General features: G+C 47.1%; 1 protein-coding gene across 1 annotated transcript; it reads right to left on the reverse strand.

Annotated features, from left to right (window-relative positions):
- Positions 1-45378: 45378 nt before the first annotated feature.
- On the reverse strand, positions 45379-109566 carry syt3 (synaptotagmin III). Its single transcript, XM_041177898.1, has 7 exons — positions 109413-109566; positions 84051-84420; positions 76935-77466; positions 63937-64057; positions 62933-63104; positions 45645-45774; positions 45379-45477 (listed from the first exon to the last, which is right to left on the reverse strand). Exons 1-7 carry the CDS (start codon positions 109564-109566, stop codon positions 45379-45381), a joined length of 1578 nt encoding a protein of 525 aa, XP_041033832.1.
- Between the last annotated feature and the right edge of the window lie 34613 nt (positions 109567-144179).

Below are 144179 nucleotides of genomic sequence, written 5' to 3' on the forward strand. Positions count from 1 at the left end.
AAGCTGGAGCCAGTCAGCCTTCAACCTAGGCTTATTCACAAAACCCTGTATAACATAAGTGTAGACTAATTTTCCCTTCCACATGGGTGGCAACTGGTTCTTATACCTGTGCCCTAACCCTTGCCCCAGTTAGTACCAGCTACTCTTAATCACAACTACAGCACGCACTCAGTTATTACAGCATTTTCAACATTAACACCGGTCCCCAGTCCTTTCCCTGCAGCCCTGCAATCTTTTCTTCTTCAGAGAATTATCCAATTCCCTTTTGAAAGCCACAGTTGAATCTGCCTTCACCACATTCTCAGGCAGTGCATTCAATATCCTAACCACTCGCTGCATGAAAATGTTGTTCCTCATGTCGTCATTTCGTTTTTTACCAATGACCTTAAATCACTGACCTCTGACTCTCAACTCTTCTGCCAATAGGAGCAGTTTCTCCCAATCTATTCTATCCAGACCCCTCATAATCTTGAACACCTCTATCAAATGTCTTCTCAACCTTCTCTAATCGAAAGAGAACAGTCCTAGCTTCTCCAATCTATCCAAGTAACTGAAGTTCCTCATCCCTGAAACCTCGCAAATCTTCCATTGGAACACAGAAACAGGAGGAGGCCATTCAGCCCCTCGACCCTGTTCCACCACTCAGTTAGATCACAGTTGATCTGCATCTTACCTGATTCAACCTGCCTTGATAGCTTAACCATACCTTTGCCTAACAAGAATCTATTGGTGAGTCTTACATTTGGACAGACAATTTGGAAGAAATATTCAACACTGCAAAATGTAAAGCGTTGGTCAACAAGGTGCCACACTTTGCAATGAGCATCTTGCCTGGAGAAAGACTAGTCTGTCTATTCAATTCCAAGGTGACGGGTGAGGGAATGACTCAAGCTGCTTTGGGGCCTATATTTACAACGTGTTACATACACAGATAACCAAACAACAAGAACTTGCATTTATATAGCGCCTTTAAGGTAGAAAAAACATAAGTTGCTGCCCAGGGGTGTTAACAACAAAATTTGACACTGAGTCACATAAGGAGATGTTAGGATTGCTTTATCAGGGAGGTCGACTTCAGGAATTGTCTTAATGAAGGAGAGGGAGGTAGAAAGTGGGAGACTGTGGCTATGTACAGCATGATGAGTTAATCTCTGCAAATTCTATGAAAAATATGGGTGCAGAAATTTATAATGGATGAAGTTGACAGCAAATGCAAGGCTTTAAATATATTCAAGATAATTATTGTAGAAATGTTTACCCTGTTACAAAGCATTGCCTGGAAGTATATTGGAACCAGGTTCAGGAGTATCTTCAAAAAGAAACTGGATTGAAAGGGAAAATTTGCAGAGCTGTGGGGAAAGAGCAGGGCAGTGGGATTAACTGGGAGCGCTCCTTCAAAGGGCTGGCACAGGCACGATGGGCTGAATGGCCTCCATCTGCGCTGTATCATTGATAAGGTTCTATAATTAAAATACAATTACTTCCGGAAAAAAGTTGTTAAGTTGTTCTAAAGACGGCAATCTGGTTGTTCTAACCCTTAGGACCTCACTGGCTTTTAACCAACAGCCTCTGCGGGGAGGGTGGAATGAATCGAATTGCAATGCCAGCAGGAGGCTTAAAAAAATCGGCCTGGAAATGAAAGTGGACTCATCTTCAATATCTGGACAAGGGTAGGTAAGCAATTAAAGAAAAGGTGAATTGTTTTAGGGGATTCATAACCAGAGTCTAAGGACAGTCTGTAGAGGCCCAGAAAAGCCCAGAGGGGGAAAGCTTACAGCATTGTGGTTAACCTTAGCCACAAGTTCACGTTTACAAAAACAACTAAGTACATTTATAAAGCACTGTCAACGTAGTAAAATGTCCCAAGGTGCCTCATAGGAGGATAAGAATTGACACCGAGCCAAACAAGTAGACATTAGGGCAGCTGAGCGAGCCTTTGGTCAAAGAGGTGGGTTTTAAAGAGTGCCTGCATGGAAGGAGGAGGGAGAGGTGGAGCCTTGGGCCCAACACAGCTGCAGGCAAGGCTTCCAGTGGTGGGCTAAAGGAATCAGTGGGTGCACAAGGGAATGGAATTGGTGGAGTGAGTGCAGAGTGGGAAGAGGGTTGTAGGGCTGGAGGAGGTGACAGAGATAGGGCCACGGAGGATTTGAACACAAGGAAAAGAATCTCTAATTTGAGACAATTAAGGCCATTGACAGGCTAATTAAGATCATTAAAGACCTGCCTGTCCCACCTTAAGGCTGGCGGGCAGGCCAGGAGCCCCAGCGGGCTTCTGATAATACATGAAACCTCTGGCGGGATGAGGTTTCAAGTCCGTTTTTAAAAAGTTTAATAAAGTTGATGTCGTTTTTATGAACATGTCCCATCTCGTGTGACATTGTCACATGAGGGGGACATGTCAATAATATTTTTATTTTTCTATTTTTTAACTTTTGTGCACTGTCACTAATCTCCCTGAGACAGCACTTAGTCTCAGGGAGCAGTGCGCGTGCGTGAAGGAGCGCACTTTGACAGCTGGGGGTTCCCTCCCACCCCTGCACAGAAAGCGCTTCCTGTCGGGCAGGCCATAAGGCCCGCCCACTCAAAATGGCGGCGGCCCCCGTTTCAGCGGCGGGGGTCGGCTGTCCACCAAGGGCAAAATTCTGCCCCATGGTAGCCAATGAATGTCAGCAGGAACTGGGGTGAGGGGTGAACTGGACTTGGTACAACTGCATGGCTTGCTCACCTCAGAGGGCAGGTGTCACATGCAGGCCAGACTAGTTAAGCAGGGTAGCTTCCAGTCATAAATGTCATTAGTGAACACAATAGCAGCTCTCGTGGGCACTTTTTCAATGTGTCAGTGCTCAAGGTCCTGGATCCCTGGAGTATTGTCACTCCCGCCTATGTGATCGGTGGTGTTGAGTCGCACTCCGAGACTTGAGCCCAAAATCAACAAGGAACTTCATGCGCTATATGCCATCCCATTGCTTTGGGGTGTCATTTAAGGCATGATATAGATACGGGCTGCCTCTTCCTTATTGGAACCTGTGAATTTTGGAGTGCAAACCATAATCCTTCCATCAATATTACCAGATACATGTCAGCTGTGGCTCAGTTGGTAGTTATACTTATCCCTGAATCACAAGGATCTGGGTTCAGGTCCCAGGGCTTGAGCTCAAAAATCAAGGCTGACACTCCAGTGCAGCACTGAGGGAGTGCTATACAGTGGGATGGTGCTGTCTTTGGGCCAAGATGTTAAAAGGACCCCTCCACCTGCCTGTTTTTGAGATGGGAATAAAGGCTGTTTGACTGACTATCATGAATAGCCCAATCAGATTTTAAAAAGGGCCTGTTTTCTCTCCAATTAATGTGGGAAGGCCCCTCCCCCACCACCCTACTTTCCCCCAAAGAAGGTTGTGTTGGGTGACCAATAGGGGCAGGGCTGTTGAAGGTGAGTGGTCATGTGACAAAGCCTCCATGAATTTGTCCAACCAGAGTTAGCAACCATTAAGGCTCGAGCTTACTGGGTTGGGCCGGTTGATCTCAGTTGGGGGGGGGGGGGGCGGGTTGGCGTGCAAGTGTCAAAAAAGTACAACTAGCTATGGTGCAGCCACAATATTGGCAAAAAAAAAGCTGGGCGTTTGGGTAAGGACTGGATCAGGCTTTGATGTGATGCCTGCTGCAGTCAAGCAGCTGGGTATTGCGGGCCAGGCAGAGAAAGGGGTGCTTCAAGAGAGCATGTCAGGCAGCTGTGGAACTGGAGGCCCCCACGAGTCAGTAAGAGTAAAATTGGAGGGGAGAGAGGAGGAAAAAACGTTTAAACCTCACTTACAGATGAAGAAACATCAATAATACGCTTAGGCTGAGTTATGTTAAATATGCATCTGCTGAGGCTCACTGTCCACAGTACTATATCAATAGACTGAAAAACACGGAAGCTTGACATGCTGAGTGCCTGCTGCAGAGTTTCTGTCTGGTGTGACTGTGCAATTTAAAAGCTAATTTAGCAGTTTAATGGTTACACAGCTTGGTTCCCTTTCCGTGTGGCCAGTGATGCAGTGGTGGGTGTTTGCTATTTTACAAATTGTTCTGCTCCATGGCTGCAGCTTGCCACAGGGTTGAGCGGCCGCTGCCAACAGCTGGCGAGCTGGAGCCGACATTCCCAGGGTCCTTTGCTTGCTGCCCGCGTTGAGAGATGGAGTAACTACGCCCCCCACCCGCCCCCCCCACCTCCCAGCACACCTCCCAGCCACCCCACGGCCCCCAGGAACATAGCAAAGCTGAGGAATTGAGTGTGGCTGCAAATGTACACAGGGAACTGAACGAAAGAGGATTGTTGGGCCCCAAAAAGCAGTCTCCTTCCCCCCCCCCCCGCCCCAGAAGTTCATTTCAACTTTCCTGAAAGAAGGAATAGCTTTGCATTTATAAAGCGCCTTTACAAACATCCAAACAAGGAGCAGGAGTAGGCTATTCAGCCTCTCGAGCCTGCTCTGCTGTTTAATAAGACCATGGCCGATCTGATAGGAACCTTAAATCTGCATCCCACCTACCCCCGATAACCTATCACCCCCTTGCTTACCAAGAATCTATCCACCTCTGCCTTAAAAATATTCAAAGGTCTCCTTCCGCCACCTTTTCAGGAAGAGAGTTCCAAAGACTCACGACCCTCTGAGAGAAAACATTCTGCCTCATCTCTGTTTTAAATGAGCGACCCCTTATTTTTAAACAGTGACCCCTAGTTCTAGATTCTCCCACAAGAGAAAACACCCTCTCCACATCCATCCTGTCAAGACCCCTCAGGATCTTATATATTTCAATCAAGTCACCTCTTACTGTTCTAAACCCCAGCAGACACAAGCCCAGCCAGTCCAACCTTTCCTCATAAAACATCCTCTGCATTCCAGGCATTAGCCTGGTAAACCTTCTCTGAACTGCTTCCAACACATTTACACCCTTCCTTAAATAAGGCGACCAGTACTGTACACAGTACTCCAGATGTGGTCTCACTAGTGCTCTGTAGAACTGGAGCATAACCTCCTTACTTTTGTAATCAATCCCCTCGCAACCTCAGGCCCTGTAGTCGCTGCTTTGAGGTTAGATACACAGCAGCCAATTTGCACATAAATGTGGTATCAGGGTATTCGGGGCTGTAAGGGTTAACGAAGGACTGGGGAAATGGTACCGCCCACAATACAATGTAGACAGTCACATGGGAGTAGTGGAGTGTGGTGGAAAGTCCAGTAGAAGTCGGCATGAAGGTAGAAATTAGTCAGGGCTGTAGCTGGTATTTATGTGTGTAGTCATGTGTTATTAATAAACAGTTATTGTTCAACCATATAAGCCTCTAGACATCTTCGCGAGACAACACAACCTTACAACATAGTGGTAATAGATGAAGGACCTCAAAATTCTTAAGAATGGAGGAGTAAAGAGAAGTGCGCCTAACTTGAAGACCTCGAATACATAGCTGGAGATCGCCTAAGGATCCCCATTACAGGCGTGGAGACTGAGGGGCAGAAGAAAGATCCACTGTGCTGTTGCGACACCTGATCAAAAACACAATCAAAGAGCCTAGCCAGATCGCTAAAAGGGTGAGCCAAACTCCCAAAAGTGGCTGAAATAAGCTTTTAAACTCGGCGCAATAATCAGGCAGCACTGGCAGACCGATTGTTTTAATGAGGGCAGCTTGAGGATCGCTGCAGCCCGGATCCAGAGTCGGTGCCATAACACATGGGCAACTGCCTGCGCACAAAAAGCAAACCCAGAACAAAAAAAAAATCAACTTCAGTTCAATTCTCCGAGCTCAAGAAAGCAACTAGCTGGCCAAAACGATTCACTCAAAAGATTTTCCGCAGAATCGCTGAAGTTTAAAACGGCTGGGCAACCGTAACAGGAGCCCGCCAAGTCCCGTGGGAAGAGGAAAAAAAAGAAAAACAATTACTGCAGCGCCATTTTAAAAAATAATAAAGCTGTTCCCCCCTGTGCTGCAAACAGTCATGGATGGTAGACCAATTAAGGCAGATGGAAGGGCCGGACTGTTGCAAAATTGAGCGTTATGAAGAATATTTTTAAGATATATGATAGCATCAGGCTTGAATGAGAAAACAGAGGCTGAACAAGTGAATACATTATTATATTCAGTAGGTCCAATAGCTAACGACATAATTGCCAGTGTGAGGAACCCATTTTTGGAAAATTTGACGGACATTGAATTTTGGACATTCTCTGTCCTGAGTTATTTTTAAAAGTCTGCGAGATTAGTTCCGTGCTGTGAATATGCCATTCTTCAAGAAACCCATGGGTCAACAGACATATGTTCAGCAGGGGGCACCTGGAGAGGGAAGATGTGCTTTGTATGTCTAAGTTAACAAAGAACTACTGTGGCCAGGCCAAAGACTCTTTGCTGATTGTTTAAAAACACCTGGCCTGAGAGAACATTCTCCGAGCATTTGATTCTTTGACTCTCAGTCAGAGAGTGTGCATGGATGCCTTAAAAGCAGGCTGCAAGAAGAAAACTCTCTCTTTCTCCCTCCCTTTTCCCCACCTTTACATGTGGTCTAGAGTGAGCTAAACTTTCATCAGAAATGCCTCATCAGAATAACTCATCTGTTCCTTGTTGAAAGTCTGCAAAGTTGTGATAAGCAAGAGTCATCAAGGACAGTTTCACCAAAAATCCATCTGAAACTTCCAGATCTATTGTGACCAGAATTCTGTTAGATCAACAGCGCAAAGTATTTTCAAACCTTATCCTTTTAAAAGAAACATTCCCATACTCCAGCCTCTGCAGGGGACTGTGTTCGTTTTGCTTTGTTTTGTGTTTGCGTGTGTGTGTGCGGATTTGAAAATCTGTTTTTCTTAAGGGGAAAACCAATACACTTCTAAACTACAACTTGTATGTTAATCAGTTTTATAAGCTGTAAAAAAAAGCTTGTTTCATAATAAATCAATTTTTTGTGTTTACTGAAAGAAGCCTGATTAGAGTCTTTTTATGCTGGGAATAATAGTATCAAAGTAAATAACTGACCAGTTTTAGGGGTGAGTTAGACACTTGAACTATTGTTACGACCTGTGGAGAAGTGGGGCTAGAATTAATGGTGCACTCCTCCTATCTCAGTCCGTAACAAGATTGGGGCCTCTCATGGGATTTGAAGCCCGGACAATGAGTGATTGGATGCAGACTAAGAATAATTGTTAAAGGATAAAAAGACAGGTTTCTGATTTATTGGTAACTGTCAGGACTCTGGAAGTTGCCGTGAGGACTTTTCTACAGATGGAAGTACAAAAAGTAACTCAGGCCTAAGATAAGGGATTTGGCCGATAAGTTGGAGTTAGAATTAGTGGAAGAGGTGAGGAAAGCGGATGTAGTTGAGGTAATAGCGCAGCATTTGAAATTGGAAGGGGTACAAGAAAGACCATATTCTACGTGGGGGGAGGGGTGGGGGTGGGGGGGGTGGTGCGGCTGGCAGGGGGGTGTGGGTGGGTGTGGATTTGGTTATAAATGAAGCAACTTGAACACGAAAGAGAAATGGAGAAACTTAAACTTGAACTGGAAAGAGCAGAAAGAAAAAGTGCATTTGAGCAGCTGGAAATGGAATTTCAGGCCAGAGAGAAAGAATGAGATAGAGAATACCAGCTTAAAAGGCTGGAATTTAAAACAGAGGCACCAGATGTTGGGGGAATGCTTTGTGGACGGAAGAACTTGTCCCAACCCAGAGTCCAATGGACAGAATGGCTTTGGTCTCCCCAATATTAAACTGGAGGAAATTTCTGCTCAGCCAGTGCTGGACGTCAGCCAAGCAGCCTGACAACTTAAATGAGAGCTCAAACCCTGATTCGATAATCTGTTTGAAGACAAGGACGGACAATTTGCTGCCACTGCTTTCTCACGGTCAGAATTCAGACTGTTGTTTGCCTGGTTCCTCATGCGTCAATCCAAAATCAAAGTCTAAGGGTAAATCTCATTATCGTCCAGCTGACTTCTCCTGACTCAGCTGATTGGCTGCTGCAACCCTCATTCGTGCCTTCGTTACCTCTAGACTCGACTGTTCCAATGCGCTGCTGGCTGATCGCCACATTCTGTCCTCTGTAAACTTGAGATCATCCAAAAATCTGCTCCCTGTGTCTTAACGCACAGCAAGTCCTGATACCCTATCAGTTCTGTACTCTGTCAGCTACATTGGCTCCCGGTCAAACAATGTCTAGATTTTAATATTCTCACCCTGTTTTCAAATCCCTATATGGACACATCCTCCTCCAGCCCCTCAACCGTCTGAGATATCTGCCCCTTGTGCATCCCCGAGTTTAATTTCTCCACCATTGGCGGCCTTTAGGCCCCAAGATCTGGAACACTCTCCCAAACCCTCTCCGCCTCTCCCACTTGCTTTCCTCCAATAAGAAACCCCTGAAAACAGTGCTTCCCAAACACTTTCCTGATGTCACTTCACTTTAATGCCTCAGGTTGCTTGTGACCCGGAGTGAAAATTGGGTGTGGGGGGGTGTGGCTTGGAGGGTTGAACGTTGTTCAGTAGTGGGGAGGGCGAAGGAGATATTTGTTGATCGGGGTGATTTAAAACTGCTGTGTTCGCCCTGAGAGAAATGCAGACCTCACTTTTTTAGGGGCTGTGGTTGTAACAGCAGTTGGGCCTCAGAGAACAGATGATTAAGTCACGCCAACTAATAGACAAAAAATGACCATTTAAAGGGGCCTCAGAGTTGTCAAAACTCGGTCCGAGCTCGACAGCTGCCATTGCCGCCTCGGAGCTCCTGACCCCAAAATCTCTTCTGGTGGCCCCACTGGGGGGTTACGACCCACACTTTGGGAACCCCTGCCTTAAAGCTTACCTCTTTGACCAAGCTTTTGGTCATCAGACCTAATACCTCCTTATGTGGCTTGGTGATATACTTTGTTTTATAATGCTCCTGTGAAGTGCCTAGGGGTGTTTTATTACATTAAAGGCGCTATGTAAATATAAGTTGTTGTTGTTGACAGTGTTAATGCAAGGACCTGTAAAGGGGTGCTCGCTCAGAATGTCCTTTGCTCATTTTTAATTACCCTATATACTTGTAATACCCATATCCTCAAATGTTCTGACAATTTACAGTCTAATATTATTAATTACTTTTGTCTTATGACACATATTTAACATTATGACAAATGTAAACCCGATTAATTGTATTCAAGTTAGAGTAGACTTCATTAATTAAAACTTAATTCAATTAGTGTCTCCCTGCATTTTACAATCTCACTAAGGAATGAAGATCCAATCTGCAATATAAGCCCCATCCAATGTTTTCATTTACTGCAAGGAAATACGGCCATCGTAGAGATTTTCCTTGATTTAACGTCAGATCAAACATGGTCAACAAAACTTGGAGGATGTACAGAGGAGATTGACCAGGATGGACCCATCAGTGATGCAGAAAGAGGAAAGGAGCTACGGCTGCTTCTCAATGAGCAGAGAAGGGTAAAGGGAGATTTGATAGAGGTGCTGCAAATCATGAGGTGTTTTAATAGAGTAAATATAGAGAAATACTTTCCACTGGCAGGAGCAGGGGACACATTTAAGATAATTGGCAAATGAACCTGAGGCAAGATGAGAACATTTTATTTTATACAGTGAATTGTTACGATCTAGACTGCACTGCCTGAAAGGGCAATGGAAAATTTTCAAGTCGCTCACTTATGCTTGCTAGAAGCTACATATATTCACATGCAGGGACCTATCATCTGCAGGCATTGTGCCTTTTTTGAATTGAACAACAGTGTGGGGGATAATAGTTCCCTGATGCATTCTCCATGTGAATGCCTTCAACAGTCAGGGTCCACTTGCCAACCAATCAGCACCCTTTTCACGTGCAGTGGAAATTGTTGCTCCCTTTTAAATTTGGCTTTCTTCTGTCTGTCCTGATGAGTGCAAGACGAAAAGCTTTGATAGCATGTCTGTTTTCTCGGCAGTAATAAATTTCCAAAGCAATTTGATATATTCTTGAAAGGTTGGGGAGGGAAAATTGCAGGGCTCTCGAGAAAGGGGGTGTGGGAGAAATTAGACTAATTGGATAGATCCATCAAAAGGCCAGCACGAGTACAATAGGTTGAATGGCTTCTTTCTGTACTTTCACATTCTAGGATTTGATGCTTTAGGTTTTTATCGGCATTTTAATGCAACCAGGACCGAACATTAACTGCAAAATTGTTCCATCTCAGGCTGTAAAATCTAGACATTATGATTAAGTATTCATCTTATGTGCTGCTCGTAATGCCCTTTCTGCTGAAAACCTGCTTCTCATTGCCATGTAGGGTTTGTAACTGATTTATAACGAGAACCAGGAGTTAGACAGTCTATCATAAAATGTACTCCCCTACATAATCAGAAAGTGAACAGCAGATTATTTTGTGAAACAAATTCAGCTTTGAACACCCTTCTTAATCTTTAAATCCTGTTTGTCCATGTTATAAACACACTTTCCTTGGAGTGCGACTCAAACTCAGAGTTTCTGGCTTAGAGGCAGGGTGCTAGCCACTCTGTCACAAGAACTCCCCAACTAACCTTTGCATGTAGAAGTGTTTCCTAATTTCACTCCTGGAAGGCCTGTGGCCTCTGGTTCTGGACTTGCTAACCAATGAATATTGTTTCTCTGCATCTACCTCATCAGCTCCCACTTAATAACTTGAAAACTTCAATCAAATCAAATTTCTGGAGATGTGAGCTGATTATTGGCTAGTGGGGTATCAGGGACCCAGGTGAACAACTAGACCAACAGTCTAACATCTCAACCGGTGAGATTTAAGGATTGAAAAAGAAACGGGAATGACAGAGACGGAAATCAGGTGAATTGGCTTCAAATCAGGTAGAGAAAATGAAATAAAGAGAGAGAAAGAAAGACTGGATTAAGAGAAGAAAAAAGAGGCAGAAAGAAAAGGTAAGATGTTTTAGAATTAAACATTTTAACAAAAAATCTCTCTAAGAATAATTTATTATTTCTAGGAATGGGAATCCACAGTTTCAATTGTTCCCTTCTTGGGTGGGAGAGGTTGAGTGGCAATGAAGAAAATGAATCTCATCATTAAAAGGATCCTTACGCTGTTAAATAACAGCCCTAACTTTATGCATTGTGCTTAATTGGTAATTAATGCGCAAATGCAATAATGTCTTGTTCCTCGGGTAGAGGTTGCGCAAGGCTAATGGGCAAATCAATGTGAATTGTCCAACATCTTGTAGTGATTCATAACTTTTGGAGTATCTCTTCTCTGCCACAAGTTACTGAATGGTTTATGCACTGATAACAATTAACGCCATGAAACTCACGATTATTTTGCCCCCACCTTGCAGGCCATTGCCCAGCTACCTCTGCTTTAGAATAATGGGTTGTTACTTCACCACCACCCTGGTGCAAGTTTTCAGGAAATTCCAGACTGATGTCCGACCTTTATCATCTGTGTTAGACTCAGACAGTTGGGAGGAACAATGATTGACTTGACTATTTTGCTTCTTTCTTGCTCAGTTTTAAGAATGACTGATGATGAGCAAGTGAGATTGCTGGTGCAAGTACTCTTTTTGACAGCGTGTGGGTGTTGAGTTACACACAGTTACAGTGAAAACTGCCAGATTTTTATGCTCAAGTTGAAGGATATCAGTTCTGGGAAACCAAGCAACTTGTTTCTAAATACAGTTTCTAACCTCAGTGTCGGCAGCAAACACTCAAGTCCAGGAAAGCACAGCCAGAGGTAGAGTGAAGCAGCCTGTACTGGACCCCAAATTCATAGAGTCATGAAGGCATAGGAGGTCATTCAGCCCATTGAGTCCATGCTGGCTCTATGTAGAGCAATCCAGTCAGCTCCATTCCCCAGCTCGATCCCCGTATCTGTCAAGTGCCCAACCAATTTCCTCTTAAAATAATACATTGTCTCAACTTATAGCATCCTTATAGGCAGCGAATTCCAGGCTATTATCATTCACAGTGTAAAGGCCTTCCTCACATTCCCCCTACATCTCTTGATCAAAGCCTTAGATCTGTGTCCCTTAGTCTTCATACCATCAGCGGGGGCCACTCGGATAACAGCCACCTTCCAGTACCTCACACAAGTGGGTATTCTTCCTGGAAATGCCCAGTGAGTGATGGCAGGATATTCATCCATGGAAGTTATCACAGTTAAGCCCTAGCACGTCCCCATCAGACATTCATCCATGTGCATGTTCCAGGGGTAGATGAGGAATGGTTGTGTTTTACCCATCCAGAACCCAAGAGCAATGAGGTCATTTGTAGCATTTCCCATTGATAAAAACCCGGCTGTGGTCTTCCAACTTAGCACAGACTGGAGATTTAGGCTGGAACCTCCCTGCTCTCCGTGGCTCAGTAGAGCACTGGGCTGCGCATTTCTTCCTGTATCAAAATCGGCAGAACCTAGTAGTGCCCATCATTTCCTGATTGCTCCTCTTTGACCTGGATTCACTATGATTCACTACACACTAAGATGGCTGACAAGGTCAAACGTCATGTTTTCAAGCTCTGTGATCTTTTCTGGTCTATTACCAACTGAATGTATTTACAAATGCCACATCATGGATAGAGTTTTATACAGATTATATTCCTTGTTTTAAAAGGGGTGCAAGGATAAAGCTAACAACTACAAGGCGTTCGGTTTGACCTTAGTGGTAGGGAAACTTCTGGAAATTATAGTACGGGATAAAATCAATAATAATTTAGACAAGTGCAGGATAATTAAGGAAAGCAAGCATGGGTTCACCAAGGGAAAACCATGTTTAACTAACTCGCTGGAGTTTTTTTGAGGAGCTGACAGAGAAGGTTGATAAAGGAAACGCTGCTGATGTGACGTATATGGATTTTCAAAAAGCATTTGATACAGTGTCACACAACGGACTAGTGAGCAAAATTCTAGGTCATGGAATAAAAAGGAAAATAGGCACTTGGATAAGAAATTGGCTGAGTGACAGGAAACAGTGAGTAGTGATAAATGGTTGTTTTTCAGATTGGCGAAGGTTTGTAGTGGAGTTCCTCAGGGGCCAGTGCTGGGACCCTTGCTCTTCCTGATATATATTAATGACCCAGACTGTGGTGGGCATGATTTCAAAATTTGCAGATGATATGAAGCAAATGTTGTCAACTGTGATGGGGATAGTTTTGAATGTCAAAACCCGACATAGACATGTTGGTGGACTGGGCAGATAAGTGGCAGATGAAGTTCAATGCAGAGAAGTGTGAGGTGATTCATTTTAGCAGGAAAGATATGGTGAGATAATGTAAAATAAAGGAGGTGTGGTATATACGTACATAGGTCAATGAAAATGGAAGGGCATGTTGAGAGAGCAGTTGATAAAGTATATAGTATCTTAGGCTTTATTAATAGGGGCATTGAGTACAAGAGTAGGAAGGTCATGTTGAACTTGTGTAAGACACTAGTTAGGCCTCATCTGGAGTACTGCGCCTAGTTCTGGGTGCCATACTTGAGGAAGGATGTAAAGGCATTAGAGAGAGTACAGAGGAGATTCACAAGAATGATTCCTGGGATGAGGAACTGTGGCAATGAGGATAGGTTGGAGAGATTGGGACTGTTTTCCTTGGAGAAAAGAAGGCTGAGAGGAGATTTGATAGAGGTATTCAAGTTCCTGAGGGGCATGAACAGGCTAATTAGTGAGAAACTGTTCCCACTCAAGAGAACATCAAGAACTAGAGGGCATAGGTTCAAAATAATTGGCAAAAGGAGTAAATGTGATGCGAGGAAAAATGTTTTCACCCAGAGGGTGGTTGGAGTCTGGAACAAACTTCCTGAAAGAGTGGTGGAGGCAGGCTTGATTGAGGTATGCAAAAGGGAATTGGATTGCTACCTGAAAAGAGAGAATGTGCCAGGTTATGGGGATATGACAGGGGAGTGGGACTAGGTGGAATGCTCTTTCAGAGAGCCAGTGCACTCGATGGGCCGAATGGTCTCCTTCTGTACTGTAAACACACTGTGATATAATTAGTCTGAAATACAAACAGACCAAAAATAAATCCTACTTGTGCTTACAAAAGCAAAAAAAAACTATCAGCTTGTTACTTTAGAGTCATGTTTAGCAATTTTAAACATTACAGCGCATTATGCAAGGAATTCCTTTCTCCTTTGAGCTCCTTCCATAGTTCCCATTAGCCTCTGTCACCCTTGCTGTGATAAAGCCTCATAACTCCTAAGCATCAAACTGGTATCAGTGCCAAAGGCACAAAGTTTTCCCTCACACAGATGTGAAGGACAACCCAAAGTCAACAGCAATGACTCATTGCTGTCCGAACATCATTTTCCCTTCTGACTGGTAATTATTGCTGCAGCAAAAGCTTTGCTTCTAAGTAGGTAATGTCGCAGAATCTCCTCGGAGAGTTACACTTGGCTTCCTTCCACCATCTATCCAAAACTCAAACTAGAAGCCAGCTGGTCTCTAACAGCCCTGTCTATCCCAACGCCCATCCATTTTAGCTGATTGCCAGACCTCTCTTATCCTTGCAAAAGATAATTACAAATTTGAGAGTCTATTTGGCCCATCTTAATGAATCCATTCAGAAATGTCCTAGATTCCAGCAATATTTCAACCCCTTTGTAGCATCCAATTGCTTTGTATATGGTTCAATTTTCTTGCCTCCAATGCTATATCAAAGAGTCCTTTCGGTGCATCGATCATCTTTTGCAAAGGAGTAAATTGAGAAGTCGGCCCCAGAGTTCCCTATTTACTTAGCTTGAGCCTCATTCTCGAAACCAGCATTCCAAGTGCAGTATGGAGCGAGTGCTGTACTGTCAGAGGTGCCACCATTTGAAGAAGAGCCAGGGAGTTGTACCCAGTGTCCTGGCCAATATTTATCCCTCACCATTAAAACATTTGACCTGGTTGTTATCTCATTGTTGTTTGTGGGAACTGGCTGTGTGCAAATTGGCTGCTGCATTTCCTACATTACAACAGTGACCATACTTCAAAAGTCCTTTCCTGGCTGTAGATTGCTTTGGAATGTTCTGAAATCCTGAAAGAGGCTACAGAAATGTCCCATTGACCCCCCCAGTACCATTTAATTTTGAGTAATATTCTGGATTTATTCTTTCTGTCCATTAGACTAACACTAATTGCTCTAAACGTACCTCCCAGACACATCCTTCTCAGGTTAAAGAGGTCAATTCTCTCTAGCGTTTCCTCATAACTTAGATCTTTGTCACTAGGGATCATCCCTATGGCTATCTCTGCACCACTGCCAGTGTTGGATGCCTTTCTTGTGTCTTAGGACCAGAAGTGGAGGTGGTACTTGACATAACATAGGTAGTATAAGGAGGAGGAGGCTATGGGGCCTCTTGAGACTGCTCCGCCATTCAATACAATCACGGCTGATCTTCTGCCTCAACTCCACTTTCCTGTCCACTCCCCAAATCCCTTGACTCTTCTAAACTCCAGAAAATATAGCCCAATTTACTCAGCCTGTCACCATAGGATAATCCTGTCATCCCTAGTCTAGTGAACCTTTGCTGTACTGCCTCCAATGCAAGTATATTCTTCCTTAAATATGGAGAGCAAAGGTTTTTTTCATTCATTCATGGGATGTGAGCGTCGCTGGCTAAGCCATTATTTTTTGCCCATCCCTAATTGCCCTTGAGAAGGTGGTGGTGAGCTGTCTTCTTGAACCACTACAGTCCAAGCAGTGTAGGTACACCCACGGTGCTGTTAGGGAGCGAGTTCCAGGATTTTGACCCAGCGACAGTGGAGGAGCAGCGATAATGAAGGAACGTAAGCTGCACACAGTATCCATGGTGTGGTCTTGCCAAAGCCCTGTACGATTGCAGAAAGATTTGCTTATTTTGGTACTCCAATCCCCTTGACACAAAGGCCAAAATTCAATCTGCTTTCCTAATTGGTTGCTGTACCTGCATACCCTTTCTGTGTTCCTTGTACAAGTATGCCCAAGTCTCTCTGAACAATAAGTTAGAAGTTTCACCGCCTTTTAAAAAATGTTCCTTTTTTCTACCTTACTACCAAAGTGAATAACCTCACACTTCCCGACGTTATCCTCCACCTGATTTGTATTCAAATCCTGTGGCTGACCAACATTTCTGTTGATCGTTTTCTGCTTTGCTTGGCTGTTCTCAGTGTTGCACCTACCAAGGTTTATAAGTCTTTTTCACTTTATCCTTATTTCCAGTGTGTGTGTGTGTCACGCATTTTGCCTTCCCCTTTCATCCCTAAATCTGTGGTTTTTTTATTCCCCTTTTGATTCCCGCCATTGCTGCGGGTTCTGTAGGATAGTCAACTCTGTTTGGCCCTATCCCTGAAGGTTTCATCACAAGAACTCCAACCAACCAACCATGCCCTTCGCCATTGGTCACCCAGCATGCCTATCGTCGTGATGCACTGCAGTCCTACACCATTTGGAAAGTGAACGTTCATTCCCTTATCCGATTGGATGATTTTTGACCATCCTTCAAACAGCAATCCTTTCCCATCTCCAACACCTTTAGCAGTGAAATCAAAATCATTCAACAAAAATATGGCAACAAGATTTTCTTTAATACCACCACCACCCCACCCCGAGACCTTTCTTATTAATATTTAGGGAGCCTCCGGGACATTGCGGGAGGGTGGGTAACCTGAGAGTTCTATCTGTTGTTAGGAGACACATCCACGGGCCCCAGCTCCCTCATGGTCCACCGGCCGCAAACACCCACCTAGAAAAGAAGTAATAGCTGGTCAGCAGCTTCAAACTATTTGAGACACTCCCACCACTCCAAAAAAAAACCTGACAGTTCGGAAGAAGAACCTTGATATATGTTGAATGACATGTGAAAAGAAGGAGTTGGGCTGAGAGTGCAGTGGGACATGAGTGTTAATGGTTTTGTTAATTGTATTGTTAAAGTTAAAGTTAAGCAGGTGAGCGGCATTGATTGTTTAAGTATCTTGGGCAGACTGGGAGACTGGTTTAGTAGGTAGGAGGTAGATGGATGTAATGCTGCATTCTGTAAATGAACCAACTATCAAGAAAAGGATTCACATCTACTTTCATACTTTGCTATTTGGCTTGGGATCCATTTATCAACAAGGTGATCTTAACACAAACTGAATACATATCCAAGATTCCATTATGTTTAACACATAAAAGGCACAAAACTATGTTTTCTTTGACAGCAGTGCTCATTGTCTTAGAGTTTTATCCAACCTTCCTTTTGGGACCTAATTAGGTGCCATTCTCAGTAACCTATGAAGCTAAGAATCAGCTCCTTTTCCTGAAAGGATTACAGTTATTTTTAGATATCAAAGTGGGTGCACTGGTATGGATTTGAAGATGATTTCACAGGGCCCAGTTCCTTTCATTGGGGGATCTAACCAAAGCTACATCTTGCTAATTGGTGAACTAAAACTTTTAAAGCCATGTCTCTACTATAATCCCCACTGGCAGCGGACCTGCCTCACAGGATTAAACTAGCCCACTAGCCTATCCATAGCTAGTACCCCGTCACAGAAACTCCGAAGTAGGCGGAAGATTAACGGGATTAAGGGGATGCTGATTGAACAACTTTAAATAAACAAATGTCATCTTAAGGAACTTTAGAAGAAATCACGATGAGTCAATATTGCAGAAGACTAAACTTTGGGACTAAGTTGTGAAGGAAAATCTATCTTCTCCTCCATTCAAATGGCCACCAAACCCGGTTGTGCTTCTCAAGCTTTCTCTGTTTTAAAATCGGACGAGGCTAGATATTCTCCTTTTTTCGCTTTCAACAACAGATGAATTATTAACACATTTGCCTGACACCTTAGCTACTATCCCAGGTGAGTTTTGAACCCCCACATCACTCATTTGACTCAAAGAGCACAAAAGAGTGCTTGATGGGTTGATGGCAGCATTGTGGTAATGTCCCTGGGCTATAATCCAGGGGAATCAGGCTAATTCTCTGGGGGTAAAAGCAAAAAACTGCGGATGCTGGAAATCCAAAACAAAAATAAAAATACCTGGAAAAACTCAGCAAGTCTGGCAGCACCTGCGGAGAGGGACACAGTTTGTGTTCCTCTCCGCAGATGCTGCCAGACCTGCTGAGTTTTTCCAGGTATTTTTATTTTTGTTTTTAATTCTCTGAGGGGCCTGGGTTCAAATCCCACCACAGAGTTTGAAATCGATGAACAAATCTGGAATTGAAAGCTAGTCTCAGTGATGGTGACCGTGAAACCATCATTGATTGTCGTAAAAACCCATCTGGTTCATTTATGTCCTTTAATAAAGGAAATCTGCTGTCCTTGACTGGCCTGGCCTACATGTGGCTTCACTGCAATGTGCTTTATTCTTAACTGCCCTCTGAAATGGCCCAGCAAGACACTCAGCTCAAGGGGCAATTAGGGATGGGCAACAAATGCTGGTCTTGCCCCCAACCCATGGAAGAATTAAAAAAAAAGCAAAGGCAACTGAATTTTGGGTGCTTAGGTGAACCTGACTCCTAGGCTCTGCGCTCCTCCATTTCAGGCCTCTTGCATATTTCCCACTTTGCCCAGCCATTGGAGACTGTGCCTTCAGCTATCTAGGCCCCAGGCTCAGAATATTCCTCTCCTAAAGCACTCCTTAAATCCTATCCCTTTGACCAAGCTTTTGGTGACTTGTAGTAATACCTCCTTCTTTGGCATGGTGTCAATATTTGGCTGGTAACACTCCTGCCTTGGGATGTTTTATCACATTAAAGATCCTATATAAATACAAGGCTGTTGATGTTCCTTATCAGAAAAGGCAGCTGTAACTAATCTTGGAAGAAAATAAGCCAAGCAATGCCCCTGATGATAGTTTTGAGAGAAACAAAATAAATGCTATATTTCAGCTATTTGATATAAAACTCTTTTGGGGACAAATACTGAACAGAGAAAAACTATGATTCTCGGAAGCCATCTGGTGATTTTAAAACTTTTCTGCTGCAAGCTTGTGTTCCAATACTAAGGGAAAATAAGGTACGAGTCAAATTTACTCCCTCCAGATCCACAACCCAACTGATTTGGTCAGACCATCAGGTTGGCTCACTTTCCAGCCACTCTCATTGTCCTCAATCTCCATCCAACTCATTCCCTATCAAACATTCCCAGGACAGGTACAGCACAGGGTTAGATACAGAATAAAGCTCCCTCTACACTGTCCCCATCAAACACTCCCAGGGCAGGTACAGCACGGGTTAGATACAGAGTAAAGCTCCGTCTACACTGTCCCCATCAAACACTCCCAGGACAGGTACAGCACGGGGTTAGATACAGAGTAAAGCTCCCTCTACACTGTCCCCATCAAACACTCCCAGGACAGGTACAACACGGGGTTAGATACAGAGTAAAGATCCCTCTACACTGTCCCCATCAAACACTCCCAGGACAGGTACAACACGGGGTTAGATACAGAGTAAAGCTCCCTCTACACTGTCCCCATCAAACACTCCCAGGACAGGTACAGCACGGGGTTAGATACAGAGTAAAGCTCCCTCTACACTGTCCCCATCAAACACTCCCAGGGCAGGTACAGAATCACAGGATCAGAATCACAGAATCACAGTGCAGAAGAGGCCCTTCAGCCCATCGAGTCTGCACCGACACGTGAGAAACCCCTGACCTACCTACCTAATCCCATTTACCAGCACTTGGCCCAAAGCCTTGAATGTTATGACGTGCCAAGTGCTCACCCAGGTACTTTTTAAAGGCTGTGGGGCAACCCGCCTCCACCACCCTCCCAGGCAGCGCATTCCAGACCGTCACCACCCTCTGGGTAAAAAAGTTTTTCCTCACATCCCCCTAAACCTCCTGCCCCTCACCTTGAACTTATGTCCCCTTGTGAGTGACCCTTCAACTAAGAGGAACAGCTGCTCCCTATCCACCCTGTCCATGCCCCTCATAATCTTGTACACCTTGATCAGGTCGCCCCTCAGTCTTCTCTGCTCCAACGAAAACAACCCAAGTCTATCCAACCTCTGTTCATAACTTAAATGTTTCATCCCAGGCAACATCCTGTGAATCTCCTCTGCACCCCCTCCAGTGCAATCACATCCTTTCTATTATGTGGTGACCAGAACTGCACACAGTACTCCAGCTGTGGCCTCACCAAGGTTCTATACAACTCCAACATGACCTCCCTACTTTTGTAACCTATGCCTCAATTGATAAAGGCAAGTGTCCCATATGCCTTTTTCACCACCCCACAAACATGCCCCTCCGCCTTCAGAGATCTATGGACACACACGCCAAGGTCCCTTTGTTCCTCAGAACTTCCTAGTGTCATGCCGTTCATTGAATACTTCCTTGTAAAATTACTCCTTCCAAAGTGTATAACCTCACATTTTTCAGCATTAAATTCCATCTGCCACTTATCTGACCTGTTCACCCTGCCATCTATAAGACACTCAACCTCACTGTTAACCACCCGGCCAGTCTTTGTGTCATCCGCAAACTTACTAATCCTACCCCCTCACATAGTCATCTTTGTCGTTTATATAAATGACATATAATAGGGGAACCAGCACAGATCCCTGTGGTAGGCCACTGGACACTGGCTTCCAGTTATTAAAGCATCCTTCTGTCATCACCCTCTGTTTCCTACAACTAAGCCAATTTTGAATCCACTTTATCAAATTACCCCGTATCCCATGTGCATTTGCCTTCTTTATAAGTCTCCCATGTGGGACCTTGTCAAAGGCTTTGCTGAAATCCATATAAACTACATCAACTGCACGGGGTTAGATACTGAGTAAAGCTCTCTGCACTGTCCCCATCAAACACTCCCAGGACAGGTACAGCACGGGGTCAGATACAAAGTGATGTTCCACCTACACTGTACTTTTTGATGGGGTTTAGAGAGTGAAATGTTTAAGAGGAAACCTGCTCTAATGAGTAACAATTTATTACCCTTAAAAAATGTCAACATTTGATAATATTAACAAAATCTGGAGCAGTGTTGGAAAAACTACTATAAATTTTGTTCTAACAAGATGCAGATGTTCCTGTGTAACAACTGCATTGTACATGCAGCTACCCAAGTGTGCATTCGTAATGGGCTTTGCAGGAAAAACTTGCAGTCTGAGCATAAAGGGCAGAAATTACGTTGCTTATTCATTTAAATATGGCTGCACACAATTTGGGATCCTTAATGCACCCAAAGTGTGCAATGCCGACAGACACTGCTGATCGGGAAGGGATAGTGCAGAACACATGCCCAAAGCCTTCTCAGTTTCGAACTCTCCCACTCCTGTGCAATAATCCTCCTGATAGTACACACATGTAGATGCACTCTACACCAACAACTTATATTTATATAGCACCTTTACCGTAATAAAAGACTCTTCACGAGAGCATTATAAAACAAAACATGACACCGAGCCACATAAGGAGATATTAGGTCAGATGATCAAAGGCTTGGTCAAAATCATAGGTTTTACGAAGCATCTTAAAGGAGGAAAGAGAAGTAGCGAGGGAGGGAATTGCAGAGATTGGGGCCTCTTAAATTCAGGGATGCTTAAGAATTAGAGGATTGCAGAGCTCTCGGAACGTTGTGGGACTGGAAGAGATTTCAGAGATAGGGAGGAGTGAGGCCATGGAGGGACTCTCTTACTCATGCTCGTTCTTACTCTGGCTTGCAAAAAAATAATTTCACGACCTCAGGACATCCCAACGTGCTTTGCAGCCAATGAAGAGCAGTCACTGTTGTAACGTAGGGAAGGCAACAGACAATGTTGCGCACAGCAAGCTCCCACAAATAGCAATGTGATGATGACCAGATAACAAAAACAGAAAATGCTGGAAAAACTCAGCAGGTCTGACAGCATCTGTGGAGAAAGAGAGAGAGAGACGGAGTTGACGTTTCGAGCCTGTATGACTCTTCCTCAGAAGACCAGATAACCAGCTGAGGGATAAATATAGCCCGTGACACGTCAGTGGAAGACAGGTGGGGAACTCCCCTGGGGAATTCCTCTTCCCCCACCTCCCCCCGCACCCCCCACTCCTACCTCTTCTTTGGAATAGTGCCACACGGTCTTTAATGTGAGGACAAATGAGACCCTGATTTAATGTCTCATCTGACAGACGGCACCTCCAACAATGCAGCATTCCCCCAGAGCTGCAGGTCTCCTGACCTCCCTGACATATCCTCCAGCCATTAAAACCCAAACCTGGCCTTACTTCGTAATGAATACTTCACTAATCCTGTGGCCTCCCAGTTTAAGGCACTGTGGCCTAATGCCTCCTCCACCCTCATTTCCCAATGACAATATGTAGCTCCTGAGCCTAAAGAGTTAAATGCACATCGCAGTGACTAACGTTGCAGAGTTACAGGGATCCGGAAGGACTTACACTCTCAATTCCTCTTCATTAATATTCAGAAGGAAGGTTTAAGCGTTCGTAGCACTGAGGTTCCATATGGACTGCATTAGGTTGAACTGCATTTGAAATTCAAATGAGGAAGAGTCGATTTCTATATTGCTTCACTTGAAGTAGGACTGGGTTCTCACTCTGACCACGTTGCCCTGGCAGTGTTTATTGATCTCAGTTTGAAAGGAGCATATCAGCCAGGACGTGAGGTTAGCATTTTTTAAAGCTATAATCCGAGGAGGTGCACCCAGCCTCTGAAACTGCCACTCCTCCTGTTCGAACAAAGCTGCATTCACAGAGAGAAAACCACCATCTCCTCACATGGCCAGGGGCTTGAGTGAATGCGGCAACAAAAGAAAGAACTTGCATTGGTATAGCGCCATTCATTACCCCAGGATGTCCCAAACTGGTTTTCAGCCAATGAAGTGTAGTCACCGTCGTAAATGCAGCAAACACATGGCAGCCAATTTGTGCACAGCAAGCTCCCAGAAACAGGAATGAGATAAAGTGATGTTGATTTGGAGGGGGGTGTGTTGGGGGCTGGCAAAAGGAAAAACTAGTAAAAATTGGAAATGAAGGGTACCAGTTAAACTTGTCTGAACTGGTCTTGTATGCCTCCAGCATATTAGTACCAGTTTTACTGATTTTTACTGGGATTTAGCAATTTTGAACTGGCTTTTCCTTCTGGGATTTGCCAGGCTATGTCCATTCATAAAGAGATGTTACTGTTGGCCACTGTCAGTGCAAAGGGCTCATCCCATTCACGAATTCCACACCAAAGAGCTTCCTTCTCATGTTACCCATTTCCTTCAGGTTGTCCAAGGCCCACCACCCACCAGCATTCCTACCCAGACTCCATTCCAAACTGCTGAATCCCGCTCCCTTGGCCCAGCGGCAGAATAATGCACCCATTAGGCTCACCTTTGTGTGATAATCTGGAGGAGCTGATCAGCTTCTCTGTGTGGAAGGGAACGAAGATTGGAGGGAAGTACACACGCACCGCTAGGTCATTGCACAAATGGTGAAAGGGGAAAATCCAGCCCGCTGTGATTTCTGCCAGGTAAGAGAGCCAGGTTTGGTGGTGCAAGTACATGCTAACTGCATGTATTGTCCCTCCCTCCTGTCAATCACAGATCATGTGATGTACATAGAAACATAGAAACTAGGAGCAGGAGTAGGCCAATCAGCCCTTTGAGCCTGCTCCGCCATTCATTATGATCATGGCTGATCATCCAACTCAATAGCCTGCTCCCGCTTTCTCCCCATATCCTCTGATCCCTTTTGCCTTAAGAGCAGGGGCTTTGACCAGTGAGCTCTTAGGACGGAAATCCGGCAGGGGTGGGGGGTGGGTGGCGGAGTCTGTTCAGATGAGGGATCGGGTCCAGGTGCAAGCACTCCTAGATGTCTCCATAATAAAGTTTTACTGTTTCCTTACCTTTCTGCTTCATTGAGTCATCACAGACTTTATTACAAGAGGATTAAAGTACAGGATTGAAGAAGTCTTGCTACAATTGTACAGAGCTTTGATGAGATCACATCTGGAATACTGAGTGTAGTTTTGGTCTCCATATTTAAGGAAGGATATCCGTGCATTGGAGGTGATACAGCAAAGGTTCGCTAGATCGGTCCCTGGGATGAAGGTGTTGTCCTGTGATGAGAGGCTGAGTAAATCCCATGTTCTCCGGAGTTTAGAAGAATGAGAGGCGATCCTCATGAAACATTCAGGATTCTGAAAGGGCTTGATGGCGTAGATACTGAGACGTTGTTTCCACTGGCCGGGGGATCTAAAACACAGGAGGGCACAGTCTCAGGATAAGGGACCAATCATTTAGGACTGAGATGAGGAGATATTACTCAAAGGGTTGTGAGTCTTTGCAATTCTCTACTCCAACGATGCTCCATCGTCGAATACATTTGAGGCTGGGATAGACCGACTTTTGGTCTCTTGGGGAATCGAGGGATATGGGGAGCAGGTGGGAAACTGGGAGTTGAAGCCCAAGATCAGCCATGATCGTATGGAATGGCGGAGCAGGCTCAATGGACCATATGGGCTAGACCTGCTCCTATAAGACTGATACTGGTCTCCTTGAATGTGAAGGATGGTGGGAAGGGGGCTTTGGCATATGGTTCCCAGCGCTCTCCACTACTGGGGGTTTTCCTCATCTCGTGCCTAGGTCTGTTGTAGGCTCTTTGGTAGGGATTGATTGCTGTGATTAGTCAATAACTCTGTTATCGTTGTATCATGTGACTATCAGGATGGTAGAAGGTGAACTTGAAAACATTACCATGGTAAACTCAACTGTGCAGCTCAGTTGATTCACACCCAGGCACAGACAGTGCAGATTCTGAGTTAAGCGGCAACAACACTTAAAGCAAAGCCCTCTTCAAGCTCCCGATGGGGAGGTGGTGACATAATGGTAATGTCGTCAGACTTTAATCCAGAGACACAGGTTAATGCCCTGGGCACATGAGCTCAAATCCCACCATTGCAGCTGGTGGCAATTAATAAATCTGGAATATAAAACTAGTCTCAGTAATGGGGGCCATGCCATAGATTGTCTTAAAAACCCATCTGGTTCACTAATCCCCTTGAGGGAAGGAAATCTGTCATCCTTAACTGGCCTGACCCACATGTGACTCCAGACCCCACAGCAATGAGGTTGACTCTTAACTGCCCTCTGAAATGGCCGAGCAAGCCAAGTTCAAGGGCAATTAGGGATGGGCAACGAATGCTGGCATGAAAGATTTTTTAAAAAATTCAATCAAGACAAATCAGGGGCCGCGAAATCTACCCCCAAATAGAATCAGTAGTTGACGTGGTGGGCCAGATTGTCAGAGTCTTAAGGACTGCTGATAGCTTGCAATGGCGGAAGGTACAAAGTTAGCTGTCCTGAGCTGCAGAAGTCCTACAGTAGGCATTAGTGCCAATGGGCAAGGCAAGGGGGTAAAGCTCCGATTCCTAATTGCTATCCAGTTACCCCCTCCATATTTGAGTTGATGTTGCTCAAAAGTGGGATAGCTTTAGTCAGCCTTGGCTCCGTGGGCAGCCCTCTCAACCCTGAGTCAGACGCTTGTGCATTCAAATCGACTCCAGGGGTTTGAGCATATCACTTTGGCTAGCTCTCCAGGTCAGCAATGTGGAAGTTAAACTTAGGTCTCAACTGCCCTCTCAGGTGGTCATAAAGGATCCCAGAGCCACTATTCGGAACAGTAGAAGGGAGTCAGCCTTGGTGTCCTGGTCAATGTTTATCCCTTAACCAATGTCACCAAGACTACCTGGTCATTTATCTCATTGCTTCTAGTTGGAGATTGCTGTGCACAAACTGACTTTTGTTCTTGCCCCACCACCCCCCCAGTGACAGTGCTTCAAAAGTGCTTCATTGACTATAAAACACTTTGGGACACCCTGAGGCTGGGAAAGGGGTCGATATAAATGCACGTTTTTGCTTTCTTTGCCTCTGATTCTCCCAAACAGTAACACCCTTTGCTGTGCTTCACACCCAGACAATTTGCCGTTTGTCTGACTGGTTGATAACTCCCCCATTGCTCCACTTACCCGATGGACCGCGCAGCAAGCAGTATGACATCATCAGCTGCTGTGACTTAATCACCTTCCCAAATTTAATTCTTGATCCCAACAATGGGATAACATCCAAATCTTGGTACCTATTGTCTAGTTAGCTGTCGGGAGCTGAATGTTGTGGGGAGGGGACGTTGCTCTGTGTGTTAAATACAGGCCGAGCGGAGCCTGCGGCCTATGTTTGAGAGAGATTTACAGACGTTGGATCTTAGATTTCTTCTGTAGATGGCATGGATCAAACGAAAGGGAGGCTGCGGGCTTAAAATCACGTTCTACTGCGCTGTGAAAGCGAGGGTGGTCCTGGCTGACAGATAAAGATCAGCGCATGCTGCATTATCACTGAGTAATTTATCGGAGAATTGATCAGAATGGAAGCAGTTTCCACTGGCAACTGTCGCCATGGAAACCACATTTCCAATGAAATTTGAAGCAGCACCGGGGGTTAATGGTTTAACTTGGTCAAGGCATCCCATCACAGGATGAGCAGAATTAACCCTTTGAGATCTCCAGCAGTGGGCAACAGAGGTTGTGCATGGGCAAATCAACCAAGGATGCATTTCCAGAAGTGATCATTATTGCATTTTTAGCCCGAGGTTAAAAATCAGAATGTTAACTTGATTTTGCATTCTGATGTTAAAAGTCGTTTGGTAGTACAGGACTTGAGTATTGCCGATAAAAAGAGAGACACGCTGTAGAAGCACTCATCAGGACAAGCACAAGAAGGCCAAATTTCAAAGAGAGCAACAATTTATACTGCTTGAGAAAAGGGGCGTTATGTTTTTGTAAAGCGGGTTGCACCTATTTTGCTTCCTCTGTGCAGGACAGGCTCGAGGGGCTGAATGGCCTACTCACATCCCTGTAGCCTTCTAAAAGTTGCTGGTTTCCGGGAGGTATGCTGCAGTCATGGGCAGCAGTCACCCTCATGTGTCATGTCCCAGTGAAATAACCCACGCTAATATATCATCCATGACCTGGGTTGTTTTTGAAGAAGGGCAGTCAGGTAAGTGCGGCAAACAATTTGAGCACAGCAAGATCCCAGGAGCAACCTTTAAGGAGAATGACTTGCAAGGCTAGTTTTGGTGGTGCCGGCTGAGATGGAAATGTTGGCCAAGACGCTGGTTTAACACTTCATCCATAACACTATGATTGTCAGCTCTTTCAGCCCTGCAGTTAAGTGTCAGGGTAGACTGAGCTTTCAGGTCCTAAAGCAAACAAGAAACAACGAACTTGAATTTCTATAGCACCTTTCATGACCCCAGGGTGTCCCAAGGTGCTTTCCAGCCAATTAAGTATACTTTGAAGTGTAGTCACTACTGTAACGCAGGAAACGCAGCAGCCAATTTGTGCACAGCAAGCTCCCAGAAACAGTGATGGGACAATGACCAGATCACCACCAAGACCCAAACCCTGTACACTTACCAAAAGAAGTCACTCAATAGTAATCAGGACTGACTTATCTCCTCTCTTTAGCTTGTCCTCAGCCAGAGAAGCAAGTGGCAGGCCAATATCATTCACAACACTCCAATCTCTGTCCTGGACTGGCACCAGCTCACTCGGCTGAAGTCAGTAACAATTGACACTGGGAGCTTCCAGTTTCCACTCACTGTGTAAAACCACAGAGCACATCGGGGAAAGCAAACGCAGGCATTACGTTAATCTTTTATCAATCTGAGGAGGATCGATACTGAATTATCAGAAAGGTTATTAAGGAGGCCTGGGGAAAGAGTCAAGAAATGAGGTCACACGCACACTTGTCCAGATGGTGAGGTCAAGCTCCATGAAGAGGTCAGGGAAGAGAAATAGCTAGCGGCCAGCTCCCAGGCACATCCTAAGTATATCTGGAAATACATAAAATAGGAATTGGCCTAGCCAGTGATGCCCACATCCCATGAAAGAATAAAGAAAAAGATGCTCATTGCCTGGCTTCTGTGGAGCACAGGTTACTTGCCACTCGCTTACCCAAGGGTTCTGGGTTGGTGCCCAGTGAGTGCTGGATCTGGGTCTGCTTGGTTCACTATTGCACTGACGGTTCCATTTGCCCAGTAGACCATGCCAAAAGCATTATTTCCATTTACTGCTGCTCTCTCTTCTACTTTCTGTCCCTTCCTTCGATCTGCAACACACTCCCCACTCCAGCATTCTCTTCTCCTGTCATAAATAGTCTCAGAGTTGATGAAAATGGAAAGAACCAACTCCAAATGTTTTAGGTTGCCAATTAAAGCTAAGTAAGATCAAAAAGGGAGGCATAAATATAAGGTAGTCACCAATAAATCCAAACAGGGATTCAGGAGAAGCTTTTTCACCCAGCAAGTGGTGAGAATGTGGAACTTGCTACCACAAGGAGTGGTTGAGGACAAACGGCATAGGTACAGTTATGGTGATATATTTCCAAGTCAGGATGGTGTGTGGCTTGGATGGGAACTTCCAGGTGATTGTGTTCCTATATCTGCTGCCCTTGTCCTTCTAGATGGTAGCAGTCGTGGGTTTGGAAGGTGCTGTTTAAGGAGCCTTGGTGGAGCCTTAAGGAGCTTCTGCAATGGATCTTGTAGATGATACACACTGCTGCTACTGTAAATCTATGGTGGAGGGAGTGAATGTTTGTGGCTGGGGTGCCAATCAAGCAGGTTGGTTTGTACTGAATGGTGTCAAGCTTCTTGAGTGTTGATGGAGCTGCACTCACCCAGGCAAGTGGAGAGTATTCCATCACAGTCCAACTTATGCCATGTAGATGATGTTTTGGGGAATCAGGAGGTGAATTACTTGCCACAGGATTCCTAGCCTCTGATCTGCTCTTGTAGCCACAGCATTTATATAGTTAGCTTATTTTCTGGTCAATGGTAACCCCAAAATGTTGATAGTGGGGGTTTCAGTGATGATAATGCCACTGAATATCAAGGGGTGATGGTTAGATTCTCTCTTGTTGGAGATGGTCATTGCCTGGCAATTGTGTGGCACAAATGTTACTTGCCACTTGTTAGCTTAAGCCTGGATATTGTCCAGGTCTTGCTGCATTTGGACGTGGACTGCTTTGGTATCTGAGGAGTTGCGAATGGTGCTGAACATTGCACAATCATCAGCGAACATCTCATTCCTGACCTTATGATGGAAGGAAAGTCAGTGATGAAGCAGCTGAAGATGGTTGGGCCGAGGACACTACCCTGAGGAACTTCTGCCTGAAACTGAGATGATTGACCTCCAACAACCACAACCCTCTTCCTTTGTGCTAGGTATGACTCCAGCCAGTGGAGAGTTTTTCCCCGATTTCCGTTGACTCCAGTTTTGCTAGGGCTCCTTGATGCCACACTCGGTCAAATGCTGCCTTGATGTCAAGGGCAGTCACCCTCACCTCAACTCGGGAGTTTAGCCCTTTTGCCCATGTTTGAACCAAGGCTGCAATGAGGTCAGGAGCTGAGTGACCCTGGTGGAACCCAAATTGAGTGTCAGTAAGCAGGTTATTGAAAAGCAAGTGCCGCTTGATAGCACTGTTGATGATCCCTTCTCTCACTTTACTGATGATCGAGAGTAGACTGATTGGGCAGTAATTGGCCGGGTTGGATTTGTCCTGTTTTTTGTGTCAAGGTCAGACCAGGGCAATTTTCCACATTGACGGTAGATGCCAGTGTTGTAGCTGTACTGGAACACCTTGGCTAGGGGCAGGGCAAGTTCTGGAGCACCAGACTGCAGTGCTATTGTCAGAATATTGTCAGTGCCCAAAGCCTTTGCAGTATCCAATGCCTTCAGCCGTTTCTTGATATCACGTGGACTGAATTGAATTGGCTAAAACTGGCATCTGTGATGTTGGGGATCTCCGGAGGAGGCCGAGATGGACCATCCGCCTGGCATTTCTGGCTGAAGTTTGTTGGAAATGCTTCAGCCTTATCTTTTGCACTGATGTGCCTGGCTCCTCCATCATTGAGGATGGGGATATTTGTGGAGACTCCTCCTCCAGTGAGTTGTTTAACTGTCCACCTCTATTCGCGACTGGATGTGGTAGGACTGCAGAGAGACTGTGGAATCATTTAGCCCTGTCTGTTGCTTGCTGCTTATGCTGTTTGGCACACAAGTAGCCTTGAGTTGTAGCTTCACCACAAGCCATGCTGACTTGGAAATACTCCAAGTTCCTTCACAGTCAAAATCTTGGAATTCCTTCCCTAACAGCAATTAGGGATGGACATCAAATACTGGCATTGGCAGAGATGCCCACTTCCCAAGCACAGAGGAAAACAAAAGTACAGCCAGCCAAGCTTCCCACCCCCTGATCATTATCCAGTTTGCTCATCATCATTTCCCCCCACCCCTGCCACACCCTTACAGATGTGGTGGTTGGTGAGACTGGCATGTCTACCCCCAATGACCCAATGTCCTGTCGGCACTGAAAGGACTAATTTTCAGAGATCTTACATCTACAACCCCTTTCCCAATCTCAGAACATCCCAAACCTTTAAAGCCAATGAAGTAATGGTTGCAATATAATGTAGGAAACCCAACCTCCAATTTGCACAAGGCAAAATCCCACAAGCAGCGATGAGATAAATGATTCAACAAGCTGTTTTTAGATATTGAGGGATAAGTATTGACCAAAACACTGGGATGAACTCTCCTGTTCTTTGTCAAATAATGCCCTGACAACTTTTATGCTCAGCCAAAAGGAGAGACAAGGCCGCACCCAGAAAGACGGGACCTCTGACTGCACTGGGAGTTTAATATCTGGAAACAGAGAGATTGGTTGGTTCTTATACACCTCAACAACTGATGACACATCCACTATTTCACCCTATTTTCTGCCGCAAGCTAAGATCAGGCTTCAAACTGGCTCACATTTGGACACTTGGTACTGGAGCTGTAGTCAGACCTAGCAAGTCAGGAGACAGTATGAAGCATAGAAAAGGTAGATAATATTTGAAATTCTTTACCCCAAAGAGCTCTGGATGTTCCATTGGTCAGTATATTCAAGACTGAGATTGGACAACATTTGCTAAACAATCCTGAGTGTGCTAAGAATTACGCTGACAACCAATTTAAGATTATCAGTTAGAATTGCGGTGTGGCTCACTTACACGTGCTAGAAGCTGCATATATTAATGCACAGGGCCCTGTTCTTTGCAGACAGAAAGAATATGTACACACATTGCGCCTGTTTCAACTAAACAAAATAGGTGATAACGATTCTCTGGTTCATTGCCCAGGGCTATGCCTTGACCAATCAGAGTCAGACTTCCTGGATTGAATTCAAACCAAGCTTGGCAGTTAACTGTCAGTCATCAGTTAACTGGTGCATTCTTCATGGCAGCGTCTCTATCAATCAGAGCCCACTTGCCAACCAATCAGCATTCTCTTCTTTTGAAGTATAAATTGTTGTTCCCTTTACATTTGGTATTTGTGTGAATTGTGCTGATAAGTGCAAGACAAAAAGCTTCAACAATGTGTGCCTTTTCCAGCAATATTCAAGTCCTATACTGCCAATTGACTAAGACTGAGAGCAATAGAGTTTTGGATACTAAGGAAATTAAGGGATATGGTGATAGAGCAGGAATGTGGAGTTGAGGTTGAAGATCAGCTGTGATCTTACTGAATGGCAGAGCAAGCTCAATGGGCTCTGATTCCTTATGTTCTTTGAACAAGCAATTAATAAAATGAGGCAACACCAGATGATTTTTGTGCCTAGAACTCCTACAGGAAGAAGACAAACTGTTCCTGGCAAAACCCTTGCATCTCTTTCATCCTTCAAGGACCTTCTCAAAATCTGTTCTTCTGGCCTGTCCTCCAAAAATCTCTCTCTTTCTCTCTCCCCCTCTCTGTGACAACCACCCCAGCACTTTACTTATGCAAGATTCCTTGAAGTTTTAGCTTTGTAGCAATGCAGGTTGTTGTCAGATGAATGCCCCCAAATCCTCTGTTGAATGGAGCTCGCATTAGCCTCCATGAGAGGGCCTGCACTGGGAAGGGCTTTTGCAGTGGGACATTATGTGAATGTTGCTCTTCCCTGTGGCCTGTTTGGGGCTGAACTGATCATTGATCTTTAAGGGCCGACCATCTTGATCTGGAGACAGTGACAGGGTTTTGTAGGTATTATGCAAGCATGAGCTGTGTGCCCTTTCCGTTGGTAATTGAAACCAAGAATTTTGGACCTTTTTTTTTAAGTAGAGGTCGCAAGTGAAACTTCTGACTCAATGCATATGGGGAGATGGTGACGTAGTCATAATGTGGACCAGTAATGGAGAGGCCCAAGGTAATGGGCTGGGGACATGGGTTCAAGTCCCACCACAATCGCTGGTGGAATTTCAATTCAATTAGTATAAATAAAATCGGAATATAAAGCTAGTCTCAGAGATGGTGACCATGACAACCATGTTGCAAAAACACATCTGGTTCACTAATGTCCTTTAGGGAAGGAAATCTGCTGTCCTTACTCAGTCTGGCCTACATGTGACTCCAGACCCAGTTGACTCTCAACTGCCCTCTGAAATGGCTCAGCAAGCCACACAGTTCAAGGGCAATTAGGGATGGGCAACAAATACTGGCCTTACCAGTGATGCCCACATCCCATGAAAGAATAAATTTTAAAAAAATCCACACAGGCAAGTACATGGGAGAAAGGGAACGCTGTCCATTTGACTTATTCCTCTGCCTGTTTTGTTTCCATCTATATTTGTGCGTAATCCTCTTGTGTGTGTGTGTCTCACTCCACTGTATGACTGTTTGGCGGTGCATGCATCTCCCCCTACTTGTGTGTGTGCATGTGTGTGTGTGTGTGTCTCCCTCCCAGCTTTAGCCTGTGTGTCCCTCTCGCTATTAGATTGTGACTGTCTGCCTCTCACCCTCTGTGTTCTGGCCACATTGTCTGTGGGCACGTCTTCCCTCTGTTTCTCTCATCAGCCAGCAAGGCAGTAATTCTTCGGCTGTCCCTCCTGCTACAAGCCCAGAAAACTGGGACAATCAAATTGACGTCAATCACAGCTGTAAGATCAATTTGTCACACACACTCCATTGATCCCCAGCCAATGGATACTGATTAAATCCAATCTGCCTCCAGTGGAAATCACAAAGAGACGGTTTGCAATTTCTGGGGCCTATTCAACCTGTTCTATTTCATTTTGTATTGGGAACAACACACAGTGAATTTTAAATCGAAACAGCAAACTTCAGTTAAAGAGGGAGAGAGTGCAGGAATTCACCCTGTCAACATTTTAACACGGTAAACTTGTTTTGAGGGTTCTTTGTGATCCAAGTTTGCAAAAAAAGGAATCATTTAAGGTTTAAAACATTATATAGTGGCATCAGTTCAACCGCTAATAAAACTCCTTCCCCTGTATTCTGGACAAAACCATCTGTCTCAAACCAATTGCCTATTTGATTCAGCTTCAGAGAGACAGACTGTCAAGGGAACATCTCTAAATCACATTCTCAAGCCATTACAAATACAGATGCTCGTTTATTTTGCATCTTCACACACACACACTTTCTCCCCCCCTCCTCTCCTCCTTTGGAGAGGCAGGTGGTAGAAGGATTGGCAGACTGATTGTCAACCTTTTGAACCATGTCATGAACTCTCCCTCTGTGGGCAACCAGTCCCAGAGTGGGACTTGAACTCAGAGTTTCTAATTCTAGAAAGCAGGGATGCTACCCACTGAGCCCCAGGGCCACCAGTATAACTAATGACTGCAGTACCAAGTCAGCTTCCTTGCTATGCCATTCCAAGCCTGAATAAGGATGTCAGATTAAGTCTAAGAGGAAGGAAAAGAGATAAGTAGGGCTGATGCTAATGTAAAGGCATTTAGAATTTTAAGAACAAATTTCTCCCTATTGGGAGTGACTCAATTTTAGTTACTGCCTTTCACAACATCAGGACATTCCAAATCACTGAAGTGTAGTTGCTCTTGTAGAATTCATGGCAGCCAATTTGCACACAGCAAGTTCCCACAGACAGTATTGTGATAATCACCAGATAATCTTTTTTACTGTCTTTGACTGACAGATAAATATTGGCTGACACACCAAGGAAATCTGCCTCTGCTCGTCTTTGAAATGGTGCCATGGGATCATTTAACTCAATGCTGGAGAGGAGACAGGACTGCAGTTTAACATCTTTTCTGCCTCCACCAATGTAGCAAACCCTGAAGACTGCACAGGAGTTTCAGTATTCATTTTACACTTACGATTCTGGAGAGGGACTTGAATTCCTGACTGTCTGACCTGCAGGCAGGAGTGCTACCCACTGAGCGTGGGTGACAGTTAAATGCTGCAAGATGCTTTTAAAACAGTTGCAGGATCCACCTCCGAGCCCCTACTGTACCCCTGCACCCTGCCTACCCACCACCCTTCCATACATTCTTGTTCGAGATCTGAAGAGCAGCGCTCTCCTGAACTAAACACAGACTGATTGCACCAGGGCAATTAATTAAGTGCGGTGCCAATGTATGACAGACAGCTTTGGGCACTGATCGTGACATCTGCACACAGGGTGACAGCCAAAAAGACCCTGAGCGACGGCCGATGATTAAAGGTGCTCGAGCCATGTAATTGGACAGTCGATTTCAATAATGTCTTGTAATGAGACACTGATAGATTGACACCACCCGCCTGGCTGTGCTTTTGTATGTTTTTTTCACATGTTTCTGAGGGACTTGAGAACTCTCCACCCTTCAGTTGTCGATCACAGCATGAGCTGGGCACAAAATCTCCTCTACCCATTTCTTAGTTAAAATGAGGGCAGGCGGAATTGATAGTAACATGAGGACATGGGGGATAGGAAACAGAGAGCAGAGATAAAGGGTATGTGTTGTATATTTTATATGTTTGATTTCCCTCAGAGAGATGACCCTAGTTTTTGAATTTGCAACTGGTTTATTTACAAGATTTTAAAAATACCTCTGCAGTCACAAAATGTCTACACTCATCATGTCTGTTTACTTTGCTCTGAGTCCACACCCAATCAAGCACAGTGAGCATAGATCAGTTATCAGCCTCACATAATCAAACACAGAACAATTAAACACTACACTATCTGCTGTCCTCACCTGGTCTGACCTACATGTGACTCCAGACCCACAGCATTGTGGTTGACTCTTAACTGCCCTCTGAAATGGCCTAGCTGGTCACTCAGTTCAAGACAGTTAGAGATTGGCAACAAATGCTGCCCGTTTTGGATGTGGAGGTGGTGCTTCCTCCAGGATCTACCAGTTCTCCTGGGTGTGTGAGGGCAGATGGAGCCAAGGCAGGTGACATCTCATCTGCTACAGAAGAAATAATTTTAGGTTTGGCTCTTTCTGTAACTATATCACATGCTCCATCTGAGATAGATAGGTTCTTGATTGGTAAGGGAGAAGGTGGGATTGAGAAACCTATCAGCCATGATTGAATGGCAGAGCAGACTCGATGGGCTGAATGGCTTAATTTCTGCTCCTATGTCTTTTCTCTTCCAAATTTGTTTGCTTCATACTTGCCCCTGCCCCTCTCCCCATTTGGGGCATAACAGGCTCATTCTCAACTTGTTGAACCACATCATGAACACTCCTACCATGGCTGTCAAGTCCTGAAGTGAGACTCGAACCCGGCATTCTTAGCTCAGAGATCGAGGCACTAATCTACTGAGCCACAGTCGTTGCTAGCTAGAGAATTTCTCCACATTATTCTCATTGCCATCTCATTCAGAGCTGGACCCTTCTTTGCCTTGTTTGTTTCTCCAATAAGCTGCATTTACCTTCCAGATGAAGCGCCTGGCAATGTTCCCATGATGGCCAGTTGGCTGATGACCCATTCCATATGGAGCTGAGGGCCCCAACTTCAACCCCTTGGCTGGTTTATCTCAGGCAGGATAGTGGGAAGGCTCTATATGACCCTTCAGCTGGAGTGTGAGAGCAAATTAGCCAGCGTTTGGTAGCTCCTGCCAAACCATCAGGTGACTACATCCACAGTGGAACAGCTCAGTGTTGACAGTTGTTGAGGAAAGTCAAAAATAGATTTTTGGATTTGCAGGGATAAGGGATTAGTGAGGGAAAGTGGAGTTAAGGGAGCCATTTAAGGGGTGATGATGGCGTAGTGATGATGGGGACATGGGTTCAAATCCCACCATGGCAGCTGGTGGAATTTAAATTCAATTAATAAAATCTGGAATTGTAAGTTAGCCTCAGGAATGGTGACCATTATTGTGTGATTTGTTGTACAAACCCATCAAATGTCCTTTAGGGAAGGAAATCTGCCAATCCTCACCTGGTCTAGCCTACATGTGACTCCAGACCCACAGCAATGTGGTTGACTCTTAACTGCCCTCTGAAATGGCCTAGCTGGTCACTCAGCTCAAGAAAGTTAGAGATTGGCAACAAATGCTGCCTGTATCACGCAAAACAAAAAGGAAAAAATAGATCTTACTGAATTGCAGAACTAGTCCAAGTGTCATATGGCCTACCGCTCCTACTTTTATGTCCCTGCCTCATCCTAGTCTCATTGGGTACCTGTACCGATACGCTCTAGCAGGAGTGGATGGTGAACTACCAAGAGCAGGAGCCCTCTGGAGAGTTCCCAATTCTCCCAGCCCCGCCTTGCCTTCCGTCTACAGCCCCTGAGTTTAAGCGGTGCTTAAGTTTGCCTTGGTTGAGGTCAGCTATCTCAGCAGCGAGCAGGAACCTATACAGCCTGTGCGGTTTGGTGTTTTAACCAGTGGTTCTGACCCGGGAGTCTGCGGCCTGCTAAGTATCTGCAAGAAGGGGATCATTGCTGCCACTCACCCACTGCTTATCTCAATAACAACATTAACCCTACATCAACAGCTCTCACACACAGCACCATAACAGCCATGTGACTAACCTGATCTCTCCGCCCCTCACTCATGAGTTAGCAGTTCAAATACAAAATATTAGAGCTCCAGATATCGGAGACAGTGAGGGCTCAGGGTATCGGAGACAGTGAGGGCTCTGGGTATCGGAGACAGTGAGGGCTCTGGGTATCGGAGACAGTGAGGGCTCTGGGTATCGGAGACAGTGAGGGCTCTGGGTATCGGAGACAGTGAGGGCTCTGGGTATCGGAGACAGTGAGGGCTCTGGGTATCGGAGACAGTGAGGGCTCTGGGTATCGGAGACAGTGAGGGCTCTGGGTATCGGAGACAGTGAGGGCTCTGGGTATCGGAGACAGTGAGGGCTCTGGGTTTGGAGACAGTGAGGGCTCAGGGTATTGGAGACAGTGAGGGCTCTGGGTATCGGAGACAGTGAGGGCTCAGGGTATTGGAGACAGTGAGGGCTCTGGGTTTGGAGACCGTGAGGACTCTGGGTATCGGAGACAGTGAGGGCTCAGGGTATTGGAGACAGTGAGGGCTCAGGGTATCGGAGACAGTGAGGGCTCAGGGTATCGGAGACAGTGAGGGCTCAGGGTATCAGAGACAGTGAGGGCTCAAGGTATTGGAGACAGTGAGGGCTCAGGGTATCAGAGACAGTGAGGTCTCAGGGTATCAGAGACAGTGAGGGCTCTGGGTATCTGAGCTGGTGAGTGAGACAATGAAGGTTTTTTACTGCACAGGAGCTGAACCTCAGCAGCACAAGTGTTAACCCTTACCTTAGGCACTCTCACCCCAGGAAAGCTCAAAAGTCAACACAATGTCCCTTTGCCTAAAAATAACTTACTGCAGCGAAAGAGATATCACCATAAGAAATGAATGTTTTATTCAACAGTTCAGCCACAGGTGTGAGCGGAGTTAACACAACCAATTCAGAGAAAAGAGAAAATAATCACATTTATTTTTCAGCGTTCATGGCTTTGAGTGTGTGGTTTTTTTTTGACAAACACATTTGACACATGCTGGAAAACATCCTACAAACATTCACAATGGATGGATTTGATTTACAAGATTGGATTTGACAAGATTTTTTTTCCCCCCCCCGCTTGTGTTTTCTCTAAAAGGAGCAAGTTATTTTTTGCCTCTGCATGCCACTTGACAAGACACCACATGCAAAAAATGGAGGAAAAGAGACATGGTTTCTGACCCTCATCACTGGTAACATTAGGCAAATTTTACAATGACAAAAAAACAAGAAAATGGAGGATCATTTGGAATTCTATTGCTTGGGATTGTTGCTTTCAGGTCTACTAAATGGCCAACGAGTAGTTCACTCTTGGGGAGGATGCAAGATAAATCTCTGACACCCCCAGGCTCCATCCTCTCTCACAGCCTTTCTTGACTCTCCCTCCCTATTGTCCTGTTCCTCCAAATTGTCCTCTCCTGTGCCTTCAGAAGCTGAAGAATGCCATCCTACACCTTTCCTCCTTTCTACATCCGCACTGGGATAAAATTAAGAAGCGCCCTGTCTCCAATCTAACCTGATCTTCCCCAGGATTTCATTATTCCTGATCTCCATCTGTCTTCCTTCATGTTCCTTCATAAGTCGTTTCAGTCACAAACAGGTGTCAGCTAACCATGACTCACCCATTTACCTCACACACTCTTTCCAACTTGGTGATATCCTTTGGTTTCACAATTAAAAACATATATTAAGCATGTTATAGACATCTAGTGCTGAAAGGTTATTATTGCAGCAGGGTCATTATTTTGAATCAGATTGTGTGGCCCTCTCTGGGGCATCTCGCTAAGTTTCTGGGGCACATACGAACATGAGAAATGGAAGCAGGAGTAGGCCATTCGGCCCCTCGACCCTGCTCCGCATTTCAATAAGATCATGGCTGATCTGATTATGGCCTTAACTCCACTTTCCTCCTACCATGGCCGCCCCGACCATAACCCTTGATTCCAAGAACAGTCACTATATGTCATGACATTGCAAGCCTGTTCTTCCCAAAGCACTTGCAGTGTTCCTATACATATTGACATAGAAATAGGAAGAGGCCATTCAGCCCCTCAAACCTATTCTGACATTCAATTAGATCATGGCTGGTCTGTATGTTAAATTCAGTTACCTGCTTTGGATCCATAACCCTTCATGTCCTTGCCTAACAAAATTACCAGTTATGAAATTTTTAAGCCTCATGACATCCACTATGTGTAGGGCAAGGAGGCAGGTCCTGAATCCACCCCAGCCGGAACAGGGATCAAACCCCATGCTGTTGGCACCAATCACATCCATACTGGTTGTCCAGCCAACCAAGGAGTCCAACTTGCTGTGCTGACATGAACTTTTCCATGCATGTTGTAGTCTGGAGATATGAATGGTAATGGTAGAGGCTTCAACTTACTTTCCATCACATGGCTGACCAGGAATCTTTCCCACTCTTACTGCTGGCCCTTGGTGTGTGTTGGAGGGATTTACAAGTTGATACTCAATCTGTTTGGCTGTGTTATGAACACATCTTCCTTGGCCATCAAGTCCTGGAATGGGACTTGAACCAGGAGCTTCTGATTCAGAGGCAGGGACACTATGCCACAAGACCCCCATTCTATTTCTTTATTGAATTCATTTATAAATATAGTGAAAAGCTGAGGCCCCAGTACAGTATGCTTGGGGATTCTACTAGTCAGAGGCTGCAACTTGGAGGGCATGCCCATTTTTCCTATTCTGTTTCCTACCTCCTATCCAATTATCTACTCATGTTATCTTGAAATCCCCACATTCTCATTGGATTGGGCCCAATTCTAAGATTCCCTGCAGTGACCCTTACTCTGCTGAATAAATAACTTTGTTCAGTTACACAATGAGCAATGCTTACCCTGCTGAATAAATAATAACTTTGTTCAGTTACACAATGAGCAATTATTACCCTGCTGAATAAATTAATACCTTTGTACAGTTACACAGTGAGTGATCCTTACCCTGCTGAATAAATTAATACCTTTGTACCGTTACACAGTGAGCAAACATTCCCTGCTGAAAAATAATAACACTGTACAATTACACAGTGAGTTACACCAGAGGTTCTGGTGTAAAAAGTAACCATTGAGTGATGTCAACCCATCAGCCTGGCTCACCTTCTAATAATAAAAGTTCTGAAAATGGGCATGCGTGGAAGTGAATGCTACCCAAAATTCTGTCCCCTGATGCCCCTATCCCCAAGTTGGCTTCTGTTGTTGTAGAATCCTTTCAGTTCCATGGATTTCAGGGTCTTTATGTTTACTCAGCAGGGTAAGGATCACCCACTGTGTAACTGTACAGAATTACTATTAATTCAGCAGGGTAAGGCTTGTTCATTGTGTAACTGTATGGAGTGGCGGAGAATCCAGCAGGGTAAGGATCATTCAATGTGTAACTGTTTGGAGTTGCTGAGAATTCAGCAGGGTAAGGATTATTCACTGTATAACTATGGAGTTGCTGAGAATCCAGCAGGGTAAGGATTATACACTGTGTAACTGTATGGAGTTGCAGAGAATTCAGCAGGGTAAGGATTATTCACTGTATAACTATGGAGTTGCTGAGAATCCAGCAGGGTAAGGATTATTCACTGTATAACTATGGAGTTGCTGAGAATCCAGCAGGGTAGGGATCATACACTGTGTAACTGTATTGAGTTGCAGAGAATTCAGCAGGGTAAGGATTATTCACTGTGTAACTGTATTGAGTTGCAGATAATTCAGCAGGGTAAGGATTATTCACTGTGTAACTGTATGGAATTACAGAGAATTCAGCGGGGTAAGGATTATTCATTGTGTAACTGTATTGAGTTGCAGATAATTCAGCAGGGTAAGGATCATTCACTGTGTAACTGTATTGAGTTGCAGATAATTCAGCAGGGTAAGGATCATTCACTGTGTAACTGTATTGAGTTGCAGATAATTCAGCAGGGTAAGGATTAATTACTGTTTAACTATGGAGTTGCAGAGAATTCAGCAGGGTAAGGATTATTTACTGTTTAACTGTATGGAGTTGCAGAGAATTCAGCAGGGTAAGGATTATTTACCGTTTAACTGTATGGAGTTGCAGAGAATTCAGCAGGGTAAGGATTATTTACTGTTTAACTGTATGGAGTTGCAGAGAATTCAGCAGGGTAAGGATTATTTACTGTTTAACTGTATGGAGTTGCAGAGAATTCAGCAGGGTAAGGATTATTTACTGTTTAACTGTATGGAGTTGCAGAGAATTCAGCAGGGTAAGGATTATTTACTGTTTAACTGTGTGGAGTTGCTGATAATTCAGCAGGGTAAGGATCATTTACTGTGTAACTGTATGGAGTTGCAGAGAATTCAGCAGGGTAAGGATTATTCACTGTGTAACTGTATGGAGTTGCAGAGAATCCAGCAGGGTAAGGGTTATACACTGTGTAACTGTATGGAATTACAGATAATTCAGCAGGGTAAGGATTACTGCAGTTTTTAATTATTATGGAGCCGAAGACATTTTCAAAAGTAGGATAGCTAAGTGGGTTAGTTAGGGAGGGCGGAGGTGAGGGAGGGAGGCGCTGTATCATTTCAGGAGCGCACTGGAAGAGAGGAAGTCCAATTTGGTCAGTGAGGGAAAATGTTCTTCACAAAGAGAGAACAAAAAGTGAGAACATTATTCAAAGTGTCAGCTTGTTTCATGTGCTCAAGTCCCCAGAGTTGACTTGAGTCCACAATCTTCTGACTGAGAGGCAAGAGAGACTCCTGCTGAACCAGAGTGTTTTGGAAGATGGGGGGAGAGGTGGGGGTGTGATTTCCTGATCATCTATTACAACAGATGGGCAGCTGGGAGTGATCCTGCAGAAGTACCACCACTACACCCTCCTCCATCTACACCTTTCCCCCGCCCCCCCAACACCCCCTCAACAACCAACATTTTTGGGAGATTCTTAAAGGGGATGTGTCTGTTACTGAATGTCTATATTCTCTGAAACAATACAAGACTGATCAATGACTTTTACATGTCCCTATTCTATCGGTTGTAGCTTCAAATGCTTGGCTCCTGCCAGCCTGAGAACAGACCTTTGTGTGGAACTCCCTCTATCTCCATGTACGACTTCATGACCAGCCATAATCCCACTAAATGGTGGAACAGAATCAAGGGGTTGAATGGCCTCCTCTTGCACCTATGCAGCTATGAATGTGTGAGTTGGACTGTCGCAAATGATCTGCCCTATTGAACGTAAGTAGTCAAAGACTAGCAGGAACTCAATGCCTGTTGGTGTCAGTTTGGATTTAACATAATTAAGATGCACGCTAGCAAGGAATTAGAAAGGAACAGGATGGGACCAGGGTGGGCTGGACCCTTGATATTTGCTCCGCTGTTGGTGATGGTTCGTTAAAAATCTTAATGAAACATTTTGGCATTTTATTTACACCTGCTTTCTGGTTCTAATAGTTTGTGGTTCGCTTCTCATGACCATTTGGATCAACTGGATGGCACTCACAAAGAACAGATGTTGGCACTGGGCTTGAGGTGGTCATGGAGGGTAGGGGGGGTGGTGGCTACTGGAGACCCCTCTCACTCCCACCTCAGGAGATAGTGGTAATCTTAACCTGCCTTGATGAGTGAGGAATCAGTTGGGTCTTGCCTCAAGTCATTCATGGACTAGAGGAGAGTGAAATTTGGCAATAATGCAGAACTAGGGTCTTACCCAACCCCTTCAGCTTTCTGATGGGCAGGTTAGGATAGAAATTCTCCCTACCAATGACCCTCTCCCTCCCCACCACACCACCGCCCCACCCCCGCCAACCCTGAGGCCTGGACAACTGAATCCACTTGAATCTCACTTAGCAAGGTTGCTGCCATGTGACCGAAGTCCTGGTCTCCAACGCTTTTGAAAACACGTTATTGACTCTAGAAAAAAAATTCTTCTGAAATTCCCGGGCTGGGAACCCATATCCGGCGGCACAGCTCTCCATCCATCCGGTTGGTGGGAATTTGCAGAGAATAGATTGTGTTTTGACTTGGTGATGTAGCCCCAAGTCGTGGGATGGGGTGGGGTGGGGAGGGGGTGTGGGGTGGGGTGGGGATGATGAAAGGAAAGTGGGCGTGGGTTATGGTGTGGGCCAGCGATTTCCCACTCACATAGGTCTTACCCAAGCCACACGCATCCATGACATACATGGTGAAACATGCACTCTAAATGAAGCTATCTTTGCTCCAAAAGACTCGGTTTCATAGTTGCATCGCTTCCAAACATTCACCTCGGTTCCGGCTCGGGAGTCAGTCCTGAGTTGGTCTCCCAGACATCCCCTTCACAAATGCACACATTTGGTTGAATATGGTTTTAGATGAACCAATGGGTTAATCTATGAGTCTATCCCTTCCTTTCATGCCCACTTCCCTCTTCCTCGCTCTCCTCCGACCAGGATGCAGAAGTTTGTATGTTTTTGTTTCCCCCTTTCTTTCTCTCTTTCGCGATGAAGAAAGGATTTTTAAAACTGAAGAAAAGTAAAAAAAGCACTGCTGGCTTCTTGTGTTCCCTGTGGGAGAGAGAAAAGACAGAGAGGATGAAACTGAAGTAACTAGATTATTGCTGTTCCTATTTATCACAGAAACCTATCGCTGTCTGCCTCCATCACAAATACACAGCTATTGCTAACAGTCACTTTCTCTTACTTCCGCTATTGAATTCACCTCACTCGCTCTAACCTTACCATTTTTGTCACTTTAAATCTCTGCTACCCTGCTTCATGGGATGTGGGCATCCCTGGCAAGACCAGCATTTGTTGCCCATCCCTTGAACTAAGTGGCTTGCAGGGGACAGCTAAGAGTCAATCACATTGCTGTGGGTCTGGAGTCACATGTAGGCCAAACCAGGATGGCAGATCTTTTTCCTCAATGATGTTAATGAACCAGATGGATTTTTACAATAACTGCTGATAGTTTTATGGTCATGAAACTAGATTTATATGCTGTATTGTTTTTTTTTAATTAATGGAATTCAAACTCTACCAGCAGCAATGGTGGGATTTGATCCCATAGCATTTGCCTGGGTATCTGGATTACTAGTCCAGAGACATTAACACAACACCACCATCCTGTGAATGTCATTGTGTCTGACTCTCCTGTCACTCCATTTATTCCTCTACCTTCATCTCTCTCTGTTAGATGTAGAAGCATATAGGAACTTTGGCAGCACAAAAGGAGGCTATTCAGCCCATCATGTCCTTGCTGGCTGAAGAAGAACCAGCCATTTTCTAACTCTTTGCCCATAGTCCTGTAGGCTACAGTGTCCCAAGTGCATATCCAAGTGTTTTTTTAAAGTGCAATGAAGGTTTCTGCCTCCACAACCCTTTCAGGCAATGGGTTCCAGACCCCTCACCACCCTCTTGGTGAAAAAGATTACTCAAATCCGCTCTAATTCTCCCACCAATTACTTTAAATCTATCTGCCCTGTTATTGATTTCTCTGTGCGAAGGGAAATATGCCCTGCCCATCTATTCTGCCTAGACCCCTCATAATTTTCTACACCTCAATTAAATCTCCCCTCAGCCTATCAAATCCTCTCTCATCACAAGATTCCTCATTCCTGTCCTGATAAATTTCCTCTGTACCCTCCCTAGTGGTGATCACATTTAATTTTGTAATGGGTTGACCAGAACATTACGCAGTTCTCTAGCTGTGTCCTAATTAGTGTTCTATTGTGATAAAAATATAATAATTTTCATAATATTTCTCTGGTTTGTTGTGAAGTAGGTTTATGGGGGTAAGTATAGATGGGTCTCTGTGACTTAATTACATTTGGAGCCAAGAAGACTGCAAGCTTGAAATCATCAAAAGAAGCTAGGTATAGAAATGTGTTTGACATGCTAATGAGTAAACATGGATGCTAGCTTAGCATGTAAAGTGTGAAGGGAATTTGCATTTTTAGATAAATGAAGGGATTGTTGGATTTCAAAGGGATGTTAGCCTGTTTACAACTAGCTAGATAAACAAGGCTAAGGAGTGTGTTTATTTTTCCCAAAGGTTACTGACAATATTGGCAACATGAAAATGTTTATATTATGAGGAAGATACAGTTTCAAAGGCATATGGAACAATAGAATTTACATATTAAAGAGGGAGAAACATATATAAAGGAGAATGAAAGACCAAATGAGAAAAGGGCATGTAAGATCTAACAGCAGTGTGTGAAAAAGCTTTCAAGAAGCCTCCAGCCATTTGTGCATAAGTCTGCTGTGTAAAGTAACTGAGGTTAGAGAAGAACCATTTGGAATTCCACTGTGTTAACTTGCTGGGTTCGTTTTAAATCTAAAATCTATTTTGGACTGTTGCCTTAAAGAGTGTGTGTAACTGGGAGTCAGGTCAATTAGGAATTTTAGGATTTGTTATAGTAATAAGTAATTGAGTCATATGTATGTGCTTGAAATCTTTTATTTTGTTAATAAATATTTTAACTTAATTTTTAAAAATCTCTAAAGGTCTTGGTGGATTCATTACTTCTAAATTCAGTGCACACACCTTCTCATAATAAATATAAATTGCAAAACCGTTGTGATAGCATCACTTGGTCCACGTGGCAGAATTCCTCTGCCATATCATAGCATCTATATTTCATTCTCTCCTTCATTCCATCACACTGTTGATTATTCCAACCCCTCTATTTTCTCTTGCCTGGCCCAACGGGGAAGGAAGCACTCACCTTATATGGTGTATGGTAAGACTCTCAGTCTGAATGAGGACTCTCCACCACAATGCTAACTGCTTTGGTGGCACCAGTACTGGTGGTGTAACTCTTTGTCATGTAACTATTCATCAATTTTTCCTGAGGGATAAAAAAGAAATAGAACAGAGATGGAAAATTGGAATGAGTTTAAAACTCTAGACTGATTGTTAAGACTTTCCCTGCTCTGTGTCAAACACTGCCAATTTCTCAACAATACACAACTCCCGAAGAATGCAGCCAAACTATCCGGAGGGCCTCAAGCTCACCTCAATCAGCTGGTGCCATTGTTCAATGGGCTTGCGTGGGTTGGCCAACATTTCGTTCCAGTGCTCTCGACCTGGTCCATCAGCATCATTGCCCACACAACACATCCCGATAACCTCATTGTGACCGATACTGCGGAGAGAGCAAGAGAGACGTTAACAGGAAGTGTTCAATAGCTCTTCTGAAGATAAAGTTGTCAGCTGAACTCAAAAGTTAAAAGCAAAGAACCGCAGATGCTGGAAATCAGAAATCCGTTCAGTCCATGACCCTAAGCTTCTGGGTGCTTGTTATTTTAATTTTCCACCTTGCTCCCAATCTAACCTTTCTGTCCTTGGCCTGTTACAGTGTCCCAGTGAAGCTCAAACCAAACTTGAGATACAGCAGCTTATCTTTTGACCGGGCACCCAACAGCTTTCTCGACACAACACTGAGTTACCATAAGACGTAGGGGAAGAGGTAGGCCATTCGGCCCATCAAGCCTGCTCCCCCATTCAATGAGATCATGGCTAATCTGATAATCCTCAACTCCACTTTCCTGCCTTTTCCCCATAACCCTTGATTCCCTTACTGATTAAAAATCTGTCTATCTCAGGCTTGAATATATTTAACGACCCAGTCTCTACAGCCCACCGAGGTAAAGAATTCCACAGATTGACAACCCTCTGAGAGAAGAAATTCCTCCTCGTCTTTGTTTTTAATGGACGGCCCTTTACTCTGAGATTACACCCTTGGGTCCTAGACTCTCCCACAAGAGGAAACAACCTCTCAGCATCTGTCCTCTCACGCCCTCTAAGAATCTTGACTTTAGATCAGAACTTCCATCTTCATCTTGTTTTATATGTATTTTTCTTCTTGTTTTGTTGAGTTGGCCTTGTTTCTTTTCCATTCAGATTGTTGCTATGTAACCATTCATGCCTTATTTGGACACAACCTTTGTTTCTTTTCTATACCCATTACTGCTCTCTTTGGCTGTTGTATCATCAAATCTTTTGTTATTTAATCTCTCATGATCTCCACCCTAATGCAGAGCTTCTCTTCTGTTCTTCCTGCCCCCTCCCCCATCTTTCCACTGACTTAAAAGTGCTTACACTTCTATCTTTCTTTAGTTCTGGGAGTTACCTTGATCTGAAACATTAACTCTGTTTCTCTCTGTAGATGCTCCTGACCTGCTGAGTATTTCCAACAATCTTTTTGTTTTTATGTCAATTTACCTCCCTTGGCGTTGAGTGGGTATCACTCCTGCCTTTCACCAAAAAGGTTGTGGGTTCAACTCTTCCTCCAGAGACTTGAGTACTAGATTTAACATGTCTCTTCCTGTGCAGCTCTGAGGGAGTGCTGCTCTCTCAGAGATGCCATCTTTTGAATGAGATGTTAATCCAAGGCCCCGTCTTCCCTCTCAGGTAGGGTTACAAAATCCCATGGCAACTATTCCACAACGAGCAGGGGAGTTAACCCTCATGTCCTGTCCTCTACTTATCCCTCAAGATCACCAAAAACAAATTATCTGTCATGATCTGGTTGCTGTTTGTGGGAACTTGCTGTGCGCAAATAAACTGCCTAGTTTCCTAGATTACAAAAGCAACTATATGTCAAAAATACTTCATTGGTTATAAAGTACATTGAGACATCCTGTGCTCATGAAAGGTGCTATACAAATACAAATTCTTTCTCCCCCTATTTCAAGAAAACAATTTCCATTTGATCAGAACGTTTGTGGTGGAAAATCTCTCAAGGTGCTTTACAGAGAAGGAAGTGCAGTGTTCAGTTGTTCTGTGTTTGATTATGTGAGTCTGTTGACTATTGATACTCATTGTGCTTGATTAGTTAAACCTGGATCTGGACTCAGAGAAAAGTAAACAAAGCTGCAGACAGAGCTGGAATCCAGAGCTGAAGCATGGAGTAGACATTTTAGAGCACTGTGAATTAAACCTGTTACGGACATAGAAACTAGTGCCATCTCTGTATAGATCTGAGATATAAAATATACAATTGGGAGGAAAAAATAAATACTATGGGTTTTTTTTTAAGCATGTCTTCACACACTTTTTTCCCTTTGGGGAATAGTGGGAAGGTGGTGGAAGCATTCCTGGGCTGATTATCAGCTTGTTGAACAGCGTCATGAATGCTCCTTCCATGGCTAACAAGTCTTGGGTGCGATTTGAACCCTGAACTTTAGGTCCAGAGGCAGAGATGCTACCATTGTGCCTAAGACCACCCATAATAATACAGGATAGAGATTCACCTTGGAACGGTACAGTAAAATGAGAGAAATCAAACTGACCATCCCATTAGTCCCTGTCCGATACTCAGTTGTGTCTAGCATGTTTCTGATGTGACACATCCTGTTTAGTGATAGCCTCCTCAGCACACACCCCCTGCTGCCTTCCCCCCAAGATGGTCTTCTAACCCCAGCAGATGCTGATCCTTCATGCAAAAGTTAGGAGATGGTGACCAATAGCTTAGTAAATTGGGCTTTAAGAAACGCTTTTAAAAGTAAAGAGGAAAGAGGAAAGGAGAGACGCAGAGAGGCTTCATGGAGGCAGTTGAGGAAGCCAAAAGTTTTGCAACCAATACCTGCCTGGATCTAGACCATGTCCTTCTCGCTTGGACCTTGGGCTCCAGCTGAAAATTAAGGAGCTGAAACTCAGCCACACAGGCCAGGAAAGTCCCTGACTTCACCTTTGGCCTGCGTTGAATTCCAGTTGGGCCTTAATCATTTCTTCCCAAGCCCCTGGGCCAAACAAGGAACAGCAGTTTGCTCCAGATTGATGTCTAGCTTGTGTAGGTGTTGAGTGAGGATAGAACTCATAGAGTCATAAGGGCACAGAAGGAGGCCATTTGGCCCATCGGGTTGGCTCTTGAGAGCAATCCAGTCAGTCCCATTCCCCTCTACTATCCTCGTAGCCCTGTATTTCCCTCAAGTGCCCATCCAATTTCCTTTTGAAATCATTGATCGTCTCTGCTTCCAGTGCCCTCATAGGTAGCAAGATCCGGGTCATTACCACTCGCTGAGTAAAACAAGCTCTTCCTCACATTCCCCCCACTGCATCTCTTGCCCAAAATCTTAAATCTTTGTCCTCCCTGTCTTGTTCCCTCAGCCAATGGGAACGGCTTTTCTTTGTCTACCTTATCCAAACCCGTCATGATCTTGCACACCTCAATCAGATCTATCCTCAATCTCCTTGTACTCGAAGGAGAACAGCCTCAACTTCTCCAGGCTAATCTTCCCTGATATAATGTCCCGCTACAGTGGAAGGTGGCAGAATCAACACTTCACTGGACTGTGGTTGAGGCTTAAAGCTGCCAAACAGATTCAAACGGAAATGGGTAAGGGAGCAGAAATAACGGCACACTGTGGATTTACAGCAGTTACTGGCTCAACGATCCCTTTACAGAAAGTTAAAGACAAAACCTACCCCAGATGCTATGCAGAGCTGCAATGTAGGCTAAACTGGACCTTGAATATTACATGGTGTTTTATTGCTGACTATCTATCTCCCTTTGATGGCAGATTCCTCAATTTGAACGAGAAGCTGAGAATTACTTCTTAAGAATATTGGACAAATCAAATTTTCAAATCTCTGAAACTCAGAAAGGGCTGTCAGTCAAATACACCCAGATAAATTTTATCAGGATGTTTGTATTTAAATGGATTGGCTTGGCCCTCACCTCGGACATCTGGTCAAATAACAGCACCTATATTTTGGGACTATTGTATCAAAACCAAATGGGACTTGTTCCTGTGAGTGATTCTGTGGCCTGGGTGTCCTAGGCTGTAAGGCCAGGCAGTCGGTGAGGGGAGAAACTTTCCTCTCTTTCAACAGGGTTCCAGTTTGCATTTATATAGCACGACCTCAGGCCCATCCCCAAGTGCATTAGAGCTAATTAAATACTTTTAGAAGTGTGGTCACCAATGTAATGTGGGAAAATTTGCACACAGCAAGCTCCCACAAACAGCAATGAGGTATATTATGTTTTTTTCATGATGTTGGTTGAGGGATATATTAAGGAAGGGTTGGAGTGGGTTAGTATGGCAAAGGTGTTATATAAAAATGCTTCTGTTGAAGCAATCTTGAAGAGAAATCCCAGTTTATTGCAATCCTATCCCACTTTCCCATTTACCATCTTGTCTCACTGCAAACATTTGGCAGGAGAAGCCGGGATGTTGAATGCGGTTATGTCATGCGTCCTCAAGGAGGTAAAAAGCTTCAGCTGCGATCTAACAGGCACTCCCTATGAGGGCAACTCCCACTGACAGGCCACTGCAGTTATACTTCAAATATTTTACACTTTGCACCCGCCTCAGCCCCTCCCCCTTCCCCACCCTGTCTACCTGCCCCCCTCCACCCCCCGCCACCCACTGGGGGAGATTCAGTCCCGAAATCCACAGCGCATCATCTGCTCAACCAACCCCTCGACATTAACCCTTTAATCGCCACTGTCTGGGCAACTCCCCATTTCAGCACTTGGTAATTCAAGGCTGGGTGATATGGGGCACAGGCTGTGAGAAGCATCAAAGGCGAGTCTGATCCAGGTCTTGCCAGGTGACCTTTTTACGAGCAGGCAGTCGAGGCGGTCAAGACCTCTGCTGTGTTTTCATTTTGCTCCCAGTCAAGGATATCTGAGATGAAGGGCGGAATTCTCCCAACCCGGGACTAAGTCCAATATCAGCGGCAGGGCCAGCGAGTGTCTCCCGCTGCAGAGGCCGATGGGAAGCCGTGCCATATCTTCCACCCCTGACCTAATTAATTACGTATCCGGGGTTTCTGCGCCATCTTCCGGGTTTGACAGCGCGTGTCCCGCTGTCATATCTGGGCACCATATCTAAAAGTCACCCGGACATCCACACTGTCAGACCGAAAACAGAGACGTCTGCAAGGTCATCCAGCGGCCTAAATTCCGAAATTTGGTGACGCCTCCCTGTGCGTCCTCCTGGACCATGCGGAGATGCTCAGCAATGTGCTGTACCCACCTGATGGCAGGAGGAGGCCAAGCAGGGATTACAACGCTGGACGGGCGCAAGTGGCCAATGCCCTCAGTGCCCAGGGGGTGCACAAGTAGTCAGCAACACAGCCCCAGAGGGGGATGAACAACCTTATTCGCTCCGCCAGGGTGAGTCTCATCAGATGGTCACATAAAGCACAAAGGCTCCAATATGTCAAGGCCCAAGGCCTAGTGGCAACGACATGCCCTGCCTCACAGTCCCTCTTCAGTGCTTCCACACTGCAGTCCACTGTGGCCCCCTCACCCTTCAGCAGACATGGAACATGGTATGGAAGGGGGCTGGGGTGGTTGGTTGAGGGTAAGATGGGGGCAGAACTGGCTTAGGCCCAGAGGGAACCAGCAACCTCTGCAAATCACATGCCTGTCTGAGCCTTCCCCATGCCTGTGGATTTGCTCAGCGCTCTGGAGGGAGCTGGTCCACAGCCCTTCTGCCCAATTCGCACCAGTGACGATGTGCCGCAAGGTGGGCTATCTTCTGAGGGGAGGGATGATGATGAATGAACCAATTTCTACCGCACCAATCCATGCCCACATCCGACTCCTCTCAAACATGCTCTCGTCTTTGAGCAGGAGAAGCTCCGACACAATCGCACACAACATGAGACGACAGGGTTTGGGGGAGGGGGTGGAGGGTGACCATTTTTCGGGCAGAATTCAAGGACAGGGCATCTGAGCTCGGAGGAGTACAGCAGGACAGAGCCATTGGCGATGGGGAGCTCAGCTTTGGGCACCCAACAATGAGGATTCATGCATCAATGCAAACCCGAGGGTTGAAAGTGCATCCATGTTGGAGGCAGCTGATGCTGCCACTTGCACTCTTCTACCTCACTTACAGGTGCCTCCAGGAAGAGACCGAGGCCTGAGAAGGAGGAAGAGGAGAGGGCTCCCTATCAGGCGTCGGCTCCAGCCCCAGCCCAGAGGTAAGCCAGGAGGGAGCTCCACGCCTGTAGAGGTGTCACATGCACCCTCCACCAGCTCAGTGGGTATTAGTGCTAGTTTAGGAAGGGTCTCACAATCTGGTGGTCACCACACGGACACGTGTCCGCAGCAGGAGGAGGGAGGTTCGGCCAAGCTCCCCGGCACTCCGAGGACTGCTGGGGAAGAGGCATCTGTGAGGTCCGAGTTGGATGACGAGCCTCGAGAGATGTCAGCAAGTGGTGGGGGCACATCACGCAGAGCTGTTGGAAGCCCTCAGCAGACTGGCACATGAGTCGAAGGGGTCTGTCCGCCTGCTCTCTGATGAAGTGCTGCCCACATGTGTGCGCATGGAGGTCTCCGTGGGGAGGATGGTGAACACCATGGAGAACCTTGTCCAGCAGGACGCCCAGTTTCTGCCACAGATGCACACAGACCTGCACTCCATCGCTGTTGACATGGATAAATTCATGCAGTGCCTACGCGAGAGGGGAATGGAGCACCTCAACGTCCCTCCAGATGACCCTTCCCCTCAAGGAATCAGGCCGGGGCCCTCGGGCACCCAACGGGATGTGGAGCAGCAACTAGACAGCTCTGGGCCATCCACTCTGGACTCTCAGAGGCTGTCCACTCCCTCAGAATCCCCTTTGCCTGTAACCCCTTCAACCTCGTCCTCTGTCACCACAGGGGGAGCAGCTGGCCCACAGGGGGACAGCCAAAGCAAGCCGGGGCTCTCCAGGCCTCAGCTGTCCAGGGCATGGCCACCAAGTTTATCAAAGGCAACAGAGCAAACAACTCCACAGGTCTCGTCCACGCCTGCTGCGGCTGTCAGGACAACACTTAGAAGAAGTGGTAGGCAACGTAAAATCAAGAAAATTTGATCTTAAGTGGTTTCACAGGTGAACACTGTCATTGTATTAGCTGCAAACATATTCACTCTTGTTAAATAATGTCTACTATTGTCATTCAGCCTCATTACATATGCTTTGCAGGACCCCCACCCCCCACCCCACCATCTCCCCACCCCCAACACTAGCAGTTCAGCCGGACCATGAGTGATTCTGGAGGGAGAAGTGTCTGTGGCAGGGCCTTTCGGAGCCTCGTGCAAGCTCTCTCCCACACACGCGGAGCCTTCATCCATCACACTCAGCTTAATGTCTCGAGCATCTTCAATGCTGCCTGCTGGGGTTCTCTTTCAGTTGTCCCTCTGAGCTGACCTGCATCTCCGCCCACCCACTGACCGCGCTCCCATGCTGCACCTCTGCCCGTCCGACACGAGACTCCACCCACTTTCGATTTCAAAAAGATGGTGGTGGTCAAATTCCTCATGAGCTCCTCTACCATTTCCCCTCCCACTCATCTAGGCCTTTCCCCCATAACAATAGACACCCCTGGCATAATCTTCGACCTCCCCACCGTCACCTTCCAGCCCAAACCCTTCTCCATTCCAGGATGCCCAGTGAATGTGCACGGTCCCTACCTTCCAGAGAACCCACCCCCATCCATGTTGAACCACCAATCTCTTCCTTCCCACCCCCAGGGTCAGTGTCTACCTCGGTGACCCCACCAATCACCCCCGCCACCCCTTCTACTGTTACCAACGCACCCTCACCCTCCCGCCTCCCTCTGCCCTTTCTTACTCTAACCATCCCCCCCCACCACACCCACCCTCAGTTTGTTCACCAGGAGGCAGTCATTGACTCCACAGACCCCTACCTTGCACGTTCACCTGGACGATGCACCCCCTTACACCTTCCTCCCCCCTTACTCCTTCCTCCACCCTCACTCCTTCTTCTTCCCACCCCTTCTCCCTATGGACACCTTCCCACTCTGAACTTCTTCGTCATCCCTGTATTCCCTCATCCTCCATGAGACCTTCCCCCTTCCGAACTCCTTCCTCCACCCCCGTATTTTCTCTCTACTCCCCCCTCCCCCCGACATCTTACACCCCTCCAAACTCCCTCCCTTACACCTTCCTCCCTCATATTAGCTGCCTCCCGACTTGCACCATTCTCTTCCGTTACATCTTCCCCATTCCAATCTCCACCTCCCATCTTTACCCCTCCCCATGACACCTTCACCCCCACCACTCATCTTCACCCCCCTCTCCCTAAGGCCTTCCTCTGCCCCTCACACCTAAACCTTCCCCAATCCCCACCCTCCTTTGCTGCGTCCTTACCAGCCCAGCAGGGCTGAAGCATCGGTGAGATCCATGAAGATCTGAATCCTTAGAGAGCTGCTTCGTGACAGAGTTACCCAGTGTGTGATGCACGTGTTCCTCCAGGGTGCGGTAGCTGTGGAAGCCCGGCACCTTCTCCTCCTCAGATGTCCGCGATCTGAGCAAGGCCCTAACGGTGAGATCCTACTTCAGCACGTCACACTTGTCCGGACATGTTCTGGGCTGGCGTGTTTTCTTGCCGGCTTAATGGAGAATCAGGCATGGGGGTGGGGGGGGGGTGATTCCGGTCCAGCCTTCATTTGCATCCCATTAGCGGGATGCAAGTCGGCTTCACGCTGGCTTCCGGTGGGATTCCCGATCCACCATGGCAGGCAGCATCGGAAGATCCCGCCGTGAAACCGACCGACTTTTGGGCCTCGTGCCAAATTCTACCCCCCCCCCCCCCCACCCCCCCCAACCGTCCTCCCAACCTCCACCCATTGGCGGGGGCAGGGAAGAATTCCGGCCTAACGGGAGCACCCAACCTCAGGACCTCCAAATCCATCAAAACTAGGCATCTCACCCGGGATCTTCCTCATCTGCCTACTCCCGATTGCAATCCTGGATGGCGCACTTAACTCTGACACATTCAGAGAGCTGGATGGATGTTTGTCAAATGGCTCGACGCTGGATTTACCCGACCTGGTGCTGGGAACAGGTGTCGGAACTGTTTCACTCGATGGGATTTTCACGTAGGCACCCCCCTGTAATTGGCATGGAGACAGGTTCCCTGTCCAATTAAGGGAACTAGGCGTGCCCTTGAAGCCAATTGGAGGCCTTCCAGGTTGAGAGTGGCAGCACACTGCAGTAGAGGGTAAATACGAGAGAGGGTGCTTCAACATGAGGCCGCCTCTCACCAACTTTTTTTAACATTTTAAATAAAGAAGAAACACGTTCAACCATCAGGCCACAACTGTGGGGGGGAGTGGGGGGGAGGGGAGGGCGGAAGGGGTGTAGCGGGGGAGGGAGGAGGGCGTGGGGGTCAGGGTTGGGGGAGGGGGGTGCAGAGAGGGAGGTGAAATCTCTATACAAGGACAGCTTTTAGCTGCACTTGTACTCAGGCAGGCTGGGAGGGCCTAGACGCCTCCTTAAAGTACAGGAATGGGGGTTTCCTGTCTGTGGTGGGATGTAAGTGTTCGAGAAGACATGTTAAAGTTATATTCAAATTCCACTTTGTATGAAAGACTTCATTTTGTGGGTAATTTCTTTCACAATTTTCCGAAAATCCAGAATGACAATAAACCTGTGAGACTGTAGCTATAATAGTCTTGAAAAGTCTGAATCTTCTTGTGGATCCATCTATATAATTTTCCGAATGAGACAATAGGTAAGGTAGCTTATATAATGTCCTGAGGTTGTGCTATGGAGCTTCTTTGAGCCTTTGCTGTGCCACACTAATAATACTTTCTGTAAAGCCCAGAGTGAAGGTCTTGGAGGAGCTGACGTAATGGTCCTTTTAACTGAACTCAAAAACAAGGCAATTGCAATATGAGATTGGTAGATAAAGAAAGACATCTGGAGAGGCTTTGATGCACCGTATTGCTGTGAAGCATCCTTTGTAATCTCAGGTATTGGTCGTGAGTGAGTGTAGTATTTAATCTTTAATAAATCGGCAAGTGTTTGACACACAGAGAAATGACTGGAGTTACTTTGTCTATGTATTATTGAAAAATTCACATTTCTAACAAAAGTCTTCTCTCCAGATGTCTCTTTCCCACTCTTTACCTAACACTGTATTTCACCTCTCAATAAGCGTCATATGGATTCGAAATGTTAACTCTGTTTCTCTCTCCACTGATGCTGTAGACCTGCTGAGTTTTTCCAGCATTTTCTGCTTTTATTACTGTATTTCTGACATTTTGTTGATCTGTTCCTCTGTGTTTGTATGTGTATGTATATATACATGTGTGTGTGTGTGTGTGTGTGTGCATGTGCGTGTGTGTGCAGAAGCACCTGTGTGTGTCTGTGTACACGTGTGCATGTGTATGTGTGCGTGTGCATGTCTGTGTATACATGTGTGTCTGTGCATGTGTGTATATGTGTGTGTGTATGTGTGTGTGTGTGTGTGTGTGTGTGTGGGTGTGTGTGTGCATGCCTGTGTGTGCATGTGTGTCTGTGCATGTGTGTGTATATGTGTGTGTGTGTGTGTGTTTGCGTGTCTGTGTGCATGTGTGTCTGTGCATGTGTGTATATATGTGTGTGTGTGCATGTCTGTGTGTGCATGTGTCTGTGCATGTGTGTGTATATGTGTGTGTATGTGTGTGTGTGTGTGCGTGTGTGTGTGTGTGTGTGCGTGTGTGTGTGTGTGTGTGTGTGTGTGTGTGCGTGTCTGTGTGCATGTGTGTCCGTGCATGTGTGTGTATATGTGTGTGTGTATGTGGTGTGTGTGTGCATGTGTTTGTGCATGTCTGTGTGCATGTGTGTCGTGCACACATGCACGTGCACATATGTCTCACTCTCTGGCTGAATTTTCCCTTTGGGATGAAACAGTCACTCATTGGGATTTTGATGGAAGTGCCCCTTAATTGGCACAGAGGCAGATTCCCAATTAAGGGCACCAAGTGGGCTCTTGAAGCCAATTGGATGCCTCCCAGCTTCAGAGGACAGCATGCTGCTGTAGAGGGTGAGTAACAGAGAGGGCACTTTGACATGAGGCACCCTCTCACCAACTTTTCTAGAACTTTAAATTAAAAACAGGTTCAATAGGCAGGCCATTGCTGTGCATGGGGTAACCCCTCTACACTCTACAGGGTGATATTTAGCTGTACCTATACCCAGGCAGGCAAGGAGGGGCTGGACTGTAGCCCTCCCTGTCCTTTCCCCTCCCACCCCCACACCCTACCCACTAGCCTGATGCTGAGTGCACACCTTGAGGCAATTAAACTGCTCCCCATCACTTCAGGAAACTGGGGGCTGACTGGAAAATCCCATCTGGCTTCCCTTTAGTGCCTTTAACGAGGCTCTGAATGGTCCTAACTGGCTACCTACCTCATGGGGACATGTCCTGCCGTCTCTGACCTCACCTTGGCACAAATGGCTGCTGCCGGGGCCAAAACATTCAGCCCCAAACCTCTGTTTTCCTTTTGTTTGTCTGTTCTCATCCCCTCTGTCTGTGTCTGTCCCTCTTAGTCCCCTCAGCGGAGGCAGAAGACCTGGAGATGAAGGACTCCTCTCTCTGAAGGGATCAAGGTTCTCTCCCCCTCTGAATGGACAAAGCTCTGTCTCTGTTTCTCTAATGGGATAATGGTTTTTTTAATGACAGGTGTTGTCTACCCTCAGGTAGACTTAGGATATCTACACTAAAGAGGCAACAAACTGTTCCAAACTTCCAGGCCAAAAGACTTGAAACAGGATGAATCAAAGTTTAAGAAATATTAGAGAGAATTTGCATTTGTATAGCAACTATTATATACTCCGGATGTCTCAAAATACCTTCTGAGTTAAACTGATAAATAATAACCAGGAACAACGTTTCCTTAGTTTTACTGACTGGATTCCCAGCGTTCAAGGGCCTAAGTATAAATTTCATCACATTATTACTTCTCTTTAGCTCTGAAGAAGAATCATACAGATTTGAAATGTTAACTCTGTTTTTATCTCCACAGATGCTGTTAGACCCTTTGAGTTTTTCTAGCATTTTCTGTTTTTGTTCAAGGACCCTTGCTTTGTTCTTTTGCCTGTGACATTCACTCTTTCTCTCTTCATTGTAATCTGCCTTCTTCCTCTGTTATTTCAGCAAAATGCTTGCCAGCAACGTCCCTCCTCCCCCGAACTTTACTCCCTTGGTCCTTCTAAGCTCCCAATCCACCAACCTACGCGTTGATAAAAAGAGGGACAAGTTGACGAATCTTTCCATCTTGCCGAGGCATTGCAATGGGGAACCATGCTTTCTCCAAGGCAACGCCAGAGTCCACTTGTCAACCAATCTGCACCCTTTTCTCCTGCAGTGTAATTTACCGTGATCGTTTAAAATTTGGCTTTCTTGTGTTTGTCCTGATAAGTGCAAGATGAAAAGTTTCAGTAACATGGTCTCCCTTTTCAACAATATTCACGCTCTGTACAAGCGACCCTATGCATTCTTTGGAACATTAGGAAGAAGAGGAGGCCTTTCAGCCCTCAAGCCTCTTCTGCTGGTCTACATCCTGTCTATCCACCATTGATCCCTATCCCTCGATCCCCTCACAACAAAAATCCATCAATCTCACTGTTGGAGATCTTAATTGACTTCAGCATCCACAGCCTTTTAAGGAAGACAATTCCAGACTTCCACTACCCTTTGTGTGAAAAATGTTTCTCTATTCCACTGAATGGCATGATTCCAATTTTAAGAAGAGGCACCCTTGTTTTGAATTTCCCCAATAGAGAAACTACCCTGTCGAATCATTTTACCATTTTAAACACATTACTTAGAGCACGCCTTAACTTGCTAAACTCAAAGTAATATAAGCCAAGTTTATGCAACCTGCCCTCATAAATTAACCCTCTAAACCCTAATATTATTCTGGTGAATCTGCTCTGTCCTGCCTTAAGGCCAATATGTCCTTCCTGAGGTATGGTGCTCAGAGCTTGTCTTGGAGATCTGTTTATCTCAAGTCCCATTATTTTCTCCAGTTTTGTGCTTACATTACACTCAATAAATTTCTTGTCCTGAATGGTTTTTAGTTTAGTTTTTCCACTTGATTTTTTGCTCCTATCTAATCATTGTAAAAATAGACACATAAAACTTTATTTAACAAGTCTGCCATTTCTGTACTGTCCATTTTAGTCTCTCCTGCTTTAGCAGGTCCACTATCACCTTTACCATCCTTTGTCTCCTAACATACTTTTAGAAACTTGCACTGTTAGCTTTGATACCCCTTAAAAGTTTTTCTCGTGTTCCCTTTTTGCGCTTTCTTTGTATCTCTTTCTTGCTACCCCAGTCTGTTGGCACTCTACCATTCCTTGTTTTTGTGTACATCTTTTCATTTGATACTGTCTGTTACCTAACTTGTTGACCATTCTCACTTAACTCCACCAATGGAGCTTTTGCCTTGCAGGACTGCGTACTGCTTTGTGTTCAATCCAAAAACATCTTTGAATGCTTCCCATTGTCAGCCTAAAGGTTTACCTATGCATATCTTATCTTCGGATGCACTCAATTTATTCCTTGCTCTTTCGAAATTTGACGTGCTTAAATGTAAAATCTCGGTTTACCATCTTCTATTCAAACCTAATATTGAATTATATTACGGGTCACTATTTGCAAGATTTTTCCTTACTCTCAGATTGTTAACTAGTTCTGGCTCATTAGTCATGATTAAATTGAGTAAGCTCTGTTCCCTGGTCAGTTCTAGAAATACTTCCAAACGCATTTTAAAAATGCTACTGTCTTTATTACCCGAGATATTCACCACCTTCCAGTGTATGTGAAAATTAAAATCCCCCATTATAAGAAAATTGTTTCTACCACATTATTTCTTTATGATGTTTAGCTCGCCCCCTCACTATATCATGAATGTTTCAGGAGATTTCTTTTAATTTGTTCATGATATGTGGGCGTCAATGACAAGGCCAGCATTTATTGCCCATCCCTAACTGCCCTTGAGAAGGTGGTGGGTGAGCTGCCTTCTTGAGCCGCTGCAGTCCATGTGGTGTAGGTACACCCACAGCGCTGTTAGGGAGGGAGTTCCGGGATTTTGACCCAGCGACAGTGAAGGAACGGTGATATATTTCCAAGTCAGGATGGTGAGTGGCTTGGAGGGGGATCTTCCAGATGGTGGTGTCCCCGTCTATCTGCTGCCCTTGTCCTTCCAGTTGCTAGAGCTTGTGGGTTTGGGAGTCACTGCCAGTAAGAATTGATTCCTGAACTATGGAACTTTTCTCTCACTCTGATAAGTAAGTTTTGATAATGTTTCTACCCAGTTTCAAACTGGGGACCTTTCACATGCTTAAGGTGGTGGATGGGATGCTGATAAAGCAGGTTGCTTTGTCCTGGGGATGGTGTCGAACTTCTGAAGTGTTGTTGGAGCTGCACTCAAGCGGGCGAATGGGAGAGTATTCTATCACGCTCCTGATTTGTGGTTTCTTAATGATGGAAAGACTTGGGGGAGTCAGGAGGCGAGTTACTCACTGTAGAATCTCTGACCCGATCTTGTAGTTACAGTATTTATGTGGCTTGTTCCATTAAGTTTCTGATCACCATAGGTCAACTGAAACTCCCACTAGGGTGTTGCATTCCTGGTTTGACGGGTACTGTTTGCATTGTCCAATCACTCCGACTGATGTCGTTTCTGATGCTCCCTGAACACCAGGCACAGGAAGGAAATTGCAAACCGAAAGCAAAAAAATGCAGGAAACACACAGAGCTGCTAAGGTAGGACTGGCCAGGAGAAAAGGCAGGTCAATGTTTAAAGAACCAGTCCCCCAAAATGGGGCATCGCGGTGAGGAATGGCACCCACAGCACTGGCTGGTCGCGGCACTGGTGGTGTGCCTTAGATACCACAGCCAGCGCTGCTGGCTCATACCCCGAACATTAATCCTTTCTCTCTACAATCGCCCCTGAAGGGAGAGACAGTAGAAACTGGGAAATAAGAATACTGGTCCAAACTGTTTTTTCCTTCTGGGGCTGACTGACTTACTTCATTGGTTCATTGGCCAGGATTTTTAAAATGGCGGCATTTCCTATCCCACCATCCGAAGAGTCGACAGGGAACACATCCCTGCTGACACTGCCTGCCCTGCTCCAACAAACGTTAATTGGCTAGAGGCGGGATTTCCACCCCTCACTCAGGAGAAAGTCCTGCCTCAGAGCGCTGCCAGCCTAATCTGATTGGCCAGCAGCTCTCTAGTCCCTGTAGCACCAGAAGCTGCAGGACTGGGACTGCAACTAGGCCCCAGAGCCTAAATCCCAGGGATTGCAGGGCCGGGTAAGTTTTAAGGGGCTCAGGGCAGGGAGGGGAAGTGACCCGCGGGGGTGGGGTGGGCAGATGGGGGACTGGGGGGGTTGTTGGTGGAGAGGCCTGAGGGTAGGGAGGACCTGAAGGGGCTGGAGCTTCTGTGGTGTGGGCGGAGGCGAGGCACCGATGTTAAAAGGAGGCCCCCATCCCGCTTCCCACCCAAGGCTTGAACAAGGTTCATTTATAGGCTTCCCCATGCCCCAGAACTCCTCCCACCGGTCTGAAAATTGAGGCCCTTAGGTGGTTAATAATTGGCTACTTAAGGGCCTCAATTGGGCCAAGGGCAAGCAGGCCGGCCTAGGGCTCAACTGTCCAAACATAAAACTGTGGCGAAGTCAGGGCTGGGGAGGCCGGTGGGAAGGTTGCTTGAGAAATGTAATGGTCACTGCCATGCTCCCCCCACCCCCCCACCCCCCACCGCCACAAACCCACCGTCCATGAAATGTACAATTCTGCCATTAGAATCATTTTGACACACGAAGGAGGCCATTCAGACCATTGAGTTCCTGCTGGGTCTCTGTAGAGCAATCCAGTCAGCCCCATTCCTCTGCTCTGTCCCCATAGCCCGGCATGTTTATCCCCCTCAAGTGCTTGTCCAATTTCAGTTTGAAATCATTGATTGCCTCTGCTTCACGACCCCCGCTGGTCATTATCACACACCGTGTCAAAAAGGTCTTCTCCAAATCCCCCTTGCATCTTTTTCCCAAAACTTAAACCTGTGTCCCTTAGTCCTTTTTATGGGGACAGCGTTTCTTTGTCTATCTTTTGTTTCCCTTTATTCCTTCATGGGATGCGGGCATCAATGGCAAGGCCAGCATTTGTTGCCCATCCCTAATTGCCCTTGAACTGAGTGGCTTGCTCAGCCATTTCAGGGGGCAGTGAAGGATCAACCACATTGCTGTGGGTCTGGAGTCATATGTAGGCCAGACCGGGTAAGGGTGGCAGATTTCCTTCCCTAAAGGGCATTAGTGAACCAGATAGGTTTTGCAACAATCAATGATAGTTTCATGGGGTAGAATTCTCCCCCCATTGGGGGGGGGGCGGGGTTGTGTGGGGGCGGGCGTGCTCCTGATCGCACCCCCGATCAGGTCCGCGCCGCCATTTTACATGGGCAGACCAATTAAGGCCCACCCAGCGTGACGCGCGCCTGGAAGCACTGAGCGGTCCCTGAGTCAGGAGGTGCCTCAGGGAGATAAGTTTAAGTTTTAATAAAGAAAAGAAAATTTAACACGTCCCCTCATGTGACAGTGTCACGTGAGCTGGGACATGTCAATGAACTTTAATGAAAACGTTTATCTAATTTATAAACATTTCATGAAACCTCATCCCCCCCGTGGATGAGGTTCCATAAAAATGTGAAGGCCGCCTGGGCTCTTTGCCTGCCCCCCAACCTTAAAGTTGAATGGGCAACTTTCTCAATAGGGTTAATTAGTTAATTAATGGCCTTAACAGGCCTTTGTGTGATCGCCAAACTGAAAATCTAAATGACACATGGTGACCTCAGGACTCATGCCTGACACCTTGGTGAGCAGGCCCCACCCCCTCTAGCCAAGCTGAATATTTAGCCCTACTGAGCCCAGCATTATTAACTGAATTTAAATTCCACCAGCTGCCATGGTGGGATTTGAACCCATATCCCAAACCATTAGGCCTCTAGATTACCAGTTAAGTGACATTACCAGTACACCACCACCTCCCCCTCTTAGCCAGCCCTATATATGTATATACTCTAGTTTGTATAATCTCTTCTTGTAATTTAACCCTTGGAGTCCTTAGATTCTAGTAAATCTACGCTGTATTCTGTCCCGTTACTAGGCATTTGCTTTTCAGTGCCATGACTGCTTGTCTCAGTCACACACTGTACACACTGCTACACAGGTACCAGCATAAGTATAAATGGATAAAAGCAAAAAACTGCGGATGCTGGAAATCCAAAACAAAAACAAAAATACCTGGAAAAACTCAGCAGGTCTGACAGCATCTGCGGAGAGGAACACAGTTAACGTTTCGAGTCCGTATGACTCTTCGACAGAAGACTCGAAAGGTTAACTGTGTTCCTCTCCGCAGATGCTGTCAGACCTGCTGAGTTTTTCCAGGTATTTTTGTTTTTGTTAAGTATAGATGGATGTTGGAGCTGAATCCTCTCACAGGCGCCCACCTTCCACCCTCCCCCACCCACCCCGGGGCTGACCCCTATTTGGTTAGAGAGCTTCTCACCAGTCGTAGTCCATGACGGCAATGATGACATTCACATGATCCATGTTCTCGTTGGGAATGTCAAACACCAGGGCCTCGTTATACACCGGGTTGAGCGTGTTCTTCTTTATCGAGGTCTTCCGCTTCTTCAGGCGCCTCCCTTCGCAGATCAGCGATGCCTTCACATAGGGATCTGCGAGTAGAGGGGAGGAGTGGGTTGGACAATGCTCGGGCTGGGGCCCACCAGCTGCCACTGGGCCTTTACTCCTCTCCCGCACACACACCACCCCCGCCGCCACCCCCCACCCCCCCCCCCCCCCCCACCCACCCCCCCACCCCCACCCCGACCCCCCAGTCACTACCACAACATTCAAACAGGAAAAAAATTACTGCCAACTCCTGCTGACCTCTGCCTGCATAAAGGCATTGTGCAAAACTGGGTCTGTGCCTTTAGTCATCTGGTACAAACACTAGTCTGCACTGATAACATTGGCATTGCTGCAGTTGACCTCAGCACCCCCAGACTGGTAAAGGGCAAAGTAAATAAAGCCAGCAGTCCTATTCCTGAATGATTATCCCCAAAAGCAGGCCATTCAGCCCCTCTAGATTGTCCTGTCATTAATTTAGGTGATGGACAATCTGTACCTCAACTCCAGTGTACCCCCTTTTGCTTCATAGCCCTTAATTCCCTTAACCCTCCCCCCCAAAAAAACATGTCGACCTCATCGAAAATTCAATTTGTCCACCTGGCACCCACTAATTTTATATGGGAGAGTTTTGCATCACTCCTAAAATAGGGAGCATGTGCACGGTTCAGGGTCAGGGGTCAGGGTTTGGCCAGCAATGGCCAACTGACACTCCCTGTCTAAGCTCACACACCAGAGAAGCTGACAGTATCTGTAGGAGCAAGGCCCCAAGAGAGGGCAGGGATGGGTGGAGGGAGGGGTGAGATAAGTAAAACTGGTTTGAGGCAAGCAGAAGGAGGGAGTCCTCTGTCTAGCACTCACGTGAGGTGGCGAAATTACCTGAGAATCCAGTTAAATCCATTGCCTTTAAGTTGGTGGCTTTAATAATGGTAATGGTGAGTCTCCCTGCCGTCGGGAGATAGCACAACGAGAAGTTTATCTCACCCAGATCAGCCTTCTCCTGGGGGAGAGAGAAAAACATTAGTGCGGCAGATAAACATGCCAGAAAACTGCGACCTGGGCTTCATTTCTTGGCACTGCTGCAAGGGATTAAAATAGTCCGCACCTGTACTTCCTCCTGAGGTGAAAACATTACTCATGATCAATCACAACCAAAAGGCCAATGGAGCAGTGGGAGATGTAATCACTAAACTGTACTCTAGACCAATTATGCCAAGACTGCTTCATCTTTCATATGAATCAGGAGCAGGAGTAGGCTATTCGGCCCCTTGAGCCTGCTTCATGGCTGATCTGATTGTGGCCTCAATGTCACGATCCTGCCTATCCCCCCGACATCCTTTTTCTCCCTTGGTAGGGAAGAATCTATCTACTTCTGACTTAAAAATATTCAATTACCCTGCCTCCACCACTCACTCATATTCCATTGAGTATAGGCCCAAACTGCACCTTTCCTCATAAGACAGTCCCTTCATCCCAGGAATCAGCTGGGTGAACCTTCTCTGAACTGCTTCCAAGGCAAGTGTATCCCTCCTTAAGTACGGAGCTGACTCCATGAATGGAACATGCCGGAAGATGTTCCTGAGGAGTGAGGGATGATGGAGTGGTGAAAATTGGGATTGTGTATGAGGCTAGATTTGGAGGAACGCAGATATCTTGGGGAGCTGTGGGGCTTGAGGAGATTATAGAGATAAGGAGATGGGAGAGACCACAGAGGGATTTAAAATCAAGGCGTTGTTTAATCAGGTGCCAGTGTAGGCCAGCGAGCACAGGGTCGATGGGGGAACAGGGCTTGGTGGGAGTTAGTTTGTGGGCAGCAGGGCTCAAGGTTATGGAGAGAGGAAGATTGGGAGGTAACCAGGAGAGCATTAGAATAGTCACGTCTTGATGTCACTAAGGCCTCAGCTGGGTCTCGGAGTTTCAGCAGCAAATGAACTGAGGCAGCTTTGTTAGTCAAGAATCTATCTACCTCTGCCTTAAAAATATTTAATCAGCCTGCCTTTACACTCTTTGAGGAGGAGAGTTCCACAGACTCAAGATATCAGAAAAACATTCTCCTCATCGCCATCTTAAATGGAGATCCTCATTTTTCAACTGTGTCCATTAGCTCTAGTCTCTCTCCTTTTTGCATCCACGCTGTCAAGTTTCCTCAGGATCTTACAGGTTTCAATAAGATCACCTCTCATTCATCTAAACTCCAACCGATATAGGCCCAACCTGTCCAATCTTTCCTCACGAGATAAGTCCTTCATCCAAGGAATCCCCTATTTCCTGCTACGATCTTGCTATTAATAACACATCGGCCGGAATTTTACAGCCCCTCATGCTGGTGGGATCTTCAGGTCCCGCCAATGTGGATGGAGATTTCGATAGCTCGCTTGCCTCACTGTGGGGGACCCGCTGCGATGGGTGGCTGGAAAATTCTGGCCATCATTTCTGTAGAGAAAGCTATAACTGTATGAAGATAGGTCTTGCCTTTCTGTAGCACCTCTCCCAACCTCATTAAATGTCAAAGCACTTTAAAGCCAATGCAGTACTTTTGAAGTTGTTGTAACGTAGGGAGTTTGGACAGTTGTCACGGAGGGAATGAAGCAGCCACAGAAAGCTCCCATAAATAGCATTGTGATAATGATCAGGTCATCTGTTTTTAGTGATGTTGGTTGAGGGATAAATATTGGCCAAGAGGCTGGGGATGTGCCACCACCATCCCCAACCCCCTCAACCACCCCCACCACCACCACCAACCACCCCCCCACCTCACCCACCCCACCACTCTTCTTCCAATCGTGTAATCTTCAACATCCACATGAGGAAGGCAGACAAGGCCTTGTTTTAACATCTCATCCAAAGTTCATTCCTTACTCAAGCAGAGTTCCCTTGGTAGTGCACTGGGAGTGTCGGCCAAGATTTTGTGGGTTCAAGTTTCTAAAATGAGATTTGGACCTGCAAACTCCTACCTATTTGGGTATTGTCAGCAAATGTGGCTACAATACAGTCCGACCCTTCATTGTAAGTAGTTGAGGCCCCCGTACTGATCCCTCTGGCATTCCACTTGTTACAGTTTGCCAAGTTGAAAGTGACCCATTTATCCTGTTCCTGTTTCCTGTTAGTTAGCTAATCCTATATCCATGCTAATATATCACCCCCAACACCATGAGCTCTTATCATGTGTGGTAACCTTTTATGTGGCGCCTTATTGAATGTCTTTTGGAAATCCAAATACACGACATCTACTGGTTCCCCTTCATCTACTCTGCTAACTAAATCCTCAAAGAACTTCAGTAAAATTGGCAAACACAACTGTCTTTCATAAAACCATGTTGATGCTGCCTAACTGTATTTTGATTTTCTAAATGTCCTGCTACTACTTCCTTAATAATGGATTCTAGCATTTTCCCAAGGACAGATGTTAGGCCAACTGGCCAATAGGTTCCCACTTTCTGTCTCCCTCCTTTCTTGAATAGGGGCGTTAAATTTACAGTTTTCCAGAATTTAGTGAATTTGGAAGATTACCAATGCATCCACTATCTCCGTCACTTCTTTTAAGACCCTCAGATGCATGCCATCAGGACCAGGAGACTTGTCAGCCTTTAGGCCCATTAGTTTTCCCAGTGCTTTCTCCCTAGTTATTGTGTTTGTTTTGAGTTCCTCCCTCCCTTTTGCCTGTTGGTTTCCTACTATTCTTGGGTTGCTTTCTATGTCCTCTACTGTGAAGACAGATACAAAACACTTGTTCAAAGCATCTGCCATTTCCTTGTTTCCAATTATTAATTCCCCAGTTTGACGCTGTAAGGGACCTATGCTTACTTTAGCTACTCTCTTCCTTTCTATATACTTGAAGAAGCTTTTACTGTCTGTTCCTATATTTCTTACTAGTTTTTTCTCATACTTTCACTTTTTTTTAGTCAACATTTGCTGGCCCTAAAAATTACCCAAACTTCCGACAAACCACAGATCTTTGCTGGGAAAAGGTTCATGAATCTGGGGAGGAAGACCTTCAAATAAGCACAAACCCTCGGGGCTGACTGCGTTTTGGATTTCAGATAGGTTTGGTTTACGGATACTGCGTATAGAACTAGGCCTACTTACATTGCAATGGCTGAAGCCTAGGCTAGCTATAGTCTAAAGTAAATAAAATGGCTAGAATAGTAAGATGTACCACTGAATAATAAATACAGGGTACCTGTAATAAGTTCCCACCCATGGCGCCATCTGCGATTCTGATTGTAGAAGAGGGTTCATAAGGTAAACGGTGCAAATGAACAACTAGACTTCCTGAGTTAAAGGTTGGGTGTGGTTGGCAAGGTTCATGTTGGCTTGGGTCATGTCGGCTCTGCTCAGCAACATCCCACGCTGAAGGTCGATGAAGTTCAAAAAGAGTGCTTTTTTAAAAATTCATTCACAGGACGTGGGCTTCGCTGGCTGGGCCGGCATTTATTGCCCATCCCTAGTTGCCCTTGAGAAGGTGGTGATGAGCTGCCCTCTTGAACCGCTGCAGTCCATGTGGTGTAGGTACACCCACAGTGCTGTTAGGGAGGGAGTTCCAGGATTTTGACCCAGTGACAGTGAAAGAACGGCGATATATTTCCAAGTCAGAATGATGAGTGACTTGGAGGGGAACTTCCAGGTGGTGGTGTTCCCATCTATCTGCTGCCCTTGTCCTTCTAGACAGCAATGGTCATGGGTTTGGAAGGTGCTGTCGAAGGAGCCTTGGTGAGTTCCTGCAGTGCATCTTGTAGATGGTACACACTGCTGCTACTGTGCATCGGTGGTGGAAGGAGTGAATGTTGAAGGTGGTGGATGGGGTGTTGATCAAGCGGGATTCTTTGTTCTGGATGGTGTTGAGCTTCTTGAGTGTTGTGGGAGCTGCACTCACCCAGGCAAGTGGAGAGTATTCCATCACACTCCTGACTTGTGCCTTGTAGATGGTGGACAGGCTTTGGGGAGTCAGGGTTTTTGGATGTGTCCAGTTTTCAGGTTTATGGATAAAGGATACTTGACCTGTAAGTAGATGGGGGGCCGGGGGGGTGGGGGTGGAGGTGGAACAGCACCCCTTCTGCCTCAATTGGCGTGGTCTGTGTGTGACCCGATGACTCCAGGTTCAGTTCGGAGCCTATTGTGGAGTGAGATGGGTTGGCTGCTTCAGCCACCGAGACAGGAAGTGGGGGGGTGGGTTGCAAGAGAAACAGCAGCCAGGGTTTCTCAATTGCTATCCTGAGTGGGAGAGAGCAGGAGTGAGCTCCACTGTGATTTTTGGGATGTAGGTGACGCTGACAAGGCCAGCATTTGTTGCCCATCCCTAAGTGCCTTTGAACTGAGTGGCTTGCTCGGTCATTTCAGAGGGCAGTTAAAATTCACCACATTGCTGTGGGTCACATGTAGGTCAGACCAGGTAAGGATGGGCTACTTTCCTCCATTAGCAGACCAGGTGGCTTTTTAACAACAAAAAAGTGATGATTTCATGGTCCCTGTCTTTCAATTCCAGATTTTATTAATTGAATTTAAATTCCAACTCCTACCACAGTGGGATTATGAACCCATATTCTCCACAGCATCAGCCTGGGCCCCTGACTTACTAGGCCAGTGGCATTTCCACTATGCCATCGTCACCCCTCATATATCCTGCCCTGCTGGCACCCACAGTCTAGGCTCACACGCGAGGAGTGATCACTTGGGTAGGGTACTGAAGGTTGAGGGATTAGCATGGAACTGAAGGAGAACAGCGTGAAAAATTGTTTTAAAGAGTTAACGGGCAGGTGAACAAATTAATCTGATGAGCTGTACTCCTCTGGAACTTGCTTCGCAAATGTGAGCGTCACCACTATGCTAAAAATGGAACCTGACAAGCCTGAAGAATATAACTGATCTTCGAGTTCAGGGTATGTGCTGTGCACAGGCAAACATGTCTCCCTCTTGGTGCCTGGCCCCAAACTGTAGCTGTCAGTCTGTGCACTCGCCTGTATTACTGTTAAGCTTGAATGAGCTTCAAAAGTAAAAAACCAGTGTCAGATCTCCAATTTCCATCTCTAATCCCTTCAACATGCCTTTGTTGACTTCTTTTTCAGTGATGGGGCGATTCAAACCACTGAACTAAAAACAATAAAAATGCTCACTGTGCAAATGCTGACTCACTTTGTTGAATCCTTACATCACTTCAGTTAATAACCATAGAAGCCCACTCCCAAAAGTCAACTTGCTTCAGTTGGATTGGTGATTCTAGTCTGAAAGATATAGGGGAGAATTTTCACATCGGCGTGTAAAATGATGTGTGGTGATGTGGGGCGTGCGTCCCGAAGTCACCGCGTGTCATTCAGATCCGGCACACACCCGCTGAACTGTCAAAGGCCTGTTAAGGCCATTAAAAAGCCAATTAATCTAATTAACAATGCTGCCCGTCCAACCTTAAAGTTAACAGGCAGGCGAAAAGCTCAAGTGGCCTTCATGTTTCTCAGGAAACCTCATCTGTGGGCGGGATGAGGTTTCCTGAAAGTTTAACAAAATCTATAAATAATTTATTCAACTTTCATAAACAGTTGCAGCTCATGTGGCACTGCCACATGAGGGGACATGTCTAAATAATTTTACCCTTTCTTTATTTGAAACTTTCATTATGAACTTAATCTCCCTGAGACACGGAGCTGCCTCAGGGAGATTTCTGCGCTCTTTCGCACGCCCTGACTCTCCCTTCTCCCCCCCCGCCCACACAGGTAGCGCTGGGCACTACCAGCTGCGCGTCATGCTGGGCAAGCCATAATTGGCCCGCCCACGTAAAATGGCGGCGATCGGCTCCGTGCCCACCTCCAACCAGCCTGCCCGACAGGGAGAAAATCCTCCCCATAATTTACCTTTCAACAGCGCCGACTATACTTAGTTCTGCCACAAGATGTCACTAGTTGTAGGCTTGCTAGCAGCTTCTTGTGGTAGAAATGCATTAAGCTGTATTTCACAACCTGTTACATTCTGGCCCCATCAGATTCCGGGACAAATCGCATACTAAGGGCTGGGGGTGGGTGGAGATTTCCAGGAGAAGCACCCCCAGTCAGAATCCCGGCCCAGTTTCCTAAAGGTCAACAAGAACAACAACCAATTTATCCATATATAACACCATTAATGTAATAAAATGTCACCAGTCATTTCAAAAGAGCATTATAACACAAAGTACAACATTGAGCTGCATAAGGAGATATTTGGTCAGATGACTAAAAGCTTGGTCAAAGATGAGGAAAGTGAGATAGAGAGGTGGAGAGATGTAAGGAGGGTATTCCAGAGCTTGGAGCCATGGCAACTGAAGGTATGGTCACCAACGGCGGGGCGATTAAAATCAGGGATGCACAAGAGGTCAGATGTCATGAAACAGACATAGCCGGGACTGAGACTGTAGTGTATGAAAATTGTACTGTACATTTTGTCTGCTTAAGGCTACCATGCGCACATGTACCAGCAGAGGGAGTCTACTAAGAAGAGATTATAAAGAATCCATATTTAAGAGCTTGTGCAGTTCTAATTCAAAATGTCTTTAGCTAAACGTTTCTGTCCCAAGGACATCACAGAAGCCTTCACCAGGGGAGAGGGAATGGAAGCTGATAAGGTTGCTACTTGGTCTTGTTTCCCTGGAACAGGGAAATTCAGGGCCTTCCAGCCACCAGCCCAAGGACTATCTACAGATATAACTTTATCACCATTTGAGTAAGTTCCTCCTGAGTTTCCTGTGGGATTTACGAACAAATTATCTGGTCTCTCCACCCTTAGTGGAAACACCATCTCTATGTCCACCCTATTAAACCCCTTCATAATTTTGAAGAGATCACCGCTCAGATTTCTCACTTCAAGAATGAAGAGCCCCAGTCTCCCCAAGGGGCAATTAGGGCTGGGCAACAAATGCTGGCCTAGTCAGCAACACCCGCACCTCATGAAAGAATTTTTAAAAGTCTGTTGAATTGGGGGAAGCTGATTGATGCAGTGTTGCTGGATTGGGAAATGTTTTGCCTTTGGGAATGGTTAAGGTGGGGAATGTTGCAACTTATAAAGGAAAATTGGCAAATATTTCCAGTAAAGGAAAATATAGGAATTTGGGGAGAGAGAGCAGAGCAGGAGGATTAGTTTGAGACTGGCTTAGTGAAGATGTAGAGAGTTGAAAGGACTCCTCCCACCCTGTGAAATGCAGCATAGTTCCAAGTTACAATGAGACAAGCCTCTCCAATATACTCATCCCAGTACCCACTTGTGTAATGGGCGTCTCTTCTCAATTGGAACAGTAGTGTCTCTACCCTCTATCGTGACTGTGCACTCACTGCTATTTCAATTAGATTTCAACATAATTAATAGTTGCATAAAGGTAGGTAAGTGATGGATAGACTCCATTACCTAATAGCACTGGAGAAAGTGCAGGTAAAGCATCTCTACTTATCTCTGTACAATAAATGATCTGTTTCAGCATTCAGCTAGCATTGTGCCAAACCAATCACTTACTCAATGACTCCACATATCCCAGTGTGTACATACTTTGCAGCTCATCACTGTCCAAGTCATTAATGGAAGAGTATCCAAAAGTTAAAGACTAGAGCAACCTTGGTGAACGGCAAATATGCAATTTTTTTTAATAAATACCCATTCCTGGAATGCTGGCAAGGCTGGCACTTATCGCCCATCCCAATTTGTCCTCGAGAAGCAGACTGTCTGCTGCTACCCATGTGGTGAAGGTGCTTCTGTAGTGCTTTTAGGAAGGGAGTTCCAGGATATTGGGACCCAGTGACAGTGAAGGAACAGTCTGAGTCAGGATAGTGTGTGGCTTGGAGGGTACTTGGAGCTGGTGGTCTTTCCCTCATGTCTGGTTCACTTGCCCTTCTAACAGATGGTGGTCATGGGTTTGGACGGCACTTTCAAAGAATACTCTCTCCTACCCCAGGGAAGGGAATAGTAACTGATTCTTGCTGGGGTTAAATACGTAGCCTACCCATACCCTATCTAAATGTCTTTTTTCAACGGTGTGAGAGTCTAGGCACAAAGTGGCAGACGATTTGATTAAAGCCAATCAAAATCCTGTTGTCACTTTATGGACACCCACACACTCCCACACATTCTAATGACCCCCACCTCTGAATTGTTCAAGATTAGCTATTTTAAACTCACCTTTCATCCCGTCTGCACTTGTTTCCATTACCTAACCCCGCTCCCATACTCTGGCCAATGAAGGAGTTCATACCCATACTCCTTATCCCTGCAGGATTGCCCTGAAGTCCCCAGGAATTAAAGATCAATCGCCAGGGCACTACTGTGTGCAACCCTGATGAAAAATCATCGGGGGATTAATTAATTTTCTTCCAACATTTATTTTTACCAGATAGAAAGATATTGAAAATGGGGGGAAAAAAGGCGTAATGAATCTTTTTTTGCTTTCCAATTGGCGTTGGAAGGTAGTATGTCACAAGGTTGGATGTGCTGGCTGACTAATGTCTGGGGGCAAGTCATGTGATGAAACCTCCAGGAATACATTTAATTGCATTTGGCAACACCTGTTTGCACACATCTTGCTGTAAAATTTCACAAAACAAAAATCACAAAATGATATCCTGTTCCCCCCACCCCATCATGGTTAGTATTTGAAGCTGTTTCTCCAAATTACCTCAAATTAATCTTTCTTCCTCGCTGGTGCCATACTGAGGGTCTGTGCATATTGAGGGTCTATCTATCAGATTAATGAGAGCCCAGCCCCCAGAGTGAGGCCTACTTAATGTAGTTCTCCTGTGGAGAATACTGATTGACTTTGATGAGCTTTTGTTTCCTCATTTGTTCATTTCTAAATTGCTCGCGAAGCTTTTCATCTCCACATTGTTCCCCAGTGGCAACCTCTGACTCCCTTGTTCTCCATTCCCCTCCCACACCCAGGTACTCTCAGCGATAGAGAGCCAGGCTGTGGTAATTTGAGTATTTCTATAGACCCATCAGTTAGCCAGAGCTACCAGAGGACGAATAAAATTGGACTGAGAGATATCTGCGAGGAGGCATAAAAATTTATCGTTGAGTCATGAACTCCCACTCTTTTTGTCAGCTTCAGGATTATGATGACTAAAGACTTCTAAAGCAAACAACTTAGAGACAATCGTCAAGGTTGCCAACTCTGCTTGGAGTGTTGCACCATGTGGGGCACAGCACCTTAATGCTTGTGCTACTGGGCTAATGGTCCCTAGCCAAGCTGTTTCAGTGCAGCCACAACACTGGCATCTACCAGGCTATGTGGAAAATTGCCCAGTATTGTCCTGTACACTGTCCTGTCACTCTCACCCCACCTTGGGAGTTCAGCTCTTTTGTCCACGTTTGAACCAAGGCTTTAATGAGGGCACGAGCTGAGTGGCCCTGGCAGAATCCCAAGCACCTTACAGCCAATGAATTACTTTTGAAGTGCGAGCACTGTTGTAATATGGGAAATGTGGAAGCCAACATGTGCACACCAAAATCCAACAAACAGCAATGAGACAATGATCAACAAATGATTGGTGATGTTGGTTAAGGAAATATTGACCAGGATAGGGTGGGTACCTTTGCCAAAATTGTTTTCGAAATAGGGCCACAGCATCTTTAAGGTTCACTGGAGAGGATCTCAGTTTAACGTCTCATCCGAAAGATGGTACTTCCAATAGTCTGGCTTTCCCTCAGTACCGCACTGGGAGCGTCAGCCTCAATTTTGGGGTGCAGCGTCTGGAGTGGGGGCTTGAATCTGCAAACTTCCGACTAGTAGGCCATTAGGGACCTTTCACCTGACGGGCTTTCTCTTTGATGCCTCCAACTGTTTATCATCCCTCGTAGGGAAGTGGAATAGTCAGGGACATGTTAATATGGAACTTCTGTTCAATTAAACCTAAAGCCTTTTGGTGCAGGGTCGAGGGATTGGTGGGGGAGAGAGCTGTAACCATTACGGAGCCATTATTAGAATATTCACACATGTGAATTCTGAGGTCTTGTGGTGCAGTGGGTAGTGAACCTGCCCCTGAGTCAGAAGCTCCATGACTTGATGGTCAAGGAAGGCATGTTCAGAATGTGGCCAACAGGTTGAGTATCAACCTGCAAATCCTTCCAACGCATGCCAATGGCAGGGGGGGGGGTAAGAGTGGGAGAGATTCCTGGTCAGCCATCTGATGGAAAGAATATTGGAGCCTCTATCATCACTATCCATAGCTCTGGACTACAACATACATGGAAAAGTAACTCAGCATCTTGAGTGAACTGTGACATACACTACAAAGCCATATCCATTCAGCTTTTAAAAGCTGCCGTTTCTTAGTTAGCAGCCCAAGGGAATGAGGAGAACTTTTTTGATGCAAAGAGTTGTCACGATCTTGAATGGGCAGAGGGAAGAGATTGAAAAGCAATCTCCAAACGGGAATTAGATAAGTATTCAAAGGGGAGGAAATTTGCAGGGCTGTGTGGACAAGAGCGGGGGGGGTGGGGGTGGGGGAGCTGGCACAGGCTCAGTGGGCTGAATAGCCCCCTTCGGTGCTGCGTGATGCTATGATTCAGACCCCTGCAGGGGAAACAGCTGGTTGCAAAGCAAGTCACATCCTCTGCTCAAAGCCATTAGCAATGCAGCTGGCAGGCTGGACAGCAATATGTACAGGGACAGGCTGCAATCTTACTCTGCTCATATGTCCCAGGGAAATGAGTTGATGTCTGACAGCAATTTAAATTGGAAACACTGTAAAGTGGCTCAGAGGGATTGTCCTGCAACTGTCTCCACTCCACACCCGTGGCTAAAGGGAAGATTCAGTGAATAATATATAAAAAAGAAACAATCTTTAGGCTATGACCACGGCGGAATGAATTGAGTGCAGCGGCGTCAGGAGAGCTAGCTTATAAAGTGAGATTAAGGGCCTCTTTTATTAAGGTCGAGGGTAGGTCTTCAATCAGCAAATTGTAGCTGCTGGACTTCGTAGAAGAGTTAGACAGAATAGTTTTGACTGCCACCCCCGCCCCCCACCCACCACCCCCGCCCCCCACCCACCCCTAGCCTCCCCAGCTCCACGCCCCTCGTCTCTGTACCGCCCATAAATAGTTATGGGGCTGAGCCAATGACAGACAGATTTTTGGTCTCTCAGGAAATCAAGGGCTATCGAGCAGATGGAAAAGCGGAGTTTGCTTTTTTTTTTCCATTGGTTCATGGGATGTGGGCATCACTGGCAAGGCCATCCTTTGTTGCCCATCCCTAATTGCCCTTGAATTGAGTGGCCTGCTTGGCCTTTTCAGAGGGCATTTAAGAGTCAACCATATTACTGTGGGTCTGGAGTCACACGTAAGCCAGACTGGGTAAGGACAGCAGATTTCCTTCCCTAAAGGGGCATGAGTGAACCAGATGGGTTTTTTGCAACAATCGATGATAGTTTCATGGTCAATATTACTAAGATTAGAGCCAGGGGTTTTCGGCCATGGCAGCCAAGAGGCCATTGGCTTCAGCAGCATTGGTAAACAGGCAAGGCCAGAAAACCCCCTGTTTATAATTCTAGATTTATTAATCGAATTTAAATCCCACCAGCTGGCATGGGATTTGAACTCATGGATTACTAGCTCAGTGACATAACCACAATGCCACCATCCACCCAGTTGGGGGCCTGAGCATCTGCCATGATTGTATTAATGGTGGGGCAGGCTCGAGGGGCTCTATGGCCTACTCCTGCTCCTATTTCTTATGTCCTCATTGTCAGCGCACTCAACACCCCCACCCAATCACTGCTTGGGATCCAACATAGATGGCCTCATCACCTCATACATCCCAACAGAGAGTCAGCCCTTGTTGTCGTGAGCATGTGGCTGCCAACAGGCCCTGCTAAACACTCTGAGCTACCTAAGAATATTTAGCAAGGGGCTGTTGAAAAAAGAACAAAGATCCCTGGCTCAGTCTGCAACTGTGCCACCTACATGCAGACCAGGAAGGTTATACAGAACTTTACAGCACAGAAACAGGCCACTAGGCCAACCTGGTTTATGCTACTGTTTAGGCTCCTCACTGATCTCCCTCCACCTTACTGCATCTCACCCGACCAGCATATCCTTCTATTCCTTTCTCCTTCATTTTCTCATCTAGCTTCCCCTCAAAAATGCATCTATAATATTTGCCTCAATTGTTCCTCGCAGCATTACTCACACATTCTCATTACCCTCAGGGTAGAAGGATTCTCCCAAATTCCCTATTGGATTTATTAGTGATTGTCTTATAAATATGGACCTTAGTTTTATTCATCCCTACAAGCGGAAACATGTTCTGTACCGTTACCCTATTGAAACTTTCCATAACCTTAAAGGTCCTTAGGAACGTTAGGAATTGGAGTTCAGCCTTGGGCTCTGCCATTCAATTAGGATGTGGTCGATCCACACAGCAAATCCACTTTACACAAGATCAAATTAAGAGGGCATCCATCTTTATTAGCATGTGTGTCACATCCTGATGATGTCATCAGGACAAGATGGCAAATCTAACTTGCCGGCCTGAGCAGCAAGCTGTGGTGAGTTTCTCATGAGGAAAAGTGTTGAGGAAGACCAAAAAAGGGAAGTTCCTAATTTTTGGGGGGTTCTTTTTTTACCTATCCTCCTGGGAATGATAGGGCTTAAATATTGGTGAAGGGGCCAGAGGAAATTCCTCTTCAAGTCGTGGTCGCGGGATGTTTAGCACCCACATGAGAAGGGCACACGGAGGTCTCGGCTTAATGTCGTGTCGGCACCTCTGACAGTGCAGCACTCCCTCAGTATGGCACCTGCTCTCTGGGATGTGGCTGCGGAGGAGGGGAAAGGGGGAGACATTGAAACATGGTTGGGGGGGGGGGGGAAGGGGAGCAATTGGGGGTAGACCCTCATTTTTATATCACTCAGTGTGGGGAAAAATCAACGCAACTCACCGACGTCGCTTCCAAGATGTCGCGCCACATGGGCGTGCTCTCGGAAAGGTCAGAGAACTCCAGCAGGTTGTCCAGCACCACCTGTCCAATGAGGTCGTGGCGGGAGAAACGATCAAAGTCATAGATGCTGAAGTGGAGCTTGCGATTCTGAAGCTCGTTAAAGGGCACGTTGAACTGAAAGGTCTCATTGAACACCGGGTTCAGCGTCTTGCGGTGAACCTTGGTCTGGAACTTCTTCTTGCGATCGGGGAGCAGATAAATCTTCACGTAAGGGTCGGAGAATCCATTGGCGTCTTTGGCCGGCAGGTCAAGGGCCTTCAGGATTTTGACCACCAGCTGCTCTGTGGCGTATGTGTACCTCAGCAGGAAGTTTATCCTCCCACAGTTCACTTTCTGGTGCTTCTTTGCCTCCGCGTCGATGGACCTCTGCTTGTAGAGTTCTGGTTTGATCTGGCCAATGCTGGTGACCTGCTCCACCTTTTCATCAGTCTGGCTCCCAAAGTCCGGACTGGACAACTGCTGTGGAATTGGCCTTGGGAGCGAGTTGAACCTGGAAGGCAATAGAGACGTTAACTGGTCTTCCCCAGCCTGTGTTCCACTCGTGTGGGTGACCTGCAATGTGGACCTCTGCTCCCAAAACAAAAAAGTGAGGAAGCCCCTGTCACCAGTCGCATGGCACAGCCACTGACTTGGAACTAAATCACTGTTCCTTCATTGTTGCTGGGTCAAACTGTCAGAACACCTTCCCTAACAGCACTGTGGGTGTACCTACACAGGATGGACAATGGCGGTTCAAGATGGCGGCTCTCAAGGGCGATTATGGATGGGCAACAAATGCTGGGCCTAGCCAGTGTTGGACAAACCCCTTAAATTAATTAAAAAAAAACAAAATTACACCAGGACAGATGTGCGTATCATTACACTCTTCCCTTGGAAAGAGTAGCATGAACTGGTGGCAAGATTCCCAAGCTAACATTCCTCCTGTGGCTGTAAACAGCTGGTGTTGGTGGGGGGTGGTGGGGAGGGTGGTCGGGGGAGTGGGGGGACGTCACATACAGCAGGAGGTGGCTATGAGCCCCCCACAACCTGAAAGCCCAAATAGGGACCGAGGTGGGGGGAGGGGTTTAAGAGGTTCAGCCACATTCACTGGACACCCCATTGGATCTCAACCCGAAATTCAGAGTTGGTGCTCCAGCCCTCAATGGCTGGCACAGCGTGGAACAGCATTCAAAGCCCTGAATCTCCTGGCCAGGCGTTCCCCAAAGGCTTCGGAATCCCAAACGAGGAACCCAAGGCCACACTCAACAGGAGCCAGGCCAGAGGAGATACTTTCCCCCTGAATTGGCTGCTTCCATGCCTGCTGCATGATCAAGGATGGTAGATGGTCTGCTGCTGCCCAATCGCAGCTCTGGAGCCTCAGCAGAGAGAGAGAGAGAGAGAGGTGGGTGCTGCTGAAGCAGGTCGGTAACCGTGAGGACGCCTTAAGATGGAGGAGTCAAAATAATCAAACTTGCTTCGAGGGCCCAAACAAGAAGGCCCCTCTCATTGGAGGGGCACTCCTGTGGCGGCAGCACGTGGGCAGTGGGGAGTAGCCTTTGATGCCAGTAGCCCAGCCTTTGGGAGATGGAGCCTCCAGCTCCGATGGTGCCCTGGGATTGCCACAGGGAAGCTGCCTCCATTGAGCTGGCGATCTTCACAAGTGGCGTGAGGCCACTTTACCACCAGCAAAATGCCAGGCAGCGCCCGAAATGGCACCTGATTGTGGCCTTAAGCATCCGGACCGGTTGCTAGCTGCCTCCCGGCAGCCTGCAGCCACACTCCCCTGTCCGCCAGCCTATCTTCATGGCCCCATCCCCGACCTCCATCCCAGCCTGAGTCCGGGGTAATTCTGCACCCCCCCCCCGCCGTTAGGACCAACGTATAACTTCAAGCTTAATTTATATTTGTATTTGTGGGTTAAGAAAGATGAAACATGGTTCTAGCTTCACTTTAGAGGTTGTTTTTTTTTGTGTGAGCTGGGCGCTGGGAAGCCTAGAGACACTGTTTGTCCACAGGCTTTTATAATGTGATTTTTCAACCCTTGAAGTGAAGTTAGAAAAAGACATGGGGCGTAATTTAGTCCCCTGTCAGGTGGGCTCTGCGGGGGGCGTGCGGGGGTGCGGGGTCAGGGTTCGGAGAGCCGAGCGACTGCGATTTCACACTGACAGGCCACTTAAGGACCACCCAGCATGAAATGCGAGCGGGCAGTGCTCAGCGCTGTGTGGGTGGAAGGGAGAGAGAGAGGGAACGAGTTCGCGCTTACAAATCTCCCTGAGGCACAGAGAGCTGCCCCGGGGAGATGAAGGGTTTTCAGAAAAATAAATAAAGGCACATAAAACGTTACAAAAATATGCCCCCCTCCACTCACCACCACATGACTCTGTCACACGAGCAGGGACATGTTATTAATTCAGTTGTAAAATGTCTATTTTATTTTTATTTGCTTTTGGAAGCCTCATCCTGCCCGTGGGTGAGGTTTCCTAAAAAAGTGCAAAGGCTGCTGGGCCTTTTCGTCTGCCCCGCCCACCGTGAGGTTGGACGGGCAGCGAAAAAAATGTAAGTTAATTGCAACTTTGATCCCTTTTAATTGTCGGCGGGCAGGCTGCCGATTCCCCACCCACCGACCGGAATATCGCGCGACTGCACATTGACGTCCGGATGTCAACCCAGGTCATTTCACGCTCGAGCGGGTGGGTCACCTAGCGACAGGGATCCCAGGGGCACACAGAGACACAAGGAAAGATAGAAAGGTAGCCAGTCAGTGTGTGTCCACTGGAGAGGGAAGGCAGCACTCCTAAGTTGGCTGGTGAGAAATCCTGCTGGGTAACTGAGTTTAGGGAGCTCATGTTTGCTCTGAAGTTGAAGCAACAGTGTGTTTGGATTGCTGTGTTTTGGGGTGTCTCAGTGAGTGATGCGATCTGAGGGGAAAGCATCTAGTTTGCCACTGTCCAAGCAAAGAGCCTTGGTGTTGAGATAGTGGTAAATCTCCATTGGGGTTTTGTGTCTGTAAGGGTGTTGCTGGGATAAAAGGAGTAGTGTGAGTTTGAATGATTTTCTGCTGCTTGTATTGAAATCTTTCCAACCATTTATGTCCTGTGTAATATAGTTCATTTTCCTTGTTTAATAAATGTGTTATTCTTTGTGTTAACAGTACATTGGCAGACTCTTGTGAATGTGTTCAGTAACTGATTTTTATGGTTTCTCAAAAAAAATAAAGTTAGGATCTGACAAGCCAGGCTTCACTCTGGGATCTAACTCATCCTATTAACATCAACTGGGATTAACACCATCTCTGACTCAGAGACGGGAATGGCTGCCATGGAGTTAAAGACAACAGGCAGCAGTCTTTACCCCTGCTCCTGTTTTTCACTCCTTTGGCTCACCAATATGATAACGCAGCTAGGATCCAGATGAGGCAGATTGTGACTGGTATGTCTGCAATACATCTGAGAACGAAACCGAAAGGGAGGTGAAGAGACATTTTTGTCTATGCAAGGAGTTATTATGTTCTGGAATGTGCTGCCCGATGATTCAAGAGTAACTTTCTAAAAGAGAATTGAAAAGGAAAAATTCACAGGCCAATGGGGAAAGAGTGGGACAGTGGGACTAATTGGATAGATCTATCAAAGAGCAGGCACAGGCACTATAGGTTGAAAGGGCCCCTTCATGTGCTGTAGATTCTATGCTAAGGAGATTGAAATTTTGTGGGGATTCTCCCCACTGCCTCCCACCCACCTGAAGCCTCCAGATGTGTCTAAACTCGGGTAAGTAGGAAGGTCGTCTTGTATAGGGGGGTGAGAGTGAGTCAGTTCTCCCTAATACAGCCAAACAGAAGTTTGCCTACTTGATTTGGAGACCCTCAAACATGGGTTTCTGTCCATAATGGACAGCAAAACCGATGCTAAACTCACTTCACTGTGACTACTGGAGTTAGGAGATCACTTGACTCATCTCGGCCAGAAATCTTACAATAGTCCTCAACATTCCTGGGACATAGAGGAGAAACTCAGCTGGTGTTCACGCTCTTGATCACTATCCAACACCCCTTCTGACATGAACACACAAGAACACAAGAAATAGAAGCAGGAGTCCAGCCTACTCCACCATTCAACATGGCTGATCTTGGGCTTCAATTCTACCTTCCTGCCTGCTCCCCATTTCCCTTAATTCCCTGAGAGACCAAAAATCTGTCTATCCCAGCCTTAAATGTATTCAACGATGGAGCATCCACAACCCTCTTGGGGGCGGGGAGGGATGGAGAGAATTCCAAAGATTCACAACCCTTTGCGTGAAGTAATTTCTCCTCATCTCAGTCCGAAATGATCCAGAGACTGTGTCCCCGTGATTTAGATTCCCCGAGCAGTAGAAGCAATCTCTCAGTGTCCACCCTATCAAGCCCCTTCAGAGTCTTGTGTGTATATTTCACTGAGATCACACCTCAGTCTTCTAAACTCCAGTGAATATTGGCCCAATTTGCTCAGTCTCTCATCACAGGGCAAACTTCCCCCCTCACCCCAGCGACCAATTTAGTAAACCTTTAAGGGCAGATAGCAGGTACTGCCTCATGAGGTTGAATAGCTTGCTGGCTCACACCTGGTGGGATGGCCATTTTACGAGGTTCCTGGAAGTAGTTGAGTTGAGAGAGTGGTGTGTACTGATACTTGTAGGGACGTATAGTTAAGGTGCCCAGCAGGGGAAAGGGGAGGGGAGCAAATTGGGGGTGGGTGTGGGGGTGGAGGGGTTGGTGGTAGTGAGTGGGGAAGGGGATGGATGGTGGCTGATGGGGGAATATGGGGGTCTTTGGCTCAGATAGTTCACTGGATCTCCTTTCCTGGGTTGAGAGGGCTGCTGGATGAGAAGAGATTGAATAGAATGGACCAATAAGCTCAGGAGTTTAAAAGAATGAAAGGTGATCTCATTGAATTCTATATAGTTTTCAAGAATTGACAGGTCGATGCCAAGAGGCTGTTTCCCTGGCTGGACAGTTTGAACTAGGGGTTATTGTCTCAGGATAAGGAGTCAGCCATTTAAGACTGAGAAGAGGAGAAACGACTTCACTCAGAAGGTTCTGCATCTTAGAAATTCTTCAGCCTAGACAGTGGCCATTGAGTATATTCAAGACTGAGTTTGAGAGATTTTTGGACACTAAGATAAGCAACTGGGGAGGGCAGGAAAGTAGAGTTGGTGCAGAAGTGCAGCCATGACCTAATCGAATGGGATAGCAGGGCCTGAGAGGCCAAATGGCCTACAAGCTGCTCCTATTTCTTATGATTATCAAAAGCTGGTGTATGAAGCAGTACAAGAGCCAGGTGGGAGTTAATGTCCCGGGCGCCACCCTTCATCCCATCTTTCTCCTGCACTCCTGAAGTGACAATGAACTCTCCTGCGTCCAGAGACCCTGGACTGTCCAGAGTCACCATTTCTCCCAGCTACCAAGACACAGTCAGCCGAGTCAGAGTATTTCAGTAGGAGTGAGGGCCAGGGAATTATTAATCAAAGTCCAGTGCTGACCACTTTTTGACGATGTTTCACACTCTCCCACGAGAGAAGCTGTCACCTCCTGGTACATGAGTAGCTGGGACATGGTCGGGGGTGGGGGGTGGGGGGGTTGGCGGGGGGAATGATTCCTGCTCATGCTCGGTGCTGCAATCAGAGTTCTCTCAACAAAGGGTCTCTGTCAGGAAATATCGATACGATCCCCAGCCTCATTATGAATCTCTCCCTTCATTACAACCCCTCCCCCGTTCTTTACTGTTGATGGCATTGCCTGTAGCTGCCTGGGCCTGGCTCTGGAATTTCAGCGCTAAACCTCCTTTAGGATTCTCCTTAAAACCGAACTCTTTGACCTAGTTTTTGGCCACCTATCCTAATATGTGCTCAGTGTCTAACTTTGCTTATAAAGATCCTGGATTAACACCTTGGATTATTTTATTACATGAAAGGTGCTGGACGGCAGCAAAATGGTTATGTTATTGCACTAGTAATCCAGAGGCCTATACTAATGGTCCAAATACATGAGTTCAAATCCCACCTTGGCAGCTGGGAGAATTTAAATTAGTTTACTTAATAAATCTGGAATAAAATGAGTCACCATTATAACGATCAGAAAACTTCCATCTGGTTTGCTTAATGCCCTTTAGGGGAGAAATCCTTACCCAGTCTGACCGACATGTGACTCCAGGCCCACAGCAATGTGGTTAACTCTGAACTGCCCTCTGAAATGGCCTAGTAAGCCACACAGCTGCATCAAACTGCCACTCCTTCACTGTCACTGGGTCAAAATTCCTAACAGCGCTGTGGGTGTACCTACACACCATGGACGGCAGCGGTTCAAGAAGGTGGCTCACCACGACCTTCTCAAGGGGCAGTTGGGGATGGGCAATAAATATTGACCTTGCCTGTGATGCTCACACACCAACAAATAAAAGAGATATGTTATTATTACAAGCTCTTGCCCCCCCCAAATATTCCCCTCCCCCCAATTTAAACTTTGTTTTCTTTTATTCTTTCTCAAGTGTGATTTGTTGCTCATTCCTAACTGCCCTCGAGAAGGTGGTAGTGAACCACCTTCTTGAACCGCTGTAGTCCATCTGTTAGCTGTGGCAGTTTGGTACAGTGGACTGTCTTGCTAGGCCACTGCAGAGGGCATTTAAGAGTCAACCACATTGCTGTGGGTCTGGAGTCACAAGTGGGCCAGACTGGGTAAGGATGACAGATTTCATTCCCTAAAGGGCATTAGTGAACCAGATGGGTTTTTACAACTATCGATGATAGCTTCATCACCATTACTGAGACTAGCTTTAAATTCCAGGTTTATTAAGTGAATTGAAATTCTACCAGCTGTTGTGGTGGGATTTGAACCCAAGCTCCCCAAAGCATTAGCCAAGCTCTTGAGTTTACTAACTCAGCAATATTACCACTAGGCCAGAATCTCCCCAACATAGTTTGGACTACCATAGGTTGGCTAAGCCTTAAATAAGCAAACAGGAAAGGGGGGGGGGGGAAGCAACACTCACACCCACCTCCCCGCAGCCCCATAACACCCCAAACACTCAGACATCACACCAAATTTCCCACCTTGTTGCGGGTGGCAGGGCGGAGACCTGCTGGTGAGAGTGCGCATTTGGGATGCTGTTCTCCTTACTCCCGGAGTTGGTGTCAACCGGGATGTCGGGCGACGTTTGGCTCAGTTTGATGCTGGACTCAGGGTAGGACTCCAGGTCGAGGTAAGAGCGCTCTGGCATCTCAGGCCCGCACTCCACCCGCTCGACGGCGAGGTCGGTGAAGTGCGAGTGGTGGTGCAGGTAGTGGGAGTCCTTGCGCTGGGGGTTCAAGCCTTTGTCCCGCCATGGGATCCAGCAGAGTTTCCACGAGACGAAGAGCGAGACGCCCAGGAGGACTATGCCACAGAATGTTACGATCACTGAGAGCAGGCTAACCGATATATCTGAGGTGAGAGACAACAGTGGGTAGAGGGAGACAACCATTAGCAACAAACATCAAATCTTTGAAGGACACAATGACGTGCTCAAAGTGCTAAACTCTACAATATTGAACAAAACAACCAAGATTGAAGCAATCAGCAATTTCAATAATCATGTATAATTATTTGTACAGAATAGCTACTCATAGGTACAAAGGAAAGGTAATGTAATCATAGAAGGATGCTGTAGTGTTCAATTATTCTGTGTTTGATTATGAGAGTCTGGTAATTGATCTATGCTCACTGTGCTTGATTGGTTAAGCCTGGGTGTGGACTCAGAGCAAAGTAAACGAGCACCACAGAGGCTACCAGCAGCTGAGCTGTCAGCATGAATGCAGACATTTTGTGACTGCAGAAATATTTTTAAACTCTTTTAAATAAAAGCTGTGCATGCAGGAAATCCAAAATAAAAAAACAGAAAGTGCTGGGAATACTGAGCAGAATAAGGGACAGCTCACATTTCTGTCCTCGGCCTGCTGCACAGTTCCAGTGAGGCCCCAACACAAACAGTGCAGCCTCCTGAACATTGAATTCAACAACTTCAGACCATGAACCGCGTCCCCCATTTTGATTCTATTTTTTGCCAAGTGCCAGTCCATACCTTGTTTTCATGATTTTGCTTTCAGACCGAGCTGTTCATTATTCTGCCATTAGCACTTACTCTGGACCAATACTTTGTCTCTTTACTACAACCGTTACCACTCCCTTTGCCTTCTGTTCCATGACATACTTGCCTTCACTCTCTCCTGCCCTCTCAGTTAAAACCAGACCTTCTCTTTTTTTCTACCCGACCCTCCACCCCTGTTTTAAAAGAATAAAACCAATCACATTTCTGCCTCTCTTCAGTTCTGATGAAGAGTAATATTATTCTCGAAACGTTAACTATGTTTGTCTCTCCACAACTGCTCCAGACCTGCTGAGGTTTTCTAGCATTTTCTGTTTTTATTGCAGAGTCAAGTTGCATTCTCTTGCGTTTAGGGGAGTGTTGGGTGGGCTGATTGAGGTATTTAAAGTAAGGTTATTTTTTTCTTCTTCCTCCTTGATAATTTTGAAAGCCTCGATTTCAATCTCCCCTTTAGTTTTCTCTTCTCAGAGCTTTACCTATGGTGGGAGGGCGCGTCCCCAAACTGATAGCTTTACCTCTGGTGGGAGGGCGCGTCCCCAACCTGATTGGGTGTAAACTAACGCACGATGATGTGGGGGAGCGTCCCAAGTCATCGCGCGATATTTCTCTTGGCAGGTGCTTGAGCCGCGCTCGCCATTAATTAAGAGGCCACTTAAGGCCATTGATGGTCCAATTGATGGCGATTTCCCCTTGCCTGTGCGATTTCACGCTCATCACACGGGCAAAACGGGCAGGCGGCCAGGTGATATTTTCAAAAACCTCATCCACGGGCGGGATACAAAGGGTCAGCAGCATTGCCAATAAGAGTAGTGAGGAGTTTTGAAGATAGTTTGCTGCTGGTTGCTTATTCGTACTTGGCAACTTCATCTCTGTTCAGGGCTTCATTCTTAGTATTTCCAGGCTTCATTTCAAGACTCATTAATGTCTGCAAGGGCCCCTGGAGGATTCAGACCATGAGGACCCTTCCAGGTATCAGGCAGCCTTCCCTTACCCTAGTAATGGGGATTGTGGTCTCCGCTGGAGGCACCTCCTGTGAGGAGGAAGAGAGGGGCAGAAGGGAGAGAAGGCCGGGTGTCCCAGTGCAGCTTCCAGGGGAGGGACCTGTTGGGGGAGAGGCGCATGCACAAGGGGCACAGGGCCAGCAGGTAGTCCAAGGTGGAAGGGACCACAGAAGATGCCACGATCCTGCTGCCAGGGTTTACAGGCGGCGAAGCAGCTACCTCAACATGTCTGAGGTGCAGTGCCGAAGGAGGCTCTGCCTCTCCAGGGGAGACTGTAACCTGCATTTATCAGATGATTGGGCCTGAGATCAGCTCCGACTGTGTGGGTGGACACCCCATGCCAGTGGCTCTGAAGGTCACAGCCGCCCCCAACTTCTATGCCTCTGGCTCTTTCCAGGGGTTAGTAGGGGATCCTTGTGGAGTCTCCCAATCAGTTGCATCGAGCTGGTGACGGAAGCTCTGTTCAGACGGGTACAGACCTTTATTAAGGCAAAATACTGCGGATGCTGGAAATGTGAAACAAGAACAAAAAATGCTGGAAAAACTCAGCAGATCTGTCAGCATCAGTGGTGAGAAAGATAGACTTAATGTTTCGAGTCCATTTGACTCTTCTTCAGAGCTGAAAAAGAGTCATATGGCCTCGAAATGTTAACTCTGTTTCTCTCTCCACAGATGCTGTCAGACCTGCTGAGTTTTTCCACCATTTTTTGTTTTTGTTACTGACCTTTATTCTTTACCGTACAGACGAGACCAGCCAGGCTGAGCGAGCCAGAGGCTTTACTGCGATTGCTGGGTTCCCCCATGTCCAGGGTGTCATCAACTGCACACATGGCCATCAAGGCGCCAGCGGGTCAGTGGGAAGGGATTCCACTCCATGAACGTGCAGATAGTATGTGGCCACAGGTTGCATATTCTGCAGGTCTGTGCAAGGTACCCTGGCAGCTCCCATGACACTTACATCCTCAGATACTCCCAGGAGCTGAGGCTTTTCAGTGCTCTAGCCCGTCTGGATGGATGGCTGCTGGGTGACAAGGGCTATCTGTTGAAGAGGTGGCTCATGATGCCTCTTCGCTACCCAAAAAGAGAGGCAGAGAAGCATTACAATCTGAGTCATGCCTCCACAAGGGCGGTAGTAGAGAGGACCATAGGTCTTCTCAAGATGCGCTTCCAATGCCTGGACCATTCAGGGGGTGCACCCAGAGCGGGTGTCTCTGATCGTGGTTGCATGCTGTGCTCTCCAAAATCTGGCACTGGCAAAGCGGGACCCCCTGGAGGAAGAGGATCTTGATGCAGCTCCACAGGCCACAGATGATGAGTCCAGCAGTGAGTCAGAAGACGAGCACAGTGAACGGAACACTGAGGATGTGGATGCAGACCTCAGGAACCTCCAGGGAGGCAGGGACACCAGGGATGTCTTGATCCAACGCTCCTTCAGCTAGGCTGCCAAAGAACAACTTCAAACGCATGCCAGGGCTGCTGCCTCCATCCCGGATGTCTGAAAGGCCCTTTTCATTTGAACACAAAGAATACTCAATGCCTGTGCAATAAAGTTCAGGGCTACCTACATCCAGCATTACATGCTGGCGTGCCCTGCACCAATAAAATAAAAAAGTGAAGCATACACAGGCCATGACGACAAAAGCAAAATTGATCTCATTTTGACAATTCCACACTATTTACATAAACTTCTCTGGTCTTCATTCGCAGTCCAGTATAGATCAAGTAAACATAAATGAACATAAAAATCACCTGTAACCTGTCCCTCTTGTACTCATGGTGCCTTTAACCTGCGTTTGCAAATGCTAAATCTTGGTGCATCCTCTTGCTGGCATTAGCATTGGAGGAAGCCTGAAGACTCTGCTGTCTTGTTGGCCTTGATGACCTTGGCGGTCGACCTCTGGCCAGTGGAGCCTGTGCTGAGCCTGCTGGGAGGGAGCAGCCAATACCGTGGCTGGCGCCTCCCCAGTTATCGCAACCTCATCAGATGTGATGGTCACTGGTGGATGGGCGGAGGGGTTGCTGCCATCATCCAGGGCGCCCTGAGTGAAGCCCCCAGAGATGACAAGCAACTCGTGTGCCAACATCAGGTCACTCTGGACCTCCCTGCTCAACATTGATGGATGGGCACCCAGCTGGGATACTGGGTGCCTCGTCCATCTCCCACACTGGCATTGAATATCTGTGGTCATTGCCTGTGCGAGGGCTTGCTGGTCCAAGCGCAACCCCAGGAACCCCTCATTCTGTCCGTGGAGTTGCCTCTCCATTTGAGTTACCACTCTCTCAATGGAGGAGGCAGTGCGCTGTACCATGAGAGTCAATGCAGTGCTCACACTCGGCGTGGACTCCTCCATAACGGAGACCATGACATGCGTACCCTCATGGATCTCCGCCAGATCCTCCCGCACATCTCGCTGGACATCCAGCATCTGCTGCCTAATGGACGACTCCAGAGGCTCATCATCAGCCTTTGACTGAGCATCGTCCTGGTCCACAGTAGTGCTTTGACTGGCGGTGCCCTGGGAACTCTCTGCCTCCGCCTCAACTTCAAGAGGGAGTGGAGTGCCCTCACCAATGTGCATCGAGATTCTAGCTGCCGAGCAATGCCCACTGAGATACTGATATCTGCACTAGTGCCTGCTTTAGGTGCAACAGAAGCTCGGTGGTCCTCTGGTGTCAGGGGTGACCCTTCGGGGTCTGCAGAGCAAACACCTGCTAGTGAACCTAAAATCGAGAAGAAGGACATGTCATTAGTTAAAGTCTTCACACTGTCACTGTGCATGCCAGGCAACCTGGTGAGACAATAGACATCTGCATCATGGTGCCATCGTCTTTCAATGATCAATGGGGACTCCAGGTTCAAGGCTCACATCAATGGAGACTCTGCACTAGAATGGTTGCACAAGCTGCAACTGTCACCCCTGTGCACTGCACTCTTACCTTCATCTGGCACCCCAGCCTCTCCACGCCTGGTTGCATGGGGATCGTGCCGCTCTCAAGCTCCAGGGCATGGTGTTCGAACCTGCTGAGCAGCAGGAGGTTGGGCTGCCCTCTGCCTGTATGAGCCCTCTCTGCCTGGTTATGGCTTGTCTTCTCCAGAAAGAACAGAGGAGCATAGATTAACCCACTCTCTACCTTCAGTGCCATCGCAGCCTGGTCAACCCTACCTGAGGAACACCTCTCAGGGCACATCCAAGTTGTGGCCCTTGAGACGCAAGGCACTCAGTCTAAGCAGCCAGGGCTCACCCCCCCCTTGGCCAGTTCCAGTGTCATTGACAGTTGGCACTCAGACTCTAACACCCCTGAGGTCCATGGGGGCACTGCCAGACTTTAACACTTCTGCACACTGACCCATGCCAACACGGCACTCACCCTTCCTGAGTGCAGCAGGTCACTGAGCCTCTTCCAGCACTGCACCCATGTGCGCTGCATCACGTCATGGCTGCTCATCATTGTTGCCACCTCCTCCATGCCCTTCTGGTGAGGTGCGGTAGCCGCCTCCTCCCATCTCTGGGGACAAGGGCGTCCCTCCTGGCAGCCACCTCCTTGTCGGAGAAGCAGGGGAGCCGAGTGCTCACTCGACCTGCCCCTCCCACTTGCCGTGTCCGGCTCCATTGGGAACGCTGGACACATGTCCTTCCAGGGGCTGCCTGGGGCATTTTTAAACCGGCCACCATTGAACCCAGCGGCCAACAGACCCTGCCCCTGCTCAGTGCGGAGCTGCGTTTCACGCTGGGCGGGCTTTGATAGAAAGCATGACATCACGGTCGGGGGCCAATCTCAGACTGTTTCCCGGCTGCTCCAGGGCCCACCCACTGCACCCACCCGACAACCTCAAAATCCTGCCCTAAGGATGTGAAGGCTTTAGAGAGGGTACAGAAAAGATTTGTGTGAATGGTCCCTGAGATGAGGGACTTCAGGTACTTGGATAGATTGGAGAAGCTGGGGCTTTTCCCCTGGGAGAAGAGAAAGTCGAGAGGAGATGTGAAGGAACGCAGCAATAAATACAAAGTTACCAGAGAATCCAGCTATAAATAAAAAGATTAAAAAGATTAAAAAGGAATGATTCTCCTGTGAAGTAGGGGTTAAAAATCAAAAGCATAGTTCATCTGTTAGACAAAGGTTTAAATGTTTATAAACATGCCTGGACATAATTGTGTACTCAAGGACAACAACATCCTGTGGCATATCCTCTAAAGCAAGGCTGTTCTGAAAAAAGAGGAACTGGCCTCTACATCACTTCAGCAAGGCACTGGTCTATCGTAAGATACTATAATCTAACAATGGATAACCTTAAGAATGACCCTAAATAACTTATTAACTGAATCCTGGAAACTGGTTGTTGCAAGGAAATGACCATTATCTGCACCTCTCAGTATCTTGTTTGATTTAAGGATGTTGACGGAAAACAAAGGATGTTGTCCAGCAAGAGCGCTCAAAATGCTTCCGGCTGCTTTAGTTCTTTTAGGGTAGAAATATTGGAAAAACACAGTAGGATTTTTAGAATCGTTGGATTCACTCCAGCATCTCTTAAGGTAAAGGTAGCTGCTGTAGTGTAGTGATGATAGTTCTCCCCTTAATTGGGATAGACGTATCTTGTTAGACTTGATAGCTTTCTACTCAAGGATTTAAGGTAAATACTACTTGAAATATTGATAGATACCTTAAATATCTCTTTGTAAGTTAATAAGACTTGGATTCTCTAACAGAAACAAAATTATACTTTGCCTAGAACTGTCAATGTTGCAATTCAATTACCATCAAAAGTGAATTGCATGTTCGATTCTTTAATAAACTCTTATATAATTTAGAAAATGTATTGGCCGGGATTTTTCACACCCGATCGTAATGGACATGTTCAGTGGCGAGATCAGAGAATCTTGTGAGAAGACCCTAATTGCGTTTCCTGACAACGTAAATCCAGGACGCGATTAACCCCTCCAGCCTGCCAATGACGGGCTGCATTTCCCACCGTCAAAAGTCGGGAACTTACTTTTAATAAATTTGAATCTCATTATTGCGGCCGCACGCTGGATTTATCCCTCCACTTCAAATTTAAAGCCCACATCGGCGTGATTAAAAACTGCCTTCAAAAGGCCTGTGCCTGATGATTTCATCTTCAAGGGGAACTCAGAGGTAGCGCACCCAAGCTTGTGCAGCGCTTGCAATGATTCCAGCGTGGGGGGGTGGGGGGGTTGCTGGTGTGGTGGGGGGTTGGGGGGTGGGGGCTGGTGGGGTGTGGGGTGGGGGATGTGTGGGGGTGTGTGTGTGTGTTGGGGTGTGAGTGGGGTGTGGCAGGGCTGTGGGGATGCTGGTGTGATGAGGGGGCTGGGGTGTGGGTGTGTGGGGGTGTGGGTATGTGGGGATGTGAAGATGTGTGAGGGGGTGTGGGAGGTTGTGGTGTGGTGGTGGTGTTGTGGGGGGGGGGTTGGTGCGGTGTGGGGGGGGAGCGGAGATGGGACCACAGGCAAATCTCCGCAGCGGCTTCTTCACGCTGGCTTGTGGTGCCAGGGCAAGGACGACAGTGCCAGCGGAGAAGGGACACTCAGGGTAAGGGCAAAGGTGAAAGAGGGGAAGGGGGAGAAGGCAACCTTGGGGCAAGGACGACAGTGCCAGGGGTGGTTGTCATGGCAGCACCGACTGAAGTCTGAGCACAAGCACATGCCGGGCAGTTGAGTGGCCAAAGTTGCTGCCACTCGGTCATGTGGTGTGGGGCGGTGCTGGGCACGGACATAGTAAACCATCCTGCGCAATAAACATTGGGCATCCATGTGGTGACTTGGACTCTCCACGTGTCGTGGGAACTGTTCACGCACATATGCCACCTCCTGCGGGATTTGGCGCCTGGGGGACTTGGAGGGCATCCACTGCCGGCGGCAGGTAAAGTTACCACCACACTCAATTTCTACCACAGCGGCTCCTTCCAGGGATCCACAGGGAACCTTTGCGGGATCTCACAAACCTCCGCCCACAAACGTATCGAGGAAGTCACGAATGCCTTTTCTGCCAAGGCACACAGCTTTGTCAATTTTGACAGGGATCAAGCGAGCCAGGAAACAAGAGCGCTGGGGATTTGCTCAGATTTACGGATTCCCACTGGTGCAGGGTGCCATCGACTGCACCCAACCTGGCTCTTAGATCTCCCTGGCAACCAACAGGCCAGTGTGTAGGCCACAAAGGCTTCCACTCTCTCAATGTTCAGCTGGTCTGCGGCCATAACAAACGGATTATGCAGGTGTTTTGCAAGGTATCCTGGAAGGGTCCACGCCTCATACATCGTCAGCAGGTCTCAGATCCCTGAAACCTTCCGGGGACCACACAAGATGCAGGGTTGGCTCCTCAGGGACAAGGGCTACCCAGAGAGGATGTGGCTGATGATGCCTATGCGACTGCCTCAGAGCCCTGGTGCGAGAAGATGCAACGAGGCTCATGCCACAACCCGAAGTTCTTGTGAGCACGCCATTGGCATCCTGAATCCGGTGCCCGGGCAGATCTGGTGGAGCAGTGCGGAGCGCTCCCCAGAGGGTATCATGCATCATAGCTTGCTGCACGCTACACAACCTGGTGATGCAAAGGGGGGAGGACCTGGATGATGAAGAGATGCAAGAGCTGCACGTCTCCTCCGATGAGGAGGAAGTCGAAGGGGATGAGGGTGATGAGGTCCTGGAAGTCGAGGGTGCAGGTGATGAGGCTATTGTACTGGCCAGACGAGGCAGGAGTAGTCCTGAGGCCTTCATTGCCGCAAGATTCCCACAGGATGATGATGAGATGCAGTGAGGACACCTCCTGAGATCTTCCTATTGCGTCTGGGAATGTCTGGCACCTGTCTGGCTGAGGGCAGCGCACAGACGCTCTGTGAAGAGGCTCATCATCGAGACGCTGACGAGAAACAGCGGCCACATGGACTTGAAGACAACTTGATCCTTTGGCAGGCTTCACCACCTGTTCCCTTCAGCACCACACCTTCACCTGTCAGGAATGCTGTCGAGATTGTGGAGGGCATCCCCACCACTGAGGGGCTGAGAGCACACGGAGAACATCACCGAACCCAGTAACACTTGGGTACTGGCAGCAAACACAAGCTACATGCACCCATCACTGATCTGGAGAGTGACTTTGATGCCGGACAATCACGGTGCTGAATAGGTTACGCACTGCACAGGGGAGAGGCTCTGGACTGCGACAGTAGCCTTCATTGTAGGAAGCAAGATTTTACATCTGATTCACATAAACACTGCTCAACATAACAAGGAGCCATTTACAATGTATTTACAATGGTCAACATTAAGTACAAATGATTAACACCCATGCCCACATTGTGCAACTAAATCTTCTTAACCTTCCTAACCCTGCTACTACATCTTGGTGCTCCTCAGATTTCCAAAGCAGAGGTGGAGGCAGCCTGCTGACTGCTACACCCCGTCTGTGATGACCTTGGCGGGTGTTCCCTGGAGGGCTAAGACCTGGAGGGCCCCGGCCTGCTTTCGTGGCCCTGCTGTGTGGCACCCTCCTCGTCCTGTGGAGCTGGAGCTGGAGTCACAAGAAGAAGAGATTGGGATGGGCCGGACACTCCCGGAGTCACCTGGATGGATGGCCCCCAGGGTACTGCTGATCGTCCTCCCTATGGGTGCCCGAGGGCTCCTGGCTGACTCCTTGAGAGGAAGGGGCAGCTGGAGTGAACTCAAGATACCTGCAAAAACTCCGCGATGAAATGCATCTCCTGCAGCAGTACAGGACCAAAGTCCTGGACCAAGGTCTCCATGGCAGCCGCCATCCAACCAGCGTTGACCTCGATGTGTTGGCATGCTGGCGCTATCACCCCAGCCTGAAGGTAGACGGACTCTTCCATTGTGCCTTGCAATCTGAGGAGTGCAGTGGACATCCCTTTCTGATGTTCTCGAGCTTGTCTTTGCAGCTCCAGCAACTGTGACATGACCGAGTCCAGAGGCTCTTCATCTGACTCGGACTCAGCAAATTTCTGGCCTCCAGCAGCCCTCCGAGAGCCGGACACCAGAGAAGTCCCTGGCTCTGCCTGCAATGGATCAGACAGTGCGATGTGCTCACCAGATTGTGACTCCAAGGTTGCTCTAGAACTAGGTCCCACCAATGTGCATGTCTCTGCGCTGGTGGAGGGTGTGAGCGAGCGCTGTGATGGGTCTTCAATTTTGGTGTCTGCGGATTCCTCTTTTGGGGTGTCCTCAGGACTTGAATCGAGGACCTGGGTCGTGGACCCCCTTGGCTACTCCTCAGATAAGGAAGCAAGGAGAGATAATTAATGCATGGCAGGTGACTGCCTATTGGGGGAACTCACTCACAGCCTTGTTGATTGATGTATGTTGCACTGCTGGATCCTCAGTTGGTTGAACAGCACCAACCTCACCGTCAGCACAGGAACGGTCCAGATCCTCACCAGCCAGCTGGATAGCTCTATTTTCAAAGGCTGTGAGGGCCTTGATGTCAGGCATTCCTCCACCAGTCTGTGACCTCTCCCTCTTGTTGTGTGCTAGCTTGTCCTACATGAATACAGATGGAGAGAGTGTAAGCGGGATGCCTGCCAGGCCAGATGAGAAGGGTGCTTGGCATGTGTGGGTGGTGCGTGGTGCCATGGACAGGATGAGGACAGGGCAGATGAAGGCGTGTGTGAGAGAGTGATTGGTAATGTCCTTCGAACTGACAGTGAGTGAGGGCCCTGTGGATGTGTGATGGGTTTGTGAGTGTGAGAGTTGAGAGTGATGAGAAGAGTGATTTACCCTGGTGGAACGGAGGAGATTATTTGACCACCGCCTCAAAAGCTGGATTGGTGACATTGCTTGCTGGTCTTCACGCAGAGTGGGGGTCGAGGAGATTGCGGCGGGACCTCCACTGTGTCCAGCGGACGCTTGAGGGAGGTTTCACTAAATTTGGGGGCAGTATGTTTCCTCCGTTTGGCAGCCATGAATTTCCAGCAGCTTTCAATCCCTTACAGGAGAGCTGGCTCTGTGAGGGGGCACCCTTTCAATATAGCACCCGGGTTACTGACGGCCTGAGGTGACGGTAGGGCGGGCAAATCAGAGACCACCCTGCCAGTGATCGGATGTGAAAAACATGCCTCTTGCATTTTTTCAACAAAGTGCTGCACGATACGGTGGCAAAAGCCGCCACTGCTGTCGGTGGGTCAAACACCGCTTTCCCCGCCCGATATCGGACTCTGTCTATTTTTGGGACAACTCTGCCCATTGCCTTATATAGTCTTCCATATCCAAACTCAGAAACCCGTCTCTGTACTCTCTTCAGTTTTTGAGGACCGATGCCCAGAACCTTATAATATCCCGGTTGTTATAATCTGGATAAAACTTGTTATGAAGGTTACCTGGAGGACAGTAACATTCTCTGGTGCTTCCTTTCCTTCAGGGAGAGTTAGAGCAGTTCTTCAGACCCACTTGAGTGTCTGCGAGGCCTGTCTTTCTCAACCTTAAGTGTGGGCGATCATCCAAAGAGTGCACCTGATCCGAAATAGTCCCAAAATGGGGCTGGGGTTATAATCCACTTCAAAATCATGAGGGGTCTGGACAGAGTAGACGGGGAGAGATTGGTCCCGTTGGTGGAAGGATCGAGAACCACAGGTTCATTGGCAAAGGAGGCAAGGGTGACAAGAGGAATGACTTTTTTAACGCAATGAGTGGTTGGGATTTGGAATGCACTGCCTGAGAGTGTGGTTCAATCATGGCTTCCAAAAGAGAATTAGATAATTATCTGAAGATAAAAAATTTGCAAGGCTCTGGGCAAAAAGGTTGAGGGAGTGGGAATAGCTGAGTTGCTCTAGCAGAGAGTGTGCACAGACATGATGGGCCTTATGGTCTCCTTCTGTGCTGTAACCATTCTGTGATTCTAGACCAATCCCAGCTTCTCTGTATGTAGCTGAAAGTCTTTCACTGCTGGGTAGTATTCTCACAAATATTCTCTGGACCCTCTCCGAGCCTTTGAACACTCTTCCATCTTTCTACCTTCCTTCCCCAAGCGAACGAGACAGGTCTCAGTAACTTACTGCTCACGGCTGCACTAGGCCTACAGCTGTACCTAAACAGTTGGCCTTTTATGCAGCACGGACTCTGGCAGAGCTGCTGAGAGATCAGGTATCAGAAGTGATAGGAAGGCCTACTGTTTGGGAAGTGATTACAGTATTTGCTCAATAATAAATAACCTATAAACGGATAAATAATTTTCATGAGCTGCTAGACCATGTAATAAAGTCTAATTCAGTAATTAAAATATTAGTTTGGTTTCCTCAGCAGCCTTGCTGTTAAATAATGCATCGCATTGTGATCTATCTAATAAATAATACATTTGAGCACACACCTTCAGTATAACCAATGCTCTCAGCTGTTGCTGTGGTTGTTGCTAACCAATATAGGAGCTGGCAGTTATGAAACCGAGGAATTGTACGTTCCTCCTTGACCTCCTCCGTTGTGTGCTGAATTTTCCATACCACCAGCTAATGAACATTAGAGAGCGTGTAGCCCGCTTTACGCTCCATCTAATTTCTTTCTCCAGCAATGTGTGAAGCTCTCCTGGTCGAATTCCACCATCTCTGAAGCTCTCTGCTTCTACCTGGGTAACATCCATCCCTGCCTCAGTTCATTTGCTGCTGAAACTCCGAGGCCTTAGTGACCTCAAGATGTGACTATTCTAATGCTCTCCTGGTTACCTCCCAATCTTCCTCTCTCCATAACCTTAAGCCCTGCTGCCCACATCCTAACTCCCACCAAGCCCTGTTCCCCCATCAACCCTGTGCTCGCTGGCTTACATTAGAACCCAATTAAACAACACCTTGATTTTAAAACCTTCATCCTTGCTTTGAAATCCCTCCATGGTCTCACCCACCTCCTTACCTCCATAGTCCCCTCAATCCCCGCAGTCCCCTGAGATATTTGCGTTTCTCCAAATCTAGCCTCGTGCACAATCCCAATTTTCATCACTCCAACACTGGACGCCCTTCACTCCTCAGGAACACCTTCCCAGCATGTTCCATTCATGGAGTCAACTCTGTACTTAAGGAGGGACACTTGGCTTGGAAGCAGTTCGGAGAAGGTTCACCAGGCTGATACCTGGGATGAAGGAACTGTCTTAAGAGGAAATGTTGAGCAGGTTGGGCCTGTACTCATTGGAGTTTAGAAGGATGAGAGATGATCTCATTGAAACATATAAGATTATGTGGGGGCTTGACAGAGTGAATGCTGCTAAGATGCTTCCCCCAGGACTAGGGGGCATAATTTAAAAATAAGGGGTCTACCACAAAAGAAAGAGATGAGGAGAATTTTTTTTCTCTCTCTGAGGGTCATGAATTTTGGAACTATCTTCCCCAGAGAGTGATAGAGACAGGGTCATCGAATATTTGTAAGGCAAAGGTAGATAGATTCTTGACCAAAAAGGGAATCAGAGAGTATCATGGATGATGGGATTGTGACATTGAGGCCACAATCAGATCAATCATGATTTCGTTGAATGCCAGAGGAGACTTGAGGGGCTGAATGGCCTTCTCCTGCTTCTAATTTGTATGTTCATATGTAAGTTAGTATTTTATATATCTGAGGTTGTTAGACAGGTTTTTGATTGATAAGAGAGTCAAGTATTATTGGGGGGGGGGGGATGGGGGGAGCAGACAGGCAGGAAAATGGAGTAGGCTCAAGGGGCTGAATGGCCTACTCCTGCTCCTAGTTCTTACGATCTGACACCTAGATTGGGACTAACGGCCCCAGGACCTGTACCACTGCAGGTGACAGTGTCGTGAGAGGAAGGGAGGAAATCAGGCGAGTGGGACATGGTGGGGAGGTGGCTTTCCCTGGACTTAACCCTGTGCCCCCTGAAGCGGAGCACGAGACACTGAGCAGTGGTGGACTGCCGCTGTGCCTGAGCATGTCAGGCCCGCATGTTAAGGAGCTCAGGTTGAGGGAGAAGATGTCCCACGCTATAATTACAGCGCCAGCTCACCCTGGCAGAGCCTGCTTGTTTACACACGGCACGGTGACGGTATCACAGATGATTAATAGCAGAGGGAGCCACAGGCCCATCGGCACATTCATTTGACTGCCTGGCAGTCACGTGTGGTTTCCATGAAAGATTAGACTGCTGCTTTGAGCCCTGAATACTGTGAGACTGCGAGAGCGCTTGTGTGCATGGCTGTCGGTGGCAGAAAGAGCTGGCTCCATATCGACATGAGCCTGTATGTGTGCTTGCTCCATAGTGCATTATACAGTATTGATATTTTGCTAAATGTGTTTGCCAATACAATTATGGATGGATAAAAATAAGCTAGGGTTACTTCAGGTAAGAGCAGAGGATGGGCTTTAGGACAATGAATACTAAACTCCCAGAACAGCAAATGGGGGTGGAGGGATGTGGGGGTGGGGGGGAGGGGAGTACCTGGTCAATACTGAGAAAAAGATAGAGAGACCATGCATTTCTATAGTGCCTTGCACCACCTCAGGACTGCCAAGATGCTTCACAGCCAATGAGGTACTTTTTAGACTGTAATAACTGTTGTAATGGAAGGAAAATGATAGCCAATTTGCGCACAACAAGCTCCCACAGATGGCAATGTGATAATGACCAGGTCACTGGTTCTTTTTGTACTTGTTTTGGTTGAGTGGTCAAAAACTGGCCCAGGCCATCGGGTGGGGGTTGGGGGTTGGGCAGAGTGCGAAGGGGACTAAGTAAATGGATTCGCTAACTTCCTTCTGGCAGGGAAGAGGTCGCCTTGCACAAGATGTAAGAGCTGCATAGAAATATCAGGGCTGGAGTGGTCCCCTGGACTGAGGGAGTCATAGAAAAACTTCCCAGATTGGCGTGTGGTTCCTTTATCCTTTTTCTCTCCTCTCTGAGGAGATCACTCGGCTCTGGGTGGGGCAGGGAGTCTCTATATTGCAGAGCACGTGGCATCACATTAATAAGGGACAGGCTGGGTGGACCAGAGGGGTCTCTTTCTATAAGTCATTGCTGATATGTTCACTGTCCATTAAACAAGAGGGCAACTGCAGACACCAGGAAGGCATGAGGGATTTTAGCTACAAGGTTAGGTTGGAGAAGCTGGGGTTGTAGTCCTTGGGGCAAAGGGGACTGAGGGGAAATTTGATAGAGGTGCACAAGATTATGACAGGTTTGGATAAGGCAGACAAAGGAAAGCTGTTTCCATTAGCTGAGAGTAGAAGGATGTGGGGACACAGACTTAAGGTTTTGAGCGAGAAACGCAGGGGGAATGTGCGGAAGAATTTTATTTTACACAGCAAGTGATAATGACCTGAAACTCGCTGTCCGTGAGGGTGGAAGCGGAGACATAGGAACAAAATAAGGACATAGGAAAGAGGATCATGAGTAGGCCATTTGGCCCAGCTCCACCATTCAACTAGACCATGGCTGATCTTCCACCTCAATGCCGAGATGTTCAATGTTTTCAAAGGAAATTGGATGGCGCTTGAGGGAAATAAACTTGCAGGACTTACAAGGGTGGGGCTGAGTAGTGGGGTGGAATAGGATTGACTGGACTCTGGAATGAACGTGATGGGCTGAAAGGCCTCTTTCTGTCCTGTATTGACTCAATGACTCCAATTCAACTGATAGAATCAAAGGGTGATCTGATCAAGGTTTATAAGTTCTTAAATATGACAAGGGTGTGTTCCAGTTGACAGTTTATTCTAAATAATAAGATTAGGGAGGATTGGATGGGGAAGTAGGAGCACAGTCTTGGCCGGCACTAGAGTACTGCCTGGAGATCTGGTCGCCACATTACGGGGTATGACCACAGAGAGAGGAGCTTTACGAAGATGTTTCTGGGAATGGAGAAATCCAGCTGTGAGGAAAGATTGGATAGGTTAGAAATATTTTCTTTGGAACAGGGGTGGCTGTGAGGCAATTGGGTATGTAAAATAACGAGGACCCTCAGCGTGCATAGGAAGGACCTATTTCCTTGAGCGGAGAGGACAATAACTGGGGGCAGGGATTTAAAATAATTGCTAGAGGATTAGAAGGGAGTTGAGGAGATTTTTTTTTTTTACCCAGATTGTGGTGGGGGGCTAGAATGCACTGCCTGAAAGGGTGTAGGAAATGGAAACCTCAACATATTTAAATAGAGAATGTTGGATGTCAGCCACAGACTGCTGGCTCGTAGGGTAGATACCAATTCATCGAATTCCTTCAAGCGAGAGCTGGAGCTGGATCTGGATCTAATTTGGGTGGAGGTTGCCTTGTACGAAAGGTGGGTCCTGATTCCATTAACCCTGGGCAGGGTATCTCCTGGACTAGTTCCGATCACCTCTGGGGCGATTGGTGGGGAGCTAGGTGGCTGGGAGGGGTGTGTCAGAGAGGGCTTTCCTAGAATTTCCACCCTCCTTCCCAAAATTAGCCTCGGGTTTTCTTTATAATCTGTTTTTTCCACCTGGTCAAAGAGATCACATGGTTTCAGATGAAGTGGGGAGTAGATTTATTTTTATTCATTCAGGGGATGTGAGCGTCTCCGGCTGGGTCAGCATTCATTGCCCATCCCTAATTGCCCTTGAGAAGGTGGTGATGAACCGCCTTCTTGAACCACTGCAGTCCATGTGGTGTAGGTACACCCACAGTGCTGTTAGGGAGGGAGTTCCAGGATTTTCAGTGACAGTGAAGGGACAGCAATACATTTCCAAGTCAAGTGTGACTTGTGGAGGTAGTGGTGTTGCAATGCATCAGTTGCTCTTGTCCTTTATTGGAGAGGTTGCGGGGTTTGGAAAGTGATGCGCAAGCCATTACAAGTTGTGTGGGGCAAACTGGGTGGACCAGAGTGTCTGATCCTGCCCAGCATTGTTTCTGTGTTCAGATGTTGACTGCACGCACTGGCAAGTTAACACGCAGATCTCTGTCTTTTTAACATGTGGACTGATATAAAGTACTTCTCCTTTTAATTAAGTGTCTGCCAAATGACTGAATAGGAATTAAAAGGCCTCTGCCTCTCTTGATTGATCCCCACAGAAAAAATGCTTAATGAAAGATTAGCATAGTATTTAGATGCATTAACAAACACACATTATTGCTGGACAAATATAGACTGTGTGGCCTGCAGCGAAACACCACCCCTCAGTCAGGATTACAAGCTGTTGTCCCAGGACGTGAGTTTAACTTAATCAGCTGAATTAATGTTCAAAACGCAAATTATTCATTTCGGCGTCAATCTGTTTGTCGTCCCAACCCCTTGGAGGAAGGACCCAGGACCAATTCCCAATCTGCATCAAAGTCAACTCATCCCATTCTGAGTAGTGGCTGTTGACATGGCAATGGGACTTCACTCTCGCTGGGCTAGTGTGGGGGTTGTGGTGAGAACAACTACTTCCATTGAAAATTTGATGGATCAGCAAAAGGTCCGCCGGCTTCCGGCTGGAATTCCCGGTTCCACGGCCGGCAGGACTGGAAAATCTCGCCCACTGTCTTTTATGGTTTGATTTCAGCCCTTCCAGTCCATGCTTTTAACACCCCAAGGAGCGTCATCAGTCTAAACATCACAATGAGCCACATAAGGAGGTAACAGGGGAGGTGCTAAACGCTGAGCCAAAGAGGTCGGATTTAAGGATCAGAGGCATCAAGAGGTTTAGAAAGGGAATTCCAGAACTCAGGCGGGTGAAGTTACATCCAGCAATGGTGGAATGATTAGAAAGTTTTGTAAGGCTCTCATAAGGCCACAACTAATGGATTGGTTCTGGTCACCACACTTTAGGAAGGATGTGAGGGTCCTTGAGAGGGTGTGGAGGAGATTTACCAGAATAGTTCCAGGGATGAGGGGATCTTAGCTACAAGGTTAGGTTGGAGAAGCTGGGGTTGTTCTCCTTGGAGCAAAGGAGGTTGAGGGGAGATTTGATTGCGGTGTACAAGATTATGACAGGCTTAGATAAAAGAAATAAGGATCAGCTCTTCCCATTGGCTGATGGTACAAGGACCAGGGGACACAGACCCCAGGTAAGAGGTACAGAGGGGAATGTGTGGAAGAACTTTTTTTACACAGCGAGTGGTAATGAGCTGGAACTCGCTGCCCATGAGGGCGGTGGAAGTGGAGACGATGAATGATTTCAAAGGGAAATTGGATGGGCAGTTGAGGAAGATAAACTTTCAGGGGTATAGGGATAGAACGGGGAATGTGACTGACTGGGCTTGCTCTACAGAGAGCCAGCATGGACTCAATGGGCCGAATGGCCTCCTTCTGTGCCAAACTGACTCTGTGATTAAAATCAGGGAAGTGCAGGGTGTCAGAACTGGAGGATTGCCGAGCCAAATTCCCTTTCCTGACGGCTGGCTCACGTTAAGGAGGTTCATGCCCTGGATTCGGATATTATTGGTTTGAACTATAATGCACTCCACGTCAAACAACTCATCAGGGCTCACGAAAGCTTGTGTGACTTTCTGCGTCGCCTTCCAGATCAGTTCTTGTCTGCAGCAGGAATCAAACCAGAAAGATGGTGAGCGGAATTTTCCGGTCCCGCCCACCGCGGGACTGGAAATTCCCCCCCAAAGTCGGCGGGCCTTTCGCTGATCCATCAAGTTTTCCAACCCCACCCACGATGGGCGGGATCAGGGTCAGGATCGGAACATCCCAGAGGGTGAGTGGGTTGCCGGTTTTTTCTGCGCAGTTTTACAAAACCGCGAGGGGCCTGGACAGGTTAGTCAGGGAGAAGCTGTCCCCCATTGGCAGGCGGGTGGAGAACCAGAGGGCGTGGGTTTGAGGCGACTGGCGAAAGAAGCAAAGGCGAGATGAGGAAAAGCTTTTCTCACGCAGCGAGTGGTTAGGATCCAGAATACAGAGCCTGAGAGTGTGGTGGAGGGTGAGGGTTACCAAACTTGAAGTGGCTGTACAGCTCACAATGAGTGTCTGCATTGAATACTAATTGTATTATAATTGTATTGAAGCACCTCAGAGTGCAACATGATGTATGTTGGTAACTCCAATCCCATTGCAATGTCTGACTGTCTGTAATGACCATATTGAACTGACTCTAACATTCATTGATTGTATTGAAGCACCTCGTGATCCATGTGTAAAAGTTGAACCTGATTGCACTTTTTGTGATGGCCATTTAGAAATGTCTTGTAATGTTCTTGCAGATATTCTATGAATAAAGTATATTTTCCAAAAAAAAAACCTGAAGTGGCATCAATCTCCCGGTAGCTAGCGAGAGCATTCCCTGGAGGCTGGAATGCTGTTATCTCAGGGCAAGTGTTGCACACTTCCTGCATTCTCTGCTCATTGGTGAGTGTGTCACATGGGACACATCCTCCAATTCGATTGGTAGCACAGCTTGTGCACAGAAACACACACCTTTTCCCTTAACCGAGTTGGTCCCGGCTGGGAGTCCTTGCTTTCTTCACTGAGCCTCGGTTACCGGGGCCTCAGTTACAGGCATGTGCCTCTGTGTGCAGGGGAGCTGGTGACTATTTTAGATTTACCGTGGGTGAAAAATAAAATCTTCACCGCACATGATTTACTTTCCACATTGAACGTTTGCACGGGAGTTTGACTTCAGCAAGTCTCGTCTGTGTGCAGAGCTTCAGTTGGAAGTGAAAGAGACGGAATCACGTTAAAAACAAAAACAAATTAAAAGTAGCTGAGATGATGAGTGTCGTCAACGTTAATAGCACGAGACAGAAACTAGATCGGAAAAGGACAAGGTGCATCGGCAGAGTTTTAGCGGTGACGGGTTACATCTGTTCAGTGCCCCACCAATCCAGCGGGCTGCAAATTCAATCTCCCCTGAGTCGACAGTTTCTTAGGTGCCCAACTTGCTTCTCAACCAAGCGGGCCGGTGACCTGCCAGTTTTGGAGAGCCGACCCTGCCTGGGTTCCTGCGATGTCACATAAAAGCGAAATGCGAAGCTGGAAGTCTGAAGCAAAAATAAAAATAGCTGGAAAAACTCTGCAGGCCTGACAGCATCTGCGGAGAGGGACACAGTTAACGTTTCGAGTCCGTATGACTCTTCATCAGAACTGAGGAAATATAGAAATGAGGTGAAATATAAGCTGGTTGAGGGGGGGGTGGGACAGGTAGAGCTGGATAGAGGGCCAGTGATAGGTAAAGGCAAAGAAGAGATTGCCAAAGATGTCGTAGACAAAAGGACAAAGGGATGTTGATGGTGGTGATATTAGCTAAGGAATGTGCTAATGTTGACATAAAGGGTAGAAAGCAGGACGAGCAAGATAGCCCTAGCGGGGGTGGGATGGGGGGGAAGGATTACTTCTGCCAACACCTCCCGGAATATCTCCAGCCCGGGTTGACGATCCTTGTTGGAGACAAGCTCAATAGCAGCTTTCAAAAGGGAGTTGGATCGTTGTCTGAAGAGGAAACGTCTGCAGGGCTACAGGGAAAAGGCGGAGGGTAGCACTGGGTGACTTGATCTTGCAGAGGGCCAGCATGGACATGACAGGCTGAAAGGCCTCCTTCCGTGCTGTAACCATTCTAATTGGTTCTATGATCCTACAGGGCCCATGTCATCTCCTGGATTGATTTCCATCAGGAATTCCCCAGAGATTTCTTTTCCCCCTTTTCGGTCGTTTGCAAGTGTATTTTTGCCTCTCTGGGGAGATCACGTGGCTGTGTGCAGCAGATGGGTTAGGAAGTGTGGAGTCACGATATTCCAGCCATCGTGAGAGTGGGCCGGCTCGATTGACCAACTGGTTTCTGCCCAACATTGTAGTTTGTTCGTAGAAGGGAGATATAAGCGAACCTACTGCGGTCTAACAGTGACTATGGAACATACCCTCTGAACTGGAATCGCCTTAAAAAGATTGGGATCAAGAGAGAAAGGGCAATTTAGGAACATAAGAACAGGAGCGACGGAGATTGAGGGGTGACTTGATAGAAGCTTACAAAATTATGAGTGGCATGGACAGAGTAGATAGTCAGAAGCTTTTTCCCAGGGTGGAAGAGTCAATTACTAGGGGACATAGATTTAAGGTGAGAGGAGAAAACTATAGAGGAGATGTGCGGGGCAAGTTTTTTACGCAGAGGGTAGTGAGTGTCTGGAATTTGCTGCCAGAGGAGGTGGTGGAAGCAGGTACGATAGTGGTGTTTAAGAGGCAGCTTGACAAATACATGAGTAGGATGGGAATAGAGGGATACGGACCCTGGAAGTGCAAAATGTTTTAGTTGACGGGCAATATGATCGGCGCAGGCTTGGAGGGCCGAAGGGCCTGTTCCTGTGCTGTACTTTCCTTTGTTTTCTTTGATCTTTGAGTAGGCCATTCGGCCCATCGAGCCTGCTCCGCCATTCAACTATATCTAGTCTGATCGTCTATCTCAACGCCATTTTCCTGCATTATCCCCATATCCCTTGATGTCTTTAGTATCTAGAAATCTATCTGTCTTGAACCTGCTCAACAGGTCCCCTGAGGTGGAGAATTACAACAATTTACCACCCTCTGAGTGAAGAAGTTCCTCCTCACCTCAGCCCTAAATAGCCTGCCCTTTATCCTGAGACTGTGTCCCCTGGTCCTAGACCTACCCCCCGCCAAGCCAGGGGAAATATCCTTCCCACGTCTATCCTGTCGAGACCCTGTAAGAATTCTGTATGCTTCAATGAGATCACCTCTCATTCTTCTAGACTCGTGAGAATAGAGGCCCAGTCTCCTCACTCTCTCCTCATAGGACAATCCCACCATCCCACGAATCGGCCTGGTGAACCTTCGTCGCAATCCTTCCTTGGCAAGTTAATCCTTCCTTAGGTAAGGAGACCACAACTGTAGGCTATACTCCCGGCACGGTGTTGCCAGGGCTGTATACAGTTGCAGCCAGGCATTTAGGCAATGAACTTTCACCTCAGGATTTGAATCCAAAACCAGGTCAAAGATCTAAATCAATGAAAACTGGCATCAGACTGCAAGTCCTGCCTTCTCCCAATATAAGAAACGATATGAGGTAATTTTTTTTTGTATGAAAGCTCATAACATGCATCATTAACTTAATGACTTTTATCTGAGGCCATTTCTGCTTACCTAAGTAATATTCTAGATGTTTTCATAATTAACAGGCCGACTGACCATTTTATTAAATGCCAGACATGAAGTCTGGAGGCAATTCTAAAATATTTTTGCATCTGCAGCTCCAGACTCAAACTAAGTGTCCGTTCACCTCTGAGTCAGAAGGTCATGGGGTTAAGTCCCACTTGAGGACAAACAAGCCCTTGGGCAGCACATCCAGTGCAGGACTGTGCTGCACTGTTTAACGTAGGCCTCGTCTGCCTTCTCCGACAGAATGGGGGAGTTCTCCTGTTTCCTGACCAATGCTTCTCCTTCAAGTAACACCTAAAACACATTGCCCAGTCATGATGGTGTCACTCCCTACGCTATCCTGAAAGCTCGTGATGTCAAATGCCCTGGCTCCCCATAAGGCTACCACTGAACATGGGACATAAGTGGGAACGCTGATGGATTTCTCCTTCTGCTCATCCTGGAACGTGGAGAGCAGCTGCTGTGTGACAGTCCCGGCTGTGTCTCAGAACAGGAACCTGGGCTCTTGCTGTTTGCCTCAGTCAGTCGGTCGGTGTTTCAACCAGATAAGCTGTCAGTGGGGCGGCATTGTACCCCACAGGGGTCTGGGGAGGAGGGCTTCACAGGGGCTCTGCCCCTGTTTCACCTACACGGTTTTACCAGGGAGACAATCGAGGAAGAAACCCCAAACCCTTTCCAAGGGTGGCATCTGTGATAAACGTTGGTGCAGGAACCAGGTGGCACACAAGATGGCAGAGCGTCATGTGTTATGAAAAGTGTGACTTGCAAATGCGAGGCCAGTTTTGACCCTGCCCGCCCAGTGGAACCTGGGTAGCTTGGTCAATAAAAACACCCAAGCAGCTTGCCCGCTTTGGCACTAGTTGTTGGGCTTCCAATTTTAACTGAGCAGATATGGCGGGGTCAGTGACTGTGACCTGGCTGTCTGCAGTCCTTTTACGCATGTGTATCGGGAACCCCATGGCAATTTTAGTGCTAGAACGGCCAGAGTGACCCACTAAGGTGCTGGGAGGACCCCCCCACCCCCCACCCCCCCCACACCCCAACACACTGCCTTGGGGGAATCTAGAACTAGGGGGCACAGTTTAAAGGTGAGGGGTCTCCCATTTAAGAGGGAGATGTGGAAGGATTTTGTCTCTCAGGGCCTGTGGAATTCTCCTCCCCAGAGAGCAGTGGAGGCTGAGTCATTGAATAGATTCAAGGCTGAGTCAGACAGGTTTTTGGCTGATGAAGGAACCAAGGGTTAAGGGCGATAGGAAGGAGAGTGGACTTAAGGCCGCAATCACATCAGCTGTGATCTTGCTGAATGGCACAGCAGGCTCGAAGGGCCAAATGGCCTACTCCTGCTCCTATTTTTTTATGATCTTATCTCACGCCATCTGCAGATGTACTTGACCTTTGAACCCGGGCACATAGATAAACGGAAGGATCCTGCTCTTTGGACTGGGAGCACGGGGTCAGAGAACTGGTGCCGTAGCTTGACTTTCACTTGGTGCTCCTTGGATACCGTTGTCTTCAATGCTCTACCTGATGGCTTCACTGGTTTCCAACCCCCCAGTTCCAAGAGCCTAACCTGCCAGTGAATGGGACACGTGCAGTTAAATGGCTTCTGCAGTTGGGAAGATTTATTTGCAATAAACCTCTGCATAATTTTTGGAGAGTCACTTCTGGTCTGCCGAAACCCTTTTTTTTGTAAAGTCGCAGCCAAGTTTCATTCAGCTGGATCATTCAATCTACAATCCTGCCTCCTTTGGAGTGACAATAATACAACCATCTTAGCAACACAGGCCCACCACGCCTGCAATTTTACACTTTTCTGTTGATGTGTGGAGTGTCGACGGTGGCTTAGTGGGTAATAATCTCTCATTCTGAATCAGCACGCTATGGGTTTAAGCCCCTGGCCCAGAGACTTGTGCACACAATCTAGGCTGAAACTCCAGCACAGTACTGAGGGAGTGCTGCACTGTCGGAGGTGCCGTCTTTCAGATGAGACGTTAAACTGAGACCTGCTTCTGCCCTCATTGATAAAAGAAAAAGAGAAAGGCTTGCATTTATATATGGATACCTCAAAGCACTTTACAATGAAGTACTTTTGAAGCCTAGTCACTGTTGTAATGTAGGAAACATGGCAGCCAATTTTGCGCACAGCAAGCTCCCACAAACAGAAATGTGATTATGACTAGATAAACCTCTTTTTGTGAGGTTGATTGAGGGATAAATATTGGCCAGGACACTGGGGAGAAGTCCCCCCTCTCCTTCGAAATAGTGCCAGGGGATCTTTTACATCCACCCGAACAGGCAGGTGGGACCTCCGTTTAATACCTCACCCAAAAGACAGCACCTCCAACAATGCAGCACTCAGTCAGTACTGCACTGGAGTTCTTTTTGGCGCTCAGTCCCTGGAGTGGGACTTGAACCTGGGACCTTGGTGAGGTTGGTGAGCTACCAGCTGACACTCGTGGACAGAGGAATTAATTGATTTTCATTCCATTGACGCCATTGTGCAGAGGAATGAGATGAGCCAAAATGGCTGCCACTCCTTGGGAACCAGGGGCAGGACTCTGAGCTGTTTACAGCCTGAATAAAGTGGCCAACTCGCTTTATTCGATCCATAAACCACAGACACTCCACAATTCAACAGGCGCAACAGGTATTGGGCAATAAATGCTGCGCTTGCCAGTAACACATACGAGAGTGAATTAAAAAATAAACATGTCTAACCCTATCTCTTATACTATCTTGAACGCACTACCTGAAAGGATTGTGGAAGCAGAATTGATAGTAACTATCAGGGGAGATGGTGGTAATCTTACTGGACTAGTGATCCAGAGACTCAGGCTAAATGCTCTGGGACATATGTTCGAATGCCACCAGGGCAGCTGGTGGGATTAAAATGCAATTAGTTAATAACATTTGGAACTGAAAGTCGGTCTCAGTAATGGTGACCATGACAACTTTCATCAAACCCCTGCAGTTCATTAGTGTCCCTTTAGGGAACGTCTGCCATCCCTTACCCAGTCGGACCTACATGTGGCTCCAGATCCACAACAATGTGGTTCACTCTTAACTGCCCTCTGAAATGGCCAAGCAAGCCACTCAGTTCAAGGGCAGATAGGGGTGGGCAACAAATGCCGGCCTTGCCAGTGATGCCCACATCCCATGAAAGAATAAAGGAAAAGCTATAGACACCTAAATGGGAAAAATTCACAGGGTTGCAGGGAGTGGAACTAAGCTGGCAGAGTCACAATGGGCCAAATGGCCTCCTTCTGTGAGGTAGGATTCATAATTCTGTCCAGCTTGAGACCAGAAGACCCCACTTTCCCCAACGCTATGGTCCCATTACCTGTCTCGATGTGGCGCGTGCGGTCTCGATCCCGCATGAGGTAAGAGAACTCAATGCATTTCTCCTTGATGCGGTTCTCCCGGACGCTCAGGCACAGTTCACTGACCAACGCCAGCGCGTTTCGACACAACTCTTCCTCCCCGTCTCCGGACATCTCGCCACAGCATCGCCTTCGCAACGAGGAAAGAGGGGGAGAAAAGAAACCAAGGCCCAACTTCCTGACGGGGGCTCAGGTGGAGAAGATCGGCCGGGTGGGGAAGCCGAGTCTCAGCTGTGACTCTCCAGATCCTGGGGAGTGGGGGAGGAGGACTCTAGTCACAATCGGCGTCCTTCTCGAAGAGGGTCTCGACGGAAGGGGTCGGGGGTGAATTGCTTTGAAAGTTTCAATCCTTGATCCTTAGTGGTTGAGTCTGCAGATCTCAGCTTGGGAAAGCCAGCTCCTTTCTTGACGGTGAAGCAGAAAAACTCACTGGGGATTGGTCAAAATATAAGCCCCAGTTGTGCATGGCATTGGCCAAATCCTTGGGCTGAACAAGCCTCAAAAGATTTGCTGGGGGAGTTCTTCCCTCTTCACTGCTGGACTGGGTAGGAAAAACAGCCAACCGTTTCCCCTTCCTGGATCAGAGGTTGCGGAGTGTTCCGGGCCCCGGAGGATGGTGAGGCCTTACTGCGGACTGCGGTTCCGCGTCACGAGCTCCCCGGTTACCCTCCCTCCCTTGTTGTCTCGGCACGGGTGAGCAGAATTCATTCCCATGGTCTTAGTTTCCCCCAAGGATTTGGGATGACGCTTGAATTTTCACCACCAGAGGTGACTCGAAGTCCCAAAAATCCACAAAGTGAAATCCCGTCGCCAACCCCGAGCTCGCCTGCAGTTTCTGCGCGCTGTTTATTGTGGAACACCGAGATAAATCCTCAGAGAGCTCTTGTGAGACTGCCTTCAAATCCCAGCTCCACTGGTATTCGGGAAGAACATGCAAGATGCTCAAAGCAGTGACTAATTGTCCTCACAGTTAGAAGTCACCGTGAAGGTGGCCCCTCTACTTCTCATCCCTGCAAGAGAAAATGAAGCTCATATGAACAGTGTTTAAAAAAAGGAGAATGCATTTCTCATCAGTTCTTTCATTTTCACATAACACTCAGCTCCCAAATATATCTCAGCCCACCTACACACAGCTTTGATGTGGTATGTCCAAAAGTGGGATTACCAGCAAGGACTAAAATGCGGAGCGTGTGCACTGAGTGCAATTAGCAACCAACTCAGGCCCCCTCTCCACCCTCCCCCTCCCCCTCAAAGGTGAATCCTGGGGGAGTGTGCGCAAAGAATATACACGAGACTTCGATATGAACGAGAAAGAGGAAATCAAATTGCAGGAACTTTCCTCTGGGTTTCACTGTGACTACATCAGACGAGCAGGACTGAGGGGCTGAATAGCCTACTCCTGTTCCAAATGTTCTCCTGTTTCATCTCTGTTTTCCTGTCCTCGCACTCTATCTTCAACTTCTGCTTCTTCCCCTGCTCTCTCTGACTTTCCCCTCCCCTCTCCCTCCCCTTCTCTCTCTCTCTTTTCCCTTTTTTCTCTTTCTCTGCCTTTCCCTTCCCCTCCTCTTTCTATCTGTCTTTCCCCTTCTCTCTCACACATTCTGCCTTTCCCCTCTCTTCTCTCTCCCTCTGGCTTTCCTCTTGTCTCTCCATCCCAGCTTCACTCACTCGCTCCATCTCCTATCCCCTCCTTCGTTGTTTCTCTAGCTGTTTATACATCAATGTTTCTCATAATTCTCCTCAGCCATTTCTTTCACTCTCTGGTGAGGACAGTTTTTCATGATTAATCCATTTTCTCGCTCTTCTTCGAGATTTCCAAGTGGCATTCATATAATTAATGAACCTTTATTCTCATTTCATTTTTCCCTCTCAGTGTGAAGAGAAAGCTCCTCCATCAATATAAAGAATGAACTCTCTCAGGACCCCGATATGTTGGAGTGGCCACTCTCTTGAGGGATATGATGACATCGGAATGCCCTCTCCCTCTCTTATCCACATTCCTGTTTCAAATGATAAACCCTATCACACTGTCCCTACACATTAACCCTTTCTCTGCATGAATTGACTCCACCTCCAATCCAGCAACATAAAACTGCGTGGAATTATGTCGAACTTACAGCAAAGAAACAGACCATTTGGCCCAAATAATCCATGCTGTTGTTCCGACTCCACACGAGCCTCCTCCCACCCCTATTTATCTCACCCATCAGCATATCTTTCTATTCCCTTCTCCCTCATGTGCTTATCTAGCCTCCCCTTAAATACGTCTAAGCCATTTGCCCCCACATGTAGAATGCGGTAGCGAGTTCCACATTCTCACCACTCTCTTGGATAAAGAAGTTTCTTGGACTTATTAGTGGCTACTTATATTTATGGCCCCTGGTTTTTGGTTTCTCTCAGAAGTGGAAACATCGGCCTGAATTTTCACTCACTCCAGATTGGGAGCCCGTTAAAAATGGCCGGTCCCGATTCCGGGGTTCCCGACCCAATTCCCGGCTGTCGGATTTTTGGGATCGCCTTTAAAGGGCGCAGGCTGGTTCCTGTCAGGAGCCCGCACCTGGAACATCTTCACTGCGGAGTCAGGTACCTCCTATTCCTCCGCAATAGTCATGGAATCAGGCCAGGTTTTTAAAGGGTCGTGGTTCACGGCTCCTCAGAGGAGTCGTGAACATTGGTCTGCATGAGGGGTCCTTTTAAAGGGTAAGTTGAAAAGGCCCTTGTTCTGCCACCCCATGCCAAGCTCTGCCCTTCCACCCACCCCCTATAGCCCTCATGCCCCCATGCCAAGTTATGGCACTTCCATGCCGGTCGACCCACTATACACTGTCTAGAATCAATGAACACTATAGTGACAGTGGCATGTGTAAAAAAAAACTTTATAAAGTAATTCATTCATAACTTTCTACTATGTTGAAAAAAAGTCATTTCACTTAGAAAGCAATAAAAGTGTCAATCATCCAGACCCTTTAAAGTGCAGTAATAATAACAAAAACCACAAACCCTTGAAACCACTTAACCTTGTGTAAATTAATATTGTGAAATTGACAGCAGAGTTCAGAGAGCCTGAGCTGTCAATCAAACAATGTTTTCCCTGGGATGCAACTGTTTCAACAAGCATAACAGATGTCAGGGCTCTCTTGGCTGAGCAAGGGTTATGGGGGTGCAGGCAAGAAAGTTGAGTTGTGGCTACGATCAAATCAGCTATGATTTTATTGAATGATGAGTAGGCTTGAAGGGCTAGGGGGCCTACTTCTCTACCTATTTCTTATGATCTTAGGTTGTGCTTATGAATGTGAGTTGAGCTGAGCAAGATTAGGCTCTGCTGAGATTCTTCCCAAGTCTAACAGCCAGCCCTTACTTACTGAAAGACCTGAGGCAATAGGCCATGAACCATACATCCCTATCAACCCATATCTCCAAAACTGGACAACGAAAATTATTAACCCCTTCTCATCCTGTTTCTCAGAGACACATGTGTCCTTGTACCCTGTCAGAAATTTTGGTAAATCTTAGCCAGCTTTCAATTGGTAGCCTTGGGGTCAGTAAAGTGTGAGCTGAAGTTCCAATTTAAATCGGCCACAAAATCTAGTCCCATACCCTGAGTGCAGTGCTGAGGGAGAGATGAACTGTCAGAGATGCCTTCTTTCAGACGGGCCCTGAAACTGAGGTCCTGTCTGCCCTCTCGGGCCAAGGTAAAAGATCCCTTGGCCACTATTCAGAAGGACAACCATGGGAGTTCTCCCCGGTGTCCTGGCCAATGTTAATCCCTCAACTGACATCACTGAGAAGGGATTATCAGATTGTCTCACTGCTGTTTGTGGGATCTTGCTGTGCACAAATTGGCTGGTGCGTATCTTACAAGAGTGACTACACTTCAGAAAGTGCTTAATTGGCTGTAAAGTGCTTGGGAAAATTGCGGCCTAAAGGTTGGGTTTTTCTTTATTTTTTTTCTTACTTTCACTCCCCCCTACACCACTATGATGATTTATCACAGAGACGCTTTATTTCCTTTCCAATGAAAGAATCTCCTTCAGTCACCCACTGAAAATGATTCTGTATTTGGGCATCTTAACTGAAAGCTGTTTTCTCAAGAGTTCAGTGGAGCAGCAAGTGTTTCATTTCTCTGTAGTCTTTCTCCCTCTTTCTTAAATATCAGCTTAGATGTCCCTCAATCTTTGGACAGTTGTTTTCCAAAAAGAAACCCATTTTGGCTTAGCTCACTCAAGCACAGTGACTCTATTTGCCTTGTTGTTTATTCTGATTCAGTTTGATTTCCTGGGGATCCCTTGTATACAGCAACCTTAAGCTCTTTCTTCTCGGCTCAGTCTCTATCCTTCAGCTCAATGGAGCAGTGAGTATTTGCTACACAGAAGAATCTATTTTTAAAGCTGGCATAAGGAACAGAGGAGAAATTATCCCTGGGCTCCTGAAAACAGGTCTGTGGCCATCTCTCAGTCTCCAATCCAGGGCTGGGGCACATTAACTAGGCTGAAATTCCCACTGCATCGCTGGGGGAGTGCCGCACTGTCAGCAGTGCCTTCTTTCCGAAGAGCCATTAAGCCAAGGCCCCTCTCAGGTTGATGTAAAAGATTCCACTACAGTACTCTGAAGAAGAGCTGAGGGAGTTCTCTGGTGTCCTGGCCAATATGAAGCCCTTAACTATCACAGTCACATTGCTGTTTGTGGGAGCTGGGAGCTGTTTGTGGCATCCCTGGGAATGCTGCAGGGATCGTTCCCTCCGGGACACCCTGGCCAACTCCTCCATCACCCCCTAAACCTCAACCGCTTCCCACGGCACCTTCCCATGCAACTACAGAAGGTGCAACACCTGCCCCTTTACTTCCCCTCTCCTCATTGTCCAAGGGCCCAAATACGCCTATCAAGTGAAGCAGCATTTCACTTGCACGTCCCTCAATTTAGTCGACTGCATTCGTTGCTCCCAATGTGGTTTCCTCTACATTGGAGTGACTAAACGCAGACTGGGTGACCGCTTTGCAGAACACCTTCGGTCTGTCCACAAGCGTTACCCAGACCTCCCTGTCGCTTGCCATTTTAACACTCCACCCTGCTCTCATGCCCACATGTCTGTCCTCGGCCTGCTGCATTGTTCCAGTGAAGCTCAATGCAAACTGGAGGAACAGCACCTCATCTTCCGACTAGGGACTTTACAGCCTTCCGGACTGAATATTGAGTTCAACAATTTTAGATCATTAACTCTCCTCTATTCCCACCCCCTTTCTGATCCCCCCCCTTTTTTTCCAATAATTTATATAGAGTTTTCTTTTCCCAACTATTTCCATTATTTTTGAATGTATTTCCATCCATTGTTTTAACTCTACCTTTTAGCCTTTTTTGATTCCTTCACCCCACCCCATCCCCACTAGGGCTATCTGTACCTTGCTTGTCCTGCTTTCTACCCTTAATTAACACATTCCTTAGATAATATCACCACCTTCAACACCTCTTTGTCCTTTTGTCTATGACACCTTTTGGCTATCTCCACCGATCACTGACCCTCTATCCAGCTCTACTTGTCCCACACCCCCCTTAAACCAGCTTATATTTCACCTCTCTTCTATTTTTACTTAGTTCTGTTGAAGAGTCATATGCATTTGAAATGTTAACTGTATTCCTCTCCACAGATGCTGCCAGACCTGCTGAATTTATACTACCCATCTGGTTCACTAATGTCCTTTAGGGAAGGAATTCGGCTGTTCTTACCAGGTCTGGCCTACATGTGACTCCAGATCCACAGCAATGTGGTTGACTCTTGACAGCCCTCTGAAATGGCCTAACAAGCCATTCAGTTGAAGGGCAGTTAGGGATGGGTAACAAATGCTGGCTTTGCCAGCAATGCCTACATCCCATGAAACAGTAAAGAAAAAAAAAATGAGAAAAGGGTGCTGATTGGTTGGCAATTCGACTCTGATTAGCCGAGGTGTTACCATGGAGAAAGCAATGAGAAACTATAGTTTCCCCAAGCTCCCGGGTGATTCAAAAGAGGCACAAGGCTTGAACATATTCCTTTTGTTTGCAGAGAACGGGTCCCTGCGTATGAATGTATGTCACTTCTAGCGAGTGTAAATGAGCTATGCCACGAGCTCGACTGATTATCATAAATTGGTTGTTAGTGTAGTCATTAGCGCACTCAGGGTTGTTCAACAAGTTCTACCCAATCACAAAATCACATCTAATATGTCTGCTTGTCCTGTTACATCTGCTAAAAACGGTAAATTTTAAAACTTACTGGTGCATCTCTCGCTCCATCTTTTGCAAGTGCTCGCTTTAGTTTTATGGGGTTGGTGCCTCCAGATGTCGGGCAAGGCAATGATGAGGTTTCCAAAGGCATATTGCCTCCTTCCTTCGTGGCAGCCATACCATTGCTAGGTACAACATTTCGAATTGGACTTTTGGCTGCATTATTATCGGTCAGAATATTTGTGCCACTTGACTGGACAGCAAATTTATTCATGGGGCTGGTGCCTATGATCCTTTTTTTTTGTTCATATGCTAGTTTGTGGAATTGGTAGAATTCAATGTGTGAATGGGAGGGTAGAGGTGGGGGCACCCATGGGTGCTGCTTGCCATGTGCACCTCCCACTCTGACTGACTCTGCATGCTTACTGATGGTGTCCTGTGCACAGCTTCTCTGTCTACAGACCTGGAGAAGTTCAAACAGCTGGTGCATCGCTGCATGACTTATTCCCAGTGCGCATATTAAACAGAAGCAGCCCTGGGAGATCACCAGCTGATTCTTTACCATGTTCCCAATTAAAGTGACCTCCATCTAACTGGCAAATGTTGCTAAGTGACAGTCCCAACAAAAATTTGCAGAATGACAGTTTTTTTGCTGTTGAACATATTTACTGTTGAATTATTTTCTCCTTCCTAATTTTCCACAAATAATTGGACAGTCTTGCATTTCTACAAAGCAAAAGATGCCCCAGTGTGCTTTGCAACCAAAGAATTACTTCCGGCGTTCAGTCATAATGTAGGGAAAATGGCAGCCAGTTTGCACATGGCAAGATCCCACAAATAACAATGTGATCCTCTGTTTCTGTGATGTTTGGTTTGAGGGGTAAATATTAGTCCAGGGCGTCAGGGAGAACCTCCTTGCTCTTCTTTGAAACAGAGGCCTCTGAGATTTCTGTGATTCTCCTCCAATTCTGGCCTCTTGTGTATCCCCAATTTCCATTGTGTCTTCAGCTGCCTAAGCATGAAATTCTCCACCCCTCGCTCCACCCTTAAGATGCTCCTTAAAACCTACCTCTTTGACCAAACTTTTGTTCACCCGACTCAGTGTCTCTTTACGTGGCTCGGTGCCAGATTTAATTCGAGGATGTGGCTGTTAAGCACCTTGGGATGTACAGGGGCCTAATCAGTGCAGCGCATTGTTGTAGTCCCCTCTTCAGAACATTCAGCTGGACTTCCCTTTGTGGCCGTGGACAGGATCTGCACAAGGACCATCTCTGATCGAAGCAATCCCGTGGTTTAAAATGAATCAGCTTTCCCTGTAGGTTGAGGGGAATTTGAGAGTGAGTCTTTTGCCATCGTGGAAAGGTGTACTGCAACAGCTTTGCTTATTGTCACCACCTCAGGTTATGATGAAACATCTTCACGCATATCCTTTGATTATTCCTCTTCCTGTCCCTCATATCCTGCTGCTCCATGTTAATTAGTCTCCTATCTCAATGATCTCTTCCTCTTCCCTCTGCTTCTTGTTCTCTCTCTTGGGCCTTTGAATCACAAGCAGTAGTGGGGCCTCCACCACCTCAGTCAGCAGTTCTTCTTCGACTGTAATGTTTCACCTGTAAGGGTGACCAGAATATCTGACCGTGAAACACCCAAAGGCCCTCCCCAGTTCGATTCTCACCTGGCTCCCCCATACTTGTCGTAGGAAGGCGAGTGGGGCTGGAACCTAGGCCACCTTTCTACTTCCTAACCTGGTTGTCCCATAGCACCAAGTGGATGGCCTCACTGGATAGATTATAAGATCATAAGGAGCACGAGTAGGCCATTTGAACCCCCAAGCATGCACCACCTTTCAATAAGGTCATGGCTGATCTGACTGTGACCTTAACTCCACTTTCCTTCCTGCAGCCCCCTTAATCCCTCGGCTCCCTTGTCCATCAACATTTTTCCTAACTCAGCCCTGAATATATTCAGTGCTCTCTGTGGAAGAGACTTCCACAGGTTAACGATGCTGTGAGAGAAGAAATTCTTCCTCATCTCCACCTTATCTTGAAACTGTGTCCCCGAGTTCTAGCTTCCCCCACGAGGGGAAACATCCTCTCAGTGTCTAACCTGTCAACCCCCTCAGAATCTTATATGTCTCAATAAGATCGCCTCTCATTCTTAGACATTCACCTGGAGATAATGAGAAGGAATCCTGGTTGATTTAGCCTCTCCTTAAATGGGGGACTGACACTTCACTGCAGTAGTGAGAGAGTGCTGCACTATTGGATGTGCTGCCTTTCAGATGAGGCATTGAACCAAGGCCCCATTTGCCTTCTCAGGTGGATGTAAAAGGTCCTCTGGCAACCATTTTGAAGAAGAATTCACTCCGGTGTCCTCGATCAACATCACTAAAGAGAGAATCTTCTGGTCATTAGCACATTGCTGATCGTGGGAGCTTGCTGTGCGCAAATTAGCTGCCCGGTTTCCTACATCACAACAGTGACTACACTTCAAAAGTGCTTCATTGCCTGTTTTGGGACATCCTGGGGTTGTGAAAGGTGCTATGTAAATGTAAGTCTTTCTTTCTTTAATATTCATGTTTCTCCCATTGCCTGAGGTAAGATCAGCTGAACCAAGCAATCAGGCAAAAAATATAATTTGCCTGATTAAACACATTCTCGAAAAAAAATATCAGATGGAGCACAGAACCATCCAGTACATTTTTTAACAAATGGTGGTGTCTGGCTCTTTTGATGATCCAAGCCCCCTTGACAAAATATTTTATCTGAATTGTTCACTAACTTAGAATTATAGACACATGGGGTGAAATTTCACAGAGTTGATAGGGGTCTTGCGAGATCCCCGTGTTGCCTGTTTTCGGGAACATACGAATTCGGAGCAGGAGTAGGCCACTCGGCCCCTCGAGCCTGCTCCACCATTCAGTAAGATCATGGCTGACCTGATTGTTACCTCAACCCCACATTCCTGCCTACCCCTGATAACCTTTCATCTCCTTGTTAATCAAGAATCTATCTAGCTCTGCCTTAAAAATATTCTGCTTCCACTGCCTTTTGAGGAAGAGAGTTACAAAGACTCACAACCCTCTGAGAGAAAATAATTCCTCCTCATCTCTGTCTTAAATGAGCGACCCCTTATTTTGAAACAGTGACCCCTTAGTTTTAGATTGTCCCACAAGAGGAAACACCCTCTCCACATCCACCCTGTCAAAACCCCTCAGGATCTGAAAGGTTTCAAGTAAGTCACCTCTTACTCTTCTAAATTCCAGTGGATACCTGTCCAAGCCTTTCCTCATAAGACAACCCGCCCATTCCTGGTATTAGTCTAGTAAACCTTCTCTGAACTGCTTCTAACGCATTTACATCTTTCTGTAAATAAGGAGACCAGTACTGTACACAATACACGTGGTCTCAGCAATGCCCTGTATAACTGAAGCATAACCTCCCTACTTTTGTAGTTAATTCCCCTCACAATAAATGATAACATTCAATTAGCTTTCCTGCTGTACCTGCATGCTAACCTGTTGTGATTTATGCACTAGGACACCCAGATCCCTCTGCATCTCAGAGCTCTGCAACCTCTCACCATTTAGATAACAAGCTCCATTTTTTTATCCTTCCTGCCAAAATGAATGATTTCACAAGGCCCATCAAACTAGGTGCCGCTCAGCCACTTAAAAGGACAGCAGCGGGCCTTACCCGGGCAGAAGTCCTGCCCACTGAGAGCCACCAGCCACTCAGAGGCTGAAAGCTCTGTTGAACGGCAGGAAGGCATTGGCTGCTGCCGGTACGACACCTACACACCTACCCGAGGATCACTGGATCCGAGGCCACAGGTGAATGATGGCAGGGGGTGGAAGGGGGAGGGGTCATGGGGTGCAGGTCACAAGGGAGGGAGGACGGCAGCAAGAGCAGGGGGTGTCTCTCAGCTGGGCCACCATCTTCCCAATGCTGGGTCCCTCGATCAGGGACTGACTGTCTTTAAACGGATCCCCCACGACAGCCACCCCCACCCCACCTCCTGGGAGCTCACCAGCAACCCTACATGGGATTGCTTGTCATGCTTCCCACATGTGGTGCCCCCCCACCGCCCCGCCCACCGCTGGGTTAGTACCAGCAGCTGTGGGACGAGGCCCTTAAATGGGCATTGAGTGCCCACTTAAGGGCCTCAATTACGGGGAGAAGGCGGGAGACTGGGGTTGAAAAACTTGTCAGCCATGATTGAATAGCGGAGCAGACTCGATGGGCCGAATGGCCTAATTTCTGCTCCTATGTCTTAAGGTCTTATGGTCAATTGATTGCGGGGTGGACGGCTGTGGGGGGCTGCTCATGGGCCTTCCAGCCACAGACTTAATCAGGGTGCAGGAAGGTGGCAGAGTCCCCACCCACCATTGCCAGCCCGATTCAATGCCCCCCTCCACCACCAAACTCACCAGGGGGCAAGGTCATTAAATTCCACCCAAAGAATCATGCAGTAGAGAAGAAGGCCATTCCTCCCAATCATTTCTCTTTGAGAGATTATTTTAATTAATTTTTCCCCACAGATCTGCAAATTTTTCATTTTCAAGTATATATCTAATTCCCTATTGAATCTGTTTCTACAGCCCTTAGCACATTCCAAATCATAACAACCCATTGGGTTAAATTCTCCTCATCCCCCCCCCCACCCCCCACCCCCCGGTTCTTTTGCCGATTACCTTAAATCTGTGTCCTCTGATTATTGACCCTGCTACCAGTGGAAACAGTCCCTCCCTATATACTCTGTCAAAACCCTCTTAATTTTGGATATCTCTCCTTAACTTCAGCACTAGGGAGAGCAATCCCAGTTTTGCTAAAGTCTCCACATAACTAAAGTCCTGGTTACAATGCTAGTTAATTCTCTCAACATTTAAGAAGTATTTGGATGAGCACGTGGAATGCCATAACATACAGGGCTACAGACCAAGTGCTGGAAAATGGGATTAGAATAGATAGGAGCTTGATGGTCAGCACAAACACAATGGGCTGAAGGGCCTGTTCCCGTGCTGTATAGCTCTATGTCTCTATGACTAAATCTCTTCTGCACCCTCTCCGAGGCCTTGACATCCTGCTATTGTGGGGCACCAAGGCCTGGACACAAAATTCCAGCCGAGGCCCCATCGATAAACTATAAATTTCACCTTAGCTTCCTTGCTTCCGTACTCTGCCTTGCGCTTTGAACCAAGCAATGCTGCATTGCAGAGAGTTCCGGCTTGGGACAACAGTGCCATGCCTTCCCTCATGTTTGACTGCTCTCCGCATTGTGGTTCAGCTGTCTTCCAATTTGGGGTGGATTCCCGGAGAGACCTCATGATCCAGACAATGAGATGACGATATTGTTCACTTTGAGTAATGGGTCCCACATGGGATCAGCCTTACGGAGTAATCGCCTCATGGTGATTTCAGCAGGCACAGCCCAAGCAGTGTGGTAGTGATGGAAATTGAACAAGTGGTCGTTTGTTAGTACAGAACTTGCGTATTGCTGAAAAAAGGAGACATGTTGAAGATTTTTCGTCTTGCCCTCATCTGAACTCTTTGCAAGAATACCCTGAAATTGTTTTCCTCTTATATTGGTATTCTTGTGAAGAATATGTTGAAAGATTTGGTTGAATTTGCTGCACAGATGCAGTGGAAATAAGCTGACAATGACTGGGATATGTACAATTCTTGGAACAAATAGCGGCTTACAAACTGCCTCTTCTGACCAACTTCTACAGTCATATTTTCTCAAGTGACCTCTGATACAGCAAAGCTCAGGGTTGCACAACCACCAGTGAGACAACTGAGGCTGAAGAGACAAAAGGCAGGTGCACCAGACATCCTGTGGTTAACTGACCGTGGAAAAAACTGACCACGGGAAAACTGACCATGGAGAAAACTGACCACGGAGAAAACTGACCTTAGAGAAAAACTGACTGTGGAGAAAACTGACCATGAGAAAAACTGACCAAGGAGAAAACTGACCTTAGACAAAAACTGACCACGGAGAAAACTGACCACAGGGAAAACTGACCACGGAGAAAACTGACCATGAGGAAAACTAACCACGGAGAACACTGACCACAGGGAAAACTGACCATGGAGAACACTGACCACGGAGAACACTGACCACGGGGAAAACTGACCATGGGGAAAACTGACCACAGGGAAAATCAAATATGCATGATATTTTTGCATTAGGTCCAGTTCGTTGTGGGCCAAAGACTGATAATGTACCCCAGAAACCAATGAAGGAAGTGCAAAAGGATCAACATGATGATAGTTCCTTTGCAACCAAAGGATAAAAGGAGGCTAAGAACCTTTATTGGCACAGCACTGTTGGAACAAGAGAGCAGTCTCACTGAAGAAGGATCTGTCCTCGTCAGATCAGATCCAACTGGCCTGAAATCAACCTAGACTGATTACCTAGGGGGTAACTATGCTTTCCAAAATTGCTTTGTAACTCTTTAGTTTTAAGCTGTTTGTTAATAAAGCTGTTAGATTTGCAATACAATTGTGTCAGTTATAATTCTCAATCTCTTGGATTTAACACAGGGGAGATTCGTTTGCAAAGATAATCCCACACAGCCCAGGTGCTGGGGACAAGAACTCTTTGTGAGCCAAAATATATTTGCAGTGGGTTTGACATGCTCTCTACAAATTGAACTGGATGGATGCCTGTTATTTGGGAACAATGGGCAGACTGTTTGTCCCGGGGTTGGGACCCCAAGGTCGGCTGCATTTCTAGGTCTTGACCCCATCGATGTCAAACGCCTGATGCGATTTTTGAAAGGGTGGTCAATTAGTGGCCAGGGAACTTGTTCAACATTTAATTAAGGATGCTGGGCGGGCTTCCGAAACTGGAAGGCCAATAGGAGGCCACCTGGCACTGTGAGAGTGGCCACCCCACAGACAGAGGTGCGTGCTGCCAATGCAGGTAAGAGAGGGGTGGGGGGTGGGGGGGCATCTCAAAATGGAAGTGCCCTCTTGAAGCTTACAAAATTTATTCAATAAAAACTGACCACAGCTGCCAGGGCACCATTGTGGAGGGAGAATCCCTCCACAGGGCTGCCTGTGGTCTTTTATAAGTCACAGCTATGGGGAGTGGGGGTTTTAAACATCAGCTGGTGCAGTGGGTCCCCCCAGGTCATGAGGACTCCTCCATCCTTAGGCTGGGTTCCGGCCACTACAGGGGGCCTGAATGCCAACTGGAAAAGTCCCAACCAGTGGCAGGATTGGAGCCTTATTAGGCCTTGTTATGTGTCTAATTGGCTTGCTGCCTCTTGTGGGCAGGTAACCATTCCCCATTCATACTCTTCTGAATGGCTCAGAGGCAGGGACATGCTAGAAAAGCACAGCACACCAAACTGGCGCCAGTAAACTGCGGGACCAATTGGCTCCAAGCCCGCCTCCCCCGGAGACTTAAAGTCCTGCCCAACATCTTTTGCAATGCAAAGTTTACAATGGAAATTTGAATTCATTGATCTGTTGTGTGGATCCAAATGGAGCAAACTCCTTCCCACTCTATCCCAGTGTGCAGATCCAAAGGGATCAAATTGTTTTCCTAATACCCTTAGTCTGCTGTCTTTAACAGGGCAAATTACTCCTTGCTCGCTCCCTTTGTGCAGGTACCTAGGACAATTACTTCTCATGCACTCCTAGCATGTGTGGACCATGATAGAATAACCTCCGTCCCATTCATTCCCATTGTGCCAGACCTGTTCTATCCCAATACCTCAGTTCTTGCTGAGAAACTATCTTGAATCACTTAGGTGAAGTATTGCTGAAAGGAGAGGCATGTTGTCGAAGCTTTATGTCTTGTACTCATCAGGACAAACACAAGAATGCCAAATTTTGAATGGTCGAAACCATGCAGTAATAGCCACACTAATAACCAATTTAAGAAAATCAGTAATGTTTGTAGCATGTTTCATTTACACCTGCTAGAAGTGACATATATTAATCCGTGCTGGGACCCGTTCTCTGCAAACAAAAGGAATACGTTTGGGCCTTATACCATTTTTGAATTACGCAGGAGTTTAGGGTGCCGACAGTTCCCCATTGCTTTCTCCTCAGCCAATCAGAATTGATTTGCCAACTAATCCGCACCCTTTTCTCCTGTAGTATAAATTGTTGAGATCTTTTGAAATTTGGCATTCTTGAATTTGTCCTGATGGGTGCAAGTTGAAAAGCTTCAGCGACATGTCTCTCTTTTCAGTGATTTTCATGTTCTGTATTACCGAGTGATGAGCTGCATGGTCACATACTTGAGGGCTGCGGATGGCTTTGGAGTTATTGATGGGCAACAGCTCAGGGAATGATCGGGAGAAAATGAAGTAAAAAATGAACAGCTTTGTTGGTGACAGAAATTTTATGAAATAAAAAAGCAAATGTTAATGTTTTTGTTTTAAAAATTAAAAATCAATTCAATAAGCATTTTTACAGAGAAGAGATACCCAGCAATGCGATGGTATGTGTAGGAATGTTAGCATTCAGCACCATGGAATCAGTAACAATGCAGCATTCCTCTTGTCTGCAGCTCTGAGTATTAGTGGCCTGTCTGCCTGATGTACCGGAGGTGAAAATAGTTATCTTTGCTGGCCTCTTGTATCCATTGTGATCCCAGAGATTTTGCATTCATCAAAGTGAGGGACTGTCTGTAGAACAACCAGCAATCGCAATAGGTCAGGTATAGCATGGGTTACAGTGAAACTCACTCTACACTGTCCCCATCAAACACTCCCAGGGCAGGTACAGCGCGGGGTTAGATACAGAGTAAATCTCCCTCTACATTGTCCCCATCAAACACTCCCAGGACAGGTACAGCACGGGGTTAGATACAGAGTAAATCTCCCTCTACACTGTCCCCATCAAACAATCCCAGGACAGGTACAGCACGGGGTTAGATACAGAGTAAATCTCCCTCTACACTGTCCCCATCAAACACTCCCAGGACAGGTACAGCACAGTGTTAGATACAGAGTAAAGCTCCCTCTACACTGTCCCCATCAAACAATCCCAGGACAGGTACAGCACGGGGTTAGATACAGAGTAATGCTCCCTCTACATTGTCCCCATCAAACACTCCCAGGACAGGTACAGCACGGGGTTAGATACAGAGTAAAGCTCCCTCTACATTGTCCCCATCAAACACTCCCAGGACAGGTACAGCACGGGGTTAGATACAGAGTAAAGCTCCCTCTACACTGTCCCCATCAAACACTCCCAGGACAGGTACAGCACGGGGTTAGATACAGAGTAAATCTCCCTCTGCACTGTCCCCATCAAACACTCCCAGGGCAGGTACAGCACGGGGTTAGATACAGAGTAAATCTCCCTCTACACTGTCCCCATCAAACACTCCCAGGACAGGTACAGCACGGGGTTAGATAGAGAGTAAAGCTCCCTCTACACTGTCTCCATCAAACACTCCCAGGGTAGTTACAGAACAGGGTTAGATACAGAGTAAAGCTCCCTCTACAGTGTCCCCATCAAACACTCCCAGGGCAGGTACAGTACGGGGTTAGAAACAGAATAAAATTCACAGTGGGGAGAGCACGTGATTAATTACAAAGTAATATCGGAGATGGGCCTTGTTGTTGAACCACAGATAAAGGGTTAATGCAACATCTGAAGACAGCTACGAATCATACGTAGGCCAGACCAGGTAAGGATGGCAGATTTCCTTCCCTGAAGGGAATTAGTGAATGAGGTGGGTTGTCAGAACAATCTGATAGTTACACATTTTCATTGTTTCTAACACCAACTATTTTATCTCTAAATTTTAAAAAACTGAATCCAAATTGTCACAGTGGTGTTTGACTTCTCATTCTCTGGATGATTAGTCTAATAATAACACCACTAAGCTACTACATTATTATTTCTTTGTTCCATCTTTGAAAGTATTAGCATTCTGTGTCTCGTTCCTCTCACCCGCTTCATGAAATATATCTCGCTTCCTGTGCATTTACTATCACCCTTCATCAATTAACTAACTTCTCACCATCATCCTGAAGTCAGTTATAGTCTTTTTCACACTGTGCCATATTGTGGTATCAGCTGCTGATTATATTTAATCTTTCAAAAGATGTTTCCGGAGTCCTTTCTAATTGAGGACAAATATGCTAACTGGGAACAGCACTGTTCAAACACCGTGCTATTAAAGGAATTGAATATTCAGTCCAGGTCTCTGCATTATTAGTTATTTATTTATTTATTTATTCATTCACAGATGGGGGCGTCGCTGGATATGTCAGCATTTATTGCCCACCCTTAATTGCCCTTGAGAAGGTGTTGTGCTGAGCATAAGCACTGTACCACCCTTCAGCTTCCTGTACGCTGTGCCAACAGACCGCTGTAACCTCAGCTTGGGCAAGTCTCCCTCCTCCCCCCACCCCCTGAATGAGTGTGGCATACCCACTCCCCATAAACCGGTCCAGCTGGGATCAGCCGATTCAGCAGGAATGGGGGTGAGGCAGGAATTGAAGCCCGCATTTATTACCCGTGGAATTAAAGGTGTTGAGGATTGCCCCCATTTTGTGAGCGGAATTTAATGCCCTCCCCCGTGGCTGGTTTGGTGGGAGGGGGAGGTGGGGATCACACTGCCTTCCTGCCTCTGTCCAGGTTGAACCCGCGGTGGGAAGGCCCGTGGACATCCTTCCTGCCCCGTTACCAATTGAAGCCCTTCAGCGGCCAATTAATGCCCACCCAAGTGCCTCGTCTTGCCACCTTGGATATGGGGGATTCAGGGACCGCTGTTGGGTGTTGCTTTTGGGCTTCTGAGGAAGGGGTCCCGCGTTCAAAGGCATTCAGTGACTGATCGAGAGGCCTGGTATCGGGAAGAGCTACACCCCTGCCCTTGCCACTGACCCCACCCCACCGTCCCCCATGAAACCTACCCCAAAAACCCCTCTTGCCATCACTTACCTGAGGCCTAGGTCCACTGGTGATCCTGGGCCTCATGTGGTTGTAGTGCCATCAGCAACCACCGCCTCCCTGATGGTGCTGCCGATCAATAGGGCTGTTGGCCTTCCAACCGGACTTCTGCCCCGCTCCACCCCCACCCCCAGACTCCTTGATCCCAGGAGGAGGCCTGATCATGCCCAGTTAAGTGGCTGATTCGCACTTAATGTGGCAGGCCTTCCCGTAAAGAGGCAACGGGGCCGAGGTCGCTCACCAGCTCTCCAGCCAGCGGGCAAGACCCCTGTTACCTCCATTAAATATCCCCCCCCCCCCCAACTATTTCTTCATAAGAATATAAGAGCAGGAGTAGGCCTTTCGAACCTGCTCCGCCATTCAACAAGATTGTGGCTGATTTTCTACCTCAACTCCACCTCCCCTTCCCATCCCCCATATCCCTTCATTCCCTTAATGCCCTAAAATCTAATTGATCCGTGTCTCCAATAGACTCAACGACCCGGAGCAACCAGGACTCTCCAGGGTAGAGAGTTCCAAAGATTCACATCCCCCAAAGAGCGGACAAATTTTCTCCTCAGCTCAGTCCAAAATGGCCGAGCCCGTACCCTGAGGCCTATCCCGTGTCCCAGATTCCCCAGCCAGGGGAAACGTTTTCTCAGCTCAGCATCGACACTGTCGAACCCCTGAACAGTGAGAGATCGCCTCTCATTCTTCGCCTCCGCCTTGTCTCTCTTTATCTTGGCCAACCTTGGACGATACTGACTGTCTGCTCAACCTGCTACCAGCAGTGAATTAAAATCCAATGTGGCTGCTGTGTTCCCCAATAAAAGCTGCTGTCTAAAGAATGTTATTTGGAGCCTATGTAAAGATTTTCTTCAAACGGGAATATTAATGCCCCTAAGCGACTTATTGCTAATGGGTTGATGTTCTCCAGTGCTGGTTTTGACTTACTCCGCGTTGTCTTGCTGCTAAGTCCTTGCGTTTTGTTTAAAGACAACAAATTGCCAGGGATGTCACGTGATTTTTCCATCGCCAGGCCAGAATATCTCTCTCTTTCTCTCACTCTCTCTAATTGGCTTTACCCTGGCTTAGAACATGCTTCACTTGGACTTGCAAAAGGAGGAGGAAGGGAGGCTCAGGGTCAGGCCATTCGTTTTCCATCTGCCATTTCTCCATCCCTTCTCCTCACCTGAAGACCCTCCACCCTCCTCCACCCTCCCCCTCCACCCCACCGCTGCTAGGAGCAAGTCAACAGATGCTTGAAAGGATATAAATGAATTGGAAGCAGTTCAGAGAAGGTTTACTTGGCTAATACCTGGAATGGGTGGGTTGTCTTAAGAGGAAAGGTTGGACATACTGAGCTTGTTGCTTCTAAACTGGAGTTTAGAAGAATGAGAGGTGACTTGATCGAAACCTTTAAGATCCTGAGGGGTCTTTACAGGGTGGGTGTAGAGAGGATGTTTCCCCTTGTGGGGGAATCTAGAACTAGGGAGTCACTGTTTCAAAATAAGGGGTCGCTCGTTTAAGACAAAGATGAGGAGAAATTTTTTCCCTCAGAGGGTGGTGAGTCTTTGGAACTCTCTTCCTCAAAAGGTGGTGGAAGCAGAATCTTTGAATATCTTTAAGGCAGAGCTAGATAGATTCTTGATAAACAAGGGGTTGAAAGGTTATCAGGGGTAGGCGGGATTGTAGAGTTGAGGTTACCATCAGATCAGCCATGATCTTATTGAATAGTGAAGCAGTCTCGAGCTGCCTACTCCTGCTTCTAACGCGTATATTCTTATGACACTTCCTCCTGAGTCTCCTTGGCCACTTCCTTTAGCAATGGAGCCTTCAGAGGATGGTCAGGGGCCGGGCCTCACTCAGCTTAATAGGCAAAGGTGGGATGGGCCCAGTTTAGTGGGCAAAGGTGGGTTAGGCTAAGCCCATTGTGCAATGGGCAGGGTTGACCAGGTTAATGGATAGAGGTGGGAGTGACTCTGTTTCATGGTCAGTCCTGGCTTAATTATGGGGGAGGGGGCGCGAGCATTGGGGGGACGAGTGGCAAGCTAATGGGCAGAGATGGCATTGACATCATTTCTACGAAAAACAAGGATTAGCTATATTTAACAGTGGAAGCAGTCAAGAATTCAATGTCGGTGAATCCCAGAGTGAGAGTCATTATGAAGGAAAGTTAAAGCAGAAGAACTAAAAGCTTTATTTTATGTTTATTCCTTCAAGGTGCCATCTTCTACATTTGAAAGTGGGGCCCCTGAGCACACTGCAAACCTCACTCAGGCCGAATTAATTACCCCACTTTCAAATCAGAGTCCTTAATACAAAGGGTTAAAAAGACCAAAGAATTCAAGGAAGGGGAAATGCTTCAGCAGGAGCTGGAGAACTCCGAGAGATGATGGGAAAATGATAGAGGGAGAGAAAAGCGAGAACAGCAGACATAGAGGAAGATGAGGAGAGAGCTGAGGAACAGAGACAGTGAGGGGACAAAGAGATAGTGAGGTAAAAACAGGGAAGGAGGATCAACAGGGGCAAGAAAGGTGGGAATGAAGAAGCCTGGGAAAAGAAGAGTGGGGTAAAGCAAGGAGGGTGAATAAGGGGAGCAGAGCGAAGAGAAGGGAGGATGGAGAAAGAGAGGGAGGAGGGGGAAGAGAGGGAGGAGGGGGAAAGGGAGGGTGGAGGAGAAAGAGATGGAATAGGGGGAAAGAGAGGGCAAGAGAGGGGAGGAGGAAAATGAGGAGGAAGAGGGGATAAAGAATGGAGAAGGAAGAGGGAGAGGGGAGGTGGAGGGCGAGGAGAGGTGGAATGGAAAATGAGGGGAGAGAGAAAAGGAAGGGGTAAAGGGAGACGGAGAGAGTGATGGGAGAGAGATAGTTGAACGACAGCAAATGTAAGGAAAATAGTGAAGAGGAGAGGAGGGGAGATAGCTGGGGAAAGACAGCTTGGGAAGAGAGGATTGAAGGTGTCGGGAAAAGGAGAGAAAAGTACTGGGAGAAGAGAGGGGAGGATAGAGGGGTTGATAAAGCAGTTTTGGAAGATGAAGAGAGTGCTGGAGGGGGACAGAAGAGATGAGGGGAGGAGAGAGGGGATGGAGGGGAAGCTAATGGGCCGGGGGAGAGACAGAGAGAGGGAGAAGGGGAGTGAGAGATGGTGAGAAGGATGAGAGAGGATGGGAAAAGCTGAGGAGACAAAGGCCAGGGCTGGGGATTGCAGGATGCAGCATGCTGTGTGTCAGCAGTTAGATACAGTCAGACATACAGTGTCACTCTCACATTACTGGCACATCACATCCCCTTGTACACGGGTTCGTGTTTTCTGAGGGGGAGGAGAGTGAGGGGGGTTGGTGGGTGGGGGGCGGGGTGGGGGTGGGGGAGTAACGGGTGGGCTTCCAGGGTCTAAGTTGTTGCTGGATTTATAACTCACAGAGGGACTAACTGGTAAAATCACAGAACAAGCGCTCACGAAAAAATCCCCAATAACGAATCTTTTTAACCCTGTTAGAGATGTCAGATTCCCAGCACGGGTTGGAATGGGTGATGATGCCAGTGGGGAGAGGGTGGGGGGGGGTGGGGGGTGGGGGGTGGAGACGGGGACGGGGGAAGGGGTTGGAATCTACCTGGTGTTGAACAATACAGAGTGAGGAGCATTAACCCGAATACTGGTACTCGAAGGCACAACAGGAATCGACCTCTGCGTTTGAAAAGAAGAGGGAACAATTTTTTAAAAATACCAAAAAGACAAATACCTGTTCTCTTTTTTTTCTTCCTCCTAAAAATCACTCAGGAGTTATTTTTTTTTCCCATGAGTTGAGGCTGAGGCCTTGTCTGACGGGTAAGGAGATGCTCAAAGCTCTCATCCAGGTGTTTTAATGAGCTTCCCGGTTCTGCTGTCCAATTCCTGGTTGTAATCTTCAATCAATGAATTGTTTTCACTCAGTCCAAGGGCCAGGGGTTAGTTTTCTCCCACTGCCACCAGCCCCCCCCCCCGCCCCCCTCCACCTCCCCCCTCCCACCCACCTCTCTCGCTGCTGCTTTTGTGCTGGTGTATAGGGAAAGCAGACTGGTTTCTGTGTCTATAGATCCTCAGTCAGTTTGCTCCAGGTCTTTGAACAGGAGTTAAGTCTGGAGTCCTGAGCTTCATCCAGGTTTTGTGCTCTTGTGTCTCTCTCTCCCCTCTCGCTATTCCATTCTGTAATGCAGCCAAATTCTCGCTTTCTCCCCCTCCCTCTCCTTTCCAGTCACTGGATTCCCTGAGACTTCAGGCAGCCCTGAGCCTCTCTTGCAGCCTCTCAGCGTGCTCCTCATTCAGATGTAGTCCTTGAACGAGAGAGGCTGGCTGTTTCCCTTGATTCACATTAATCCTTCCTCCCACTTAAATCTATTAGTGGGCTGCACCAGATGCAAGAGCCGTCAAATCATCAGGTCCTCACTTCTGTGGCTCCATCTCCTCCTTTATATTACAGGAAGCAAGTGTTCCCACATCCCAATAAACAGGCTCCCTCCCTCCCTCTCTCTCTGTCTCTTTCCCCCTCCCTCTCCCTGTCTTCCTCCCCCCTCCCTCTCTCTGTCTTTCTCTCTCCCTCTCCCTTTCTTTCTCTCAGTTCCTCTCTCTCCTCCCTTCTCTCTCTCTTTCCCTCACCTGTCTCTCTTTCCCTCTTTTCTTTTCCTCTCTCGTTCTCTCTCCCACTCCCTCCCCCCTCACTCTAATTAATTGCCAATCGAATCAAGTCCTGCATAAAGGACTTCTCTTTCTGATCCCTCCTGCTAAAGCTGTAAGTGTGTCAATTACAGCCAGACTCTTCCTTGACCAGTTTGCAAGTCCCTTCTGTTCCCTATCAGTTTCTCAGATGAAATGGAACAGCTCTGGTCTTATCTAGTGCCTCTGCCACATCCTTTAACCCTTCAACTCTCTTTCTCTCTCATATACACACACATTCTTAAGAGGAATTCATTTTAATTCTGTTCTGTGTCTCCCATCATTTCAAGACAAATCTCCCCCACACTCCCTCCCCACCACTCTGACAATAAGATCTAGTAGTGTAAGTCCCTGCTCTGTTCTCTGCAGCAACCAATACAAGTATTTCACATACACACATACACATACACACTCTCACACTCTCTCACACACACACACACACTCTCACACACTCTCTCACACACACACACTCTCACACATACACATACACACTCTCACACTCTCTCTCACACACACACACACACACTCTCTCACACACACACTCTCACACATACACATACACACTCTCACACTCTCTCTCACACACACACACACTCTCACACATACACATACACACTCTCACACTCTCTCACACTCTCACACTCTCTCACACACACACTCTCTCACACACACACTCTCTCACACACACACACTCTCACACATACACATACACACTCTCACACTCTCTCTCACACACACACACTCTCACACACACACACACACACACACACACAGATACTCACACACACACACATACACACACTTTTTAACACACATGCACACACACTCATAATCGGGCACACACAAATTCATACACATGCGTACACATGCACACTCATATGTGCACACAAACACTGAGAAACACATGCACACACACACACACACACACACAATCATACACATGCAGACAGTCACATGCGTGCACACATACACACACACACACACACATACACCCATACTCATTCACGCACACATACTGATACACACGCACACACTCATATTCGTACACACACACACACACATGCACCCATATTCATTCACACACACATACTCATACACACGCACACACTCACATTCGTACACACACGCACACATGCATGCATACTTATTCACACACACATACTCATACACACGCACACACACACATTCGTACACACACACACACACACACACACACACTGGTCTCCTCCCTCCTGCAGCAAGGGGTCAGGTGCTTTGCCTTTGATATAGCTGTGGGGATATTTGCCTCTCTCTTTTCCTGAATGTGACTGGAATACAATTAGCCAATTGTATTGGGCATTCCCACAACTCTTTTATCTCTGCGTGTTTTGTTAAGAGTCGAGCGCACTACCAGCCTGCGCCTGAGAGCTGCCCTCCAGCAAGGAAGGGGTTAATGGTGGCACGGGCAGTCCCTGCAGGGAACCAAATAGAGGCAGCAGTTTCACTCTCCCTTTATTCCCTTCTTCGCTCACCATCTCTCTCTCTCTCTCTCTCTCTATCCCAGTCTCTGGCTGAACACCACATTCATTGTAAGCTTTTCACTGAGCGACTTCACCAGAAGCCGAAGGGAGGACTGAGATTCCCACCTCAGTGCAGGCATAACAAATTCTACCACTTATTGCAGTGCAGAAATTAGACCTTTTTTTAAATGCCCTCATATATTACAAACATGTAATTTGCTGCAGCCCTGATCCCAGTTACATTTGCCACGTTGACGTATCATCTGTTCCCCCACCCCCCCACCCCCCACCCCCCCCCAACTTAGTTCAGCACAGTTTACACTGTAAAATGATCAGTTGTAGGCAGCTCGACATTCTCCCTGCCCTGCAATGTTCTTGTGTGCGTTCTTCCTTGAATCCATGCCAGTTTAAGTGCAGACACCGCCGCTCCCCTGCGACCCCTTTCTATCCTTGGCTGTCTTTACCTGCGGTCACGACCAGCCTGTAGTTCTGCCCTCGGCCTCACAGAGGGAGCTCTTCCACAGGGCACCAGTCAGTTAAAGGGACCGAGCAGCCTGGCCAGATCTTTTAAAGCGCGCTGCCCAGCGAAAGTGATTGGGCAAACCTCCTTCACCTTTTGTCCACGATGCTGCTACGTGGGGGACGTGGGTCACCCCCAAGATGCATCACTGGGTCACTCAGTTAGGGGGGGAACAGTAAAATGATGCACGGCGCCAATCATATTTCAGCCGTGTGTCCTTACTGACCTACATGGGCTCCCGACAACACCTCACCCTCAAAATCCTAGTCCTTCTTTTCAAATCACACTGTGTCTTCACCCACTCCCTATCTCTGTTGTCTTCTCCAGCCCTACTAGCCTTTGAGGTAGTCAATTCTGGTCTCTTGTGCCACCCCATGTTGCATCGCTCCACTACTGGTGACCGTTCCTTCAGTTGTCCAGGCCCTAAGTTCTGGAATTCCTTCCCTAAACCTCTTTCCCTCTACTTCTCAAGACATTGTTTAAAACCTTCCCCTTTGACCAAGCTTTTGGGCACCTGCCCTAATATCTCCCTTTGTGGCTCGGTGTCAAATTTTTCTTGGTAATGCTCTTGTTGAGCATTGCAATGCTTGGCTTTGTTCAATGCGTATATCAATGCAAGTTATTGCTCTTGCTAGTGAATCTTCCCTCCCCCATTCCTAGTGATGGTTTTCCACACACTTTATTGGAGAACTCGAGGTGAAAGGGCAAGGGTCACATGGCAGTACATCGCCAAGGTTGAAAAGAGGAGAGAGGAAGCGAGGCAAATAAAGAAGAAGGTGATCTGAAGGAGGTGATCTGAAGGAGGTGTCACACGCACTCAAAAGGTTAACTCTGTTTCTCTGCACAGATGCTGTCAGACCTGCTGAGTTTTTCCAGCGTTTTCTGTTTTTATTTAAAGCAAATGAGGAAGTCGTGGTTAAGTGCTGGCCAGATTTACAAAACCTGAGCTCAGCTTCGATACAGAGTAAAACTCCCTCTACACTGTCCCCATCAAACACTCCCAGGACAGGTACAGCACGGGGTTAGATACAGAGTAAATCTCCCTCTACACTGTCCCCATCAAACACTCCCAGGACAGGTACAGCACGGGGTTAGATACAGAGTAAAGCTCCCTCTACACTGTCCCCATCAAACACTCCCAGGACAGGTACAGCACGGGGTTAGATACAGAGTAAAGCTCTCTGTACACTGTCCCCATCAAACACTCCCAGGACAGGTACAGCACGGGGTTAGATACAGAGTAAATCTCCCTCTACACTGTCCCCATCAAACACTCCCAGGACAGGTACAGCACGGGGTTAGATACAGAGTAAAGCTCCCTCTACATGCTCAATGGGACTTTCTATTCCATCAGTTTATCATATCCTCTGCCTTTACTGAGCAACATTAGCAATTAGGGGCCAATTAGAGGCTGCTTGGAGGCACTGAGCTGACACACACAGGATTGTAACTCCAAATGCTCTCAATTTATGCATAATCTTCAAGGCATCTCACAAATGTGATGCTAATATACCACCAGCCTGGCCTTATGTCCTGGTCCAGGAGGGTCAGGTCAGAGTGGAACCAGTGTAAATTCACGGTGCCCCTGGATTTTCAGAGATTAAACAGAACACTTTGACAAACCTGCCAACATGGATATTGTGACACATTCTCACAGTTGGTAGACCATGTTTCAGGTAGCATGAATAATTGATCTGATCACATGCTGATCAGTCAGGCATTAAGTTTCTCTTTAATTGAACGTCCTCAGATTTAACCAACACTGTACAACATACCACGCGAGGTGTTTCAATCTCAGAGTGTGAGGCTCTCGACACTAAATGCACGCTGCTACATTGGCTGAGTTGATCCCACTCTGAACCTGAAAGTTGCGGGTTCGAGTCCCACACTGGAGACTTGCGCACAAAAGTGAAAACTGACAGTCCAGGGCAGCTCTGAGGGAGCCCTACATTGTCAGAGGTGCTGTCACTCAAGGTAAGACATTAAACTGAGACCCTGCCTGCTCTCACAGGTGCATGTAAAATGATCCCTTGGCACTATTTTGAAGAAGATCAGGGGAGTTCTCCCTGGTGTCCTGGGGCCAATACTTATCCCTCAATCAACATTCCTGTACTTCAAAAAAAAAAGGGGCCATTGAGCTATATCTGCCATTTAATAACGTGATCGGCCGATGATTATCCCCAATCCCTTTAGTGCCCAAAAATTTCTCAATCTCTGTTTTGAATATATTCATTGACTGAGCAACCACAATATCCTCTGGTGTAGAGAATTCCAAAGATTCACAACCCTTTGAGTGAAGAAATTTCTCCTCATCTCAGTCCTAAGTGATCGGCCTCTTACCCCACCCCCCCACCAAGTTCTAGACTCTCCAGCCAGGGGAAACAGCTCCTCCATGTCTACCCCCTCGAGCCTCTTCAGAATCTTGTTTGTTTCAGTGGGTTCACCTCCCATTCCACAAAGCTCCAGAGCATACAGGCCCATTCTGGTCAGTCTCTCCTCACAGGTCAAAATCTCTCCTCCCAGGTATCAATCTAGTGAACCTGTGTTGTACTCCCTTCTCGAGCAAGTAAATTCCTCCCTATATGTAATAAGAAGACCCCAAAAAAAGGACCGCATTGGCTGTCAAAACACTTTGGGTTGTCGTAAGGTTGTGAAAGCCTTGACAGAAATGCAAGTTCTCATTTTCCTGTGGAGGAGGTCAAAGATCAAAGCTCAAGTGAAAGGGGCCTAGTTCATCTTCCTGTTGGGGTCTCTATTACAGGCCAGACTGTAACAAGATTCAAGCTTTGGCCTCCATATTTAAGGCAGGATATACTTGCATTGGAGGTGGTAAGGGGAAGATTCACTAAATTGGTCCCTTGGATGAGGGGGTTGTCCTATGTTGAGAGGCTGAGTAAACTGGGTCTATATCCTCTGGAGGTTAGAAAGAATGAGGGGCGATCTCATTGAGATTCAGGATTCTGAAGGGGTTTGACAGGGTAGACACTGAGAGACTGTTTCCACTGGCTAGGAAATCTAACTCACAGGGTCACAGTCTCAGGATAAAGGGCCGATCATTTAGGACTGAGATGAGGAGAAATTACTTCACCCAAAGGGATATGAATCTTTGGAATTCTCTACCCCAGAGGACTGTGGATGCTCTTAAGTTGAATATATTTAAGGCTGGGAAAGATGGATTTTTGGCAGCCTCAGGGAATAAACGGATTTGGGGAATGGGGGAGGGGTGGGTGGGAGGGAGTGGAGTTGAAAACTGAAGTCAGCCACGATAGTATTGAATGGCGGAGCAGGCTCGATGGGCTGAATGGTCTACTCCTGCTCCTATTCTTGAGTGAGGCTGGGACTTTCTACAGAAAGCAGGCCCTGAGATCCGTCTCTTCCCTTGCATTACCATGTCACAATCTCCACTCGGACTTTGACAAACGCGGGAATCTCTCTTTAAACCCGCTGAGTCTTCCACACCGGCCCACCACCTCCCCCTGGCCACCTGGGGGCAGTTTCATTCCGAGGTATCCTTGCTGGTTGAGGGGATTGGGAATGAAGATGAAGATATTGCCGTGCCTCGGGGTGTAGGGATGTGTTGGGGGGGGTGGGGGGGAGGCTTGATGCATTGCTAGCCCAGACTCTCAGTGTGTCAGTGAGGTGTCTGCATTGGCTTAACAACCAACTCCTCAAGGATCTTAAATATCGGCTGTTCTGCTCGGTTGGGTCTACAAGCTACACACGTCACATGGTTACACTCAGACACACACGGGTCATACAGTACCAGATGGGAGCAGATCACAAGACCTATCTCCTTCTTTCAAGGTGTTGTTTATCCTGAGGATTAATAGAATATTTCATGCGTGTCATTTTACAAAGGATTCTGGAAGAATTCTCATCCGAACCTAATTCCAACACCCTCAGACTCCTTGTCCGTTCAATGTGTTTTGTGCTGCAGGCCGAGCAAGGGGCTGATGGGGGTGGGGGGAAGGGGAGAGGGGCTGTGATTATTATTCAGCAGCAGGCAAACGTCTGGCTCATTCTCCATATCCACTGGGACCTGCAGCGAGCACAGCTGGAGGTGCAGCTCTTGCCTGGTGGTAGGACAGAAAGGCTTCAGCGAGCAGCACTTGTCACAGATTGTGCTCATTAACACAAGGGGTGAGGGTGCAGTGGGATGAGAGATGGATCGAGCACAGCAAAGGAGACAAGAGGAGTTAAAGGCCATTGAACAATTCCAGGCCATGCGCATGCTTCACTGAATATCTTCAGATTCATGAACAGGGTGCAGGGCACCAAACGCTTTATTATGAACCTGTTCCACAATTCTCATCCAGTGTCGGCATTGAGACACCCCCAGCATGGGGTTAGATACAGAGTAAATCTACCTCTACATTGTCCCCATCAAACACTCCCAGGACAGGTACAGCACGGGGTTAGATACAGAGTAAAGCTCCCTCTACACTGTCCCCATCAAACACTCCCAGGACAGGTACAGCACGGGGTTAGATACAGAGTAAATCTCCCTCTACACTGTCCCCATCAAACACTCCCAGGGCAGGTACAGCACGGGGTTAGATACAGAGTAAAGCTCTCTGTACACTGTCCCCATCAAACACTCCCAGGACAGGTACAGCACGGGGTTAGATACAGAGTAAAGCTCTCTGTACACTGTCCCCATCAAACACTCCCAGGACAGGTACAGCACGGGGTTAGATACAGAGTAAATCTCCCTCTACACTGTCCCCATAAACACTCCCAGGACAGGTACAGCACAGGGTTAGATACAGAGTAAAATTCCCTCTACACTGTCCCCATAAACACTCCCAGGACAGGTACAGCACAGGGTTAGATACAGAGTAAAATTCCCTCTACACTGTCCCCATCAAACACTCCCAGGGCAGGTACAGCACGGGGTTAGATACAGAGTAAATCTCCCTCTACACTGTCCCCATCAAACACTCCCAGGACAGGTACAGCACGGGGTTAGATACAGAGTAAAGCTCTCTCTGCACTGACCCCATCAAACACTCCCAGGACAGGTACAGCACGGGGTTAGATACAGAGTAAAGCTCCCTCTACACTGTCTCCATCAAACACTCCCAGGACAGGTACAGCACGGGGTTAGATACAGAGTAAAGCTCCCTCTACACTGTCCCCATCAAACACTCCCAGGACAGGTACAGCACGGGGTTAGATACAGAGTAAATCTCCCTCTACACTGTCCCCATCAAACACTCCCAGGACAGGTACAGCACGGGGTTAGATACAGAGTAAAATTCCCTCTACACTGTCCCCATCAAACACTCCCAGGACAGGTACAGCACGGGGTTAGATACAGAGTAAAGCTCCCTCTACACTGTCCCCATCAAACACTCCCAGGACAGGTACAGCATGAAGTTAGATACAGAGTAAAGCTCCCTCTACACTGTCCCCATCAAACACTCCCAGGGCAGGTACAGCACAGTGTTAGATACAGAGTAAATCTCCCTCTACACTGTCCCCATCAAACACTCCCAGGACAGGTACAGCACGGGGTTAGATACAGAGTAAAGCTCCCTCTACACTGTCCCCATCAAACACTCCCAGGGCAGGTACAGCACGGGGTTAGATACAGAGTAAAGCTCCCTCTACACTGTCCCCATCAAACACTCCCAGGACAGGTACAGCACGGGGTTAGATACAGAGTAAAGCTGTCTCTACACTGTCCCCATCAAACACTCCCAGGACAGGTACAGCATGAAGTTAGATACAGAGTAAAGCTCCCTCTACACTGTCCCCATCAAACACTCCCAGGACAGGTACAGCATGAAGTTAGATACAGAGTAAATCTCCCTCTGGCAGTCCCAAGACATGTAAACAATGCAATCCTAGAGGAGTTGATTCTCTCAAGAAGGAGCAAAGGATCTAAAATTAAAATGTTCTTTGGTCCGTTTGACTATCAAGAGGGACACATTCTGCTCAACAAGAGTGGATTGTCCTCGGCTGGGCTGAGGTCAGTTAAAGCGGAAAGCTAAAAAGTGGGTGAAGTTCAGATATAGGATGGAGATTGGATATGGGATGGAGATTGGATATGGGATGGAGATTGAATATGGGATGGAGAGTGGATATGGGATGGCGATCGGATATATGATGGAGATTGGATATAGGATGGAGCCATCAACATTGGACAAACACTCAATAAGGGACTTGTTTCCCAGTTACAGAGCTCTGGGCTGAATTTTCACCCCATATAGGGGAGGGTATGGAGGTGGATGGAGGAGTGAGGCAATGATCCACTGGCGTATTTGCCAATTTCCTGGTACCTTTCTGCCCTGGACCTTTTTTCCCACAAGTGGCAAGTAGGTGATTAAGAGGGTTAATGGCCTATTAAGTCCTATTGTCAGAGGCAGACTTGAATTTCTCCAACGCCTTACGGACTATGCCAGATGTGTGGAGGTGGTTTCCTGGCAGCAGACGGGGGGGTGTAGAATTGAGACCAGGACCCCTGGCAGGCTTTACAAACATACGAAGAAGGAGCAGGAGTAGGTCATTCAGCCCCTCGAGCTTGCTCCACCATTTAATAAGAACATGGCTGATCTGCTAGAAACCTCAAATCTGCATCCCGCCTACCCCCGATAGCCTATCACCCCCTTGCTTACCAAGAATCTATCCACCTCTGCCTTAAAAATATTCAAAGACTCTGCTTCCACCCCCTATCCAGGAGGAAAGTTCCAAAGACTCACCACCCTCTGAGAGAAAAAAATTCGCCTCATCTCTGTTTTAAATGGGTGACCCCTTCCTTTTAAACAGTGACTGCAGCTGCGGCCAAATGGGCTGTCCTCTGGTCAATAAAGGGCCAGTTTGAGGAAAATTGCTGCTGGGTAATTGTTTCCGATCCAGTGCGGGTCTGTGACCTTCATTTCACCCCGGTACCAGGATCCTAACCCAAAACTCAAATACTGCCCTTAGTTATTTGGTCAGGTTGGGTTCGTAGATACCCCTTTGAGTTTTGAAACTTCTGAAGCAGGGCAGAGCGGGTCCTGTACCGGTGTCTGTGTTTATAGTTACCCTGCTCTTCTGCCAGTGCTGGGCCTTGTTCTCGTTCACCGCTGGGTTGGAGCCTCAGGTAAATTGGGCCTAGTGTTATATCAAACTTTTCAGCCCGCAGAGCAACATTATTGTCATAGACTTTTGGGAAGGTGGGAATATGTGCACTCCTGAGATTATATTTTGGTCAACTGTGATTTATTATCTCAAACGTACATCTGTTCCAGGAAGGCTGGCCTACATTTGACTAAATCCTAACTGGGCTTCTCTTGCCTTGCACAGTTTGCGCACTGTTACTCACAGACTGAAACACGCTCACTCAGTGATGAGTGTTAAGGCAATTCTTTGAATACCGAGGGGCCCCCGTTTATCATTCCTGTCATACGCAGCCCGGTTCAGTTAATGCGATTGGTGCTGAACCAATTTGTTGTCATGGCAACCATTTCAAGGACTCTCTTCTTTGTGTCTGCATCTCTCACTCACACAGATTGGCTCCCGCAATTTCTCTCCCCCTGTCTCAAAAGTAGAAGTGGGAACGAAGAGGGGATCAGGAGTTGGTGGGGGCAGGTTCCTGGAAAATTGATAAGAGGCTGAGGGAGGTGCTAGGTCCGCATTGATTCGATCATTGATGGAGAGTTAGTGGGAATGAGGGGCCGGGTGTCTGTGTTAGGGCAGGGGCTGGATCAGTCAGACTTTGTTCCTTTAACCCTTACAAAATGATCCCTGCAGGAAGCTATGTGTTTGATTATCGGGCGAGATCAGGTTGAGCTGTGATACCGTTCCTGGTGGAACGTGCAACAAATATTCAACCCTAGATTTTCCTGTGTGGGCTCAGTTTATGTTTGAATGTGGATGTGAAGTTAGGCCTTAAATGGTTGTGAGCGACCACTTTTTCAAGCCCCTTGCCAACATCATGCCCTGTGCCAGGTTCCGATCAGATGGGCCGACCAGGACCTATCTTGGTTGGGTCTGGTTCCTGACGTTGGCCTAAGTTCTGTATCGGGATCCCCCGAAGGCCACATCGGGATGTGGGTCACGATCTTCCCGGAGGCAGTTTCTCAATGGGTCGCCTCCAGGAGCCCTGTCCAATTGTGGACGGTGGGCGGAGCAAGGGAGCAGGCGGCCCAATCAGAAGGCTCCCAGCAATGCCAGGCCGAGAGCCTCACCGGGAGAGGTGGGAGCTGCTGAGGTATGGGGGGAGGGGGGGGGTGGCGGTGAACGCGGGGGCACCGCAAGGAGGAAATGGCCTCAGTTTTCTCCAGAGAGGTCAACAGATAAGGAGGTCCAAAGCCACCAGGGTGGAGGGGAAACCCTTCCATAGGAACACTCGCAGATGAGATTACAGCCTTTGATCTCTGCGGCCCTGTCATAGGGGCATGGAGCCTTCATCCCTGATGGATCACTGGCCTGCTGCTGGGAGGCTGCCTCCAATGAGCTGGCAGCCTCCACATGTGACAGGGTGGGGCTCCTACAGTGGGACAATACCAGCGCTGTCGCAGAAGGTGCCCAACGGGGCTCCAGCTGCACTGATTCTCGGTGCTATATGGACTACATGGATTGCACTGATTTCCAATTCCCAGTAAATCCCTGGTAAACGTCCTGGAGGTGGGAATGTACTGGGTATATATGCCCCGGTGCAGCTCCTGCCTATTCCCCCAGGCCAACCACGCCCACCCTTCCCCCTGCCCCCTCACCTCCAACCTCTACCGGGCCAGGAAAACTCAGCCCATGTCTGCGGACTGCCACACTAGCTTTAAATGCTGCATTTAATAACCTCCTCACTGACTCCCAGTTTGGGTTCTGCCAGGGCCACTCAGCTCCTGACCCCATTACAGCCTTGGTTCAAACATGGACAAAAGTGCTGAACTCCTGAGGTGAGAGTGACTGCCCTTGACATCAAGGCCGCATTTGACCGAGTGTGGCATCAAGGAGCCCCAGCTAAACTGGAGTCAATGGGAATCAGGGGGAAACTCTCCGCTGACTGGAGTCATACCTAGCACAAAGGAAGATGGTTGTGGTTGTTGGAGGTCAGTCATCTCAGCTCCAGGACATCACTGCAGGAGCTCCTCAGGGTAGTGTCCTCGGCCCAACCTTCTTCAGCTGCTTCATCAATGACCTTCCTTCCATCATAAGATTAGAAGTGGGGATGTTCGCTGATGATTGCACAATGTTCAGCACCATTCATGACTCCTCAAATACTGAAGCAGTCCATGTCCAAATGCAATAAGACCTGGACAATATCTAGGCTTGGGCTGACAAGTGGCAAGTAATATTCATGCTACACAAGTGCCAGGCAATGACCACCTCCAACCATAGAGAATCTAACCATCGCCTCTTGATGTTCAATGGATTACCATTACTGAATCCACCACTATCAACATCCTAGGGGTTAGCCTTGACCAGAAACTGAATTGGACTAGCCATATAAATACTGTGGCTACAAGAGCAGGTCAGAGGTTAGGAATCCTGCAGTGAGAAACTCACCTCCTGACTCCCCAAAGCCTGTCCACCATCTACAAAGCACAAGTCAAGAGTGTGATGGAATACTCTTCACTTGCCTGGATGAGTGCAGCTCCTACAACACTCAAGAAGCTCAACACCATCCAGGACAAAGCAGCCCACTTGATTGGCACCCCATCCACAAACATTCACTCCCTCCACCACCAACGCACAGTAGCAGCAGTGTGTACCATCTACAAGATGCACTGCAGGAATTCACCAAGACTCTTTCAACAGCACCTTCCAAACCCATAACCACTACCATCTAGAAGGACAAGGGCAGCAGATGCATGGGAACACCACCAACTCCAAATTTCCCTCCAAGTCACCCACCATCCTGACTTGGAAATATATCGCCGTTCCTTCACTGTGGCTGGGTCAAAATCCTGGAACTCCCTCCCTAACAGCACTGTGGGTGGACTTACACCACATGGACTGCAGAGGTTCAAGAAGGCAGTTCACCACCACCTTCTCAAGGGCAATTAGGGATGGGCAATAAATGCTGGTCCAGACGGCGATACCCACATCCTGTGAATGAATTAAAAAAACTTATCTAGCGACCTTCAACATAATATAAAAATGTTCCGAGGCATTTCGCAAGAACGTGATCAGACATAAGTTGAGGCACAGGGGAGACGTTAGGAGCAAACGCTTGGCCAAGGAGGTTGGTTTCACTAAGTGAGTAAGAGATGGAATGCTGTGGGGTTGGGGTTTTCAGAGCAGCTGGCTGGCTTTGGAGAGTCTGTGCGGGTGAGGGGGATAAGCAAGGCATGGGTAGGGGGGGAGGGGTGGTGCCTTGGTGCAAGTTTCTTCTTCCTCTTGCAGCCCCCTGACAGATATTCGGGCCTGCACAACCTCCTGGTTGCCAATAGCAACCGGAAAGCCTGTCATTGTGGGCCTCTCCGGCAAGTGGCAAATCTTTGGTTCCTTCTCCCTGGTCAGACCTGTGACAAGGGTACGACATGCTCGAGAAACTAGGCCAAACTTCAAATAAAGATAGCAGAAAAATCTGCATTTATATAGCGCTTGCACAACCTCAGGATATTCCAAAGCACTCGGTGATCAATTAATTTTTTACTAAGCATTTATGGCACAGAAACAGGCTCCACACAAGCCTCCTCCTACCCTACTTCATCTCACCCTATCAGAGTATCCTTCTATTCTCCCTCATGTTTATCTTTTCCTTAAATACGTCCATTTCATTCACCTCAACCAGTCAACGTGTTAGTACATTCCACATTCTCACCGCTCTCTGGCTCAAGAAACTTCTCTTGAATCCCCTAATGGATTTGTTGGTGACTGTCTTATATTGACCGCCTCAAATTCCGGCCTCTCCCACAAGAGGAAACACCTTCTCTGCAGCTACCCTACCAAAGCCCTTTCAGATTTTTCAGCACCTCCTTC

This window comes from Carcharodon carcharias, chromosome 31 (genome assembly GCF_017639515.1).
Source record: "Carcharodon carcharias isolate sCarCar2 chromosome 31, sCarCar2.pri, whole genome shotgun sequence".
Taxonomy (NCBI): domain Eukaryota; kingdom Metazoa; phylum Chordata; class Chondrichthyes; order Lamniformes; family Lamnidae; genus Carcharodon; species Carcharodon carcharias.

Bases quoted from the DNA above. Each gene is read 5' to 3' on its own strand.
- syt3 (XM_041177898.1), bottom strand. From the start codon at position 109,566: ATGTCCGGAGACGGGGAGGAAGAGTTGTGTCGAAACGCGCTGGCGTTG. The intron at 84,421-109,412 runs GTAATGGGACCA...CTCTCACCTCAG, and splicing joins CACGCGCCACATCGAGACAG to ATATATCGGTTAGCCTGCTC. The intron at 63,105-63,936 runs GTAATTTCGCCA...CTCTACTCGCAG, and splicing joins GGATTTAACTGGATTCTCAG to ATCCCTATGTGAAGGCATCG.